The sequence below is a fragment of the Eurosta solidaginis genome, chromosome 3 (genome assembly GCF_040869045.1).
Source record: "Eurosta solidaginis isolate ZX-2024a chromosome 3, ASM4086904v1, whole genome shotgun sequence".
NCBI classification, from domain to species: Eukaryota; Metazoa; Arthropoda; class Insecta; order Diptera; family Tephritidae; genus Eurosta; species Eurosta solidaginis.
In genome coordinates, this window is record NC_090321.1 from 61,925,523 (window position 1) to 62,062,093 (window position 136,571).

Consider the following 136,571-nt stretch of genomic DNA (forward strand, 5'->3'; position numbering starts at 1 on the left):
GGTCGCAATTCAGAAGCAGGAGGGCGCATTCACAGTGCGTTGCCAATATAAATTCTCCACAACACCCTCCTTTACCAACTCATCGGCCTTTTCGTTATCTTGTATCAATTTATGACCGGAAGCTCTTTACATTCCAGGAGTTGCAGTTGCTAACGCTATATTTATGGCTATTAGGTCTGGTCATATGATGTGAAATTGGCATGCAATGCTGCTATCGGGGTAGTTTCCTGAGATCCCATCTAAATTCGGGAGTCGATAGGAATAATTTCTGTGCTGGAGCATCTTCCTTCAATCGCATAAAATGACCAAGACAGTATTGATTCCGAGCCATGCAATAAGACAGGCGTGGTGCCAGACTAAAAGAGCGATATTTTTGTTCATCGATAGTGAACTTTACTGCCTGGAATTTATATAAGTCAACAGTGATGTGGCTGCGAAGACGTGATGCGCTGATTATTTATTTAATGACAGTAAATACATATTTTTTTGTTCACCGCAAGATCCACTTTTTTTGCCTATTTATCCAATCCGGAGAGGGCATAACTTGTACCATCGTGGCTAAGATCTGCTGCTAAAGCTATCTTCTTCAGCATCAAGTGAAAGCAGTCGCGCGATAGGTAGTCACCCCGTTAGAAACCTTGTTTGGTTTAGAGTGCCTCGTAGATGCCTTTCCCAACCCTTAGAGAGCTGGCAGGGTTGTTCAACGACATTAAGCAGATCCACTTATGCTTCGCAGGGAACTTTAAAATCCTTACGAAGACTGTTGAGCCAAACATAATAAGCCAAACCCTTTAAAGTTTTTCGGAGAACTCAAACTCAGGACAAAGCAGTCTATAAGGAACTCGCATGCGCATTGTCAAAATCTGTTTTTGAGTCAACAAGGATATTGTACCTGTCAAAACTCCTATTTGGACTCTCCTTTAGAATTTAGAGTATGGTGCGAGAAACGACGAAATGCGCTCCCAGTGCACAACTGCATTGACTGCAGGAAATTACTCACAGTGAGTGGGGTATAGGACCAAGTAGTGTAATCATTAGCTGTCTGATTCGTGAGCAGCAAACTTTCCTTGGGTCACTGCGTACTTTTTCTATGCAGCACAGAGCACGCGTGTATTTTGTATGTCACACGATTATGGTCCGACTCGATATTTGGGTAGTCGATAAGTGCTTAACGTGGGTACCTACCTGTCTACGAAGACCTACCCCACGGTGTCAAACAAGTTGGTACCAATCGGTGAGCTGGGTGTTCAGGTCCACCAGCCTTGGTTTGGCCGGGGAGGACTATCCATCCTCCCCTTCCATTTTCGGGTAATGGCACCCGGTTGCACGGCAACTCCACCGCGAGTTTCGTGCTTGTCTCAGTGTCCCTCTTTCATTGATTTTGATATCTCGATATCTGATTAACAAGTTAATCAGATTGAGATATTGTGTTTTGTCGGAATTTAGGAATGTGACCAACCTTTCCTGTCCTGCAGTGTTGCAACAATGTAAAACATTGTTGACGACGGAGCTGGTTTTGCTTAGATATTGCTTAAAGGCCGCACTACGTTGACAAACAGAGTGAGCTTGGCACCAATTATGCTAGGTCTTAAACTCCATCACAATTAAAATCAAGGGATGTGACCAACCTTTTCCACACACAGACCTGTGAGTGCCGAGTGCCCGTCTCAGCAATGTCTCTCGACATCGCTTAAGACCACACTACGTTGACAAACATTGCCCGCCATATTGTGCTACATTTTGGCTTCCATTTTTGCTATTATTATTTCACTCCAATTTTCACTCAATTACGCAACAGTTTTGCTCCATTTTTCACTCCAATTACACTCCTACCACAATTAAAGGGATGTGTCCAACCTTTTCCGCTCACAGACCTGTAAGTACCGAGTACCTGCCCCAGCAACATCTTCGCATAGTAGTCGGCTACACTGCAGTGATTTGACAGCATCAAATCTTGCCACATTTTTGGATGCGGCCATCCATTCTGCGAACGCCTCCTATTCGCAACGCATTCTAAAGTAGCTTCAACATCTCAAAAGACGAGATGAGCACCGGCCCACTCGTACAATTATCGATTGTTTTCGGCTGACGATAGACATACGTTTCTTTACCATCTTTCACCATCTTTCTCCGGTTTTTCACCATCTTTCTCCGGTTGCCACAATTATGGGATGTGACCAACTCTTACATCTGCCCCTCAGGGTCAGTTTCTCAATGAAATTGGGTATGCTGTGACGAGCAAGAGACCGAATTCCCTTGGGTCTTGCGTCCCCAAGGGAAAACAAGTCTACTCAGAGCGTGGCTTAAAGTGAACTCTTATTTGAAACCACAGCCACCGCGATGCTCCCACAAGGGGGCCATCCCAGGACAGGAGGTGAGGCCTGAGTACAAAGCACCGTTCGGTGCAGTGCATCAGGTCACACTGGCTTATCCTGCTCCCGCGGTAGCAGTATTTATAAAGACCTTGCCTAGGGTCCCACAGGGTGATACCCGCGTCCACCCTGCTATCTTTCGAGTAAAATCACCTTACTCATGGATTGGGTACCCATGGTATTATGGTCGCCTTTTACAACCGGTATACCTACCGTGGGCATATTCTACCCCCTAACCCAGAGGGGTTAGAATATTTGGGTAGGGTAGGAACATCCAGAACACTTACGCTACGCCTGCCGTTAATCACTGCGTGATCGATTGGGTTTCATGCTCTTCGATCAGGAGACAGCCAGTTAGCAATGAGGTATCTTCTTGTGCTGGCACTTGTTACTACAAATGACAATTTTTCGAGCTGCGGTGAAGTCAATCAGCCTCAACCCGTTAAAATGTTAAATTTTTTATAAGTATGCGGCTTCTGTGAGCGTAATGTAAACCATTTCCCACAGCGTACGCGGTGTAGCCCTGCAGTCAGCGTGCCTTTTTTCCGAGACAGCGCGGTATTCCTCAAGTACCATTTGCTCTTTATGGTCTCGCTGGAATCTTTGGTGTTAGAACGGCGGTATATCAACATTCAGGTTGATATTTAAAAAAATTATTTATTCTCGGTTTGAAGTATAAAATTTATTTTTATCTATTTTTGAGTTTAAATATTTTCAAACTAATTAGATTTTTCTTTTTTTGAAGTTATTCAAAAATTTTAAGTTAACACGAAAACTCAATTAAAAATTATTTCAAAAATTAAAGTAAAGAATACAAAGTAGTTAACACTATATTTACTCCCCCTCCAAGAAAATTTAAAACAAACAAATTATTAATTAATATTAAATGTAACCTTTTTTTGTTTTTTGTTGTTTAATGTATTTGTATTTGTATTTAAATTAGTGTTAATAAGTATGTTTGCTGGTTTAAGTAAATCAATTGAAAAATTTTTAATAGTATTTTTGTATTGAATTGTAAATGTTTTATGTTTCTTAGAGATAACTTTAAAAGTTCCTTCATAAGGTGATTCTAAATTAGATTTACGAAGAACTTTAACAAAAACATACTCACAATTTTCTAGTTTTTTAGGAACGAAAAAGTTTTCTTTGTTATGATGAAAAACTTTAGAACGAACAAGCGAAAAATATTCTCTTATTTTGTGAAGAGCGTCATTAGAAAAATCATGTTCTTTATTACTATTTGAAATAATTAATTCACCAGGTATTCTAAGTGTTTGGCCATAAACAAGTTCAGCAGATGAACATTTTAAATCTTCTTTAATAGAAGTTCGTAAACCAAGTAGAATGAATGGTAAAATGTCAGACCAATGAACCGAGTCATTTGATGCTATAATTGCTGCTTTTAAAGTTCGATGAAATCTCTCTATCATGCCATTTGCTTGGAGATGGTAAGGAGATTTATGAATTTTATGAGAACCTAAAAGTTTAGTTAATTCCGTAAAAAAGTTTGAAGTGAATTGTGAACCTTGATCTACTGTAATATTTAATGGTATACCAAATCGTGGTATATAATTTTGAATAAAAGTTTTTACTATAGTATTGTTTAAATATCTTTAAGTGGATAAGCTTGAAGCCAACGTGAAAATCTATCAATAATTGTTAAAATATAACAATTTTCATTTGAAACTGGAAGAGGTCCAACAATATCCATATGAATATGTTCAAAACGACCTGATGGTATTTGAATAGGAGATTTAGTATGTCTTGAAATTTTGGACTTTTGAAAATTGATGCAAGATGAAGTCCAATCGTTAATTTCTTTACGCATGTTAGGCCAATAATATTTATTTTGAATTAATTTTCTAGTTGTTCATATACTTGGATGAGATAATGAGTGAATTTTGTCAAATATAATTCTTCTCATAGAATGTGGAACATAAGGTCGAAAAGGTTGTAGAGAAACATCACACCATATATTTAAATTAATAACTGGAATATGAATTTCTTTTAAATTATTTTTAGAATTTTGATCAGAAATGGTTTTTTGTAAAAATGTATCAGTTTGTTGTTCTTTATATAAAGTTTCTAAAGTTATATCTTGAGTTGAAATTGCATTTATTTCTGGAATACGGGAAAGTGTGTCGGCAACTATATTGTCTTTTCCACCCATATATTGAATATCAATTGTAAATTGAGCAATATATTCAAGATGACGTAGTTGACGAGGAGATCTATCTACTTTAGAATTTAGAACATGAATTAAAGGTTTATGATCAGTATAAATTGTAAAAGTTCTACCTTCAAGAAAATGTTTAAAATGTTTAATTGAATTATAAATTAAATATTTAGATTCTGTTGTAGTTAATTTTCTTGGAAAATAAGCTAAAGGTTCTAGTATATTATTTCTAGTTTGTTGAAGAACTGCTCCAATAGCAACATTTGATGTATCTACTGCTAATGATAAAGTACCATTTTTGTCGAAATGTGTAAGTAAAGTATTTTTAGCAAAAAGTTTTTTAACATTTTCGAAAGCTGTTGTGGTTTCATTTGTCCAATTTCATTGTTTAAGTTTGTTTTTAATTGCATGTGTTAACATTTCATGCAGAGGACTAAGTTCTGTTGCTAACATTTTAATATATCTGTGGTAGTAATTTATCATACCTAAAATTTTTTGTAACTTATTTATAGAAATTGGTTTGTCAAAATTTGTTATAATTTCAATTCGATCTAAAGATAGTTTAATGCCTTCGTCTGAAATTTCGTAACTTAAGAAATTTAATTTATTTACACCGAGAGTACATTTTGAAGGTTTGATATTTAAATTATATTCTTCAAGTCTTTTGAAAACTGATTTTAAATGATTTATATGTTGATCTTCATTATCACTGGCAATAAGAATGTCATCAATGTATGTAAATACAAAATCGAAATCAGAAAATACTTCATTAATAAAGCGTTGGAAAGTTTGAGCACTGTTTCGTAAACCGAAAGGTATTCTTACGAATTCAAACATTCCAAAAGGGGTAGTTATTGCAGTTTTATGAATGTCTTCTTCTGCCATTGGAATTTGGTGGTAAGCACGCACAAGATTAATTTTGGAAAAAAATTGTTTGTTTTTTAAATCAATTGTTAAATCGTGGATATGTGGTAAAGGATACCGATCTGGTGTAGTAATAAAATTAAGTCTTCGATAGTCTTCGCAAGATCTCCAATCATTTGGTTCTTTTTTAGGAACGAGATGAAGTGGAGATGCAATAGGAGAATTTGATGGTCTGCATATACCATATAAAATTCAAATTCAGTTTTACCAATTTTAAGTTTGATTGGATCAAGACGTCTGGGTTTCGAAAATGGTAAAATACCTTATGTTTCTATCCTGTGAACCGTATGGTGTTTAACTTTTTTAGTATAATCTGGTTCACAGGTAATAGATGGAAATTCATTAAGTAATTTTGAAAACTTATTTTCAACAATAGGAATTTTGAGTAAGAAAATATCAGAAAATCCAGAAGATCCAGCAACTTTAATTTTTGTATTAGAATCCAGTATTTCTTTATTTTTATACTCAGTTGAGCAGAGCTCACAGAGTATATTAAGTTTGATTAGATAACGGTTGGTTGTACAGGTATAAAGGAAGCGAGATAGATATAGACTTCTATATATCAAAATCATCAGGATCGAAAAAAAATTTGATTGAGCCATGTCCGTCCGTCCGCCCGTTAACACGATAACTTGAGTAAGTTTTGAGGTATCTTGATGAAATTTGGTATGTAGGTTCCTGAGCACTCATCTCAGATCGCTATTTAAAATGAACGATATCGGACTATAACCACGCCCACTTTTTTGATATCGAAAATTTCGAAAAACCGAAAAAGTGCGATAATTCATTACCAAAGACAGATAAAGCGATGAAACTTGGCAGGTGGGTTGAACTCATGACGCAGAATAGAAAATTAGTAAAATTTTTGACAATAGGCGTGGCACCGCCCACTTTTAAAAGAATGTAATTTAAAATTTTTTGCAAGCTGTAATTTGGCAGTCGTTGAAGATACCATGATGAAATTTGGCAGGAACGTTACTCCTATTACTATATGTACGCTTAATAAAAATTAGCAAAATCGGAGAAGGACCACGCCCGATTTTAAAAAAAAAAATTTTTTTAAGTAAAATTTTAACAAAAAATTTAATATCTTTACAGTATATAAGTAAATTATGTCAACATTCAACTGCAGTAATGATATGGTGCAACAAAATACAAAAATAAAAGAAAATTTCAAAATGGGCGTGGCTCCGCCCTTTTTCATTTAATTTGTTTAGGATACTTTTAATGCCATAAGTCGAACAAAAATTTACCAATCCTTGCGAAATTTGGTAAGGGCTTAGTTTCTGGGACCATAACTTATTCCTGTGAAAAAGGACAAAATCGGTTGAAGCCACGCCCAGTTTTTATACACAGTCGACCGTCTGTCCTTCCGCATGGCCCTTAACACGATAACTTGAGCAAAAATCGACATATCTTTACTGAACTCAGTTGACGTACTTATTTGAATTCACTGTATCTTGGTTTAAAAAATGAACGAAATCCGGCTATGACCACGCGCACTTTTTCGATATCGAAAATTACGAAAAATGAAAAAAATTCCATAATTCTATACCAAATACGAAAAAAAAGATGAAACATGGTAATTGGATTGGTTTATTGACGTGAAATATAACTTTAGAAAAAACTTTGTAAAATGGTTGTGACACCTACCATATTAAGTAGAAGAAAATGAAAAAGTTCTGCAGAGCGAAATAAAAAATCCTTGAAATCTTGGCAGGTATTACATATATAAATAAATTAGCGGTATCCAACAGATGATGTTCTGGGTCACCCTGGTCCACATTTTGGTCGATATCTGGAAAACGCCTTCACATATACAACTACCACCACTCCCTTTTAAAACTCTCATTAATACCTTTAATTTGATACCAGTATCGTACAAACGCATTCTAGAGTCACCCCTGGTCCACCTTTATGGCGATATCTCGAAACGGCGTCCACCTATGGAACTAAGGATCACTCCCTTTAAAATACTCATTAACACCTTTCTTTTGATACCCATATTGTACAAACAAATTCTAGGGTCACCCCTGGCCCACCTTTATGGCGATATCTCGAAACGGCGTCCACCTATGGAACTAAGGATTACTACCTTTTAAAATACTCATTAACACCTTTCATTTGATATCCATTTCGTGCAAACAAATTCTAGAGTCAACCCTGATCCACCTTTATGGCGATATCCCTAAATGGCGTCCACCTATAGAACTATGGCCCACTCCCTCCTAAAATACTCTTTATTGCCTTTCATTGGATACACATGTCATACAAACACATTCCAGGGTTTCCCTCGGTTCATTTTCCTACATGGTTATTTTCCCTTATATTGTCACCATAGCTCTCAACTGAGTATGTAATGTTCGGTTACACCCGAACTTAACCTTCTTTACTTGTTAATATTGTAACGAATTTGCTGCAAATCCTCTTATTTGCCCTTTTGCTAAGTTCGAATCACTAAACTGTTGAATAAATAACTCCAATATTGAAGAATGGAAAAATGGCCTTTATTAAAGTACTTCACAATCACACGTATACTTTGCTACTCGCTGGCTTAATAACCAAACTGATTGATAACTCAAATGAAACTCTACTATTGGCCGCCAGATTGCGTGCTTAATCAAACTGATTGATAGCTCAACTCAAACTGAATTACAGCGCTTCTACATCTGTCGGCTTTTATACTCTTTGGTTTCCTCGTTCGCCTCTTCTAGACGCTTCCAGAACCTACTAGTCCAGTATCTCTCAAACTTCTCAGCTGTAACTACAATTGCACGATTTTATAGCTTCTCTCATACCCCATGCATGCTTGTATGTGTGAGCGACACTTCAACAATTATAATTGCCTACATTTAGGAGCATCTCAAATAAGATGTCTGCATATGGTTGTGCCTTGCTTCTCAGCTGCGTGTACCTACATATGTGCAGACATAATGATTGATTCGTTTATGTAGATACATAATGATAGAATTATTGATGTGAATGTTTGTAGTTTACAGTCTCTCGCGCACACATAGGCGTAAATGCATCTGTGTGTGACATCTCTCGGCTGCCTTATATATGTGTATACATGATTTGATTATTGACGTAAATACTGCTTAGCATGGCCTTAGTGATGGTATAGTTTAGTGATGCTAATATCCGTGACAATATTGACAATAATTCCGAATTTTTCTAAAAAGTTTTTTCCTAAAATTGGTGTATCAATGTTCGCAATAATGAATGGAAATTCAAAATCTCTTCTTAAACCTAAATCAATTTTAAGTAGTTATGTACCGAAAGTTTAAATTGAAGAACCGTTTGCTGCAGTCAAAGTAAGATCCGAATTTCTTTTATAAATTTTAAATTTAGAAAAAGGAATAACTGATACAACTGCGCCGGTATCGATAAGAAAATTAAGTTTATTGAATTTATCAAATATGAATAGGTGACGAGTAGGTTAATAATAGTTCCATTATCCGTCACCGTCATAATGGATCGTTTCAGTTTAAAATTTGTTCGTTATTTGAATTATGATTTTGATTGAAATTGCATGGGGTATACATTTAAGAGCGTTATTCTTAATTTTTTTTTGATACCAACAAATAGTTGTTTGTGAATTAAAATTACGATTTTTTGAAAAATTTCTTGATCTTGAAAAATTTCGAGATTAAGATCTATTTCTATCTTTAGATCTTGAACGGATTTGTAATTGATTAATATCATTAGAAATTTTATTTAAATTTTGATAAATAGCCGTAGTTAATTCAGTTAAATTTTTAACGCATTGTTCTAAAATATTATTATTTATACTTGAGACTACAGGAGATTTGGAAGAATGAGGTTTATTGATTAAATCAAAAAGTTTGTCAGCTAAAATAATTATTTCATCCCTGTTTTGATTATTATTGGAGGTCAAATTTTTGATATAGTATCTCGTTGAAGAGTAATTGGAACATTTTGAAATTTTAAATTATCATCATTGATATTGTTAATTTCAAATTGCCCTTCAACAAGTAGAAACCAGGCATCGGGAGATTCTTGCCAAAATTGTGGTAATTTAATAGATTTAGTAGAAGAAATATTTGTAAAGTTATTTTGTGTTGAAGTATCTTGTGTTATATTAGATATGTTGTTTTGTGTTGTATTATTGTTAGAATTTTGAGTTGTATTGTGAGCCATGATGTTATTTGTATGGTTGTTATTTTGATTTTCACAATTACGAGTTCGTATTGGTGAACGCAGAACCATATGAAAAGAATTTTTTGGAAAGGGAGTTAACAATGTAAATAAAATATTTAATTTTATATAAAAAATAAGTAAATTTAAATAATTTATATAGAATTTTTAAAATATAAAAATAATCAATTTTTGTTAACAATTTTTGTTGTTGTTCTGCAACAGATGTCGCAGTGTTGTGAATATCAATTGGCACGAACCAGAATGGAAGTAGGATTAATGAAGACAAACAAAAAACCGCTGTGGTGGCTGAATGGTTATAGCAGCGGCGCCTAAACGTTGCCGATGAAGGAATTTAGCAGTTCCCGAAATGGATCTATACAACGAGCTTTGGCAGTTGTCTAAAGTTTTTTCTTTCTTCTATTCTAATTTAAAAATTTTTTCAATTAAGAAAAAATTTATCATAACAATAATAATGATAAAAAATTATTGTTAGGCCTTGAGCTCGATTCGAACCCGCGATCATAAAAATAATCTTAAAATAAATTTGAAAATTTAAAGGGTTTAAATTTTAATTTAAATTATAATAGAAAATTTTATTTTTAATATTAAAATAAAAATTATACTTACATAAAATTAAATTTAATAAAAAAATATTAAAATTAATAAGTAGTTGATTGATGATTGTTGAAAAATTTCTTGAAATTAATATCTGTATTTTTTGATGTCGCGATGGTTTTAAAAAATATGCAATGGCTTTGTTGTTTTCTTTATAAATCTCTTCATTTTAATCGTGTCTTCATTTTAAATTTGTTCTTGTGTGTATTGTGTGCAAAATTGTTGCGGTAGCTTTTGTTGTTGTGGCTTGGATAACCCAATCGTTGCTTTTAAGCGTATTATGTTGTAAATTTTTTATTTTATTTACACACACATTTTTAGAGTTCTTTATTAATTAACAAATCGTAGACAAATTTTATTTTGTATTTTTGTTTATGGTGCATAAAATTCATAGAATGTCTACTAGTAAATTTCTGTTATACGTACTTTTATGTTTTTAATTTGATTTTCAACACTTATTTTTTGTTTTAATGTTTAATATATATAATTTACAGCCACTGTTATATGAAATTTGCACAGAATGTTGTTGTATTGCTTCTTGTCCACAAATGTATAGGGAACACAAACATAGTTACATATATTATATAAGAATTTCAATAGTGCAATTTATTTAAGTTTTTTTTTTTTTTTTGATTTAGTTAATTCTGCAGCGCGTACTGCATAATGCTATTTTTATTATAACAAATATGTAGGGATAGTTTTGTAATTGGTTTAGGCATCTAAAACAAATTTTCTTTGGTAGCACGTCACATAGTATCACTTCTATTTGCGGTATTATACTGGCCAGTAGGTCTGCAATACGTAAAGCGCCACATTCAGCAATTGTATCAAATAAAGATATAGATCCGTTGGTAGGATCGCCAGTATATCAACATTCAGGTTGATATTTAAAAAAAAGTATTTATTCTCGGTTTGAAGTATAAACTTTATTTTTATCTTTTTTTGAGTTTAAATATTTTCAAACTAATTAGAATTTTAAGTTAACACGAAAACTCAATTAAATATTATTTTAAAAATTAAAGTAAAGAATACAAAGTAGTTAACACTATAGGCGGTACGTAGTGTGTGAGAAATGTACATCCAATGCTCGATTGCATCGTCAGTTCGAAGATTGCTTTAAGTGAGCTAGTGTGAAAGCCGAATATAGTAATCGTTAGCTGTCCGTGCAAACTTCATCATCATGAGTGCGTACGCCGAAATTAAAGATATATTAAGAACGCTGATTGTTGCGGATCGGGGCGGAACACTCGTTCGCAGCTGTAAAAGACAGTACTTGGCGACGAATTATTTTTCTTACTACCAACACAAACCAACACCTTGGCTGCCGATTCTGTTTCTGTCTATATGCCTTATGTGGCAGACGTCGTATGGCAGTATTGTTCAAGAAGTACACAACCAGGCGAAAGAACCGAGCGTTCTTAACTTTCCTAAAAGACTCCGAACTACGGGCATACTTACCCGCAACGCGAGAGCAAAATAAAATTTCGGTGAAAGACAGTCGGGGTGTTAATGAAGTTCCCTAATAACGCTCAGTTCAGAAAAGTGACCAGAAAGACCTACACAGATATATAAATATATTTTTTTAATTACTTAAAATTTTACAAATATTCACTGAAATACTTAGACTTTAGTTGGAAGACTTAAACTTTTATTCAAATTACTACATTTAAAATTTTAAAAGAGCTTCTCGAGCGATCTTTAATTGCCTTCTTTCCCACATTGTTTTCATTTGCTTGACATGATGTAGCTTCCATGGGTTGACCAAATGCAAATCCCTGACACGTTGTGGCAAATAGGAAAAGAACACACCACGTTGAGATAACGAACACAAATAGTCATTCATCGAAAACCAAATTAAGCGCGCGAATTCCATGTTGGCCACGCTGATACGATTAAAATAGGTATTGCGAGCTTTGGCGACCTGTTGAATATAGTTAATGAGACTTTAGATATAACAGTTGTTGTATTAGAGATTAATTGAGATCGCAAGAAAAGTTATTTGTCCAGCATAGGGTGAAAGGGGGCATCTTAATTGACTACAGTTTCTCATTTAAGGCAGTTAAGGCCGGCGGCCGTTTGTACTCTGTCACCTTAGGGTAGGTTAAGTTCACGTCAGTCGCCCTTAAGTTAGTGGTTTTGGTGCAACTCATGAGCTACAGCGGTCCGATTAGTCATGAGGAGAACTGAAGACGTAATACAAAAACAGTAACACCAGAACCGGCTAACACTTACCTCACGCTTCAAAACGAGCACCTACGAAGCAATACGATGTGAATTGCTGGTAATAAGAAGGAATATACTGACAGGCTCACGGGTTTTGTGGGTTAGAAAGACTCAAGAAATTAATAATAAAGCACATCTCTCTAAGACAAGGCGGAGCTGTCGTATATGGTTTCTAGAGATAGCTGAAAATGATATGACCACCACTGGTTGAAAATCATGCAATTTTTGGTTAGATCTTGTAATACATCATGCTCATTGACAGCAAAGTATCTTGCTCTCTATGCTCACATTTGGAGATGAAAATAACTAGCTTCATTTGCAGCTAATCAAAAATGCGGTCCAAAAGGCTACACTCACTTGAAATTTTCAGGATAAGTTAGAGCGAAGCACCACTATCCTTGTCAATGTCTAGTACTGCAGACAGTTCGGGGGGAAGGGCATGTTCTTTTGGGTTTCTATGAAAGAGCGCCAATTTTTAACTACAAGGGTGAAGAAGTCTTCCTCCATCTGTCGCTCCCACCTCTTTAGAGGTCTTTCCTTTCCTCTGCTTCCATATAAGGATGCCCATAGAATGCGAGCGTCTTTGCAAGCACATACCATGACATAGCCAGTAAATCTTTTAAGCTTTTATTCATTGCACTATCTGCGTAAAGCTTGCACCTCTTTTGAAAAACGCCGTCGTCATCAGGAAAATGATCTAAACTCTGCGGGAGAACTTTTTTTCGAACACTCCAAGAGTTATATTATCTCTTTTCGACATCGTCCATAATCCTGAGTCATACAGCAAGGCGGATGAGGGGATATGACAGGTTAAGAAAGTGATTCAATAGGTTTAGTTAAGTTTGGTCATATTGACTGGCAGACCCGCGTAACATTTGTGCTTCCTTCTTCTGCGACCTCAGACTATTTATTTTGAAGAATTGGGTTCGCCGGGCAATTCCTGGCATATAGGTTCGACACCTTTTTGTAGATTTGACTCAGGACCTGTTTGTGTTTTTTTCCTAGACGTTTGACACCTTCCTAGACGTTTGAGATCTGTTTAAACGGGCGATCATGGATGGTCCTGTTGAAGTACATTCCGCTTTGGCAAGTTGGATCACTTTGACTTGAATTTAAATTTTCTGAATAAAAATTGTAACTATCTGATTTTTAAGACAATTTTCTGAATTTTAGTTGGATATTCTGAATTTGTATTAAAATTTTCTGAATTTAAATGGTAATTATCTGAATTTCGGATTTCTTTTCTGCGATTGTAAATTGTTGAACTTGAACTCTATTTCTCTGCATTTTAATTGAAGTTATCTGAATTTAATTTGGAAATGTTTAATTTGAGTTTAAATTTTCTGAATAAAAATTTTAACTATCTGAATTTAAATACAATTTTCAGGATTTGAGTTAGCTTTTTGAATTTAAATTTTCTGAATTAAAATTGTAATTGCCGGAATTAAAAAAATTCTCTTAGAAAACATAATAATTTAAATTCAATTATTATAAGCCGGTGTTAAGGTCATGAATTCTTAAATATAAGTATAAACTGAACACACCATTAAACAAACATACATAAATATGTACAACTGAGCCCGAGTTTACAAAGCTGCTCATTCGCAACGAAGAAGAACTTTACAAAAACAAATCTATATGGCACACAAATTAATATAGAGACAAAATGTCTCAATTGTGTTGTTAGTGTAGAAATGAGAAAAACTGAATTAAGCATGAAAACAAATACCAGCAGGATGGCCTAGTGGTTAAAAGCTACTGCAGTTTCACCATGTGATTCACGGTTCAAATACCGGTGAAACCTTTGATAACATTACAAAATTGCCTGATGATGATTACGTTGGCGCTTTTCGAAATGGGTCCATCGCAATATGCCAGTAAATGTTTCTTTCTTTTCAGTTTCTCTTAGAAAACATAATAATTGAAGTTCAATTATTATAAACCGGTGTTAAGCTCATGAATTCTGAAATATAAGTATAAACTGAACACACCATTAAACAAACATACAAAAATCGGAATTATTTACTTGAATTGTAATTTGCTGAACTTGATCTTTAATTTTCTGAATTTGATGTGAAATTATCTGAATTCAATTTGAAAATGTTGAACTTGAGTTTCAATTTTCTGAATAAAAATTGTAGCTATCTGTATTTCAATACAATTTTCTGAGGGCGAGTTGGACATTCTGAATTTGAGCTTAAATTTTCTGAATTGAAATTGTAATTATCTGAATTTAAAATCGAAACTATTTTCTTGAATTATAAATTGGTGAACTTGATATCTATTTTTATGAATTTGATTTGGAAAAGTTTAACTTGAATTTAAATTTTCTGAATTTAAATTGTAATTGTCTGATTTTGAAACACAATTTTCCTACTTTTAGTTTGAAATTCTGAGCTTGAGTTGTAATTTTATGAACTTGAGTTAGATGTTCTAAACTTGAACTATACGTTGCTGAATTTGAATTGCACTTTTCAAAATTAAGATTGGACAGTCTGTACTCGAATTTCAGTTTTATGTATTTAAATTGTGTTTATCTAAATTTTGAAACGCAATTTCCTGAATTTGACTTGCTATTTTCTAAATGGGAAATCTGAAGTTATATGTAATTTTCTGAATTTAAAATTGTAAGCTCTTGAAAGCGAGTTCTCCTGAATTTCGATCTAATATTTTTGTATTCAAGTGAACTTTAATTGAATTTTCTGCATTCAAGTTGTAATTGTCTTAATTTGAAACCCAATTTTCTGAATTTGAGTTGCGACTTTCTAAATTAAATTGGAAATTAGGTTAAATTGTAGTTTTTTGAATTTAAATTAAAAAAGCTGTACAATGGCCTAGTAAGTTTAGGAAAGCAACTGATTTTATGCCATCACCTTCATCTATATTGAAACGAACAAGGACACTGAAGATGGCATAACACCGAAATCGGTTACTCTCCTATTCAAATGAATCACTTTATATACCTTTTTAGTCAAATGCTTATGACAATCGTATGTCAGAACGAGCTTTTTCCCAATATCTTTAGGCGAAAGCACCTTAACATTCGTTTTCATTTTGATTAACCACTTCACCAATTGCTGGGATGCTTTAAAATCGGCCACAAGTTCTGCCTGCGTATATGTCTTGCCATATCGCTGATATATCCATTCACGTAAATCGGGCAATTTATGAGCACCTGGTATTGAGGCCAAAACATATTTGTGATTTTTCGCCAATGTTTGCAAGCCAACCTCTAACATGCGATGCATCAACTCTTTATCATCACAATCATAAAATTCTAGCTGAGGAATATCTGCTGGAAATAGTCGTTCGGGTTGATATTGTTGCGCTACTAAATCCTCTGCCGATTCAAGACCAATTGCTTTGCGTGTATCATGTATAATTGTGCGTTGCGTTGCCAACTCTTTTTCCCAAATTTCGTTGGCTAATTTTTTGGCCGCATTACCCACATCAGCGTGTGGACGAAGTTTTAGTGGTTTGTCTCTACTACACTGCATCTCTGCTGGTTGATGCCTTTTATTAATATTCAAGGCTTCAACCGTTACATTTTTGATAAATTTCTCTGAATCTTCAACGTTAAATTCATCATTAAAGATATTGTCGTATAGAAATTTGTATGGTTGATGTTGCGTTGCCGCTTGAAAGAACAGTCGCGATAGCTGTTTTGGTATCATTTTTGCATAATCATAATAGGCATTGCCTCTAGATGTTCGACGTTCTGAATAGGAAGGTCTGCTTTGTGAAAGTCTGTTAAATGATATGCCGCCACCACTTGCGCGTTTTCCATTTCCTTTGGGTGCTTTTGCGCCAATTTTTTCTTTCTTTTTTTTAGTTTTGTTCTTCGAACCACGACTTGAAGCGCTTGAAACTAGACTTGGCCGTTCCTGGTTAATTTGTTCTTGCGCATGTGTTGTTTGTTTGGTGTTCGTTGCAGCTGCTGCGTGTGTTTCCGCAACTTCGCTTTGCTGCTCAGTGCAGTCTGGATTTATGTTTTCGTGTTGGTAAGGCTCTTCGGTGAAACGGTTGTCCTTGTCGAGTACAAGCAAGTTTTTCGTTCCGCCACCCCTTTTGAGTTCTTTTCTGATTTGTTCTCGATACACTTTGACCTCTTTTAACAATGCTTCTCTTATGCGCTCTATTCTTTGCTGTGGAAAAAGAGAGAGAAAGGAAGAAGAGTAAAAAAAGTATTAGGGGGTATTAAAAAAGGAAACATTATGAGTTGACAGTATACCAACAGCTCATTACACTACCTAAAAAATATTCCCATTCATCATGTTAAATATAGACTTGAGCCCGTGGATATATTATCAATGTATCAACTTGCTTCTAGATGGATAAAAAGTGATTATAAAATTTTAGAACTACACCTAAAATACCAAATCAGAACTACTAGTTTGATAGTAGCTAGATTTTCACAAGTTCGGAACGGACCTATAACAAAGGTAATGCAGCGTTGTAAAATTTCCAGCTTCCAACGTCTGGGACGTCGCTATGTTAAATTGGCCAGTTGAAAGCATGTTGAAGAGTTTGAGGGCGACTTAGTAATGATTGGTTTCTAATGCACTAAAAGTACACCACTTCAGAACTAGGCGTTTTACTGCAGGGTACATCCAGGGTATATGTCCAAAGGGGCCTAGTCATTGATGTGGTGGTAAGAAGTGCAAAAGAGCTTTATCAAAAATGCCTTTTTCAGCGTTAAAGTTTCCGAGCTAGCCTACCCTAGGTTAGTTTAGGTTGAGTGGTAGCTACCTCAGCTCAATTGGATAGCATGAATGTACGTTTTATTACCAGCTAAGATAACGGTGTCTTGAGCTTTATCTACTCAATAAGATCGATTTCGAATTAGAATACATTCGCGGAAAATCAGAAATCAAAGTGAACCGAAATAATTTGAAGCGACTCTTTTTTTTTTGCAGCACCGGAGATTTTCGAGTAAATAAAGAGTGCCAATGATTCGTCAAAACCTTAATCACTATCAATAGATGAGCAGTGGTGATGTGAAAAATGTCACCTGCTGTTTAAGAATCACGCAATCCTGCAAGAGACAGTGTCTATGCAAGCAACATTTGCTTAGTTGACCCGAGGTTTATCTGTACAAGAGAAAATCACAGATAGCAAGTGAGACTCGCAATTTTCTGCAACTATCTACTTCCTATACAGTTATACCCATGCGGGCTTGAAGATCGGCATAACAGCTGCTCAGGATGCCCTTTGGCCAGGGACTCAGATTATCATAATCACAAAGTTCGATGGAGGCGTAAGCCAGGTTCAACACTCTAAGTGCACTATAGAACGCACTGTGGTTGGGCTCCCTGACCATAAGAATATATGTATGTTAAATTTTTTATGCGTAATAGCGCTGGACAGCAACCGCATGCTCGCATTATCGCAGAAACTTCTGCTTGTAAAACGCTTTAGTAACAGGACAGCTTAGAGCTGCGGCTGGTACTCGGTGTCTTCATAGAAAACCCCTCACTAAATTCTCTTCAAGCCTTGAGCAATACGTGATTCGCTTAATTTGTGGGTTGCCCAAATGAATCTTTGTACCTTATTCTCTTCCAAGGGGAATATCTGCGTTGAAGCAGTTAGTTGTAGGCTTGCAATAATCTCTCTGGCCTGAGACAAAGTCCAAGTTGGATTCAATGATTTGGCAGTGATTTAATATATACTCTGAGTGTATTTCTTGGCTTGTCACGTACACCTACTTTTGGCTCTTTGGGGTACCCTTGACTAGCTCAGTATAACAATGGGTAGTGGTTCTTAACCCTACCCCAAAGAGCCGGACGGACACATACTCATATCTCCTCTTCGTTCACCTTTTTTTCTTCCCACACACCTTCAAAACTTAAGAAGCCAGCTCTGCCTTGGACCGCTCGCATCATGCAACCTACTCTGCGGTCACCCTAATGCCAGGCTCCATCCCCTCCACTTACCTCTTCATCCTGCTATCCTCACAACCCGCCCAAAAAAAGGTATTTATCTCATCATTTCGGAACTAATGACATCAAAATATATTCAAATAATAAAAATGTATACAATAAAACATCTTACACACTAACGTCTCTTACATATAAATGATTTTATATATTCACGGATTTAGACAAACCGCCCTGCCGCCAAGCCTATATGTATATACCAATAATGCAAAAAAAATTCTCAATAAGGTTAGGGGATCCTACCTACTAGAGCTCTATGAGGTGGTTATATCCCTACCAATATATGCATCTAAGTATTTATATATATGTATCTCACAAAATATATGCGAACATTCAAATAATTGCTTTGGGCAGATTCGCTTTGTACAGAAGCCACAAAAAAAATCAAAACATGTATAAAAATTTGACCTGACATAAAATTCCATTTACCACAAAAAAAGCAGTCATATGGCTCAATCAAACAAAAAATAAATTCAAATTGAACCAGTCTATTGTGACTGCATTATCATCATGCTCACACGCAAAAAGTTATGAAATTATAAATTTAGCATGTCCCACAACCTGGGCGCTATAAATATAAAGCTTTGTCACAAGCGCTTGGTTCTCCTCTATGGAGAGTAAAATAAAATTATTTTACTTGCTATCAAAAAAAAACTTTAAATGTTCAAACTTTGATTATATGCATTTAAAGTATGGTTCGCGTGTGCGCATATGTTAATCTTACAAAAAAACAAGTAAGGAAGATTAAGTTCGGGTGTAACCGAACATTACATACTCAGTTGAGAGCTATGGTGACAACATAAGGAAAAATAACCATGTAGGAAAATGAACCGAGGGAAACCCTGGAATGTGTTTGTATGACATGTGTATCAAATGAAAGGTATTAAAGAGTATTTTATGAGAGAGTGGGCCATAGTTCTATAGGTGGACGCCATTTAGGTATATCGCCATAAAGGTGGATCAGGGTTGACTCTAGAATTTGTTTGTACGATATGGGTATCAAAAGAAAGGTGTTAATTAGTATTTTAAAAGGGAGTGATCCTTAGTTCCATAGGTGGACGCCGTTTCGAGATATCGCCATAAAGGTGGACCAGAGGTGACCCTAGAATTTGTTTGTACGATATGGGTATCAAATTAAAGGGGTTAATGAACATTTTAAAAGGGAGTGGGCCTTAGTTCTATAGGTGGACGCCTTTTCCAGATACCGCCATAAAGGTGGACCAGGGGTGACTCTAGAAAGCATTTGTACAATATGGGTATCAAACGAAAGGTGTTAATGAGTATTTCAAAAGGGCGTGGGGCTTAGTTCTATAGGTGGACGCCTTTTCGAGATATCGCCATAAAGGTGGACCAGGGGTGACTCTAGAATGTGTTTGTACGATATGGGTATCAAATTAAAGGTATTAATGAGGGTTCTAAAAGGGAGTGGTGGTAGTTGTATAGATGGTCGCCTTTTCGGGATATCGGCATAAAGGTGGACCAGGGGTGACTCTAGAATGCGTTTGTACAATATGGGTATCAAACGAAAGGTGTTAATGAGTATTTTAAAAGGGAGTGGGGCTTAGTTATATAGGTGGATGCCTTTTCGAGATATCGCCATAAAGGTGGACCAGGGGTGACTCTAGAATGTGTTTGTACGATATGGGTATCAAATTAAAGGTATTAATGAGGGTTCTAAAAGGGGGTGGTGGTAGTTGTAAAGGTGGTCGCCTTTTCGGGATATCGGCATAAAGGTGGACCAGGGGTGACTCTAGAATGCGTTTGTACAATATAGCTATCAAACGAAAGGTGTTAATGAGTATTTTAAAGGGAGTGGGCCTTAGTTCTATAGGTGGATGCCTTTTCGGGATATCGGCATAAAGGTGGACCAGGGGTGACTCTAGAATGCGTTTGTACAATATAGCTATCAAACGAAAGGTGTTAATGAGTATTTTAAAGGGAGTGGGCCTTAGTTCTATAGGTGGACGCCTTTTCGAGATATCGCCATAAAGGTGGACCAGGGGTGACTCTAGAATGTGTTTGTACAATATGGGTATCAAACGAAAGGTGTTAATGAGTATTTTAAAAGGGCGTGGGGCTTAGTTCTATAGTTTAACGCCTTTTCGAGATATCGCCATAAAGGTGGACCAGGGGTGACTCTAGAATGTGTTTGTACGATATGGGTATCAAATGAAAGGTGTTAATGAGTATTTTAAAAGGGAGTGGGCCTTAGTTCTATAGGTGGACGCCTTTTCGAGATATCGCCATAAAGGTGGACCAGGGGTGACTTTAGAATTTTTTTACGATATGGGTATCAAATGAAAGGTGTTAACGAGTTTTTTTAAAAGGGAGTGGGCCTTAATTCTATAGGTGGACGCCTTTTCGGGATATCGTTATAAAGGTGGACCAGGGTTGACTCTATAAAGTGTTTGTACAATATGGGTGTCAAATTAAAGGTATTAATAAGAATTTTAAAAGGGAGTGGTGGTAGTTGTATATGTGAAGGCGTTTTCGAGATATCGACCAAAATGTGGACCAGGGTGACCCAGAACATCATCTGTCGGGTACCGCTAATTTATTTATATATGTAATACCACGAACAGTATTCCTGTCATGATTCCAAGGGCTTTTGATTTCGCCCTGCAGAACTTTTTCATTTTCTTTTACTTAATATGGTAGGTGTCACACCTATTTTACAAAGTTTTTTCTAAAGTTATATTTTGCGTCAATAAACCAATCCAATTACCATGTTTCAACCTTTTTTTCGTATTTGGTATAGAATTATGGCACTTTTTCCATTTTTCGTAATTTTCGATATCGAAAAAGTGGGCGTGGTCATTGTCAGATTTCGGCCATTTTTTATGCCAATAGAAAGTGAGTTCAGATAATTATGTGAACTGAGTTTAGTAAAGATATATCGATTTTTGCTCAAGTTATCGTGTTAATGGCCGAGCGGAAGGACAGACGGTCGACTGTGTATAAAAACTGGGCGTGGCTTCTAACCGATTTCGCCCTTTTTCACAGAAAACATTTATCGTCCTAGAATCTAAGCCGCTACCAAATTTCACAAGGATTGGTAAATTTTTGTTCGACTTATGGCATTAAATGTATCCTAGACAAATCAAATGAAAAAGGGCGGAGCCACGCCCATTTTGAAATTTTCTTTTATTTTTGCATTTTGTTGCACCATATCATTACTGGAGTTGAATGTTGACATAATTTACTTATATACTGTAAAGATATTAAATTTTTTGTAAAAATGTCACTTTAAAAAAAAAAAAATTTTAAAAGTGGGCGTGGTCGTTCTCCGATTTTGCTAATTTTTGTTAGGCATACATATAATAATAGGAGTAACGTTCCTGCCAAATTCCATCATGATATCTTCAACGACTGCCAAATTACAGCTTGCAAAACTTCTATATTACCTTCTTTTAAAAGTGGGCGGCGCCACGCCCATAGTCAAAAATTTTACTAATTTTCTATTCTGCGTCATAAGTTCAACGCACCTACCAAGTTTCATCGCTTTATCCCTCTTTGGTAATGAATTATCGCAATTTTTCGATTTTTCGAAATTTTCGATATCGAAAAAGTGGGCGTGGTTATAGTCGGATATCGTTCATTTTAAATAGCGATCTGAGATGAGCGCCCAGAAATCTACATACCAAATTTCGTCAAGATATCTCAAAATTTACTCAAGTTATCGTGTTAACGGACAGACGGACGGACGGACGGACATGGCTTAATCAAATTTTTTTTCGATACTGATGATTTTGATATATGGAAGTCTATATCTATCTCGATTCCTTTATACCTGTACAACCAACCGTTATCCAATCAAATTTAATATACTCTGTGAGCTCTGCTCACAAAATAACGGCTTAAAGAAACAAATTAAACCTCACTACAAAAAAGTTAATTAAAGTCGTAATCTTTGAGTATAAGTCCTGAGGGCGTTGGATAAATCCAGATTTATGTTTGTTTGGTAGCGGTGTTCAGGGTACGTCGCAAAAAGGCATATGTACAAAAAATAACGGCATTCACAACGGGTTTTTCTGGGTTACTGGCCGATTTTATATGTATGAAAGATCTAACTTCCGTACTTCGTATGAATATACATGTATAAAAATGTTGAAAATATTAAAAAGCATATTTTGCCGCCGTTTAACTTAACCGCCTCGGTATGAGGATGTCTGTACATACATATATGTGAACGATAATAGCTTAGAAATGAAGACTTACGGCGAGTTGTGCCATCTATGCCTCCCGCGCTGAAAAGATCCGGGACACACTATAACGATTTTTTTTATCAGAATCTATTAAAAATCAAAGTTCAGCCACTTCCATTTACTTGTAGGTAGGTCAGAATCCCACGTATCTGTACTCCCTACGACACAAAATATTATAATTACGCTTTTGAACTACTTTATTTCATGCCTACAGACAGATATGTGCATACGTGCGCCCACATGTACATATATTACATATATTTTAAAAAATTACTTTTATTTAATAAATGTTATATCATCAAACAACATGATTTAAAAAGCAAACTCAGTATTCCCAATTAGATTGCTCTCTGATCAAAAAAAATATACACAAAATTGTTTTTTTTCAAAACGCGAATATTAAAATTTTAACTTCTTCAAAATTTGAATTATTAACAAATCTCGGATAACATTAGCAATACATTTACTCTTATTGTCCTACATACGTATATATGTACATATATTCGAACGTATGTCTAACTATCTATCCCTAGAAAAATCCTTGCTCACCTTCCTTCAGCAAACTTCTGCTCGCATGGTATCAGCACTGTTTTACTGCAGGTTAACACTTTTAAGCACCACTGTGTGCAGCCACGGACTACACAATTAAAATAAAACTTTTCACCACTTTAGCGCGGTCTTATGCCGTGACGATTACTTTGATACTAATATGCTCTGCCCCTATGCTCAGCCCTTTTATCTCTTCCTATTCGTATAACGTTAATCGTTATTACTCCCTATCCGCTAATCGCCTGTGGATTATGGCCTAGCATATTTATTGTTGCTGTAATCCCGGCCTTACAATCCCGGCCTTACGATATAAGAATTGGCATACCTTCTACCAAAAGCTCTACCTTTCGTTGAGTTCTGTTCGTTCTGATGTCATTCGAGTTTTGACATTTGTGACAGATCACCATGAAAGCAAACGCAGATCAAAACAAACAAAAAAACTCAAGAAATTTTGATGTGGTGGCTTTGAATAAATTAAAGCAAAATAAACGAAACCATCACGATAAAAATGGTCATAATAAAGACACGGTGCTCGTAGCCAACCAAACACAAGTTGGCCCGCTAGTATTTTACCAGTTGCGGCTATCACTTGTGCCTCCGCTTTCCTACTTTACAAACATAGAAATACAATCATCCCAAATGTACCCGTCTTTACATTTCCACCACTTTCAGGACGAAGAAAGCAATACAATTTTCTTGCCGACGTAGTGCACGCCTATGCACCATCGGTGGGGTATATAGAAATAAAAGATATGCGACAGTTCGATGTTGTTATCACAAACCACACACTATGGTACAAGTGCTTTTCATGATGGACGTACTTTTCCAGGTGCAGTGGAAGATATAAATTAAACATCTGATTTAACTACGGTACGTATACAATGTAAGGATTTGCCATTTATGACACTTGGAAATAGTGCAACTTTACGTACAAGCCAATGGGTTGTGGCGTTGGGCAGCCCATTGGCTTTAAGTAATACAGTTACGGCTGATGTAGTCAGTTCAACACAGCATGTTTCCCAAGAATTGGGTTTGAAAAAAATCGGGATATAAGTTATATACAAACCGATGCTGCCATCACATTTGGCTAGCTCTGGAGGGCCACTCGTTAATTAAGATGGTGAAGCGATTGGTGTAATTCAATGAAAGTGACTGCTGGTATTCGTTTTGTTATACCCATTGACTATGTGAAATTATCTTTGAATAATCGATTTGTACTGTGTGGGCACACATACGAACGGTCCATCAGCTTTTGCGGGGAAGAAAACATCCTGTCAGCCCAACGCGGGGAACGCCCACCCCTGACAGGCTTCTCCTTTCGAAGTCGGCGCAAAACATGTAGGTCCCGTCCCTACAATGTAGGAAAAATTAAAAAGGAGCTCGACGCAAGCTAGAAGAGGAGCTGGCCTAAAATTTCTTCGGCGGTTATCACGTCTTGTATTTATTTATTTATTTACCTGAAAATCATTTCAGGATAGGTAAAAAACTCCTCTACTATTGTTTCGAAATTATTTAAAAAAAATTTGAATTAGTCACTATTCCCGATAGTATTTTGATCTATTTCCAGGACCTTTTTGGGAAGCTTAAGTTTTTTTGTTGTTGTTTGAATCGCGAAAAAACTTTTCAAAGACTTAGGGGGTACTACGGACATCATCACCATTAATTGTCGCTTAACCACCTAAGCGATTTTCGCCGTTTCGTAACAAATCTCGCAAGCTCTCCCTGTTTTGCGATAACTGACGCGAATTAGGAGCAACAAGTCTTCCTTCACGTGCCTTTCTCAACTCAGTGGAGCTCTCCCATCCTCTGCTTGCAAACTGCGGTGTCGATGAAATAATTTCTTGGCCGTAGCGTCTTCGTCCATATGCATAAAATGACATCCAGCGAATGGACTACGGATACAGGCCGTCCTTTTGCCGATATAAAAACGGAACTAACCAGATTGCCACGGGAGCGATTTTTTTACTCCTAGAATCTTTGGTGCTGTGGATTATACTCAGCTCTTACGACAGGCATACCAACTGCGGGAATATTGGAAGCCTCTTTAACATGCTTGGGACTCAGAAAGTACATACCAAATGTAAGATTACACATGAAACTGTTTGAAAAGCAGATACTCACTTGTCTTTTCTTACACATACCTTATTCTCTTTCAAAAGAAAATCCAATTTCTGTAAGCATTTATTTTTCTCCTCGATTTGACGAATTTGCTCCTTTCTCTTCAACTCCTCCCCTTCTCTTTGATGTAGAACACATAAACTTGGTTCATCGAAACCATAACCTAAGCCTGCATAGCCTGCATCTATTTGATCTAATGTTTCATCAATAATTCTTATTGCTTGACTTGATCTCTTTTTACGAAAATCGATGGTTTTAAAAAAATCATCAAATAATGAACGCAACTCAACCACCGAGACGCGCACTGCATCGCGTACGTGATAGAAAGTAAACCAACGATTCCCTTCATTTGGTGGCTGATAACTGTCATCTTTATACTTTTCATATTCACTAAATCGTACTTTGAAATCCGGTCTTTCTGATATTAAAAATCCTTTGTCCTGCTCACGTGGACGTTCCAATTTTTGAAAATATGGTTGAAGTTTTTTTCCTATGTTCTTTCCTTTTTCTTTGTTAGCTGCCAATATCTCAGACTTCTTCTCGACTTTACGTTTTAAACGTTCCCTATATTTCTCGAGTCTACGCTTTGACAAATGGCCCGGTGGTAGTATGCGATCCAAGCCACGTAGCGTAGTGATCATGTCCAAGTGTGCTATACCCGAGAGTATGATTTGTTCATTTATGCTGTACTCTGTGTCACCCGGTGTTTTATAGTAAAATTCCATTAAGAACCATAGGAAAGCTAAATCATTGCCACCGCTCAGCTTCATGAGTAATTGCAAATTTTTACTTTTCGGTAGAGGCACCAAACCCAGTACGCTCAAGCAATGTCTGATACGATGTGTCGTCTCTTGTTCGACATCGTCGCGTATCGCTGCTTGCAGTTCGTTGGCTGCTTTGAGTTGAAATTTCGAATAGGCACGATACCATGGTGGAATATCCTTTGAGTCCATGAATCGTGTAATTGCGGCTTGGATTTTACTATTTCTCAAATTTTCTTGGGCAGCTTCATAAGAAGACATGTTAGGGTAAACGAAAAATTTAGTTAAGAGTACGAAAAAATAAGAACGAAAAATACGAAAAATTTCACGTTGTAAACTTTTACAAATTAATTTGAATGACAAACTGGAGTTTTCTTCACCGGAAGTAATGTTCGTAAAATTTTGTTCTACTTTTTGACCAGTGTTGCCTACTACTTCAACTAGTACTTTTACAAAGCTACTTACAGGAATTATTAATACTGTAACTAATTCTGGGGATTTCTGATAATTATGCACGTTCTGCTAACATTCGAATCGCTAAACTCTCGAATAAATAACTCTAATATTCATATTGCAAAATGGTCCTTATTTAGACTACTTTGGGAGTAGTACAATTATACTTCAATAGCACGTACTTCACAAAAGCGTGTTTTAACCAAACTGATTACTGATTCCTCAGCTTGCGCTGCATTTAAACTCTCGGTTTTCTCGTTCACCCATTTCCCCTAAGGTCTAGTCATTTCGCGAAAATATGTTCGAGAACAGTTGTATCTCATGCTTGGTTACTATAGCTGGTACATGTATATTTGTAGTTTATGCTTTTCTACTAGCCATGTGCGTGTGTATGTGTGAGTATCAACTTCTGCTCTTAGCTGATGACTAGATGATGAGATATTTTTCGTCGCCTTCTGTGTAAGTTGGGCTGCTTGTTGGTTTTGTTGTGATTATTTACTAACAGCATAGTGATGCTAATATTCGCCACAATACTTTATGATCGTAGCCGACTGTTAAAACGTGTCCGAAATCTCATAAGCGTCCACTCGCTTATGGAGCTAATTTTTATCTGCAAACGTCTTGAACTTAACGGGTTCCTTGTGGTAGCGACGGAGCAGTTGATTAATGACCAGCATTCACAACGGAGCTAATAGCACTCTGTCTGCTTGGGCGTCCTGTTTACTGAGTCCGTCGGGTTATAAAAACCACATTGCGAAATAGTCTTCCTTGAACTCATCATGCAGCTGATCAAACTCTTCGCGGCACAATATAGCTAGGAAGGCATCTAAGGCGTATCTTTGTATTCTAAGAGTTTATCTTTGTTAATAACTTGCCTATGCCGTACAGAGTCTACCGAAATGCCTTTGGTGTAAGCGTGCTCTGCTGGAGAAACCACCCTATGATTCATGTTCGAGTGTATGTGCTCATCTTTCGGCCTAGCACGAATTTTGAACAAGGAAGATGTTAGGTTAAAGAGCTTGTGGTATTTGGAGTACAAAAGGCAGATCTTTCAGATCTTTTCCGTATTTGTTTGGAGAACTACGGAAGCCGTTCTCCGAGAGTGAGACTCATGATGCAGTCTTACTTACCGCTACTTACCCAACAGTGATTGCCTTGAGCCATTTGCCCCAGAATTAATAATATGGCGGTGAATAATCTATCTAGATGCGGTATTTTAAGTGGAGAGAAAGCAGTGTTTATGGTTCCCTCAATTTTTGGACTACATTGTCAACAACTCTGGCACTAGTCGCTCGAAAACAGATTAAAGGGCTTAGAATAATCCCTTGGTAGGCATGTCTGTCGTACGAGTCCATGTGATCCAAAGATATCGATTCCGAAGCTGTCGGCCTAGTACCAGAAGGTGTTAGTAACGGAGCATACCGAATTATATGCGGAAAGGTACTGCCCATATCCGTAATAATCTCTAAATATTCGGGAAGTGTTTTTGAGGTTAAGGCAACAACAACACCACTCTTTATGAGGTTTTTTTGTTTGCATGGTTTCCTGATAGAAAATAAGTACTACATGCCATTCGCCATCATTTTGACATATAAGTCCCCGAACTATTTCGCTTCTAGGTAGGACTTCCCTCAATCTGGCAGGTTCGCTAGAGTAATATATCATCAACAGATTCTCACATTCTCCCAAGCACTCCTCGCGGCCCACAACCTCTCGCAACCCCGAAATATCCCCTACATGTTTTCAAAGAATTTTAACATCTTTGTTTCCCCATGATGGCTTTGGTTTTCGCCTTAGTGAGCAGGAGTTACTATAAGTATTTACTAAGCTCTTGATCCTCTCCAGCACTTCTATAGCACTAATCTCCCAAGGTTGCCCAAAAATCGTATCTAAAAATTTTTTGAATTTGGTCTCATCCATTGATCTAGAAAGGCTTTATATTCTCAACCATCTGACTGACTGCGAACGGCATCTGCAAGATGAGGACCTTTTCATGGCAACCCTTTTCAGGGGCGACCCTGTTAAGAAAAACTTTATTCGAGCTGCTTTGTCCAGGACTTGTACCCACAACCTTCGGTGTGGCAGGCGGAGCACGATACCTTTACATCACGGAGGCCGGGGTGATTTCCATATAAAGTATTAATGCTTAGATAAGTTTTTTCACACAATTTTATTAAAAAAGTTTTTTTTTCAATTTAAAATTTACCAGTGTTCATATTCACCACGAATTATTTGAAAAATTTCATACAACAACATATTTGGATCCGTGTCAAGAGTTTGCCAATTTTTGTGGTGAGAAATCTTTCTTATGTTAATTAAAGATTAGGTGGAATAATATTCACCTCACAACTGCCAAAAATTTCTAATTCAGGGTACTTTGCTACCGTTTGACACACACCGGTATAATCACACCAAAATTTTTCATTACTCTTGAGGCCATTTGGGATGCCATGGTCGTAAATATTTGATATCATTCAAATTTGACGGATTATAAGCAAAAAACGTATTACGCGTAGATTGGTCACACAGCATAGGACGTAGAGCAAGCCAATATGCACGCGTTTGACACATGAGACTTGCGCTTATGACGTTGTAAAACTTTCGTTTAATTTGTTTAACCTAAAAATAGTTGGATAAAAATTTAATTTAGTTTGGGCTAATTTGAGTTTAATTTTAGCAGACGATCGTGTAGACATCCAAATCAGATTTGGCGCGATGAAAAGATGGCGAAAGTTGCCCATGATCGTCCAAGCCGGAAAGGCGTGGAACCAAACTCGGGGCTTCAAAGAATCAAAGAACATGTGGACAACCTTACAACCTTATACTAACACAGTTACTATAATCGTTGAAAATAGGAGACTTTTGACTGATGGTGGGTATTCTGAATGTACACTGTCCTCTGGCGCCACATGTTTTTAACTTGCGCCTAGTCAGTGATAGCAAATATAGGTAGTGCGGGTTGGGAAAGGACATGATCGAGCACGTTTTGTGCCCTCGAGGCTAACACTATAGCTATTAGCGGTGGTACAACTATCAGATCTAGAAGTAGCAAGTAGCATATGTCCTAAAAAGTATTTGCCAAGAGTACGGAGTTATTTTATAACACAGATCCTGGTTTCTGATAAGGTTTTTCAGCTTAGTCGTTTAGTAAACGTATAGTAACACTATGATCTTATTCGGTGTATGTAATGTCCTCACGGATCGGTAAGTTAACCTAACCTAACCTATGTGTCTACCGTCTCACGCCTCTCCCAAAAACCGTTGATCAATTAGTTTGTCTTCGTTTCTTTTAAAAAGAGCAGAATGCCAATTTGATCTCTACATAATGAGCAGGGCTCGCCAAAAGCGGCCATTGGCGGTGCAATAAGCCTATTGTTTAAGCAAGTCTGGCTCTCTATTCGAATGACAAACAGGTTGAAGGACAATATCCTACCAGCTGCTAGCGGATAGGCCCAAATAGCATTTGGAGCCGAATCGACTCTAACTGTGTTCAATAGATTGCCGGTCAGGAAAAACTGTGTTATTGGAGTGTGAAGTAGATTCAGTCAAGCGAAGGGAAATAAAAGCTAATCCATAGGAAGTGAGTATTTTCCCTTCCTCTAGGTGGTGGTGATAAGGCAACTGCTGAGGAGACTTGTCGGAGGTCATTACAAATGGAAGCTGATTATCTTCTATGAAATATCGGTCTAATAGAGCTCAGTAAGCAGTGCTTTTATCGTAACCAGTACGAATCCTATTATTTCATGGAATATAATGCTAAATCTGTAATGTTGTTGGTTAAATGCTCGCAGTCCCGGATGTTATTAGGTATCACTACGTGGGATATACATTTATGACCCATGGGAACTACATTAGTCTAACTCGGTGTTTTGTAAAATATATGGTTATTCGAAAATTTTGGCTAAAAACCCACTGCAGCGTTCTCATTAAAGCACGTGATGGGTGAGATGCTATCGAACTTGTAGTGGTAAAGTAGCTTAATATTTGCTCGATAAGTTAACTTGCCACCAATGCATTAAGCTCAACGGCAATGTTGCCTAGGGTGTCCTTCTTATGTCTGGCCTTGCTCGCGGTAGCTGTAAACTAATAATCTTGTGCGGCGGACGTGGAAGATTGTAAGGACTTTGAGGGTCACTGAATTTCAGCAAAGTCGCGGCTGATACCTGCATTTGCCAGGTGTTGAGGCTTCTCTGGCGGGTTGGGAATGCCAGGAGTTCAAGCAATAGGGTATTGTGCGACCCCCCTCCCCCCAGCGCCATGTAATAAAATGAGGTAGAATATGAATGACTCACCCTCTCCATTATATAATCATAACAAGCGTAAGTTTCATTTACACCCGTAACTAATTTTTTTACTTCATATCTACTCATCGGCAACTCTAACTTAGCGAGTACACGAAATAGTTTTCCCGAATCTTTAACCGATTTAATGAGCTCAGCTTTTGTGTAGGTTTTCCCATAACGTTGATAGATCCACTCACGCAGAAAAGTTAATTTATAGCTTTCCGGCAATGAAGCTAAAACATATCGCGGATTTTTAGCTAAATGTTTGAGACCAATCTTTAACATCTGGTGCATGAGTTCTTTATCATCACAATCGTAGAATGGAAGGCGTGGCATTTCGGATGGTATTGCATCGATTTCTTCTTTTTCCCTTTCTTCGCTGGTTTGAGTTTGTTTGACTTTTGTGGCTGCTGAGCATTGATATAATCCACAGCTATCAGAACAACTATAGGGAGCTTTACCTTCTGAAAATCGCTTTGTGGATCTGTTTAGTTTTCTTAACAGCTTGGTATAGATGTTTGAATCCAGTTGAGCCGTTTTTCTCAAACGCTTGCCCGTAGATTGTTTCTTCTTGAGCTTGCGCTTTGGTCGCTCCCAATCAGAGACTTTACCAATTCCTTCAGTGGCCGGATTGTTATGCGGCTGATACTTCCTTGGAGAATAGACAAAAAATTTATTGTTAGCTCTCTTCGTATTGGCTGAAGATTGAGTTTGTAGTAAGGTCTTGCTTTTAAGATATTGTTTTTCTAACTCATGACTGCACGGAAATTTCTGATCTTCTACTTCTATAGGAAATCGATTGGTTTTTTTAACACTGTGAGTATAATTCATATTATGTGCAGAGGTTTGAAGAGCGCTATCTACAGCCGCAAGGTATCCTATTTCTCTTCCAGCCACCACCTCGAACTTAATGTCCGATTTCTGTTTTCTTTCACTCAGCATCTCCTGCCATACTTTATCAAAATATTTCCCTACTGCGTCATTCAGCATCTCAGGTCCCCTCTGTGGATGCTTTATCCCAAACGCTTTACAAAACTCTTTCTTAACACACATTTCGAGATCGTCTTCCTCTTCATAGCTGTATATTTTTGGATAATCAAAGATATGTGGCTCGTGTGCTGTCGGAGCTCGGAAGTAGCGTTTTGATGAGTTTTCCGTTACGGAGTCCATGTGCCCATAATTATATTTATCACAGTAGCCATTCAAGATGTGTGGCTCACGATACCGCATATTACCCATCAAAACTTTTCGATGCTTTCTATTGAGTATATCTCCATTTAATTTGAGCTCGGAGCCTTGTTCAAATTGTTCGGAATTTCCAAAGTACAGCTCGCGTAACTCGTCCCCTACCAGCAGTCCTATATTGGTTTTGTGCCCCCAGCTCTCTGTTTGCATGCGTTGTGCTAGTCTACATTTGGCGACGTCTTGTTCAAGAGTATGAATAATTAGTTCGCGACTTCTCTGAAAATATGATGAGGTTTCTGGTAAGTAAATAAGAATCAACTTCAAGGACAAAGTCCCATTACCCATGCTGGACTGACAAAAAACTAGCTCGTTGTTCAGAGAGAGGAGAGGCGGAACGGATTCCGTGTAGGATACGGCTAGAACAGGTTGATTGGGGGACAGCTCAGTTGACCACTTCGCTCCCTAGTGGATATACTGAACCCAAGATATTTACAACTTACAAAGTTGCTCCTTTATCTAAAATGAAAATAGTTGCGGCTCATGATATCCGTACTAACAGGACACTGCGTCCTGGCATAATAGGCCGTAGGAAGAAACGGTTGAGCACCTACTTTGTTTGTATCCTGTGCTCGCGAGGTCAAGCCTCTGACAACTTGAGTCGCAAGATGTGCATTAGGGGCTTGGATGAATCCACCTCGTCCACTTTCATATACTAGCTAACGTAGCTGGAGCCTTCCAGTATATTAAGACACATTGCGTGGATTCCCATTGAGCAGCGCCCATACATAAATAAATGCTTAATCGACCTTGATAATTCCGCCGACCACTTAGAGTCAACTACTGCACAGAAAGAGCTCGATACCTAGCAAAGGTTGGTGTAAGAACAGCACTTGCTTTGTTATCTGGGGGCCCATCTATCTAGAAGCAGATAGCAAGTGTCTAGAAGAATCCCAAAGCCTATACATGCAGCCATGCTCACTTCCAAAATGCCTACTCGGAAACTGCCATTGCAAATGAGACCAAAGAGTTCCTGACAACACTCGACTTCACGGTACCGAGCGTAACTGCAGGGTAGCCTAAATTTTTACTCACACAAATCTCTAGGCCGAATATTTCTTCCAAATTTCCCGCAGGTACGCCTGTCGTAAGAGGCGATTAAAATACCAAATTGATTCAAGGGGTTGTGTAGCGCAAGCCTTTCAAGGGTTTGCCAGCACAATATATAGCTTCGCCAACCCAATTATCAACCTCACCTACCCGTGACGAATCCTGTTTCTTTGACAGCCGTGGCTCAAGCGACTCTAAGTTCCACATGGATCTACTTAATGGTTCCCGAGATGGTCGGGCTAGTAACTTAATGGTACTTTGTACCGTAAGCGACCGCATATTGCATCCGGCAAAGGACCATCAACATTGATAACACTCCCCAAGGCCTCCGGGGAGTGTCCTTATCGCTAGAACAACACCAACATAGCAACGGGGGTAGAAGCGGGAGCACACTGGTCGTTCTCGAAGAGTTGTCGCCTGAGAGGTTTAGCTTTGAAATTTAGTCTAAGCTGGAAGTCTCAATAAAAGAACGGGTTGTGAAAGTATAGGCTTACGGAACTAAGTCTGGAGTAGAAATTCTGCTAATTTAGAAACAAAAAAGCCGTATTTGTAGACCTCTTCCTCAACGTAAAGTAGCCGCGTTCGAAACTAACAGTACTGTGATTAGTTTAAGGTTTAGAGAGCTCGAACGCGTTTTTCATGAGAATGCCTTTGTCGTAAAACTTGAGTGTAGATACTAGATACTGACTGAAATTTGAACGAAATTTCTTGTAAACCTCAACGGAGGAATCTATATCCTTGTATGAGATCATTAGGCAAACGTCCTCCAAGCACGAACAAAATAGTTTGCTTTCAAAAATATCTACTTCAACGACCTCCATCATCGAAGTAGCTGCTTCTTGAATATGAAATTTTTCTTTACTCGCTGCTTTCCTCCACTCTCCATTCCTTTAGGTAGTACTCGAGGACTCTTTTTCTGTACCATAATAATAACGCATTTACAGCAAAATTTGTGACTAGACAGAGCGGGGTTTCTCAAGTGGTGGTTGTAAGATCAGTCCTCTGGCTGCGTGTAGTTAACCAATTCCCGCATTGCATCAACGTCAGAGTTAAAATGTCACATCTAGAAAAGAACTTACAGATACACACTTCTCTAGAATGACCAGCTCAGTAAATCAAACCACAAACGAATCGACTATAAATTTCTATAAATTTTGGTCTTTATTGGCGATGGCTGAGGCGTGTTGCACTGAACCAAAGTACGGATTACTTCTTGAAGATGATAGCTATTTGAAGTCTCGGGTAGAGTTGGTCTCTGAGCATATCCAGATGGCATATATGGGAGTGCAATAACTGATAAGCCAGGGGATCGGCTCATGATATTGCAGTACCAAACGTGGTTTTTGCGCCTGGTGGACTGATGAACGGTTGTATCTCTCAGCATTGCTTTAACGAGTCGAATATTAAATTAGTGGGGATGATTACACTACTGCCAAGTTTATAGGCATCTGTGAGCTTAAAGTGGCGAAGCATATCTTTAAGCATCTCGGAAGATTGACTTCAGATTAGTTTCTGTACCAACTCACCGAGCATTGTAATTTTGGGGTTAAAACGATGGGATGGAAATACATTAACTCTTAATCCAGCAGAAATCTTCTGACAAATAAGTGTACAATAATAAACCATCCACTTGCGAAACAACGGGAGCAACAGGAAACATGTTTATGGATAAGGAATAATCCCTTCAAATGTCATAGTCAGCACCTTTCCTCGTTGCGAAATTCGATGGACGGGAATTATGTAAGTTCAGAACTCTAGAACTCTGTTGTCTTACTTCTTTACAAAGAACCATTTTGAGTACAGGCTCTTAATGCACCCCCCCCCCCCCCCCCTTCCGTTGCTATTAAATTACCTCTTTGCTCTTTAGTTCAGACATATAGTCTATCGAAGACTCTGTTCTTCTCTCAAAAATGGTTTTTCTTCGTTTCCTCTCGTCGCTTTTCTCATCACCCTGCTGATTGCCGCTACCTGAAGATGACTTAGGCAAAACATTGACTAAAGGTTTGTCCACAATATACATCACCTCCTTTTGCGCTGGCTTTGTTATTGGATAATTTTTAAAAATATTTTCCAAATGTTCAAGTGTTTCATCACTGGGGTCATCAATTTCTGCGAACCAGCGATTCTTTTCATTGGGTGGTGTATAATTGGGATCTTTGTAGATTTCATAGCCGAAGAGTTTTGCTTTAAATACTGGTCTTTTTGAATGCAATGAGTTTGTTTGCAAACACACAGGTCTCGGTAATTTTTCAAAGTATGGCGATGTCGTCACATTTCTCTTTTTAACCTTTCCAAGCTTCATAGGATTTTGCGGTTTCTGCTGCTCTGTCATTCTTCTCAAATCTTGCTTTGAGGGATGTCCCGGTGGTAATACTTTATCTAGACCACGTAAGGTGGTTACCATATCCAGGTGGGCAATTGAGCAAAGAATAAGTTGCTCATTAAGTGAGTATTGGCCTGCCTTCGGCGATTTGTAAAACATTTCCATTAAAAACCAAAGTAAGGCTAAATCATTCCCTCCACTCAATTTCATGACGAGTTTAATATTTTTGTGGGTTTGCATTGGGATTATGCCGATATTGCACAAACAACGATACACACGATGTACGGTACCCTGCTGAGTATCGTCACGTATGGCATTTTGTAAGGAATCCATTGCACGCCATTGACTTTCCGAACAGCCGCGAAACCAATCGGGTACATCCTTTTTTCGCACAAAAGATTCTAAAATACGCATTTCACGTTTCTTTTGCTCGCGTATCTTTCTTAAAATAGACATTTCAACTTTTCACGAACTAAAATAAATTTATTTTATTTTGGAAATACAAAAATTTTAAAAGGAATTTATTCAGGATAAAAGGGATAATCAAAACGATTTGATTTTAAATTAAAAAAAATTTCTTTGTTAAGTAACTGGAGAAGGAATTATACGAAATTATACGAGGATCGAAAGCACTTAAGCAAAGCGTTAAAGAACGTAGTGTCCAAACGAAGGCAGCAGCATGATGTATAAAGAGCTCGGTTTTTTGGATATGCTGGACTCCTTGTTTTTTTAAATTTTTGCGCTTATTTAAAAACCGCGTACTTTTCCAGATCCGCTCTCTCTTGGTTTCGGATTTTTTTATAATCGGTAACTTTTTCAGAACCTTTTTTCAGACCTGGCTACGTTCTTTGACTCGCAATTTTTCAAAATTACGTACACTTTCGAATCTGGGCGCTTCTAAAGAACCGGGTACTTTTCAGAACCGGCAAGTTTTTCGGATCTGGATGCCTTTTAAGAGTCGGGTACTTTTATGGATTCATGTATTTTTTATAACCTGGTACTTTTTCAGACCGCGCCTTAATTCGGATCTGAGTACTTTTTAAACTCCCGGTACTTCTTAAGAAGTGGGTACATTTTTGGATCCAGGTTCGTTCTCAGAGTTGTATAGTTTTTCGGATCCTGGTGCTGTTTAAAACTCTGGTGGTTATAAAAACCCAGGTAGTTTTTATAATCGAGCAATTTTTCAAAACAAATACTTATTTCGGACCTGGGTACATTTTTAGAAGGCGCATTTCCGGATCCGACTACTCTTAAGAACGGGGTACTTTTCTCGAAACGAGTAATTTTTAGGATCCGAGTATTTTTAAGAGAACGGGGTAGTTTTTCAGACATGGATACGTTTTTATGAGCCGGGCGCTTTTATGGATCCGGGTTGGGTATATGTTTCATAACCGGGTACTTTTTCAGAAACGCACCTTTTTATGGATCTGGGTACATTTTTAAAACCAGGTACTTTTTAATAGCCGGTTACAATTTTGGATCCGAGTACATTTTATGAGACGGGTGCTTTCTGGAACCAGTTTCCTTTTCAAAACCGAATGGTTTTTAAAACCGAGGACTTTTTCGGATCCGATTACTTTCATCGAATCGGGTACTTTTTTCAAAAATGGGCAGCTTTACGGATCCGGTTACTTTTTTAGTCGTGGGATATTCATAAAGTAATTAGCCTCTTGTTCAACGAACAAAGTGTCGACCTCCTCGGACCAATGCACTTCAAGGGGTCGTCATGCGTAATTCTTCACGTTAGGTGGCATCGATAAGCAAAGTGTAATAAGGCTCTGTGTGGTTAAATGATATTCCTTGCTCAAAAGGTGGGCTCGTATTTCAATATGCTAGTACTCGATGGTGAATGAAGATACTTAATTACATGCCTAGACTTCTTTCAGGAGTTAAAAGCATCCGTAAAAAATTAGTAAATCCTTGGCGCGATATACATAGTTCGGGAGATATTTAGACATAGCTTATCTTCAAATTTGCCTAATGCTCAGAGTGCTTGCTTAGTGGCCGCCCAGGGGATTTATTGCCTAGGCGACGTTGAATACATAGTTGCACTAAAACATTTTTCCCTAGCGATAACTGACGCTAACTTTGGGTCCCAAGAATGATGTTCATCGAACATATAACATGAACTGGCCACCGAAATCATTGGAATTTAGTTCCTTTAGCTAAATTTATATCTGCCTAGATTTTTATTAAATCGCCTTCGAAACACGTAGCTGGAACTACTCGAGGAACTACAAATCTTCCGAAGAACTTTCCGCTCGAATGATTCAGAGAACATCTCATCTACTTGCGCACCTTCTTTGATCATCAAATAAGGATAAGTGATATAAGAACGTTTTCCTTTACTGCTAACTGTTTATGCTGGATCCTGGATAATCTATAACCTTTAGAGTTTCAAATTTCTACCTGTCAACAGTGACTGTATAACATTTTTCCTACGTTCCCCGCTATACTCACTTTTATCTCATATTTGTCTAGTCGGAGGCGCAATATACGATTGCGATAGCTCCATAGGGAGGCGATTTGTCCGAAGCCTTATTGAGTTTCGAATGGAACCATGACGTCCTTAAGAGTCCTTACGACGCTCATGGTTTTACTCAACATCATTTAGAAAAGCCGTAACAGCTTTAGAGAGAACTTCATTGAGTATTCTCCCGGAATTTCAGTATCTGGTTCGCCATCTTCCTTGCTATAAAGCAGTGAGAAAAATGTCTAGCATTTGCCAAGACGACGGAGTTACTTTATAACACAGGCCCTGGTTTTTCGGCTTGGTTGTTAAATAAACTTCTGATAATACTACGGACTCATTAAGTCTATGTGAGGTCCTCATGGAATGGTTTTTTATTAGTGGAAGTTGGGTTAGCGCACTGCCCTCAAATGGCCTAATGAAACCAGGCTAATTCTGCTCATGTGTCCCCACCCCGTGGGACCGCCGTTAAGCATGCGCCTTTCTCTGCACTTCCTTTCAGCATGCATCCATTGCGTCATAATTAGAAAGGCCATCTTGCTCACAGCAGTTCAACAATCTAGTCTGCACATTCGGGGAACTAATTTCCTAATGGAATACTCCTCCAAAAGCTCTCTGTATAAAGAGTATTTCGCCGTGGAAACGAGGGCTGTGAAACATGACGTATTCTACGTTTCCGATTCGTTGTGACAGTGTGGACATAAAGGATCCGCCTCTACCCTACGCTAGATATTCCTTGAAACCGCCGTGCCCGCTAAATATTTCCGAACTAGCATGAATGTCCAGCGCCCTTTTCTCGATTCTTCGCATCGTTCTTGCCAGCTTACTACTGTTCGTGGCGTTGAGCTTTTCTGGGCATCTTCAGATGGTTCGCCGATTACAATGCCATACAGATCGGCCATTTCACTTGTGAGTATATCTACTGAGACTTTTCGAGATAAAACTAGGATCGCATTGTCGGACTCCGTCCATTAAGCACATGCTACTCGTATAGCACTAATATATCTCATTTTGGTGGATCATTTAGATCCGTGCCATACGCGTATTAGGGCTCCACTAACTCTAGATACTTTCTCTCCCACCGACCTGCAGTACTCCTTAAAAGTTAGTTTTGAGTCAATGTTTACTCCTAAATATTTCAAGAAAGGCTTTGAATTAATTTTACAATCTCCTATGATTAGGACTAACTCATCCAGAGTCCTCTATGAGCGCATCAAAACCACTTCTGTCTTATTGCTAGCCATCTCCAGCCCCATGTTCGTCAGCCATTCCTTTATTCTTTCCAGTTTATCGCTGAGCAAACTTTTGACAACACTATGGGCTCGTTCAGCCTAGCTGAGTTCCTCACGAATCAGACAATCCAACCAAACTTAACCTAACTTTTTAAATGACTTGACTTAGGTTATTTATTTAAAACAATTTTTTTCCTCTTATTTTTATGAATTTTGTGAAAGTCAAGGCGAATTCAGTACCAGGTCTTGTTATCCGAACAGCTGATTGCTTCTTCTTGATTACATACAGCGCCTTGTACTTTAATATGTCAAATAATCGATATCAATTAAAATTTTCTTTTGACTTGATATTGGTTGAATTCGCTTTGCCACCACCTGCTATTTATTCGCTTTGGTCAACTATTTAAGGCAACTGTGCTTCGTATAGAACGAGTAAGTAAAAAGGTAAATTCAAATTTAAATTAATTAAATATTTTTATTAAATAAATTATTTTTGAATATTAAACTTAACAAACAACTTAAGTATTAAAAATCTTAAACAAATAGCTACTATTTGAATCGTTAATATTACAACTATACTATAATTATGCTTTGTTTTTGTATACCTAAAACAAAGTTGACGAGGTAATCAAATGGCTTATAAAATAATAAAAATTTTCTAAAATCAAAGTAGCTATAATTATGACAACGCAAAAATATATGTGGCTCATTCAATTTCAAGACACCCGGTCCACGCAGGAAATGATTTTTGACTTCGATGAAATTTTAATATGTTGTTCTTTTGTCAATGAAATACGTGTTTTTTTTTGCCTCAAAAAAATTTTTTTTCGGATTGATCGGCAATTGAATTCCATAAAATGCAATCGATATTTTATTTACCTATTTTTTCAACTGTCATCTCATGATTTTTTCTTTGAAATGTTCGTTATTTTATATAATCTTAATATATAAAAGACACGTGTCACTATGTTTGAGGCCAATGGACTCCTAAACTACTAAAACCGATTTTGAATTTGTTTTACACCCCGTGTGTAGATTGATCTAACTTGAAATATTGGATAGGTTATATCTCAGTTTATAGTCGCAATATTATTTTATTGCAATTTTTTTTATTTGTTTATACGTAATAATAAAATGTTACGTATACGCACCGGTACTCACATTTTCAGGGGTACGGATATACTTAAGTGTAATTGGTTGGTGTTTAATTAAACAACGTGCTTATCAATAAAAAATATTATAGCGACTGATATAAAGTATAGCACATCACCAGGCGCGCCGAGAGGGTGGGGGGTTTCTGAGGGGGCTCGCGATTTAGAGGTACTTTAGTTGTTCCATGTGCAATTTTTAAGCCGAATTTCAAAAGCAACGAAAATCTGCATTTCGTTTTAATATTATAGTGAAGTGTGAAAAATAAAAATCAATATATATAAAAAGAAAGGCTAAAATGTGTGTTAGTTGGTCGCCGGTGTTTGAAGAGATGCGTCGGTCGATTTTGTTCAAACTTTCACACAAGTTGCGTAAACCTCACGCGGTGGTTACAACACTGGTTTTGTTGCGATCGACGTACAGGGTCTCGTGGACCGAAACGTGGAACCAAGTACCCCTAGAATGTGTTTATAGAATATGGATAACAAATGAAAGCTGTTGATGAGTGCTTTAGTACAGAGTAATATATTATCCAGAGATGACTGGGACTGAGACTCGGAGTGGGACTGGGACTGGGACGGGAATAAAATACATACCACTCTCTGGGACAGGCAATAAGGGATGCAGAGGAATGAGAAGGAATTGAGAGAAGAGAAAAGAGAGAAGGAGATTGAGAAAGGATAGAATGAGACGAAGATGGAGATAGATGAAGCGAAAAAGACGGAGGGAGGAGTGAATAAAAGGATTAGGAAAAAGTGAAGAGGGGGGAGGGTAGAGTTAGACGGGAAAAGCTTATTAAAATGTATACAGATAGGCCAAATTTAGGGCAGGACAACGTCTGCCGGATCTTCTAGTTATTTTATATAATTTTATTTTATATAAAATATATGGCAAATATTTCACTAAACCTCCAATACCGTCACAATAGCCTTCGCCATGTCCTGTTACAAAATCACTATAATTCTGAAAAATAATAAGAAATGAATGTTTTCAATAATAAATGTGATATTTTAATTAATTTTAAGCAATTGGCATTGATCGCCCTTTATGTTGATATGTATTGCATCAATATACGGCGAAAAAAAGTTTAATATTCAAAAATTCACATTCCGAAAACAACGAGTTTTGGCTAATAGATATTTACCCAAGTTGAAATATAAACTGTTCACACGATACAGAAAAAGTTTAAACAAAAAAATTTTATTTTTTTGAAATATTAATTTTTGAAAAAAGTCAAATTTAGTAAAAAAAAAATATTTTTTTTTAATAATATATGATATTGTTTATAAATTTATATAAAATTAAAAGTAATGAACATTTCAAAGAAAAAATCACGAGAATCGGTTAATGTTTGACAAAGTTATTGACAGTTGGAAAAATAGGTGAATAAAATATCGATTGCATTTTATCGAATTCAATTGCCGATCAATCATGTCCTGCACGGACCGGGTGTCTTGAAATGGAATGAGCCATGTACAATATAATCTAACGGCGTTTAGACAGCATTACATGGCAACCTAATAAAACTGCACTGGGTTTTCTTCGCTCACGCGAACAACCGGCGTTTTTTGCCTCACCTTCGCACAGTGTTCCGTGTAGAACAAGCTAGCTGGACAAAAACAAAGTTTTTATTCCAAGAATATTGTAATGGAAAATGAAAGAAAACAAAAAAATAACGGGATTATTATATCTTGAGTAATTGAAGTAAGTAAGCAGGAGTGGCCGTAATTTGCGTTGATTAATTTACAAAAATAGTGTTGAATATTACTTTTCATAATACTTTTAATTAAACACTTTTACATAATTTTTGTGATGGCTTCTAAGCTCGAAGGTAAGTTGAATTTTTTAATAGTAATCCTTTTGCAATTAGAATATTTTTAATATATTTAAGATTCCGTTATTAGGAAGAAAGGGTACTTTTTACCTACATTTTTAATTTTAGAAAGGGAAAAGTTATATGTACCCGCATGTACCCGCGCCAAGTGTTACATATGTTATAGTCCCAAGTATTTTCTAATAGTTGAAAGAAAAAACCATTGCGAATTCTCTACACATCTATTTTTATTTTTTTTTTTGTAGATTTAGTATTAACCATATCAAGAATGGAGTTTTTTCAAATTTGGTTGAAATATTCGAAAGAATCGAGAAGTAAGGAGTTATTGAGTTGTATTTTACTTAAGGCTGATTTAAGAGAAGTAGCTGAGCATTCGTTAAGAAATTTAAGTCAACAAATTTTAAAATTATCATCCAACATCGATGAGAAATGGAACAGCTCTGGAAGACATCGGGTGCGATTTTCTAATAAAAACTCGGAGTGGCTTTCGGGAACAGATGTCAAGTTTACAATTACGATGGATTCAAGGTTGCCATCAGAGCAGCCAGCTTCGTCTTAAGGTAACCCAGGACCCGGAAGATCACAGAAGGAATTTCTGCTTTCCAGTCAAAAGACCAAACGTCGTCGAGTGAACGTCCTACTGCAATCCAGAAGTGCTGATGAATATTGCTAATATTATAAAGAGTTCACAAAAAAACACACAAAAAACGACGAACAAGGTAACATGTGAGTGAGGTGCAAGATGTTTGAGCAGTGTAGAAGTTTTGGCATACTATGTAGACAGCAAGTCGACGACTCATGGATACAAAACGACTCGAAAGTATCAAGGCAGACCATAATGTTTATCCATCACTTTATAGTTTAAAAAAAGCTAAGGCAGAATGCTACCCATATGAGATTGATGTGGGTGAAACAAGTGCTGAAATTAAAGTTCAAGCCGTATTAGATAAAACTGTTGAACGTTTAATTTTAGCAAATCAAGATGTTCTTGTTAGTTTGCTACCTACATCTGTGTCATTTACTTTAATTAGCAAGTGGGGTTGCGATGGAAGTTCTGGTCATAGTACATATAAGCAAAAATTTACATGCAGTGCTGACACTGATCAGTTTTTGTTTATATTTTCTTTCGTTCCTCTTCAGTTACAGGACGAAAAGGTTAACATTGTTTGGAAGAATCCTCGACATTCTTCTACGATGTATTGTCGTCCAATTAAATTTATTTTCTCTAAGGAAACAAAAGATTTTATTGTTTATGAAAGGAACAAAGTTTTAGAGGAGGTAAATGCTTTGTTGCCAACAAAGTACTTTCTCGAAGAATGCGAGGTTTCTGTAAATCACAACATGCTCCTAATAATGATTGACGGAAAAGTTTGCAATGCTTTGACTGAAACTTCTTCCGCACAAAAGTGTTATATTTGTGGTGCCACTCCAAAAGATATGATTGATGAGATACGGGTTTTTATGCCTAACCGAGATAATCTTGGTTTTGGCTTGTCTACTCTCCATGCCTGGATAAGATGTTTTGAATGCTTGCTTCACATAATTTATCGCCTCGAAGTAAAAAAATGGCAACTTAGGAATGAGGCAGATAAAGAGAGTGTTAAACAACGTTCCAACGAAATCTAGAATAAATTTAAAAGTGAACTTGGATTGATAGTAGATCAACAAAAACCAGGATTCGGCAATACCAATGATGGTAATACTGCCCGAAGGTTTTTCGAAAATTCTGAGGCTAGTGCTGAGACTACGGTATTGTATGTTACGCTCATCAAAAGATTCGATACTCTCCTTCGCGCATTAGCATCTGGGTATAATATCAATATCCAAAGATTTGAGATATCTGCGAATGAGACTAAAAAACTATACATAGATCTCTATCCGTGGAGGCCCGACCCACCGATGCCAGTGGCACACCTCCCCCCCCCTGTTTGTATGGTGAACCCCCAGGGGGTTCCAGGGGGTGTGCCACTGGCATCGGTGGGTCGGGCCTCCAAAGTTAGTGGGGGTCGGTCATACATTTGGACTCGATTGGAGCACTCTAAATGGGTCAAAGTGGGATTTTTCAAAATTTGCCCCTACCAAAAAGTTCGACCCAAATTGGGGTGGGGGGACAGCAGAATTCGTTTTAGAGGTATGGTTCCTTCGGCAAAGTTTCTTATTTTGATCCCTAGAATACGATTTTCACAGAGCAATGAGCAATTTTTAAATCGACCCGCCCTAATATGCCTTCTACAGTTCATAAAATCTTAGTGCATAGTACTGATATTATAAAATCAGCAATTTTGCCTATTAGTAAACTTTCTGAAGAAGCACAAGAAGCCCGTAACAAAGATTTGAGACGATTCAGGGATGATAACACACAAAAGCAGTAGCGTGTAGCCACGAATAGAGATCTTATGAATATGTTACTTATAACATCGGATCCCTTAGTTAACAGCTTAAGGGAGATACCCTAGAAAAAATTTAAAAGCCTGAATTCAGAAGTCTTACATTTACTGTCCTCCGATAATGTTGAGGAGTCAATAAATACCCCAGTTGTTTCAAGCTTTCAGTATTGATGCTCATGACTATTCCACAAGTGACTCATCGAATGAAAGTGACGATAATGAATGGCAACATAATTATAAATGAAAACTTACGCCATAACTTTTTCCTTGATCAGTAAGTAGTAAAGTAAAGTAAAAAGAAGTAAAATTTTACAAAAAAAATAACAAACAAGTAAGGAAGGCTTAGTTCGGGTGTAACCGAACATTACATACTCAGTTGAGAGCTATGGAGACAAAATAAGGAAAATGAACCTGGGGTAACCCTGGAATGTGGTTGTATGACATGTGTATCAAATGAAAGGTATTAAAGAGTATTTTAAGAGAGAGTAGGCCATAGTTCTATGGATGGACGCCATTTAGGGATACCGCCATAAAGGTGGACCAGGGCTGACTCTAAAATTTGTTTGTATGATATGGGTATCAAACGAAAGGTGTTACTGAGCATTTTAAGAGGGAGTGGGCCTTAGGTCTATCGGTGGACGCCTTTTCGAGATGTCCCCATTAAGGTGGACCAGGGGTGACTCTAGAATGTGTTTGTACGATATGGGTATCAAATGAAAGGTGGTAATGAGTATTTTAAAAGGGAATGGGCTTTAGTTCCGTAGGTGGACGCGGTTTCGAGATATCGCCATAAAGGTGGGCCAGGGGTGACTCTAGAATGTTTGTACGATATGGGTATCAAACGAAAAGTGTTACTGAGCATTTTAAGAGGGAGTGGGCATTAGGTCTATAGGTGGACGCCTTTTCGAAATGTCGCCATTAGGGTGGGCCAGGGGTGACTCTAGAATGTGTTTGTATGATATGGGTATCAAATGAAAGATGGTAATGAGTATTTTAAAAGGGAGTAATCCTTAGTTCTATAGGTGGACGCCTTTTCGAGATATCGCCATAAAGGTGGACCAAGGGTGACTCTAGAATGTTTGTACGATATGGGTATCAAACGAAAGGTGTTACTGAGCATTTTAAGAGGGAGTGGGCATGAGGTCTATAGGTGGACGCCTTTTCGAGATATCGTCATTAGGGTGGGCCAGGGGTGACTCTAGAATGTGTTTGTACGATATGGGCATCAAACGAAAGGTGTTACTGAGCATTTTAAGAGGGAGTGGGCATTAGGTCTATAGGTGGACGCCCTTTCGAGATATCGCCATTAGGGTGGGCCAGGGGTGACTCTAGAATGTTTGTACGATATGGGTATCAAACGAAAGGTGTTACTGAGCATTTTAAGAGGGAGTGGGCATTAGGTCTATAGGTGGACGCCTTTTCGAGATATCGCCATTAGAGTGAGCCAGGGGTGACTCTAGAATGTGTTTGTACGATATGGGTATCAAATGAAAGGTGGTAATGAGTATTTTAAAAGGGAGTAATCCTTAGTTCTATAGGTGGACGCCTTTTCGAGATATCGCCATAAAGGTGGACCAAGGGTGACTCTAGAATGTTTGTACGATATGGGTATCAAACGAAAGGTGTTACTGAGCATTTTAAGAGGGAGTGGGCATTAGGCCTATAGGTGTACGCCTTTTCGATATATCGCCATTAGGGTGGGCCAGGTGTGACTCTAGAATGTTTGTACGATATGGGTATCAAACGAAAGGTGTTACTGAGCGTTTTAAGAGGGAGTGGGAATTAGGTCTATATGTGGACGCCTTTTCGAGATATCGCCATTAGGGTGGGCCAGGGGTGACTCTAGAATGTTTGTACGATATGGGTGTCAAACGAAAGGTGTTACTGAGCATTTTAAGAGGGAGTGGGCATTAGGTCTATAGGTGGACGCCTTTTTGAGATATCGCCATTAGGGTGGGACAGGGGTGACTCTAGTATGTGTTTTCTACGATATGGATATCAAATTAAAGGTATTAATGAGGGTTTTAAAAGCGAGTGGCCCTTAGATGTATATGTGAAGGCGTTCTCGCGATGTCGGCCAAAATGTGGACCAGGTGATCCAGAAAATCATCTGTCGGGTACTGCTAATTTATTTATATATGCAATACCACTAAAAGTATTCCTGCCAAGACTCCAAGGGCTGTTGATTTCGCCTTGTAGAACTTTTTTATTTTCTTCTACTTAAATAGGTGTCACACCCATTTTACAAAGTTTTTTCCAAAGTTATATTTTGCGTCAATAAACCAATCCAGTTACCATGTTTCATCCCTTTTTTCGTATTTGGTATAGAATTATGGCATTTTTTTCATTTTTCGTAATTTTCGATATCGATAAAGTGGGCGTAGTTATGGTCGGATTTCGGCCATTTTTTATACCAAGATAAAGTGAGTTCAGATAAGTACGTGGGCTAAGTTTAGTAAAGATATATCGGATTTTGCTCAAGTTATTGTGTTAACGGCCGAGCGGAAGGACAGACCGTGGGCTGTGTATAAAAACTGGGCGTGGCTTCCACCGATTTCGCCCATTTTCACAGAGAACAGTTACCGTCATAGAATCTATGCTCCTACCAAATTTGAGAAGGATTGGTAAATTTTTGTTCGACTTATGGCAATAAAAGTATTCTAGACAAACTAAATGAAAATGGGCGGAGCCACGCCCATTTTGAAATTTTCTTTTATTTTTGTATTTTGTTGCATCATATCATTACTGGAGTTGAATTTTGACTTAATTTACTTATATACAGTAAAGATATTAAATTTTTTGTTAAAATTTGAATTAAAAAAATTTTTTTTTTAAAAAGTGGGCGTGTTCTTCATCCAATTTTGCTAATTTTTATTTAGCACATATATAGTAATAGTAGTAACGTTCCTGCCAAATTTCATCATTATATCTTCAACGACTGCCAAATTACAGCTTGCAAAACTTTTAAATTAACTTCTTGTAAAAGTGGGCGGTGCCACGCCCATTGTCCAAAATCTTACTAATTTTCTATTGTGCGTCATAACTTCAACCCATCTACCAAGTTTCGTCGCTTTATCTGTCTTTTGTAATGAATTATCGCACTTTTTCGGTTTTTCGAAATTTTCGATATCGAAAAAGTGGGCGTGGTTATAGTCCGATATCGTTCATTTTAAATAGCGATCTGAGATGAGTGCTCAGGAACCTACATACCAAATTTCATCAAGATACCTCAAAATTTACTCAAGTTATCGTGTTAACGGACGGACGGACGGACGGACGGACGGACATGGCTCAATCACATTTTTTTTCGATCCTGATTATTTTGATATATGGAAGTCTATATCTATCTCGATTCGTTTATATATGTACAACCAACCGTTATCCAATCAAACTTAATATACTCTGTGAGCTCTGCTCAACTGAGTATAAAAAGGCACATATGGCTGAAAAAATATTATACTTGTAATAAATGACTACATATGAAACTGAAAATATCAGAAAATAATTTTGTTCAGCTAGCTTGTTCTACACGAAGCACTGTGCATCGCTATAATGTAAAACATGTATGCAAACGTCAAAACGAAATGTCACGCAGAACAAAAATTGGAAATCGAGTTAGGTTCTCACGCAGCAAATTCAATTTCGATTGCTCTCATAAAAGTTGTATGTGCATGAGAAATTTTTGACAGAAAATGACTTGCGTGCGTTTATATTAGGTTGGCATGTTACCCAGCAAGCATATTCTCAGAGTTTAAAGAAATTTCCGTTGGCATATTAGATAAATAACAAATTCTCAAATCGAGAAAATAATTGGAAAACACCACCAAAATACTCAAAAAAAATCAAGAAAGCTCTAAATAGAAAGTTCTAAATTTTCGTCAAATTTTTTCCAACTTCCGAATTTTTTCGTAAACATTTTTGAGATAAATTTGATTAGTTTCAGTTACAAAATTGATGGAGGTTTTTTTATGCCTTTCATGAACATGATTAACTTTGATCCGATGTTTGTAACGCTGAGAAATATAGAAGATAGACTCACCATTAAGTATACCGAATTGATCAGGACGACGAACTGAGTTGATATAGCCATGTCCGTCTGTCCATCCGTATGTCTGCTTGAACGCAAACTAGTCCCTCAAATTTTGAGATATCTCAATGAAATTTGGCACAAGGATGTATTTTTGTATTATATTAGACATTTGTCGGATCCGGTAGGATCGGACCACTATAACATATATCCCCCATACAACCGATCGTTCAGATAAAACGATTTTGTTCATTCCTGCCGCAATTTAGAAAGTATAAACGTGAAACTCGGTGATATATATTCTAATATATCATAAAAGATATCCTGAAAAAATCACGTTGATCGGAGCTATATATAGTTATATTCCATACAACCGATCGTTCAGATAGAAAGATTTTTGGCCATTTCTCCCTTAATTTAGAAAGTGATATGTATTTTAATATATCATAGAAGATTTCCTGAAAAAATCACTTTGATCGGAGCTATATGTATATAGTATATACCTATCCCATGCAACCGATCGTTCAGATAGAAAGATTTTTTGGCCATTTCTCCCTTAGTTTCCAATATAAAAACGTGAAACTTGGTGATATATATTTTAATATATCATAGAAGATTTCCTGTAAAAATCATTTCGATCGGAGCTATATATAATATATATCCCATACAACCGATCGTTCAGATAAGGGAGTTTTTTACGTACAGTTTAGGTACGTACATCTGTTCACTATATATTTCTTATCTTATACAGCGCATTATTTGGAGATTACGAATGAGATAAGATTATTGTTCAGCTTCATTCATGAAAGGTGTGAAGTCTTCGGCACAGCGGAAGACAGTCCCGACCTTATTTGTTTTTAATTTGTTTTTTACAACTATACATTAAAAGTAAATATATACTAACTTAACCTACAAATGTATCTTACATACTTAAACTCACGAGTACTTATTAACCCCCAAACATAGACGTGTATTATTTACAACTACTTCACTTCAACTCGAAGCGCAGCATTCTTCGCACACTCCGCCTTCTCACTCAAAGCCACTTGCTTGTAGCGCTTATCACGTTTAAACCAAATCCAATTACTCTCATTGAAATAATCCTCAATCTGATCCAGGGTACGTCCCTTCGTTTCTGGTTGAAAGAACCACATAAATATTGTCGCCACAAAACTAGAGATTGCAAAAACCATAAAAACACCACGCATTTTGATATGCGACTGCACCATCGGAAAGATTTTCGTTAAACCGAAGAGACCTATATTCATGGCAGCAAAAATGCCACCCGCGGTACGCCCACGTATGCGCGCCGGAAAGAGTTCACCAATCATTATGCCTGGCAATACCATTACAGCCGTATTGAAGGCAATGTAAGTGAAGAGACAAGCAGCTGCTACGAGCACATCTGTACGAGTTTTCGGTTGACCGACATGCGCATACATATAAACGCTTAAAACGAGACAGCTAAGACCCGAACCAATACTGGAGATAGCTAAAATGCGACGACGTCGTACGAAGAGTAAGACAACGCAAAAGATGAGTGAGCATAACATGCGTATCGCAGCAGTCCAAATGGCGGCAGATTTTGTGTCAACATCAGCGCCAAAATCCGATATAATATCGATAGCGTAAAAGACGACAATAAAAGAACCCGATAACATTTGTAGTAACGAGAATATAATCACTATAATTAACGGTTTGATGGCACAACGTTGCGTACATAATTTGAAGATATTCTCATTGGTGCGTGTGGTAGCGCGCTCCTTATTCAGGCGTTCGGTCATGTCTTCGATCTCTTTCTGTGCGACAATATCGCTACCGCGTAGAAATGTAAGTGCTTTAAGTGCCCTTGCGAGTTTATTGTTACGTACCAGCCAGGCGGGGGTTTCAGGTATGCAAAATATGGCAATTACGGCACAGATTGGTAATATATTGCCGCACCATGCCACGTTACGCCAATGCAGCGCGGAGCCGAGTGAGTATACAATGAGTATGCCCATCGAATAGGAGACATACGGCGCACCGATGAGTATGCTGCGTAGATTTGGTTCGGCTGTTTCCGCTATGTAGACCTAGAATGAGAGAAAGGGAATAAATTAATATTTGATCACTTTTAGTAGCATGAGCCTGAGCTTTGTAGAGTAGTAATTGTAGGCGGAGGGAGCTATAAGTTCAAGTCTGAGTTTCCTAAACGGTTTTTTGTATATTTTTTTAGTCAAGCTTAACATACGACTAAAAGCCATGGAGCGTCGGGCATATTAGCAAACCTGACCAAAATGGGATCTTAAGAGATACCGCCAGGTATAAAATTTCTACACTTGAAGTAGTATCCAGCAGCCTCATTGGTAGGCACGAAGAAAAGCTAGGAATGTCTTATCGTCGATGCTGTGAAAGTTTTAAAGATAACGAAGAGGAGAAAACGGTGGATCAGCTCATGTGCAACTGCTCGGCGGTAAGTAATGGTGCCTTTCTGTGGTATCAAAACCGGCCCCTGACACTGGATTATGTGTCCCTCCGCGGCAGCCACTTCAATTCAACCTAATATTACCTAGTTTTTGCTAGTTTCGATCCTGCCCATGTAGAGAATTTCATACTAGAAATTGATTCAGAGAGTTTTTCGATGACCATCGAGCGGCGTACTTTGTCTAAAGTTTTTATTAAACCTAATTCTTACATGGAAATCGGGTTGGATCAGTCATGGGTCCCACAAGCAAAGATGAGGCAGCTGAGTCGGTTGTATTTAAATCTCAGATGGTGTTAACTTTAACTGTGCGGCAATATCCCCGGAAGAATCAGTCTTTTAAAGTTTTTAGGACCCAACCGAAGAAAGATTTGAACACTTTCCGCCATTAGAGGCTCTCTTAGCGAAAGCAACCTCTTTTCATAGAGCTCAAAAGAAGTCGTTATTCGAGACAGTTCTTGGGCTTCTAGGAAAATTCCATTGGCGAAGTTGCAGGTGTTTGTTGTTGCCATTGCTCGCTGATAAAAGTAGAATGGGGTGATTCTCTCTCTCTTGGACGGCTATTATTTGTATACCAATCTCATTTTTTTTTTAGCTTTCTTATATGGGGATTAGGGGCTGTAATATTGATGGCAGTTCGATTTCCGTGCTTCTGCTGGTGGGGAGGTCACCGAAAGACCACCAGCAAAAAATTTGTCAGCTAAGAAATCAAACGAAGAACAAGTCTTACCAACAAGTTTTACTTTGAATGGAGTAGGCAATTGAAAAGTAAAGTCCTGTCTCGACGAACAAAAATCACGCTTTACAACCCGCTCATCATACCTGTGTTGATGTATGGCTCAGAATCATGGACGGTGCCGAGAGAAAATGAGATGGCTCTTGGAGTCTTCGAGAGAAAAATTGTTCGAAAGATTTGTGGTCCTGTCCGTGATGCCGATGGCGAGTATCAAAGGAGGTATAATGAGCTTTACGCAGATATAACGATAGTGCAGCGAATAAAAATCCAAAGGCTCCGCTGGCTAGGTCATGTTATGCAAATGAACGGGGACGCATTGGCCAAGAAAGTATTTCAGTCGAAACTTCAAATGAAAGGGAAGATCTCCACTAAGTTGGGAGAGGCAGGTGGAGGAAGACTTGACTTCCCTTGGTGCTCCCAATTGGCGTCAGTTATGGCGAAACAGGTATAGCTTGCGTGCCTTGTTATAGAACAGCCAAAACCGCTTAGGCGGTTAAACGCCAATGATGAATATGAGAGAGACCTTTTTGTCCACGCGACAATGCTTAACTAAGGCCCCCAGTTGTGCTGACACATGAACAGGATTAGTTTGATTGCATTGGGCCATAATGTCGGCAGGATTGCTGCCATAATGTCGAAGAAAAAAATAGCGGCCTCATGTTTTCACGAAGATGGTCGGTCTGGTACCTTAATAGTTCTAGTTAACGGAAAGTCTTCATCGAAACCCACCAAGTCCTGTTCATGTATCCATACCCCGCGTTACCGCTGTCACGGTGGGGGAGGCGATTTAGTCGCCACTGCTTCGAGCGCGCATTTCTCTGCGCTCCCTTTCAGCATACATAAATTGCGTGATCACTAGAAACGTCCTTTTACTCACAGCAGTCCAACAATGTAGTATGTATCCACATATTAGGGGAGCTGAATTTCTAACGGAAGGCCCCTCTCCAAAAACTCTGTGACAAAGAATCTTTCGCCGTAAAAACGAATACAATGCAACATTATGTGTTGTGCGCTTTTCGGTGGGACAGTGTGAACAGGAAGGATGCTCCTCTATCCTACGCTTATGTTGATAATCTTTGAAACCGCAGTGCTCACTCAATATCTACGTGAGGTGGTAGATTAGTTCGCCGTGCTTCCGCTCCTACCATTCTGCTATATTTCGAATTAATATGAAGGTCCAGTGCCCTTTCCTCGATTCTTCCCATCTTTCTTGCCACCTAACTAATGTTCCCGACCTTGCGATTTTCGTGACATCTTCAGACTCCAATGTCATACAGATCGGTCATTTCACTTGACAGTAGATCTACTGTGATTTTTCGAGATAAAACGAGAATGGCGTCGTCGGACACCGTGCGATAAGCACATGCTATTCGTATTGCAGTAATACGGTAGGCTGCTATTAAATCCTTTTAGCGGGCCATTTTAGATCCGTGCCATACTCGTGATGGTTACGTTGGATAATAGTTGATGGCTAGCTTCGCCTGCGCCGCTGACTCCACTCCGGGGCTTCACTAACTCTAGATACTTTCTCTCCCCCTCCCTCACGTGCTCCTTAAAGATTAGATTTGAGTCCATATTCGCTCCTAAATATTTCAAGAAAGGCTTTCACATTATTTGCTAATCTCCTATGACTAGGACTAACACATCCATAGTCCTAACCTCAAGGTATGTATCTATAGTTCAGTGACCTTACACAACCAACAGTCAATCATTTTCTAGAAACCTCCAAGATCTGCTTAGCAAACCTCCAACTCAAACATGAAATAGTTTAAATAGCCTACCTTGAGGAAAGTCGAAATAATTTGACATAAGTGAGACAAATCAAAAGATAAAACATGTGCGGTGCTATTATGTAGCCTCCATTGAAGTGCGCGCAAACGATTTTGATTTAATCTGACGTTTGCAATAATAGGGAAGCAAAACAAAACGCAAAAATTATCTCAATGTTATGCATACAAAAAACCACAGAGCATTAGAATATAGGTCATTCACACTACGCACATAGGACTTACTTAAACTTGCTGAGTTAAACGCTTGGTGGTGCTGACCTTGTGCACCAGTGACCCATTCACTCATTGACATACTAGACATCGGAAGATAAGGGAATGTTGTGTGCGTATCTGTACAGGGAGAAGTAAATATTTTAATAAACAAGCCGGAACAGCGTTTCTAAACAATTTCGGACACAATGTGCACCCACAAATGTGTGCACATAGACTAATTTGTTTGTGACTGCAGACTGCCATGAACTCTTGCATGGATAAGTTCAAGAACGCTCATAAATTGGCGTTGAGTTTGGAATTGCGATGAGTCTTTTATGTGTTATTTGTTTTTTCTTTTCGACCAGAAATGGTAAACATTAAAAGAAATCTCTAGGAATGTAATTGCACAAAGTAGAAGTATAACACGCTACAGGGTGATTAAATAGGCTGACCTAGGTTAGGTTAGGTTGAACTGGCCGGTCCATGAGGACCTCACATAGACTGAATGAGTCCGTAGTGATACCAGAAGTTTGTTTGAACGACCAGGACCTATGTTATAAAATAACTCCGTTCTCTTGGCAAATACTAGAAGCTTCCTAGGAGCTAAGCCACTTGCTGCTTCTACATCTGACAGCTGTATCACTCCTATTAGCTGGTGTCTTAGCCTGGCAAGCGCAGGGCACGAGCGCAGAACATGCTCCATTGTTTCCTCCTCCAACCCTCACTTCCTACATCTGTTATCACTGACCAAGCCTAATTTAAAGGCATGTGACCCTAGAAGGCAGTGTCCAGTCAGAATACCTGTCATGAGTCCTCTTTTTTTAATGATAGAAGCAACTTTGTTAGTCTATGATTGTAAGACCTACACATAATCTTCGGCACTTTACAGCCCCGCGTTTGAGTCCACGCCTTTCCCGCTTGGTCGATCATGTGTATCTCTTGCCTTCGCTTAATCTCGCCCAATCTAATTGCGACGTCTTCGGAGCAAGCTTTAAGGGATACGCCCTTTTTAGCTAGTGCATCCGCTTTTTCATTCCCATCTATTCCCGTATGTCCTGGGACCCAACATAGATGTATGCTTCTCCCTGCCCCGATTCTCTCTTAGGCTGGCCTAAAGTGGCAGGTTTCAAAAATACTTAGAATGCTGTACTTGCTGACTAGCGTGCTCAAAGAAATACTTGCAAAAATGCAGGATGAGATCATACATGGCGGGTCACCGCACACAAGTTCTCATCAAGAAGAAGGATGGATTGAGCTGCTTCCCTTTGTTAAAATCTGCATTATTTGCCAAATTCCGCTTAGAAAGCAAACCTCTTGGTCTACGCAGTTGAAATTATGCATCCTTGCCAGTTACCGAGATGCCATATTGTGTACTTTCCACAATGATGTGACTGCTGTCCAGCCTTGAGTGAGGAACTGCGGGCTTTAGTAGACAGCTACTTTGCTCGAGGGAATACAAGCCCTATATTCTTCTTCTTGTACCGATAACAATACTCACCGAAGTTTTGGAGAGTTTGATGGATATTTAATCGGCAATTGGTAGATATGGATAGAATAGTTCCAGTGAGTCAGGCATTAACACGAGCGACAACTAAGCGCTGCTGGAAAGAGTTGTCTGCTGATTTGGTTTACTCGAATATTTACCTATCCAACAAAATAGAGCAGTTTTCGGCAGGGACGCATTCTCAAGCGTCTACCGAATATATGAATTTCCCCCAGTACAAGCGCCACAAAAGAATCTAAGAGAAGCACCAAGCGGTCCATCAAATCTATGATAACGATCAAGGGAAGATATTATGCAAGCATCCGTAACAGAAAAAGATCATGCTATATAATGCGGATGGCGGGCTCTATCTCGATGTTTCTCCTTTAACAAGGATATGAGTTAATTTTAAGCGTGGGGATCAAATTAGTGATAAAGTTAGATTAGATTAGAGATCTTATGCGAATATTCCCTCAATTCCGGGGTTCTGGTGAAACTACTTTTCATCTATTGTTCGTCGAAACTAGCTCGAGCAAACTATGCGTAGCCCCATTCTGGAATTGACTGGCCAATCCATAGACTTGGGGCTAGAGGAATAGAAAGTTTTTTTCAAACGTTTTCCGATGACGCGATCAGGAAAATCGAAGTATGTCTGCTGGCCTGCGGATAAGTCGGTATGTACGATATTTTTACAAAGCGACCATCTAAATACGACAAGCCAGCCGACAGGTTATTGGTATAAGCGGTGGGAGGAATCAGAGAGAGCGCGCTGGAGTTATAAGTTTATTCAAGATATAGTTCTATAGAATGAGCGGTAGCACGGTTAACTTCACTTTACATCATTTAACGCAGCTATTGAGTGAAGATGGCGGTGTGTAGGAGAATAAGGATCCTAACTATCCCACCGAACTAAAAAACATTATGGATACAACAAGTGTGATATCTTATACGTCAGCTGCCTGACAGGATGTTCAGTATGGCGGTGCATAGCGGCTATCTTCAGCGGGTGCTAGAAAGAGACACAGAATGAAACCACGGTAGTCAAATAAAAATCAGGTGATCGGTTCCGTTTGTAATTTGAGGTCTATGCAGAAGTTATCACACTTGTCTTATCCACAATGCTGAAAAATGCAGAAGACGTCATGTTTTATTGACCTCACTTTCACAATGAAAGACTAGCTGTGCTTAAGGTTCTCCATGAGAAGGAAATGGTAAATTAAAAGAAGAGAGTGAGAGGAATGCGGAAGGGCGTAGAGCGATACGGAAAGACGGAAGAAATGAAGCAGAGTTTCTTCTTCTCTAGGTAAGAGTTAGAGCCTACCTCAAGTCTAGTGTAGTAGAAGGGAGAAGGCATAAGAAAATGAGATAGTGAGATAAATGTCAAAGGGAGTAGGGTAATAAAGAAGGACTTACAGGAAGAAGCAGAAAAAAAGAAAGACGAGAGGGAAGAAAAAGGCGAAATCTAAAATAATAGAATGAGATGGAGAGGTTCTTTGACGTTTTTCCAAACTTTCAAGCTTGGGCATGGCAACATGTGTCAGGCCTGCTTAACTAGCTGGAGTTACTTTGTATGGCGTCAACGTTTCGCAGAACAGAAAGGTAGTTTTAGGTTGAAATGACCGCAACGTGAGGACCTCAAATAGACCGAAGGAGTGCATAGTATTAACAGAAGTTTGCTCAACGATCAAACTGTAAAACTCTATCAAAAACAAGGAACTATAGATATTATAAAAAACTGCGATAACTTGGAAAATAGCAAATGCTAAAAGAACCTATCCTACTTATTGATTTTAGATCTGATAGGTGTGTCAACAACTGAAATTTTAGTCTTCCTTTCGCCGGTAGCCGGCGTAGCCTTATTTAAAAACATTTATCAGTCATTTTTTTAATGATCTAAGCGCAGGCACGGGATCAGTTGGTCTGTCCGCCTAGTATAAAAAATAAGAGAAATTCAACGCGCGATAACCCCCGAAGTGATTTTAGGCTTAATCCCTCTTCCAATTTGCGTCGTGCTCCTTTTTAATTTTTCCTACAAATTGGCGGTACGGGGCCTACATGTTCTATGCCTTATCAGAATGGCATCTGCAAGGCAGATACATTTTAACTGGGAAGCTCTTCATGGCAGATATGCACCCGTAGTCTTCTTCGATAACAAGTCTACGAAAAGATGTTCAGACAGCGGCATACAGTGTAATCGTCGGGCTTTGTTTTCAGAGCTTGTATGCTAAGTTTTGATAGCCTGAATAACCCTTCAACTTTCACCAAACAACAAGTACTATATAGTGACAAAGAAAATGCAATAGGTGGGCTGCAGGACTCTTTTACATGCATAAAGTGCCGTGGAGGTCTTCTTCACTATCTAACACACGTGTTGAGGTTCGTCGACAACTTTCTGCTCAGAATGATTTCTACATACTTTGTACTGGGTTTCTCCTGCACGGTTGTTTCTTCTAGCTTAGACCCAATCTGGTTCGGGACCTTATACCTCTTTGTAAACAATACCAGATCCGTCTTCTCCGCGTTGGCGGTCAACCCGACGTCAAAAAAAGTTTAAAAACACGTTGAAAGCTCCACAATGATTCACCCTATCTTTCCAGAACTCTTCGTTTTCATCTCCCTGCAATATGCCGACTGCTTCCGTCAACAAATAATCAAGCACTCAACCACTTCATTTATATACCACTCATGCCAACAATTCAATTTATGAACACCCGCAATGTCTAAATCAAGTCAAAGAAATCGGTCCATAAAAGACTACAAAAAATTTATTTACATATTTGTGTACAAAAAATATTCACTCACTCTCATTACGCTCATTATACTACTTGCACTCACATACACATCAGGTATGATAAATGGATTTTTTCATTTTGTACCAAACGAAGGAAAAAAATGTACCAAATCATCCAAAAATGTACCAAAAGTTTTCGGATGCGAATTTGAACCAAACTAGAGTTATATTCTGCTTCTTTATCCATAAACTGTTTTTAGTCAGGAAACTCTTTGAGTTCTTTAAATACCTCAGTTGACAAAAAGCTTTTTTTCGTATCTATATTATGACAACTACTGTTAGCTGATTTCATCGAGTCTTAAGTTTTTATAAAATTCGAAACTGTGTTTTTTTGAAGTATTATTCTGCACTTAGTTTTAATTAAATTTTGTTAAAAAAATATCCTTTCTACGTTTGTGTATGAATGTGGAATCGACAATAGACCTTGAATTATTCTATAAATATTGGAAAACATTTGCGCGTTTAATTCATTTTTAACTGAACTTAATTCTTCCCAAAAGCTGCATATATTTAAATTCTTGAATTTTTAAGGCTCTCATTCTCTGCTAAAGCTCTAAATTCGGAATAAATTGTCTCTATTTTATCAAATTCAGATTTCGGAAACAAGTCCATAACTAAAGGCACAATAATATTTGTTTTACCGCTTAAAATACTTTCTGGTGAAAGCTTTGCAGCCCACAACAAAGTTTTATCATTCAAATTTACTCTCTTTAATAAAGTACTACAAAATTGTATATACAATTGTTTAGCACAGCTCTTAAATACGTGTACGTCATCTTTTTTGAAATAGAATTTTTGAATAGAATAATATCCACATTAACGCCGAAGTAAACTTCCTCTGGGGTTAAGTGATTCTCGTCTGAATCAATATTTAACATCCAAATAGGACTGGAGTCTAAATAAGATTTTTTTATAAAATTTTTAATTTGGTAATAAGCAAATGTATGCGAATATCTTCAGACTGCATTTCTACATTCACATTATTTATTTCATTTAAAATATAAGAAAGAAATGTGAAATATACTTTATAAATAGGACTTTGAAAAATGTCAGATATAACATCAATATTTTGATTACTGCTTTTATTTTCAAATACGTAAAGTTTTAAATAATACCTGAGGGTATCCCATTGCTCAAGAATTCTATGTATGGCTGCTTGTCCAGAAAGAAAGCCACCTTGTGGGAGTATACTTTAGTACAACATGCATTTCTATACCAAAATGTTCTTGAAAACTCTGAAAGTCTGCCATCCTAACGGGAGTTTATCCAAAAATGATAGTTTACGTCTTTAAAAAATGTATCAATTTTGTTGGTAAATACATAACAAGCGGCCATTGAAGCTAAATTTAAAATATGACAAAGATATCCATTAACATGCAGATTTGGAACAACTTGCTTCAATATTGCTTGCATTCCGCTTTTTGCTCCCATCATAACCGAGCAATTGTCGGCAGTGAAACCAATCATTTTTTCAAGTGGTATTGAATAGTCTTTCAAAAATTTAATAATGGCATTAAAAATACCATCCGTGCTACTATCGGTCAATGGTATGAAATCTAAAAATCTATCAATGCACTTTTCATAAAAAATTCAAATCGAAACTGCCAAATTGTTTGATATACATATATCAGTCGCTCCATCTATTATTAGAGAGTATTAAATCTTCTGACAAAATGAAATTATGGATTTATAATTTTCTGGCCCTGTTCTTTGAGTTATTATTTTCTGTGCTTTAATTCTATTGATGCAAAATTTGTTCACAATTTTAGAATTTGTTATGCTATTTTTCATAAGCATATTTAAATGATCCATAATTGCAAATGGCAAATTGTGCTCGGCAACAAAACAACTTTATCTATATATTTTCTTCGAAAAATTTTAAATTTTTTTGTACATTCAGAGCTGCTTTGCAAATGACTTGAAGTGTAGGGCGGTGTTTTACAAAAATGTACCAAATATGTCAATGAAGTACCAACGTACTTTCGGGAAGCGAAATGTACCAAAAAAAGTACAAATGTACCATGAATATCATCACTGATACACATGCACATGTTTGACAGCAAATTTGGCGCGTAAAAATTTGTTCCCTTTCATTTCTTTAGTCGCAAACTGCGTTTGTGCGCATCTTATGGATACGACCCTGATGTGTCAACGCCTTAGTTTTTTTGTTAGAATCACAAGCCGAGCAACAAAAATAACGACTACAAACGCTTGACTTAAATTTACATATGAATTGCTGTATTATTGCTGGCGCTGCTATAGAAACTTTTTTTCAACTACAGTTCCGGAATCTTGACCTCAGACTATAATTTAACGCTCGCATGGATATAAGATGCGCCTGAGCCGGCGAAAGCTGAAAAAGTAATTTGTTTTTGTTTAATAATAGATGTTTCTAGCTAGCGAAAAGCGCAATCCGTTGACCAGCCGAGGTAATGTCCATTAGTATGACGCATCCCATTTACATAATTCTCATTTGTTTTACGTTACAACGTGACTTAGCGCTACGTCTTTAATTTCGACCCTGCCGGTCGATTGAAATTTTGTTTACATTCTCGCTTCACCCTTGAGTAGATTGAAAGAACGTGGACTTTAGTTTCTCTTTACGGAACTAAATTATATTTGCGCCAAATTCCAGATGTTCACGGTGTAAATGATTTTCAGAGAAATTTGCTTCTGAGCTTCAACTCAAAAATAAGAAGCCCAAATACTAGTATTTCTCTTGGTACACATATATGGAACCAAAATTCTTAATTATGTAGATGCGCCGAGGATTATACGATTTTCACCCATGAGTTACGCAATGACATCCACTTAGACTGCTTATGATTTTGAGGGCGGCATCCATGGCCGAATAGTCACTCCCTAACGTTTCAAGGTGTTTCTCTGGTGTAGCTCGGCAGCATAGCGCGACAAAAACATCCCTTAGAAAGTCTTCGGGGCTACGCCTAGAGCTTCTAGTAAAGTGACGTCGACGAAGGTATGAGTTCGAAGTCGCAGTCCTATAGCTTCTGGGCTGGCATATGGTGTGAGGGTCTGGAGGCGTGGTAGCGACTGGCGGTCGGGATTGCTACTGTTTGCACATCGTGAATTGTAGCTCTTCAAAACAGCTGAAAAAACTAGAGGGGCCGTGTGCCATGAGAGTCATGAGTATTAATAGATTATTAATAGAAAGCGTAAGGCGCCTTTGTGCGTGACCGCTAAGGAGCCACAAATGATTTAAAGCAATTGTGTTCGCGACGATTATTAGGAGTTAAACCTAGGTGATACTACGCTTTGCACGAGATATACAGACAAAAGTATGACTGTTTTATGTATCTCTATTTCTTTCCAGCAGACGCAGCAGTACCAATTCCAAAGACCGGCGCTAGGTTCGACATCTCGCTGGAGTAAGTGAACGAGGGACAATCCTTCCGCAAGGAGCTACTCCTGAAATTTTTTGAACGAGCTGCGAGATTTTGAGGCTAAAACCCCGAATCTTTCCGAAGTGGCCAAAACGTTGATTTCGTTGAGAGTAGACTTCCATTGAGTTTGGGGCTGCATATGAATTCGGAGGTGCATGAAGACTTGGTCTTCAATGGTGCTGCCAATTGGAGCCAGTAAGCGCCAAACAAAGATCGCTTAGGCGGTGACGCGACAGTAAATGATGATGAAGAGCGCATCTCACAGACAAGGCGATATCCTTTTAAAAAGTCCACATAAAGAAGCAAATCCGTCGATACAACTCTCCACGCTATGACCGCTATGATCAGGAAAGGGATGGCTATATAGGACTTCACATTTTTTTCTGTATACATAGAAAGAGCTTTCAATAACGTCTATCTGCAAGCCCTAATCAAGCGCTTACTACTTATGGGGTTGAGTCGACCACTTGTGCGATTCGTCGAGCAATTTCTAAAGAAAATAACTATCTTGGCAAGCCTGTGTAACTCATTCTTAATACGGTTCGTGTCTAATGGCATTCCCAAAGCAAGGGTGCTCCCTTTGCAGTGGAGCCCAACGCTGAATACCGTACTATTGAATATAAAAGGGACTGGTTGCCTAGCTATCGCTTACGCCGAAGGGATACGTCTAACAATAACCGGAGACATTTTCAGAGTATATGCGGGCTACTGTAGACTTCATCAATCCTGTGCGTGTGACCTCAAAGTGAATCCTTCCAAGACGGAAATGGTCTTATTCACCTCGGCGTTATTTTAGACAGTAAATTTAATAGGAACAGACACGTGGCAGACGAATGCAGATGAGGGAAACATGTCCGAAGACTATTATGTTTTAAAGTATTAAGGTTTTGTGGTCGGCACTCGAAAGAAATAGTCAAAGTAGGATGACAGGAGTGTAGAAAAAAGGTGCGATCGCCTTCCTGCAGACCGCTAGACAAAGTCCAGATGAGCTGTAATGCAATTAGACTAAGTGCAGCCCTGCCCTGGACCGACATCAGATTTAGACTTACCAGCGTTCTGTGAACTGTACGACAACTTTCATTAAATAAATTCTACCACTCCAACCCTCTCGAACGACAAAAATGGAATGATCTGTATACTCTAGACCCTAAATCCACAGCCGTCTTTGTGAATGACAAGAAATTTAACGGCAAAGACCCAGAAGATAAATCTGTGACAGACGTACCAATCCATTTTTAAAAAATCAAAAGGAGGCAGGAGTTGCAGATGATCCATCAAGCAGGAATGACGTCAACGGAAGCGCGGCTCTGCAAAATATCTAAGATGATGAGCAAATCTCGAAAGAGAGAAGATTTAAGGTTTACGATAGATATACTAATTGCGCACTGCCATCTGGCGTCACATGCTCTTAAGTTAGGCGAGCAACACATCATCAGAGGTAGCAATAGACTAGAGGTAGTCGCTAAAGGAATAGCTCCTCGATGCATCACAGTGGTGATATAAGTACATGGCGTACGAATGAGTATCACAGCGAATGACTTCTGTCGCAGCTGTTGGGTTAAGGAGAACACAGAATGCGAGGGATCGTCCAAACCTAAATGCCTACCGCAGATACCCTTGATGAAACCTGCTTATTTAGTAAGCGAGGTTCTGGCGACGCCATGCTCCTCATGTAAAGAAACAGTTATACGACCTAGAGGGTTCAATGTAGACATATAAAGGTGTTCCCGAGAAGGTCGGTCTAGTACCTTAATGGGAGTAATATTCAGCAAAGACCACCAGCATCGATAAAATGCACCAAAATATTCGGGGTGTCCCGTTATCGCTAGAAGAAGATTATAGAAAACGTTAAAAATTTCCACTGCATATAACGTGCTCCAGCCAGGACACATATGCAATATCTAAGCAAGCACTTCATCGCCTGTTGAGTGTAGCTTGGCAAAGGCATACTGCGCCGCATGGGACTGACAAATTATATTATACAGTTTTAGTGCTTCCATCGTTGCAGTGATCAAGGAGGAATCACGTCGGAGGTTGGGAAGGAGTACTTCATATCACTGTAGATACTGACTCCGCGGTAGATAAACACTTTAGATACCTTCATATTCTTCTCAGCGCAGTGTGACCATCGTGGGAAACGGTTTGATATAACCACGTTGTTTTTGCTGCACCTGAAGGTAAGGACAGCGTTGCGGATGTGGTCAGTCCTTTATCGAAAACGAATCCGATACGATCCTGTGATAGCACCTTCTACCATTACCCCCACTGCTTCGGAAACAATTTTTTTCACCCCTCGAGTCCTCGGATCTGTAGATTTTAATTGCCTCTTACAACAGTCATGCCCACGGCGGGAATATTTTAATACCCTTAACATGCTGGGGTCATATGACCACGACGAGCCTTTTACGGAATCCATTCCTCTCCTTCTGTGATAAAATTGGGGTTTGTAACAGGACTCGCTACGCGTAGGTGGGGTTGTCTATTGCGACTGTTGTTGTTGTTGTAGCGATAAGGACACTCCCCGAAGACCTTGGGGAATGTTATCGATGTTGATGTTCCTTCGCGGGATGCAGATCCGGTACGTTCCGGTACTAAGCCCGACTTTCTCGGGAAAGATTTGTTATGACCACATGCAACCTTCTAGGCCATTCCGCCTTCCCACCCCGTAGATCCATGAGGAGTTCGAGGTCGCCAGAGCCTCGGCTGTTAATGACAGGATTCCCCACGGATATGTTAGGTTGAAAATTGGGTTGGAGAAGGTATATATTGCGCTGGCAATCCGTTGAAAGTGTTGCGCTACACAACCCCTTTAATCTATTTGGTATTTTAGTCGCCTCTTATGACAGGCATGCCTACCGCGCGTATATTCTAACCGAAAACTTCTAAGATGAACTAAATCGCACAATCCGTCTTTTTCCAACACTGAGCCCTCACTCAGATATTACTTTGAGGAGGATTTTTCAATCTTTCACTCACCTGCGCAGGTCCACCGAGTAAGCCCGTAGAGAATCCACACAATAAACGTCCAATTATAATCACCGAAAAGGATTTTGTTAAAGCAAGCGTACACCAACCGAAACATAACGGTATAGTTGAAAGCATCAAAGTTGTACGTCGACCAAGATAATCAGCTAATGATCCGGAGAAAAAGGAACCAATTGGCGTGGCCAAACTATGAACGCTTGCTATAAAAAATACACCAAATTAGTTCAAGCTCGAAATATATAAACTTAACCTAAAATAAGTGAACATATTTGACCTCTGCCCAAATAATATTGTTGTAATGTGCATAGACAATAAGCTCCTGTCGACTTACCAATCCATGAACCCATTTCAATATTTATTGCAATCTCCGCTGTGGTCGCATTCACATCCGTTAATTGGGGTAGTATGACAGCCGAATACCCAATGGGCATGCCACACGCAGCTGAAAGTATTAGAACAGCGCAGGTGGAGATAATCTGTTTTTGTGGTGTGAATTTGGAAATATTTGTGCAGTGGTTGTTGTTTTAATTAATAGTTGTTATTCGTTATTGCAGAGCATGCAGGAATGAAATGAAAAGAGAGAGAAAAATACAAAAAAAAAAAATCAAGTTAATAATTTTTTTTTTAAGTGGTATAATGAAAATATTTGTAAGAGGTTGTAAGAGCCACAGCTCGGATCGTATTTAAATGTCACATTTAATGTTAAGTTTTTGTGAACCCTTGTCCTTCATCATGCCATGTTCTTCGATAACTGGACGGTATTTCGAGCTTTAAAATCAACAACCAAAAAACATCGTGGCTGGTTAGACGTTGAAGATGGTAGAAGGTTTCTTTGATTGAGTTAGGGTCCCATTAGTATCGATTTTTTGAAGTTCGGCCCATAAATACCAGCTCCCGTTTTTCGTCATACAGTTTTGATTCATCTGTGAACCAGACCTCTGAGTCAGGGTCAGTTAATGGATTTTCAAAAAGTGTTCTGTCCACAATGGACACCTCAAAATTTCGTGGGGCCCATTGCATCACGTAGCTGCAATATAGGTTTTTCTATGAATTTCCATATTACTTTTATATGCCTTTTCATGATTCCGATCTTTAGCTCAGAAATATTTTGAAATCTTAGTGCAGCAAGTGCTGCGTCTGCTCTATTAGAATAGGAAAGGGAGGTATTCCCACCAAGTAACTAAGTGCATCAGCAAGGAACGTTCTCATCGCATCTGTTATGCCAATACAAACTAGTCGATATACTTATTTTTGTTATTGCTCTTCTTTGTGTAGTCGTCGGCCGCGTACTAGAAACGGACTAGTACCATTTTGGAAGAAATCCGCCATGTTTTGTTGTTGTTGTAGCAGTGCTTCGCCCCATACAATAGGCGCGACCAAACAAAAATTGGACCAGAGACAGAAGGGTGTTAGAGGCGTTGGTTCCACATTACAATTGAAGAGATGGTCGGTGTCATGTGGGGACACATTGTAATCAGGACATACGTTTTGTATGTCGGGGTTGATTCTGTATAAGTAAGAGTTAAACCTGTTGCAGTACCCAGATCGAATTGAGCTAGAGTGACGCACATTTCCTTAGGGAGGTTACGTTCCTCTCCTGCAAGTTTTGGGTATTTTTCTTTAAGAACTGGATTCGCCGAGCAATTCCTGCCATAGTGGTCCGCCGTCTGTTTGTGCTTATCACTGAGGACCTCTTAAGCACCTGCTCCATAGTTTGTCATTGAGTTGAATGCGGCGAAGAAAGCTCTTGTTGCTTTGGTCAAGGTGGCATCTAGGTGAGCATTCCATGTGAGGGTTCTGTGCAGATCCTAGGCATTTTGTTTCCATTGACAATCGGATTTTGTTGCGACCCATGCAAAGCGATGAGCTCTCTTCCTAAATTACTTACTTACTTAATTGGCGCTTAACAATTTAAACGGGTATGACCGTCCAACAAGTCACACCAAGCGAATTTTAATCGTTTTCCACCCGCTCGTTCCAGCGTAGTGGAGGCTGCCCTCTTCCTTAGGCGGGTTGCTTTTTATCGCATAGCCGGAGCACCATATTTCATTCGCATAACATAGCCTAGCCAGCGTAGCCACTGCGTTTTGATTTGCTAAACTGTGTTAGTGTCTGCGTAACAGCAAATCACTACATCTTCTTCGGTACCCGAAGTGATTCTTCGTTGGATTACAGAGCTGATGTTGTTGTTTGTGTAAGTGCTTGATTTGTTTTTGCTTTTCGATTTAATTTTTTTTTTCTAAGCGAGCAGAAAAGCTTTTGAAGCTGTAATAAAACACCCAATATTTGGTATATGAATTCTTTATATGAGACTATTCAGGTGGAAGAGGTACAGGGCTTGGGAGTGGAAGCGCGAGTGGTAGGGGAATGAGAGTGCGAGTGAAACAAATATTTAAGTTCGCTATAGCTCCGGAATTTTTTGAAGGGGGTATGCAATATTTGGTATATAGATTCCATATATGAGGTAATGAAGAGATAGAGGCCGTGGAAGTGGGAATGAGAGTTGCAGTGAGAATGACAGAGGTAGTCGGAATTAGAGTGCAAGTGGAAGTGAAAGCGGGAATGGGCTTGAGAGTGAGATATAGAATTAGAATGAGAAGAGAGTGGAAATAAAATCTCCAAACTCTGCACTGAGCAAATAAACTATTTCTATTGTTCGAGAGGGGGGTGAGTGCTCCAACAATCGAACATTTTATTGAGATTTTAACATTTCATAAAAATCTATATAAATCAGTCCGCCGTGGTGTGATGGTAGCGTGCTCCACCTACCACACCGAAGAGCCTGGGTTCACGCCCTGGGCAAAGCAACATCAAAATTTTAGAAAATCGTTTTTTTTTTTTTTTTTGCAATTAGTAGAAAATTTTTCTAAAGAGGTCATCCCTCAGCAGCGTTTGGCAAGCACTCTGAGTGTACTTCTGCCAGGAAAACCTCTTAGTGCAAACTCATCTGCCGTTCAGAGTCGGTATAAAACAAGTCGGTCCCGTCCCGCCAATTTGTAAGAAAAATCAAAAGGAGCACAACGAAAATTGGATGAGAAGCTCGGCTTAAAATCTGTGTCGAAACTATCGCGCATTACATTTATTTTATTTATTTCAATCAGTGTATGCATTTGAATGTCAAATTTTTTTATTATCACCATTTAGACATAAATGTTCTATGGTTAAAAAACCATAAACAACCACATGATCGTAAAACAATTTTGATTTCTGTAAACATGCAACACGAGCTCAATTAAGAAATAAAATTAGTTTATGATTGACAAATTAATATGGCTTTATATACAGAAAGTATCAAGGTCTTAATTGAATTGCATAGCTAACAAAATAATAAAACGAAGATAACACATTTTTAAGTACTTCCTTCATATAAATAGACCAGAAGAAACGAAAAATGTCTATTATGCTTGTTGAGCTAACATAATCACGATAAACATTTTTATGAGGAACAAAAATATGAAGGTGGAGCGCACATTGCGTTAACTAGATTTAGATTATATCGAAAGTCTATTTATTGCACTTAACCTTTATATATTTGTATCTCATACAAATATTTGCAGTTGTTATGTTAAGATTCGAATATCAAAGTTTACTATGCCCCCTTTGTTTAAAGAGACATTATTTCGTTTCTTATGGTCCATTTGTATAAAGAAAGTACTTAAAAATTTGTTTCTGTTTATTTTCCCTTTTTGTTGCAATGTCAGGTTGACCTGAATTATGTGTAAGGTTTCATATTTCTAGCTCAATGAGTAGTTAGTTAATTAAAACTCAATCACAAGATTTCACTATTCTTAATGGACTTTGTATAACTTCTAAATATTTCGATCTCTTACGCATCTAGAAAACTCTTTTATCCCAAATATAACAACCTAAAAAAGCGCAAAGGGTTCGTTCAAAGTTTCAGTTCTCTGGTTGTAGGCAAGTTCCTTAAAACTAGGAAGTAAAATTACCAAGTTTAGCAGATTTTTCTTATTATTTACGATCCTAAGACCACCTAGCGAAAAAATTTTCCCTGAGGTAGCAAGATTCCACATGTTGTGACTCAACTTTCTAAATATCTCTAAATATTGTGGCGAATATTAGAATCACTATGCTGTTAGCAAATAATCACAACAACAAAAACAACAAGCAGCCACACTTATGTACATGTACACATTAAAGCAAGCAGCCACACTTATGTACTAGGCAACGAAGAATATTCCATACACATAACAAGCAGCTTGAAGCAGATAGATTATTTCACATACATATATGCAGCCGGCAGCGAAGAGCAGAAGTTGTTATTTACTAGTCGGAATCCCCAAAAATTCTTTACAATATGTTGAAAACTCTTTTATCCTCGGCTCTCCAGTTTTGTATTGAACTTGGCAGGAAAAAACATCAAACGAAACTTTTATTAACGAAGTAAAAACATCAAAAAATACAACCCTCATTTAGTTGTCATCTCTTGGTTATTTTTACCGCATCACAATTTTTGTCTAATACTTTAGCTTAAGTACTCTGTAATGTTGTGTCGTAGTTATGGAAACTTGGTGAACGCGACCATCAGTTTAAAGGCGCTTAACTAGTAAAGTATAAAATATCCAACAACAACCGTCTTTAAACAACTCTGTATTAAATACAGACACATAGTAGTCTGACTATATTCTGAAAAAAAAGTTGATGCATGTACTTTGGCAGATGGAACGAACGACCTGTTCTTAAAACCTTGTGCATGAACTGACACCATTTTCCTAAAAGGAGAACGGCTGGTCTTAAAATATGAACAAATATTCTAATAATAAGAACAATGATCTTAAATTAAGGGCAATGCTCTTCAATTAAGTTAAAGAAATAAGAAACGGTACGGTTCGTGTGCACTACGATGTTGCGGTTGGGATCGTGTGGCGCGAGTTTGATCACCGTCAAACTTTAAAATTTTTTAAAACAATTTTTTATCTTGTATTTTATTTTAGCTCTTATTTTTCGTTCAATTAAATTTTCCATTCACATATGCACAGGTAATTCTCGAGCTTGTTATGAAATGTTTTAAGTATATATGCAAATTACATCATCAAATAAAAATAAATCTTTAATTAGAGAAATATATTATAAAATTACCTTCCCACTCCCACCAATGATCAAGCACAATCTGTTATTGAATTGATACCGACAACTTTTAAATTGACCACAAATCGTTCTCGAAGCGTCAGAACGAAAAATCTTAAATCAAGCACAGATAGTGCTTGAAATGAGCACAGAAGCTTCACACATCAATACCAAACTGGTCATAAAATATGAAAGATGTTCTTGGAAATAAAATAAAAATATAAGGCGCGATAATCTCCGAAGAAATCTAAGGCCGAGCTTCCCTACCAATTAGCGTCGTGCTCCTCTTGATTTTCCCTACAAATTGGCCGGACGGGACCTACATGATTTTATGCCGACTCCGAACGGCATCTGCAAGGCAGATGAGTTTTCACTGAGAGCTTTTCATGGCAGAAATACACCCGGAGCGCTTGCCAAACTCTGCCGAGGGGTGACCACGCTTAAAAAAATTTTCTTCTAATTGAAAAACCTTATTTCTAAAACTTTTGATGTTGCTTTGCCCGGGGTTTGAACCCAGGGCATCTGGTGTGGTAGGCGGAGCACGCTACCATTACACCACGGCGACCGCTTCTTGGAAATACTGTTCTTAAAACTATCCCATCGGTCACGAGTTAAGATAAAACGTACTTAACAGACTTTTGTCAACGAATGTTTTTAAGTTTGAACTTGTTTCGTTCGTTTTAGAAGGAATTTATTTTAAGTGATGTTATTTTACAAATGCTTCGTTGCTGTTTCTGAATCAGGATGTCGTATTTAAAACAAATTTATGAAAGTTCAGTGAAACAAAAAAATGTTGCCCCTTCTCTCATAAACCTTAACTCTTCCTAACTCTTCCAAATTTTTTTTTTTAATTTTTTTGTTAAGTTTGCTGTTAAATCTTTAGTAGCCATCTCAAGCTTCTCAAACTCTTTTTCTTAAGATCTCTGTTCTGTCTACGCGATGTCACAAAACCGTTTCCACATATTTCTATAACTCGTGAGCTACTCCCATTCCCACTTTGATTGCTTCTCCTGTTCTATTACTATTGCCAACTCTATTCCTTTTCGTATTTCTGTTCCATTTGATATTCTTATTTTTATTCCTATTCCTCTTTCTATATTCATATTTCTAATCCTACTATTACTACAACCACTACCTTTACTACTATCTTATGCTGTTCAAAATCCTATTCCTATTATTATTTTTATTCCTATCCCATTATCCATTCCTATTCTGGCACCGATTCCTGTTGTCTGCAAAAATTTTTCCATGCTTTTTTTGCGATCATATGATGAATACCACGACGTTGTTCTTTGTATAATCTGATGATTAAAGTTCGAATAGCCTGCAGGTAAATATTTGTTTGGTTTTAAACAGCTATTTTTTTTTGTTTTCTATAATCAGATTTGCGACTATTGCAGATGAAAAAAAAAACGTATAAAGAACTAAACACCCTAATGTTCGTCTTAATTAATTAACACGATTTTACCTTAAAAAACTACCAAGCGCAAACAAAATTCCAAACGAATTCTAGAATAAAATACTTAGAAAAAAATGTACATAAAGAAAAATCTTCCCATACCGGGAATCGAACCCGGGCCTTCTGGGTGAAAGCCAGATATCCTAGCCACTAGACCATATGGGATATATAACAAGCGTTGTCAGATATGTTTTATAACGGTGTGTATGTTATGTGCAGTACTTAAGAGACTCGTTGGCAAACCATTAATTGAAAAGAGTACAAACATCTGCTCTTTTAAACATTTAGGTTCTCTAATAAACTGTTAAATTTAGCTGGGTTCTCTTAGTACAGCAGAGCGCGAAAATCATGCAAATGCTATGCCAGTGCACGGACTTTACCACTTTATTGATAGATCTACCAACTTTTTAGCCCATTTTCATTTTCTACCACTTCTACCACCAAAGCCCGAAAATATACCAACATTTCAATAAATTCGCATTGAAACTAAATACTGCGATCATTAGGTAAACGTATTTAAATGCCGAGCACACCCAATTAACATTAAGAGCCAAACTAACCAATTTTGAAAAATTTGTGCACAAATTCAAACAAGAAATAAATTTGTTTATGAAATAAATGGAGTAAATGAGCACGCAAATATTTTCCTGCGCTATTTTCATCAGTTTTTTGTAAATAATTTTGAACGAAAATAAAAAAAATTTTAAGTAAACGATAACATGCCAAAGTCGGTTATTTTGTGGCAGTATTTGTGGTACATTGGAAAATTGTTGTTGCAATTAGACGTTTTGGTAAATTTCCGTCAGTACTTCAAGCTCGAAATACAGGAAAAAAGCTAGTATCATATCGGCATAAGCTATGTATGTATATACAAATTTATATGAATTTTTTTGTTTTGATATAATTGTGATTTTTGGCGACCTCTTAATTAATTACTTATTTTGTTTAAAGCTGGCTTCAGGTCAAATTGAGTAAAACACAATATGTTTAAGTTTTACTAGCAATATATTTCGGCTACTCTTCCGGTAACAATGTAAAATGCAATGTATGTACATATATTTTGTTCAATTTTATAATTTTTAATATGTGCAATTGTTAATGTTTTATTTTATTTTGTTTTGATTTTGTCAATAGTTACGCCCTGAAGACGGTTACCGGAAGAGTAGCCGATATATATTGGTAGTAAAACTTAAACATATTGTGTTTTACTCAATTTGACCTGAAGCCAGCTTTAAACAAAATAAGTAATTTTTTTGTTTTGTTTACATGTTTTTTTAAAAGTATTATTTCCGTGAAATGTGTTTTCTTGGAAAAAAATCTACCAACTTCTACCACTATTTTTATTTCTCGTCTACCAACATTCTCTTTTTAAAAGTCCGTGCACTGTACTATGCATATATAACAGTGCCTCATGGTCAGTGCTGCTAGAATTTTTTGGCTATTGGGCAGATTGGCAAAAAAATGGGCTAAAAATCGTCTAAAATTTATTGAGTAAGTTCATTTGAATAAAAGCCGGCACAATAAAACTTTTGATTAAATTCACAAAAAAATTTATATATAAATATATTCAAAATAGATATTGGGTAAAATCGGCAAATTTTGCTTTGGTATCAATAGAATCTTTTGAAATAAATTGTGTAATGCCTATCTTAAGATTTTCTATCATATATTTAAGGAGCCAATCTGCCGTCAAAATCAAAAATATGGGTACCTAAATTTTTTTTTTTACAATTACTTATTTACACAGGCGAATTTGTCTTGAAAATGTAAATTTATTCGCAAAAAATTTTTTTTTAAATCTCGAGTAGACATTAAGCTATATTAAATTCATACTTTTGCAGTATCTACTCACATTTTTCACAAATCCTTATACAAAATGTACAAAATGACAGCAGTATCTACACTTTTTGTAGGAAATCACGTGAAATCATAACACCGTATCTACGCAGACAGGGCTTGTTTAAAAATATTCTTAGATTTTTACTTCCTTTATATTAGTTTCCTTTGATGTTTTTCCGGGAAATTCGAACAAAATTGGAGAATCTTGCAAATCCATTTTTAAGTAATTGTACGGGGAGCTAGAGAATTGAAACTTCAAACACACATCAGAACCAGATGCCTTTGCTAGGGTGCTAGGTTCATTCAAGATTGGAAATTTTTCTTTCGGGTTTTAAGGAAATTTCCGATAACTCAACTACCTGAAGCATTGAACAAAGATTTGGGCTTTATTGTGTTATAATATTTAGTATAAAAGAGGTTTCTAGATAGGACAGGAATCGAGATATTTAGGAAATCTCTTTACAATGCGTGCAATCTTGCGACCGCTATTTGAGTAACTCTTGCAACTACCAACATACTTCAGAGCCCCATGACAGTGCAACATGTGAGGAAAAATTGTCGCTAGGTGGTCAAGTGATCGTCAAAGTTCAAAAAATCGTCGGAACTTGAAAATTATTTTTTAGAGCTTTCAGGAACTTCTCGATAACCCTGAGACCTGAAACTTTAAACGAGGCTATGGGCTCTATTATGTTGTAATATTTAAATTGAATCGTTTTCTAGATGGGGCAGGGATTGAGATACTTAGAAGTGTAAAAAAGTGCATTTAGAATTGTGGAATCTTGTGAACGATTTTCAAGTAACTACTCATTGAGCTAGAAACACGAAAGCTTACATATAGTTCGGCTCACCTTTATACTTCCTTTATATAAATGGACCAGAAGAAGCGATAGGGAATATAATCTTGTTGAGCTTTGATCTTCACATTTTAACATAACCACTGTAAAAGTTTTTATGAGGAAAAAATATAAAAGTGGAGTGCAAAAAAATGGGGTTTCGATATAATCTTTACCTAAGTCCGGCAATGTGCGCTCCACCTTTATAGTTTTGTTCCTCATAAAAACTTTTACAGTGGTTATGTGAAAATTTGAATATCCAAGTTCAAAAAGAATATGCCTTTGTTAAAAGTTATATTTTTATAAAGGAAGTGCTTAATGCAAAACTGGAACTATATAGTATTTCTTCCTCTGTCTTCTACCACCATGACTTAATGTAATAAATTATCTAATTTTATCATGATGCCAGTGGTAGAAAAATCCACATTTAACCCACGATCTGACGTGTGTATGCACTTCGAGTAAAAATGAATGAAAAGTGTGGTTTTTCCGGAAGAGGCCTTACATAACTTAGCAAAGTCAATGTTTAAGCCACCGAAGGCTGTAGATTTTCCTGGCAAACTATCGTCAAAAATACAGATTAAAATTTGTGTAACCGTGGTCGCTCCTCTATAGAGGTTCGTTAAGTTCCCTAAATATAATTCTGACTTCAAACGGTTCTCAAAAAGATTCATCTCCGTTAGCAAATGCCACTTGGGCTCGGCATAGAACATTTATATCCACCAATTTGTAAGACAAATCAAAAAGCGACACCACAAAATTTACCAGCAGCTCGCTTTGAACTGAAAAACTGTATACTTCAGTTAATTTGGAGGCTGCCGGAAGAACCCATAGTTATGACAGTTTATACAAATAGTTCAAGCCTGAGGGGAATGGTGCCACTGTTCCCTTCTTTTAAATTGCTGGACCCCGACTTTTGTGACCCAAATACCAATTATTCCAATTAGAATATACCGAGAGTTACTGTGATGCAAATCTTCACCTAAACATAGCAAAATGCCGCCAATGGTTAATTGTCCCTGCAAGTTTAATTCACCTCTATTTCTTTGCCTCATAAATCATAATCACTGAAAGTGTTAAAAATAATTACTAAGCTACTAATCTCAAAGCTGGCAGGACCACACCCTCTCGTTTTGAAAAAAATATAGCCAATGATATGGCGTAATTGATTGCAAAGCGATTAAAAAAATGTTTATTTCTGTTCCCTATGGGCGTGGCCCATATTTTCACCCACCAAACTATTGGTTGTCTGCGTGAAAAGTTTAATCTAATACAAAATTTTGACAATCAAACATACAAACTTTCACGCTTGTGATATTCAATCTTTTGGCTGTATCTTTTGAGGCATTGCATAAAATTAGTTACGTCGAAATATATTTACTCCGAACTGTCTATCAGAAGTAATTGAAAAAATATATATCTCCATGTTTCAAAAACATTTTTTCTCCAAAAACTCAAAGGTCTGGCGACCACCGTAGTGCGATGGTAGCGTGCTCCCCGCCTACCCACCCAAGATCCTGGGCTCACGCCCGGGCAAAGCAACATGAAAATTTTAGAAAACAGTTTTTTCAGTTAGAAGAAAGTCTTTCTAACAGGATCGCCCCTCGGCAGTGTTTGGCATGAAAAGCTCTCAGTGAAAACTCATCTGCCTTGCAGATGCCGTTCGGAATCGGCATAAAACAAGTAGGTCCCGTCCCGCCAATTTGTACGAAAAATTAAAAGGAGCGCAAATTGGAAGAGAAAAGCTCGACCTAAAATATCTTCGGAGGTTATCGCGCCTTACATTTATTTTATTTTCAGTACCAACGTGTGGGAAAAATAATTTCACTTGGAAAGTGTGAAAGCACCATTGGCTAAAGCAAATGTCAAATTCTTCTTCTTGTGCTTTGCTTGAAACAAAAGTTGGAAGTTGGTTACTTTTTCATGCCAGATGGCGCCAGTTTCGCTCGTTTGGCGTTCTACATCATGCATAAGATTGCGTTAGGTTAGGTTAGGTTGAACTGGCCGGTCCATGAGGACCTCACATAGACTGATTGAGTCCGTAGTGTTACCAGAAGTTTGTTTTAACGGCCAAACTGAAAAACCCTATCAAAAACCAGGACCTATATTATAAAATAACTCCGTCCTCTTGGCAAATACTAGAAGCTTCCTAGGACTTAAGCCACTTGCTGCTTTTAGATCTGACAGCTGTATCACTCCTAATAGCTGGAGTCTTAGCCTGGCAAGTGCAGGGCACGAGCACAGAACGTGCTCGATCGTTTCCTCCTCCAACCCGCACTTCCTACATCTGCTATCACTGACCGAGCCTAATTTAAAGGCATGTGACGCCAGAAGGCAGTGTCCAGTCAGAATACCCGTCATGAGTATACAGTCCTCTCTATTTAATGATAGAAGCAACTTTGTTAGTCTAAGGTTGTAAGACCTACACATAATTTTCGACACTTTACAGCCCCGCGCTTGAACCCACGCCTTTCCCGCTTGGTCGATCATGTGCACTTCTCGCCTTCGCTTAATCTCGCCCAATCTAATTGGGACATCTACGGAGCAAACTTCAAGAGATGCGCCCTTTTTTAGTTAGTTCGTCCGCTTTTTCATTCCCATCTATTCCCATATGCTCCGGGATCCAATATAGATGTATGCTTCTCCCTGTCCCGATTCTCTCCAGAGACTGCTTACACTCTAACACGCATTTAGATGCTGTGCTATGCGAGATTATTGCCTTAGTTGCTGCTTGACTGTCAATATAAAAGTTAACACGGTTGCAGCTTAAGCTATTCTCTTCAAGAATTTCTACTGCTTTGGTTACGGCTAATATTTCCGCTTGGAAAACGCTACAGTAATCCGGAAGCCTGTAGGATCTGCTTATTTCCGAATCAGCACAGCATACCGCAGACCCTACTCCATCCACTAATTTGGAACCATCTGTGTACACATGTATCGCCTCGTCCGCCATTTGCGCACCCTTGCGCCAACCGTCCACCTCTATTGTGGCCTTAAGATCTCCCTCGAAGCGCAGATAGGGAATCAGGTAGTCTGTTCGTCTCGTGATTGATGACGCTATACTACAATGGCCATATGGTCGGCGCTCAAGCTACCCCGAGGCACCGAGCCAGGTTGCGGTTGATATTGCTATGTTCTTTGCTACCAGGTCTACAGGTGGAATGTCCAGAATGGCATACAGTGCAGCCGTCGGGGTTGTTTTCAGGGTTACCGTAATGCTAAGCACCGATAGTCTGCATACCCCATCTAATTTTTTGAGGTATGATGTTTTTTGTGTGGCTTTCCACCAAACAAGAACTCCGTTGTATAGAATAGGGCTTACAATCGCTGTAAAAACCCAATGAATAGAGAGGGCGATAAGCCCCACGTACACCCCAGCATTTTTTACATGCATAGGGTGCCGTTGAGGCCTTCTTGACCCTCTCCTCCACGTTGAGCTTCCACGGCAGCTTACTGTCTAGGATGATTCCTAGATATTTTGTGCAAGGTTTCTCCTGTAAGGTAACCCCTCCTAACTTAGGCCTGGTCCAATTTGGGACCTTGTACCTCGTTGTAAACAAGACCATATCCGTCTTCTCTGCATTGACTTTCAACCCGACATTAGATGCCCAGGTATGAATATCCCGAAGCGCCCGATCCATCAAAGAACTAACTGTTGGAAGGCACTTTCCACTTATGACAATTGCAACGTCATCTGCGTTAGCCGTAAGTTTTACGGGTCCCTCATCGAATCGCATGAGCAGTGGGTTGATGACCAGCGTCCACGGCAGAGGTAATTACACCCCTCCCGGCGGCGTGCCCCTGCCCACTGATTTCGTGGCCTCGTACAATCCCCATTGTTATGTAATCGTCCTGCCATTTAACATGCAGCCGATCCATCTGATTAAGGTGGGATGTACTTTAATGTAATTAAGACCATCCATAATCGCCCATTTAGAAACATTATTGAAAGCCCCGGCAATGTCCAAGAAGACTCCTAGAGCATACTCCTTATATTCCAGGGATTTTTCTATGCTTTTTACCACCCTATGCAATGCGGTGTCTACCGACTTGTCTTTGCTGTACGCAGATTGCGTTAAACGCATATATTTGAAAACCCGCTTATGTGACAGGGCTTTTAGATTGTACAAACAAGGACGGAAAAGTTAGAAGAAACACTGGCACGCAAGTGTGAAATGGAATTATTACCTTTAAAGTTTATACTCAAAGACGCTGAAAAATGTCAATAAACTCATTTACCAAAAAATAAAACAAGTTTTGAATACAAATCAAATCAACAAGGCGTTGCCAATTCAACAAAATGCTCATCTACGTAAGTTTTGGCTTTGAAAATTTGGAAATAGATTCTTATAAACAAAAAAGGCAGAAAGTATACGGAAGTATGAATGAGATATAGGAAGAATAATGGATTAGGTACGATGCGTACGAAATTCGTCATCACAACAAACGAATAATAAGTAAAATCACTTCTTGGCTGTCTATTGTATATATTAGGGCGGGTCGATTTAAAAATCGCTCATTGCTCTGTGAAAATTGTATTCTAGGGATCAAAATAAGAAACTTTGCCGAAGGAACCATACCTCTAAAACGAATTCTGATGTCCCTCGGTGCAATTCAGGAACATAATATCGAAACCAAGAAGAATTAAACAAGGCGTAATACAGGGTGGTGTCCTATCTCCACTTCTGTTTAACTTCTATAGATCAAAGCTACCTTCACCACCAGATGGAGTCACTATCGTTTTCTACGCCAAAGACTGCACAATAACGGCCACATACCCATGTCCACAGATCGATGAGCTTTGTAACAAAATAAACAGCTATCTCCCTGATCTCTCCAGTTTCTTCGCCTGACATTGTCACCGGCCAAATCATCGGCGACCCTATTCACAACATGGACGCGACAAATGTCGACCATATTGAACATCTACGTCGATGGCATTACGCTACCGAATGTCTTACACCCAAAAATCTTGGGTGTGTCCTTCGATCAGGATCTCCATTTTGGAGGTCATGCAATGAGACGAGAGTACTCCGTATTAGGGAGAGAAATGAAATGCTGAACATAAAGTTTCTGTTATATATCCAGAAATCTGGGCATCCCAACAGACATTTGATTGATGAGGCTACACCTCCTAGGGGCTTAAGGGGTTGTTGTTGTTGTTGTTGTATTAACGATAAAAACACTCCCCGAAGGCTTTGGGGAGTGTTATCGATGTTGATGGTCCTTTGCCGGATATAGATATACTAACAAAGCACCATTAAGATACTAGCCCCACCATCTCGGGAACAATTTATATGACCATATTAAGCCTTCAGGCCATTCCTGCCTCCCCACCCCCTAGTTCCGTGAGGAGCTTGGGGTCGCCAGAGCCTCGTCTGTTAATGAAACAGGATTCGCCGCGGTTAGGTGAGGTTGACAATTGGGTTGGAGAAGCTATATATTGCGCTGGCAACCCCTTGAGAGGGTTGCGCTATACAGCCCCTTGAGCGGTCAACTCCTTAAGCATTTTGAGGAAATACGGCTCCTGAGAACACAGGCGTATGAAGCAAAAAAGCACAAGCAGGTCCTCAGTGATTTCCACAAACAGACGTCGGACCTATGCGTCAGGAATTTCCCGGCGAAAAATGTTTTTAAAGAAAAACACCTAGAACAGAAAGAGCAGAAGAGGTACGCACTCTCCTTAGGGAAACGCGCGTTACTCTAGCCCAACTTCGATCTGGATACTAAAAATAAAAAAATAAATGTAAGGCGCGATAACCTCAGAAGAGATTTTAGGCCGATGTTCTCTTTCAATTTGCGTCGTGCTCCTTTTTTAAATTTTTCCTACAAATTGGCGGTAGGGAACCTACTGGTTTTATGCCGACTCCGAACGGCATCTGCAAGGCAGATGAGTTTTTTACTGACAGCTTTTCGTGGCAGAAATACACTCGGAGTGCTTGCCAAACACTGCCGAGGGCGACCCCCTTTAGAAACATTATTGAAAGCTCCGGCAATGTCTAAGAAGACTCCTAGAGCATATTGTTTATATTCCAGGGCTTTCTCTACGCTTATTACCACCCTATGCAATGCCGTGTCTACGGACTTGCCTTTGGTGTACGCATGTTGTGTTGTGGAGAACAGCTTTTCATCCACGTTGGACTGTATGTACACATCTGTCAGCCTCTCAAAGGTTTTGAGCAGAAATGATGTTAAGCTAATGGGTTTGTAATCTTTGGGATAACGTGACCGATCTTCCCCGCCTTTGGTAGGAAAGCTATACGAGCAGTTCTCCAAGAGTGCGGTACATCATTCAGTCTTATGCACCCATCCAATATTATTTTAAGCCATTACCCGACCGCCCTACTTGAGACTTGTAGCATGGCCGGGAATATACCATCTGGGCCCGGCGATTTAAACTTAGAAAACGTCTTCACAGCCCACTCGATCTTGGTATCGGTCACCAAGCCCGGCACTACCCGCTCCGTGACTCTTCTAAACCATCTCCCGATGGGAAATGTGTATCGAGAAGCACCTCAAGGGATTCCTCACTATTACGTGACCATTCCCCGTTCTCTTTCTTTATTATTCCCTGGACTATATTTCCCTTTGCTAGGACTTTTCTCAACCGTGCTGTTTCGCTGGAGCAATCTATGTCCGTACAGAAACTTGTCCATGAGATTATCTTCGCCCTGGAAATTTCATGCTTGTAGATCCTCAGTAGATCCCTGTACTCGTCCCGACACGCTTCGCTTTCCACGGCCTTTGCTAGCTTAAACATTTCTTTTACCTGTCTTCTAAGAAGACTCAGCTCATTGCTCCACCATGGCGGCTTTGCTTTTCCTCTGAATCTTCTTAGAGGGCAAGCTTTTTTATACTCAGTCATAGGCGTCCTAGTTAGGAATTCATTAGACTCCTCCAGTTCTTCCACATAGGCAACCGCTTTGGGTAGTCCCAATTTCATTTCTACCTGTTTCTGGAATTTAGTCCAGTTTGTTGACCTAGGGCAACAGCAACAGAGGTTCCTCCCTTCTCTTCCCTCTTTAGGGGGATGCTGAAGCTGATATACGCATGGTCGGAGAAGGATGGTCTATCAAGAACCATCCAATCATACCTTGATATATCACGTTCGGAGCTCAGTGTAATATCGAAAACATTGCTGGATGTTGGACCAATGTATGTAGGGACATTTCCCCTGTTGGATATCTGCAAATTGGTTTGCAGGATGTAACAAAATAGAGATTCGCCTCTCTCGTTCGTATCTGATCCTCCCCACGCATTGTGGTGCGCATTTGCATCCGCGCCTATGACCAACCGCCCTTTGCGCCCTTCGTCCTGTACTAGCCTCTTGCACTCCATCGGTGGAACCTCCGCAGCATGGGCCAAGTAGAAGGATACCAGGATAAGTGCATGCTTATTTCTTTGCTCAACGGTCACCACTACGAGGTCCTCAGTAGTGTAATTAGGCAGCATATATGAATGCAGCTGTTTCCTTACCATTACTACAGCTCGCACCCGCCCTTCCGTTTGCGCATAGTAAACGCCAAATCCGCGCGCGCTAAGTCCAGAAACCTTTCCTCCCGATGAGAGCCACGACTCCTGGATCAGCGCCACGTCAAACGAACCCTCCTCAAGGGTTAGGAGGAGTTCGCTCGACGCCACTTTACTGTGTTGGGGGTTTATCTGTAGGACTCGCAGCACCATTGGGCTGTTTGTCCCCCTTCAGCACCTTCGTCGTGACGTCGTCGTCCTCCCCTTACATTTTTGGTTTATAGTGTTCGAAGCCCCCTTCAGCCTCTTGTAACTGTTGTGCCGGGTATTCACCTGTACGACTCACGGCACCATCTGGCTGTTGGTCCTCTTCTAACACCTTCGTGGTGACGTCGGCTACCTCCACCTGTCTTTTTTCCCTTAGGCTTTTGAGGTCCTTTTCGACTTCGCCCACCTCTAGCGTGTTTGGTTTTTTATCCTCGGGACTTCTTTTCCTGAGTCGCATATAAATTTTGCCTGTACAATGGACATTTTTCCAAGCTGCGTGTACAATATGACCTTCCTCCGTAGGCCGAGATACAGTAAGTACCTTCCAATCCTGTGTCGGTATGTTTGGATTCTGATTCTGCAGAAGTCGCAGTGTATCTTCCGACTTCATCACGCATGGTATCCATACCTTAACTTTTGGTACCGTAGGTATTTGCGTTTTATCCACCACCTCAAACCGCGCGTTCGTGCCTTGCCTTTGGAGGTTTGGAACCACTTCCTCCAGCCACCGCAAGCTCGCGATGTTGTCGCATGCTATCATCTTCACACCATTATACCATCCCCCCGAATCAAAGGTTGGAAGGGGCTTAGGGGTTACTAGGGGCGGAGTTATTTCATAAACTTCTAGTAACAATACGGCCTCATTCAGTTATACGAGATCCTCATATACCAGCCGTTCAAGCTATTCCAACTACAGGGAGAGTCCGTCTTGCCCCGCTTATTGTGAAATGTCACAAAATGAATTCCATGAGTTTACTAACCTTTGGCAGGAATTTTGCTGTGCATGGATCAGTTAATCAAGATTAATGAATCTGACAATCTTCTCCCTATCCTATTATAAATACATGCTTATAAGTAAGGCCTCCTCAGTAACAGCAAGTGTAGGAAGTGTGAGCTGCAGGAAGAAACAGTTGAGCACGTTTTGGGTTCCTGTCCTGCGTTCGCCAGGTCAAGGTTACAGCTATTAGGGGCGGCAGAGTTGTCAGATCTCGAGGCAGCAATTAAGCTGGGTCCTAGAAAAATGCTAGTGTTTGCCAAGAGGAGGGAGTTATTCTATAACATACGTCCTCGCACCTGATTGGGGTCCTTCGGCTTGGTCGTCAAACAAATTCTGGTAACACTATGGACACATTCAGTCTATGTAAGGTCTTTATTGAGCGGCCAGTTCAACCTAACCTATTCCAAATAACCAATTAGTTTCTAATTTTTCTGAGCATGTGTCAAGGCTCTTTTTTTTTTCTCGGACGTTGTGGCAACGCACTGCTCTCAAGTGGCCCGATGAAACCAGGCTAATCCTGTTTTTGTTTTTTTTTTTTTTTAATTCATACATATATTTATGTGTTATTTATAATTTTTTTGTTACCGAGCCTTTGAGAGGCAGTGGCTTCTTAAGCGCCGAGATCTAAAACCGCTCAGCTAGCTACTGAGAAACTCATCAGCTGAGAAATATAGATTCACAATACAAATACAATAGATTAAAAGTATAAATATAATTTTTTAATTATTAAGAGAAGATAGAACCGTCTTTTTTATGGCAAAAAGCGAGTCCGAAACATCAATTATTCTCGAGTGAGGGTTATAATCTTCACACAAATATAGAAAAGGTTCGTGCAGTTGAAAATTGCTTCTGCATTGTTTAAGAATTATAGGTTTATAATGCCTTGAAACTCGGCATTGAACATTCAAGTTTACTTCGTTCAAAAGAAATGGGCTTGAAATCGATCCATTTAAAAGTCTAATTGCATTTCATATTGATTTTAATAACAAAAAAGTGATTTCCCCTCTTCTTCATTAAAATAAATCAAATATCTAAAACGAATCATGTATCACAATACAGCGGTTACTAAGCGGTATTCAATCAGATTTAATCAGCTTTAAGAACATTCCTCGAAAAAATTTTAGTTTCGACTTAAGTACTTATCAGTGCCAATATCATGAAATCACACCTCAATCATATTGACTTTCTTACCTGATGAAATATGCCACGAGCGGCTGCCTTTTCATCGGGCACCGCTGACAAATATGAAGCGATCGATGAGAGACGTGAACGCCGTTGATGTGATGGATATTGTTCTTGGTGTAGATGCAATAAATATTGTTGTTGTTGATGTACATTTTGATTATTATGATATTGTAGCGCTGCTTTTTGTTGTTGCTCTTGATATTGTTTTGTTTGTTGTAGTGCTTTATCAGTTGATGAGACAATTTCATATTTTTGTTTATTTTTGTCATCCAATCGATCTCTGCAGGAAATTGCAAAATAATTTATCAATAAACAACAAAATATGCAAATAAATAATTTATATTAGTAAACAAATGCAATCACCTGATACTTTGAATAAAACAATAAATTGTGTAAACTAATGTTTTTTTATGCCGCCCAAACAAAGAAAAAAGTACCCTATTTCTTTCTTATAACCTTTTGTCGCCCTTTTATTTAAAAATTTTGCCAATCCTTACTTATTTGCATTGATTAATGAAGTTCAAGCAACGTAGACTCGTTTTTTTTTTTGTTGCATTTTTTTTTTAATTTCATTTTGGAATCCGTAATTGTTTATTAATTAGTATGGAATTTTTTCTCATGTTTGCTCATATTAAATTTTATCTAGAACCAATATTGAACGATAAACTGAGTATACATACCTGAATAACACTATGCAACAAAAAAAAAAAATTATTCAAAATTCTTTGTTTCGCCTTTAAAACCGGTTTAAGGGCTTTGCTTTAGTGTAAACAAATAAGGACGGGAATGTTTTCGGCTGTGCAATATCTTATCCAATACTGCTATAAACCAGGTGTTTATTTCTCTCAATAAACAGCTGTTGGTTTTGGTGGTACCACCTTAGAGATTTTTTTCAACTCCACCTCAACTCGATATCCAGTGTAGAATATCTACTGGATAAATGTATTGAATATTTATTTGAGAACTGTACATTTCTCAAAATCTCTCAAATGTTGGATAACTGTTTGATAACACTGGTCAACAGTGAAAAAATTTTCACACTTTTTTAGTCGTTTTAAGTCAATTTAAGGGTGCTGATTACGAAAATTCTTTCTAACAGCTCTAGTTTTTAATTTTCGTATAGGTGGTAAATTCTTACAAAAATGAGAATTTTTACATACTTAATTTTAATGATTTACCGCGTATTAGCACAAAATTTCCTTTTATAAGACTTTCTTCTCGCCTGTGGGTCTTGTTCAAGATCCGGAAGACTCCAGCAGTAATCGGCCATCATATGCGTGTCCCATCTTCCTTCAAAATCTGATGACATGTGCGGTACTGATGATTCGTTTGAGTGCAGAAGTGGTCGCTGAGCAGAAGACAATATCGGATAGGACCATTTGTTTTTTTTTGCCGAGTTTATTCCAGTAATGTTTACCACACAAAAAAAGCAATCGTCATGATGATTCGTGGGTTCTTGCAAAATCACTGGTGTCTTAAATTTGAGAGCTGATCTTTTTTCATTTGACCATTGTCGCAGAGACACAACACAGTTTTTGGCTCCAATGGCTTCTCTTCATCGCAAATTTTCAGTCCAAAGTAATTAAAATATCCTGTTTTAACAAAATCCGTCATGACTTTACGAAACTTTTTGAAGGTATATTCACCACAAACAACACAGAAATTAGCTGCATCATTCAAACAACGCCGTCTTTTTGTGGCCATTGTTAGAATCAGAACTAACTGTATTGATTTTAAAATAAAAGTCACAAAAAAATTTGGAGATGTTATAAGCAAACACAATAAATACTCTTAGTCAAAGCCAACATGAACTATTTGTTTTTGTATTTGTTGTTTAATTTAACGAAAGTTTAAGAACAATAACAAAATAATGTCGATCACTTTCGCTGAGTCCTTCTTATTGACATTCATGTAGTTTTTTTTTAATTTTCGTGAAATGAAACAACAAATACAAAAACCAATAGTTTAAAATGAAAGAACAAAGGCAAATAATAAACGAAGTATTAAAAAAATTGGGGTTTGCTTTTGTAAATTGTTGCATTTTTTGTTTTTGCACTTTTATACTCCTGTGGGATAAGTTTTCGGGTAGTCGAAAATATCTCGAAAACTAGAGTTGTTACAGAAAAGGAAAATGATTCATGAAAGCAGCACACAAAATTACATCTAATGTGATAAAAATTTCCTTGGAAAATTTTGAAAAGTGGAAATTTGTTCTGCAGTGTAATTATCATAACGTAGGAGATCAACTCGTCAACTCTAAATTTTACAAAATTTCTCAAAGGTTCGATAGTGATTGGAGAATGAAGTTGGATATCAACTCGAGAACTATCTGGTTTAAGAATAATTTAATAATGATATTGGATATCACCTCCGGCTATATTTTGCTGGATAAACTTTTATCCATGTAAACAAAATCCAGCTGTTGCCCTATCTACGAATTATCTAGATAATAAGAAACCAATGTTGCCGCACAAAAAAGCCTACCCCAAATGCGGCCTCAAACTGTGACTTAACTCAGTAGTTTAACTGTAGTTTAAATTTGACTAGAGTTTAAGAAAACTTAGTTTAAGCATAGCTTAACCAACTACCGAAAAACTGCGCCTAAATTATATATATCCCTCTATTAGGGTAGTCCATATTTTTCGACTTTTAAAAAATTAATGCGCCAGCCCAATAAAATAATTTATTACTCAAAAATATTGATGGCGTATATTTTTATTTTTTTTTTTAGTTTTTAGAGCTCGCTACGAAGGTCAAACTTTCGGAAAGATCATTGTAATAACCCTCTCTCGACGTATTCACTCTGGTACGTTGTTATTGGTTATTTTACAATGGAATAGACTGCAAATAGAGCTAGTGCAGTACAGACACCATTTCCTCACCTCTTTTACTTTTTATACTCAGCTGAGCAGAGCTCACAGAGTATATAAACTTTGTTTGCATAACGGTAATCCGTAACGGCATAAACTAATCGAGATAGATATAGATTTCTATATATCAAAATGATGTGAAATTCATTTAGCCATGTCCGTCCGTTCGTCTGCTCGTTAAAACGATAACTTGAGTAAATTTTGAGGTATCTTGATGAAATTTGGTACGTAGGTTCCTGGGCGCTCATCTCAGACCGCTATTTAAAATGAACGAAATCGGACTACAACCACGACCACTTTTTCGATATCGAAAATTTCGAAAAACCGAAAAAGTGCGATAATTCATTACCAAAGACGGGTAAAGCGATGAAACTTTGTAGGTGCGTTGAACTTAAGACGCAGAATAGAAAATTAGTAATATTTTGGACAATAGGCGCGGCACCGCCCACTTTTAAAAGAAAGTCATTTAAAAGTTTTGCAAGCTGTAATTTGGCAGTCGTTGAAGATATCATGATGAAATTTGGCAGGAACGGTACTCCTATTACTATATGTATGCTACATAAAAATTTGCAAAATCGGAGAACGACCACGCCCACTTAAAAAAAAAAATTTTTTTAAGTCAAATTTTAATAAAAAAGATATTAAATCTTTACAGTATATAAGTAAATTATGTCAAAATTCAACTCCAGTAATGATATGTTGCAACCAAATGCAAAAATAAAACAAATTTTCAAAATGGACGTGGTTCCGCCCTTTTTCATTTAATTCGTCTAGAATACTTTTAAGGCCATAAGTGGAACTAAAATTTACCAATCCTTGTGAAATTTGGTGTGTGCATAGATTCTATGACGATAACTGTTTTCTGTGAAAAAGGGCGAAATCGATTGAAGCAAAGCCCAGTTTCTATACACAGTCGACCGTCTGTCCTTCCGCTCGCCCGTTAACACGATAACTTGAGCAAAAATCGATATATCTTTACTAAACTCAGTTCACGTACTTATATGAACTCACTTTGTATTGGTATAAAAAATGGCCGAAATCGGACTATGACCACGCCCACTTTTGCGATATCGAAAATTACGAAAAATGAAAAAAATTCCATAATTCTGTACCAAATATGAAAAAAGAGATGAAACATGGTAATTGGATTGGTTTATTGACGCAAAATGTAACTTTAAATAAACTTTGTAAACTGGGTGTGACACCTACCATATTAAGTAGAAGAAAATAAAAAAGTTTTGCAGGGCGAAACCAAAAGCCCTTGGAATCTTGGAAGGAATACTGTTCGTGGTATTACATATATAAATAAATTAGCGGCACCCGACAGATGATGTTCTGGATCACCCTGGTCCACATTTTGGTCGATATCTCGAAAACGCCTTCACATATACAACTATCACCACTCCCTTTTACAACCCTCATTAATACCTTTAATTTGGTACACATATCGTACAAACACATTCTAGAGTAACCCCTGGTCCACCTTTATGGCGATATCCTGAAATTGCGTCCACCTATAGAACTATGGCGCACTCCCTTTTAAAATACTCTTTAATACCTTTCATTTGAAACCAATGCCATACAAACACATTCCAGGGTTACAGTAGGTTCATTTTGCTAAATGGTTATTTTCCCTTATTTTGTCTCCAAAGCTCTCAGCTGAGTATGTAATATTCGGTTACACCCGAACTTAGCCTTCCTTACTTGTTTGTTCTATTGTTCACACATGGAGGTTAGGGCCCACCTCGTATCTCACATCGTGAACGCTTAGGGCTTAGAGCGAAACCAAAAGGCTGACTTACTGTTGCGGAATACGCAAAAAATTAAGTGAATGCGAAAACCAGCGCTAGTAAACATGTCGTTAATTTGGGGTTTTTATATGGATGTGTTTTAGTGTTATTCACTCGCTGAATAGGCGGTAGACGTTCCAATTCGTTTGTAAAAATCAATCATCGCGTTACACGAATCGCAATAGCTCTGAAATTGGTAATCAGATTAGGAAAATATGTGCAATGGTGGATACCAGTACTCATTAGATCATAAATTATGTATTCTATGTGATCGTATAGCACGATACGGGCCCTGGGTTTTATACCCAGCTGTACTTGTACACAGGGTATTATAACTTTGTTGATTGGATAACGGTTGGTTTTACAGGTATAAAGGAATCGAGATAGATATAGATATCCATATATCAAAATCATCAGTATCGAAATAAAATTTGATTAAGCCATGTCCGTCCGTCCGTCTGTCCGTACGTTAACACGATAACTTGCTCAAATATTGAGATATTTTCATCAAATATGTAAGTATACGGGTTTATCTGAACCCAGAAGAGATTGGTATTGAAAATGAGCGAAATAGGATGATAACCACGTCCACTTTTTCAATATCGAAAATTTAGAAAAATGGAAAAAATTAGATAATTCAAAAACGAATACCGCTAAGCAAATGAAATTTCGTAGGTGGATTGGTTTTATGACGCAAAACATAAATTACAAAAAATTTTGGCATATGGGCGTGGCACCACCCACATTTAGAAGAAGAAAATTTTTAAGTTGAACAAGTCGTAAATCAAAAGGCGTTAAAGATATAACATTGACATTTGGCAGAGATATAGAAGATAATCAAAATCTGTTGAAGACCACGCCCACTTTTCCTAAAGGTCTAACCTTAACAAAAATTGCAATAACCCTATGGTAATTAACTACATTTGACTTATATTTAACTACTTTTGACAGATATTCTACGTCAGTAATGGTATGGTTGACCTAAGAACAAAACTTAAACAAATTTTGAAAATGGGCGTGACCCGCCCCTTTTTCTGTTACTCTTTCCAAAATACTTTAAATGGCATTATGTGGAACGAAAATCTCCCAATTAGAACAAAATTTGGCATCAAAATTTTTTTCATAGCTACAACTGTTTGCTCTGAAAATGAGCGAAATCGTCTGAAATAACACTAATAACTCACAAAGCGTTTCAATTACTCAGCTGGGTATGCAACGTTCGGTTTCACCCGGACTTAGACTTTCTCACTTGTTTTTTGTCGAATACATACATATGTACACACAAATACATCCCAGCAAAGCAAGTTTGCTCGTACAATTCGCATCGAACATACAAAAGAACTGCATTTTCAACCTGGAACAAACTTCATTAAAAAATCAGAAATTCTTTAATAATAGCTCCTAAATACTTTAAACTTCATATGCGGATGGTTTTAATATTTTAATTTTAGGTCAATGCTCAAAACAACTTTATTGAACGGACGAAACAAGAAAAAGAAACGGAAAATACATTTTTAATGCAGATTTTCCAAAAGGTCTGCTTATAACCTCAAAGATTATATAAGTTATTTTGGGACAAAAAAAAACTTATGAAAAGTTGCCACAAAAGGAAAAACAGTAAAAAATACCGTAAAACTACCATGCGCCACATATGGCAATGAGCAATTAAAATTCAATCCTCTGTAGCGACCACTAAATATTCTTCAAAAAAATTTAAAAAATACTCAAATACAATAAAAACAGAATAAAAATTTTGAAACGTATAAGAACCTCCCTACTCTAAGTATATATATATCCACAACTTCCACTGATTTTATTTAATTAAACTATTTTTTAATAGGGCCCTGCCTTCTTCTTGATTATAGAATCGAATAATTCAATATTAATAAACGTGCGCGTCCGTACCTCATTTCATAAGCCAAAGGTTACCTTCAAACAATAGGCGTTTTCGTGTCTTTGATCAATAACGCAATGGCTTTTAAATACACATTTTTTAAACAATTTTAAAATTTGTTTAATAGAAAAGCTGAATAAATATTAAAGCTTCAATTATGCTTATTTTGCTTTATGCATGCTACAATATCGTTAATTTTGGCACTCAATGTTGATATTTATTGTTCGATACTTTTATCGAATATCAGCGTATCCGGCAGAAGGTGTTCTTCCCTATATTTGGAAAGTGGACTTTCCTTCCCTCTATCATTCTCTATATCACCGAATAGACTACAACTTTCTTACTTTTTCTTCCATTTCTAATTTTTATTCCTGTCCTTTCCTTATTCACTTTATCTCATTCTTTCCCCAGTTCGCATTCTGATTCTCCCTCTCACTTTCAAGCCCATATCCACTTTCACTAGCACTCTCATTCTCATTCCCACCCTTACTCCCTCTTCCACGCTCTATTTCTCCCATCTAAATTACTTCATATATGGAACCTTTAAACCAAATATTGCATGGAGGCATGGATAATAAATTTTTTGTTCAATTCACACTCTCACTCCTGCCCCCACTTCCATGGCCTCTAGGTGTACCTTATATATAGAATATATATACAAAATATTACATACCCCTTCAAATAATTCCGGACATATAGCAAATTTAAATATTTGTTCACTCGCACTCTCATTTCCCCTACCACTCGCGCTTCCACTCTCGGAGCGTCTATCTCTTCCATCTGAAAAACTCAATATATAGAACTTATATGCGGAAATCCGCCAAACTTTGGTTTTTTTGGAGAAACATTTTTTTTTTGAAACATGGTATCACGAAATACCTTTTTGTTAGGAACATTGAGGGGTAAATGGGAGCTATAGTGCATCGCCGTTACTCGTCTTACATAATGCCTCAAAAAGATATAGTCAAAAGATCGGGCAAAATATATATAAATTGAGGTTGCAATGTTAAATATACATTTATTTCCACACTTCTGTACCGATTATATCGAAATTTTAACAAAATATGTAGATATGTATGTATATGCAGCTGTTAGCTATGTAAAATGTTTTTGATACACGAGACCCGGCTTTGTAGATATCGGTAAAAATATAAAACCAAATAACCGCCAAATATTTTTTACTGCAAAGTTTGTAACACATTTATTTTAACACCTTTATACCGATTCTTTTGAAACTTTAAAAACGTATAGATATGTAAACGAAGTATGTTTAGGTAAAAACATTTTAATACCCGAGATCCGGTTTTGGAGATATTGATAAAAATATAAACCCGGGGAACCTTAAGTTTTTTTACTTATTTAAACACTTCTTAACCGATTGTGTTGAAATTTTATAAGGATGTACATATCTATGTGGGGTATATTTAGGTAAAAACATTTTAATACCCGAAACCTGGTTTTAGAGATATCGGCAAAAATATGAAAAGGGTAACCGTCAAATATTTCATACCTCTTTGTTAATTTTTTCTCTACACCACAGTAGTATACCATCAATTCCCTCATTTTGGAATATTCACACAAGGAAAGTTATTGATGTTTGTACATGGGGCAAATATACGAAATTTTCGCCAAAAATTGGCAACCGTCAATTATAGCCGTGAAGATAGCAGCAGAAATTCTGGCGGAAGCGTGCTTTAGATGCAGTCGCGTCAATATATTGTGACGAATATGAGTGACAGTAAGTGATACTCACATCCCTAGTCTGATGCTAAGTAAATAAAGTCACAACAACAATAAAGCAGACAGTCACTTGTATCTACATAATGGAATCAATCATTATGTCTACACATATGTACGTATACGCAGCTGAGAAGCAATGCACAAACACATGCAGATATCTTATCTGAGATGCTCCCAAAAGTATGCAATTGTAATTGTGGAAGTGCCGCTCACAAATACACGCGCATATGAGAAGCTATATACGTGCATCTGTAGTTATATTTATATGGCGGTAACTAAGTAAATTCTGGAAGCGCCTAGAAGATGCCACGAGGAAATCACAGAGTATAAAAGCACCAGCGGTAGAGGCGCTGCAATCAGTTTCAGTTAAGCACGCTATCTGTCGGGCAATAGATCAGTTTCATTTAAGCTATCAGTCAGCTTGGTTATTAAGCAAGCTACTTGCAAAGTATAAGTGTTATTGTGAAGTACTTTAATAAAGGCCATTTCCCATTATTCAATATTGGAGTTATTTATTCAACAGTTTAGTGATTCGAACTTAGCAAAAGGGCAAATAAGAGGATTTGCAGTAAAGTCATTACAATTAGTGTCAGAAGAGGAATTGTTGAATAAATTCCAGAGGACTGAACAACAAAGTTCAGTGAATTGAAGATCCAGCAACTGAAGAAGGAGTTGGACAGCTGTGGATTGAATACAATTGGCAATAAACTCGAACTTCAGGCACGACTACGGGAGGCAATGGAATTAGAGGGAATTAACGTGGGATAGTAAGTCTTTCATCTTGATGGGGAGGAGACAACAAAAATTGCCCAGCACAGACTTGAACATGATATTGGCTGCAATATCTGCACAAACATCGACAGTAACATCAATGTCGTTGCAAATATCATCCCAACTGGAAGTACTGGAGGCACGCATTTCAGAAATGTCGTCACAAATGTCATCTCAACTGGCATCGCAAGAGACACGCATAACATCCAAGATGGAAAAACAACTAGAATCGCAGGAGAACCGTATAACAGTGAAGATTGAATCACAGGAGACACGTATCTCAGAAATGTTGTCAGAAATAACATCTAAAATTGAAGCACAAGAGGCACGTATATCAGAAATGTCGACACAAATTTCAGCACAGGTATCATCGCAGATCTCTGCACAACTAGAATCACGTATGGAAGAGAAACTAACGCAGTTTCAGGAAGAGTTCAGTGGTCGACAAGATAAAATGGAGGCCGAGATAGATGCTTTAAAAGATCGTATTCAGGAGTTACAATTGAACCGTCCAATAACGTCAACGTCTACTCTGAGGGTAAAATCCCCAACGTTTTATGGTTCTGTTCTTTTCCAGGTATTTAAGCTCCAATTTGAGAAGACGTCGGCAGCGAACAACTGGAATGCTGAAGATAAAGTTACAGCTCTGTTCGTGGCATTGAAAGGGCCAGCAGCCGAAATCCTACAGGCGATTCCCGAAGGAGAGCGGAACAAATATGAAGCATTGGTGGCCGCTGTCGAGAGACGTTATGGAAGCGAGCATAGGAAACAGATATTCCAAATGAGTTGCAAAACCGTCACCAAAGAGCGAATGAGACTTTGCAGGAGTTTGCCTCGGATGTTGAAAGGTTGGCACATTTGGCAAATGCGGACGCACCCGTGGAGTACACCGAGCGGGTAAAAATCCAGAGTTTTATAAATGGCATACGGGATGTAGAAACGAAGCGAGCGACATATGCAAACCCAAAACCCACATTCGCAGAAACGGTATCCCATGCACTGACTCAAGAAACAGCGTCGCTTTTGAGTAAGACCGCATACAAAGCTCATCGCGTGGAAGTGGAAAGGCCAGATTGGGTAGACACAATTTTGGAAGCACTGAAGGGGTTACAACAGAAAAATTCCGCAGTTATGAATTGTTTCAAGTGCGGTAACCCAAGTCACATTGCACGTCATTGCAGCACCGGTCCTGGTAGTTCCAACTTGGGTGGCCGTAAACGCAAAACGGGAGGAGATGAGCAACAGCGTGCCAGATGTAAAAATCGGGAGCTAGCACCAGCTGTTGAATGTCCTGTGATATCTGTCTCGCAAATTGCAAGAAAATCGAGTAGTCTTAACGTCAGAGGAAATGTGGATGGCAAAGAACGTATATTGACTGTCGATACGGGCGCATCTCATTCCTTGATCCGATCTGATTTGGTCAACAGGAGAGTAAAGCCATTACCTGGAGCAAGATTGCGTACGATTACTGGCGAGTATAACCAAGTCCAGGGAGAAGTGGTATGTGAAGTCTTAATTGGGAAGGTCATGGTTCTACATAAATTCGTTGTGGCAGAGATCGTTGATGAAGTCATATTGGGAGTGGATTTCTTAGTTGACCATGACATCAGGATCGATATGCGAAGAAAGATTATGTGCTATGAGAACCAGGATGTGGCGCTTAACTTAAGTTTGGAAAAAGGGTTCAGCAGTAAGCGAGTGCTGGTGGAGGAGATTCGACAGAGACCACGAAAGTCAAGGAAAGTAGATCAAGCAAAGGTTGATGGAATAAATGGGCCAAACAAATCAAAACCGAAGGTACCTGTGAGAGAAACACTGGCATTGAAAAGCCCTAACGGACGCACTAAAACGAGGGAAAGAATTTCGCAGAAAGAATGCAAGGGTGGTTTCAAGCCAGGACACGCAACTGTTGCGAAGCGTCGGAACGATACTGATTATGTATAGCAAATCCGTCAAGCGCAAGCTCTACGAAGTAGTACATTGGCCAAACAACAGAGTGTGAAGGAACGAACTAGGGTAATGAGAAGTACGATGAAACACAGGTACGATGAGAACAATAATTCGGAAGGTTTCTTGGCGGGAAACTTGGTATTGTTATACAACCCTCACCGCGGAAAGGTGTTCCATCCAAATTTCGGTGCAGTTGGGAAGGCCCGTACAAAGTTGTTAAGAAGATCAGTGATACCATCTACCGCATACAAACCACTGAGAAACCACGGAGTAGAAGAGTGGTACATTTGGAGATGCTAGCGGCGTTTAGATCGGGAGATTTGTCTGATCGGGACGATCAGCCTTAGGTGGAGGGTAGTGTTACGAATGTTAGCGGCACTAAGGGGTACTGCCATCTCTATGCCGATGCTAAGCAGTGACGTGAATTCACATCAATAATTCAATCATTGTGTCTACACATACACGTACACGCAGCGGAGAGGCAACGCACAAACACATGCAGATATCTTATCTGAGATGCTCCCAAAAGTATGCAATTGTAATTGTGGAAGTGTCGCTCACAAATACACGCATATGAGGAGCTATATACGTGCATCTGTAGTTATAATTATATGGCGGTAACTAAGTAAATTCTGGAAGCGCCTAGAAGATGCCACGAGGAAATCACAGAGTATAAAAGCACCAGCGGTAGAGGCGCTGCAATCAGTTTCAGTTAAGCACGCTATCTGTCGGGCAATAGATCAGTTTCATTTAAGCTATCAGTCAGCTTGGTTATTAAGCAAGCTACTTGCAAAGTATAAGTGTTATTGTGAAGTACTTTAATAAAGGCCATTTTCCATTATTCAATATTGGAGTTATTTATTCAACAGTTTAGTGATTCGAACTTGGCAAATGAGATGATTTGCAGTAAATTCGTTACAATATATATTGATAGGGAGCCGACTATTAAGGCAATAATCTCACACAGTACTTCAATACGAAGTGTACTGTAATACAAAGAAGCATTGGAAAAACTTCAGTTGGGCAACTAAGCTAGGTTCTAGAAAACTTCTAGTATTGGCCAAGATGACGGATTTATTACAAAACATAAGTCCTGGCGCTTGATTGTGGTGCTTACGTTTAATCGTCAAACAAATTCTGGTAACATTATGGACACATTCAGTCTATGTGAGGGCTTTATTGACCGGCCAGTTCAACCCAACCTTGCCTGGACCTAAAACCTCTCATGTGTCGCCGAATTTTTCGGTAAAATTTGCAGGCCTTATTCCTGGTGGCTAGCAGCTTAAGCTCCTCGTATTTACGCTTTTCTTCTCGCTTTTTATTCAACGAGCGGTAGCGTGCGCTCACACGCCCGCTTTTGATAATACTGTAACACATTTTGGGAAATTCCTGATAATTATACACCTTCTGCTTACGTTCGAATCGCTGAACTGTCGAATAAATAACTTCAATATTCAGTATTGCAAAATGGTCTTTATTAGACTACTTTGGAGGTAGTACTACACAATTAATATTATACTTCACTAATTGCGTGTTTGAATCAACCTGATTATGATTCCTCAGCTAGCGCTGCTTTTATACTCTCTCTTGCCCTGTTCTCATATTTCTCCTAAGGACTAGATGTTTCACAAACATGGCTTCTAGAACAGGTGTATCTCATGATTGGTGATGTAGCTATATACCAGGCATGCTTAACCAACGAACCGATATCATTTCGTTACGATAATTAACGTTAATAAACGAAACAAATTCATTTCGTTTCGTTTATTAACGTTAAAAACGTCAAATTAACGAAATGATTTTGCTTCGTTTTCTGCCATATCAAAACGAAATCAAATCGTTTATGTTGATTATTAATTTCAAACTATGCTGGCAAAGCTGATTGATGGCGGAGTCATTAAAGGTGAAAGCATTAGCCAAGCTGATTTCAACTTTGCTCACGAATTTTGACAGTACGAACATTTCTCAGAGTATTTTTGACATTACCACCAACGAATTACACAAACAAATTACATGGAGTTTGTGTGTGTATGTCCGCTCGCTGTTACCACCTTACGGCTTCACCATGGCTATAGCATTGCCAGCACAATTCAAACATAAAGTATCACGTTTTTGTTAACGTTTTTAACGTTAACGAAAGCTTTTCGTTTCGGCTAAAAACGAGATACAATTTATCTTGATAATTTCTTTATCGGTAATATTTCGAAGTGTTTCAACGGAAACGGTGGAAATTTTTTGATAAACGATTAGCTTAACGTTAAGATGCATCCCTGCTATATACATGTATATTTGTAGTTTATGTTTTTCTTCTAGACATATGCTCTTAGCTGCCAGCTTTGTGCATGGAATATTCGTCGTTGCCTTGTAGACAAGTGTAGCTGCTTGCTTTAATGTTTACATGTACATAAGTGTGGCTGCTTACTGTTTCTGTGTTGTGATTATTTACTAACATCATATTGTTGCTAATATTCGCTACAATACTAAGTGTACAAAAACTGAATTTAAATAGCTGTACCATAGAAGCTCTGAGCTGAGTATTTAACGCTCCATTACACCCAAACTTAAACACCCTTACTTGTGTTTTGCTATCAATTTGAAAGTATAGACTTATATTTAAGTACATATATATGTGGACACACTTAGATAACAGACACCGCAAGTCATTATAAAATTATACATGCAATCGTTTTTTATAAATGCTAATTTAAAACTAGTTTTTTATTATTAAATACTGCCCATAAAAATTAATCGCATTAACTTTCACTTTTACTTGGTGTCAATTTGCTGATAAGAATGTCTACTTTGGCTTTTGCTTCTGCCATCAAGCGCTTTTAATCTTTGATCTGGCAACACTCTTACTAGCATGCATACGTCTGGTGTACATTCAATTGATAAGCGTTTTGATTTTGCAATTGAATAATTTACGTTATATTGAAAAATTTTATTTTATAAGATCACAACTACTCAAAAAAGTAGTGTCATTGCTAGTCATCAGTTTTATAGTTTTAACAATGAACTTTGATTAAGGTTTTATTTATTACTGTAAATATTATTTACTGATTACAACAATAAACAATAGTACGTCTTTTCTAAGCTGGAAGATAAAACTTTGTTGCAGTTTTAAATGAAAAGCGGTATTTTGACTTAGGGATTATCTGTCAAGGTTTAAAATAAAACTTTGGTAGTTTAAATAAGTTAATGTTTAGCACGAGACGTTAGAGTTTGCGTAACCTACACAATAAACTGATATGCAACCAAATATTTACAGAGCCTGCGAGTTTTTATAGCTGTGTCGAAACAGAATTTCAGTTCTATACGGAAACCTAAAAAGATCGTGCTATTCCGCTTTACTCGAAAATTTTGAAATTACTGCCGAGTGTAGCGATGGCGGTAGCGAGAGCTGGAGATAATTATATAAAGCGATAAGGGAATGAAACGACGAAAAGCTTGTTTCATAGTGTCTGATGTGGAGATGGCAAGAATAATTGGGCTGAATTATTTTCAAAACCCAAGGCAAATGGCAGAACTCCTTCTTTGTATTTTCATGAAAGCCGGGTCCATTTAACGAATTGATTCGGGTTTTACACGAACAAGAACTGTTACATCAGCATAACCCTGTCCTGTTCAATATCCATGGTTGTACGCATCAACTAAGTAGGGTTGAGTACTGTTGAGACAACAACAGCTAACTTCATCATTGGGTTTGGTTGACATGAGGCATGTCACATTACTGAGATAATTTAGAGGTTATTGCCTAAAATAAGAAAACGAGGAGTACGAGGACCATAAAAGAAATAAAAAAGAAAAAAAAATTAAAAAAATGTTGTTAAATAAAAATAAAATAACATAAAAAGGGAAAACAAAATAAAATATAAAATAAAAATTTAATTAAAAAGTAGAGTTAAATAAAAAAATAAAATGAAACAACATAAAAAAAAATAAAGTGCAATAAAATAAAACAATAAAATAAAATCAAATAAAAATATGAAATCGAATAAAATAAAATAAAATAAAATAACATAAAATAAAATAAAATATAATAAAATAAAATAAAATAGAGTAAAGTAAAGTTGAGTAAAGTAAAATAAAATAAAATAAAAAACCAAATTAAAAAATACGATAAAAAAATATAAAGTAAAGTAAAATAAAATAAAACAAGTAAGGAAGGCTAAGTTCGGGTGTAACCGAACATTACATACTCAGTTGAGAGCTATGGAGACAAAATAAGGAAAATCACCATGTAGGAAAATGAACCTAGGGTAACCCTGGAATGTGGTTGTATGACATGTGTATCAAATGGAAGGTATTAAAGAGTATTTTAAGAGAGAGTAGGCCATAGTTCTATGGATGGACGCCATTTAGGGATATCGCCATAAAGGTGGACCAGGGCTGACTCTAGAATGTGTTTGTACGATATGGGTATCAAATGAAAGGTGGTAATGAGTATTTTAAAAGGGAATGGGCTTTAGTTCTATAGGTGAACGCCTTCTCGAGAAATCGCTATAAAGGTGGATCAGGGGTGACTCTAGAATGTGTTTGTACAATATGGGAATCAAATGAAAGGTGTTACTGAGCATTTTAAGAGGGAGTGGGCATTAGGTCTATAGGTGGACGCCTTTTCGAGATATCGCCATTAGGGTGGGTCAGGGGTGACTCTAGAATGTGTTTGTACGATATGGGTATCAAACGAAAGGTGTTACTGAGCATTTTAAGAGGGAGTGGGCATTAGGTCTATAGGTGGACGCCTTTTCGAGATATCGCCATTAGGGTGGACCAGGGGTGACTCTAGAATGTTTGTACGATATGGGTATCAAACGAAAGGTGTTACTGAGCATTTTAAGAGGGAGTGGGAATTAGGTCTATAGGTGGACATCTTTTCGATATATCGCCATTAGGGTGGGCCAGGGGTGACTCTAGAATGTGTTTGTACGATATGGGTATCAAATCAAAGGTGGTAATGAGTATTTTAAAAGGGAGTATATTTAATAAGGTAGCGGCCACCGTGGTGCGATGGTAGCGTGCTCCGCCTATCACACCGTATGCCCTGGGTTCAACTCCCGGGCAAAGCAACATCAAAATTTTAGAAATAAGATTTTTCAATTAGAAGAAAATTTTTCTAAGCGGGGTCGCCCCTCGGCAGTGTCTGGCAAGCGCTCCGATTGTATTTCTGCCATGAAAAGCTCTCAGTGAAAACTCATCTGCCTTGCAGATGCCGTTCGGAGTCGGCATAAAACATGTAGGTCCCGTCCGGCCAATTTGTAGGGAAAAATCAAGAGGAGCACGACGCAAATTGGAAGAGAAGCTCGGCCTTAGATCTCTTCGGAGGTTATCGCGCCTTACATTTATTTTATTATTTAATCCTTAGTTCTATAGGTGGACGCCTTTTCGAGATATCGCCATAAAGGTGGACCAAGGGTGACTCTAGAATGTTTGTACGATATGGGTATCAAGCGAAAGGTGTTACTGAGCATTTTAAGAGGGAGTGGGCATTAGGCCTATAGGTGGACGCCTTTTCGAGATATCGCCATTAGGGTGGGCCAGGGGTGACTCTAGAATGTTAGTACGATATGGGTATCAAACGAAAGGTGTTACTGAGCATTTTAAGAGGGTGTGGGCATTAGGTCTATAGGTGGACGCCTTTTCGAGATATCGCCATTAGGGTGGGCCAGGGGTGACTCTAGAATGTTTGTACGATATGGGTATCAAACGAAAGGTGTTACTGAGCATTTTAAGAGGGAGTGGGCATTAGGTCTATAGCTGGACGCCTTTTCGAGATATCGCCACTAGGGTGGGCCAGGGGTGACTCTAGAATGTTTGTACGATATGGGTATCAAACGAAAGGCGTTACTGAGCATTTTAAGAGGGAGTGGGCATTAGATCTATAGGTGGACGCCTTTTCAAGATATCGCCATTAGGGTGGGCCAGGGGTGACTCTAGAATGTGTTTGTACGATATGGATATCAAATTAAAGGTATTAATGAGGGGTTTAAAAGCGAGTGGCCCTTAGATGTATATGTGACGGCGTTTTCGCGATATCGACCAAAATGTGGACCATATGCAATACCACTAACAGTATTCCTGCCAAGATTCCAAGGGCTGTTGATTTCGCCTTGTAGAACTTTTTCATTTTCTTCTACTTAATATGGTAGGTGTCACACCCATTTTACAAAGTTTTTTTCCAAAGTTATATTTTGCATCAATAAACCAATCCAATTACAATGTTTCATCCCTTTTTTCGTATTTGGTATAGAATTATGGCATTTTTTTCATTTTTCGTAATTTTCGATATCGATAAAGTGGGCGTGGTTATGGTCGCATTTCGGCCATTTTTTATACCAAGATAAAGTGAATTCAGATAAGTACGTGGACTAAGTTTAGTAAAGATATATTGGTTTTTGCTCAAGTTGTTGTGTTAACGGCCGAGCGGAAGGACAGACGGTGGACTGTGTATAAAAACTGGGCGTGGCTTCCACCGATTTCGCCCATTTTCACAGAAAATAGTTACCGTTATAGAATTTATGCCACTACCAAATTTAAGAAGGATTGGTACATTTTTGTTCGACTTATGGCATTAAAAGTATTCTAGACAAACTAAATGAAAATGGGCGGAGCCACGCCCATTTTGAAATTTTCTTTTATTTTTGTATTTTGTTGCATCATATCATTACTGGAGTTGAATTTTGACTTAATTTACTTATATACAGTAAAGATATTAAATTTTTTGTTAAAATTTGAATTAAAAAAATTTTTTTTAAAAAAGTGGGCGTGTTCTTCATCCAATTTTGCTAATTTTTATTTAGCACATATATAATAATAGTAGTGTAATAGTAGTAATGTTCCTGCCAAATTTCATCATGATATCTTCAACGACTGCCAAATTACAGCTTGCAAAACTTTTAAATTACCTTCTTGTAAAAGTGGGCGGTGCCACACCCATTGTCCAAAATCTTACTAATTTTCTTTTCTGCGTCATTACGTCAACCCATCTACCAAGTTCCATCGCTTTATCCGCCTTTGGCTATGAATTATCGCATTTTTTCGGTTTTTCGAAATTTTCGATATCGAAAAAGTGGGCGTGGTTATAGTCCGATATAGTTCATTTTAAATAGCGATCTGAGATGAGTGCCCAGGAATCTACGTACCAAATTTCATCAAGATACCTCAAAATTTACTCAAGTTATCGTGTTAACGGACAGACGGACGGACGGACATGGCTCAATCAAATTTTTTTTCGATACTGATGATTTTGATATATGGAAGTCTATATCTATCTCGATTCCTTTATACCTGTACAACCAACCGTTATCCAATCAAAGTTAATATACTCTGTGAGCTCTGCTCAACTGAGTATAAATATAAAGAAAACCGAAATAAAATAAAATATAATATAATTTAATAAAATAAAGTTTAATAATATAGAACAAAATAAGATAAAATAAAATAAAATAAAATAAAAAAATAATAAAATAAAATAAAGTAAACAAAAATAAAATAAAGTTAAATAAAACAAAATAAAATACAATAAAATAAAATAACTGACTTATCTTGTTTTGTTGATTTTCCGACAGGGTGGATAAATGATGTATATTGGAACGATTTTCCGTCATCCCTTGTCAAATTTGGTTTTGAGACAAACCGGTTTCTGCGTTGTGCTATCATCACTGTCGATTTTCGTTCTCTTTTTCGAAAACTCAGTTATATGGGGGATATACATTGCTATAGTGAACCGATCCGGTCGGTTTCGATAAATGATCCATCGGGCACCCAAATGTAACAGCTCACCAAATTTTATCAAGATATCTTAACAAGAAAGTCTAAGTTTGGATGAAACCAAACATTATATACCCAGCTGTGCACTTGAAATGCTGTTGTTGTTTGCTTTGTGTGCTTAATAGTGTTATAAGTCTGCATAATAAACTCGCGATCATGCTAATTTTTAAAAATTCGTTCATGTTTTGTTCTTAGCTCAACCATACCACTACTGAGGTAGAATATCAGTCAAATGTTGTTAAATACCATAGTTATTGCAAACTTTGTTAAGGTTAGACCTCTATGAAAAATGGGCGTGGTTTTTAACCGATTTCGATTATCTTCAGTTAGTCTATATAATTTGGCAAAGATAGAGTCTCTGTTAAATTTCAATTTAATATCTTTAACGGTTTTTGATTTACGGCTTGTTAAACTTACAAATTTTCTTCTGCTAAGTGTGGTTGCTGCCACGACGAAAATCGGCACTGATGCTGGCACAACGCCGAATCCGGTTTGTCTCAAAACCAAATTTGACAAGGGACGACGGAAAATCGTTCAATATACATCAAAATAAAATAACATAAGAAAATAAAATAAAATAAAATATAATAAATATAATAAAATAAAGTAAAATAAATAAAATAAAATAAAGTGAAACAAAATAAAATAAAATATAACAAAATGTATAAAAAATAATGAAATATAAAATAAAGTGAAATCAAATAAAATGAAGGGAAAGGAAATAGAAAAATTTAATAAAATAAAATAAAAAAAGCGAGCAGCGGGCATTCATTTGGCTGAGTGGTTAAAAGCGTCTGCCTTTACATGTTCACGTTCAATACTCAGCTCCCGAGAAGCTAGCTGATGAAGAAGTGAAATTCAGAAACATGTCCTAGTAGTAATCGCCGTTTGCAAGTTTTGCAATTTTTCTCTAATATCAATAAAATAAAAAAATAAAAAAACATAAAATAAAATAGAATCAAATGAAATAAATTAAAATAAAGTAAAATAAAACAAAATATAATATAATAAATTTAATTTAATAAAATAAAAAAATTAAATAAAAGATTTAAAAATAAATATATTTAAAAAAAAATTTAAGTGAAACGGTTTTATTGAAAAAAATAATTGCATTATGTAATAATAATACTATAAGCTAGAAAATAATTAGGAAGGTCCTAGGTAATGGTCATCACACTCCTCACCGATCTAGTAAGTTGATTAGACGATTAAATAAAAGGGTGGGGCGCGTGGAATTTCTAAAAACGTGAGGTTAAGGCTCAGCTGATCGTACTTATGCATATATGAAGATATTGTAACGAATTTACTACAAATACTCTTATTCGCAACATTCTACTAACGTTCGTATCGCCAAACTGTTGAATAAATAACTCCAATATTTAATAATGCAAAATGGCCTTTATTAAAACACTTCACAATAACACTGATACTTCACAACCAATAGCTTGCTTAAATGAAAGTGATTGTCGTGCCTCTACTGTTGTCGCCTTTTGTACTCTCTGGTTTCCTCGTTGCATACTTCTAGGCTTTTCTATTGTAGAATTTACTAGTTGGCCATAAGCTATAAAATTACTACGTTTATAGCTTCTCATATGCGCGTGTATGTGTGAACACAATTATAATTGCATACTTATGGGAGCATCTCAGATAAGATATCTGCATGTGTTTGTGCGTCTCTTCTCCGCTGCGTGTACGTACATCTGTGTAAACATAATGATTGAATTATGGATGTGCATACAAGTCACTGCTTAGCAGCGGCTTAGAGATGATAGTATCCCTTAGTGCTGCTAATATTCGTTACAATATCATTTATAAAGATGTAAGCTTTTGACTATCAATAGAAATTTGACGCAGCCCACTCTTTTATTTATTTTTATGATCAACGCCCCAGATTGATGAGGAATGTGATGACTAGTACCTAGGTTAGGTTAGGTTACTTAATGTAAGTATTGTTTTCGATAAAACCGTTTAACTTAAGAACAAATTTTAATTATTTTATATTTGAATGTTTTCGTTTTCTCCTCGAATTTCACTTACAAAATGGTATCACTTCTACGGAGACTTGAGTTTTTTACTTAAATTTCAAAAAGTTATTAATTCGTTATCAAAAATTTACTTATTGAAATGTTATTGATTTTTTTTTTTCAAAAGGATGTCAATTTGTTTTCAGAAACTTATAGATTTGTTATATTTGTGTTACCAAGTTTTCAACTTTGCTGTCAAAAATGTATGGATTTGTTATCGGCATGTTATCGATTTGCTAACGGCGACTCATCAGTTTGTTATGAAACAGATACCGATACAATTTCAATACAATATAAAGCGCCAAATACACGACACGAACATTTCCGCGAACATTCCGCAATCTTGTTCGCAGCTTTGGCCATACACCATACGAACTTTTGGCCGAACATTAGTTTTATTATTATATTTTATATATATTATTATTACTTTTCCGCGCACGTCTGTTCCGTGCAGAAATTACTACGATTATGAGCTATTTCGCCATACACGCACGAACAGTTCGCGCAAATGTTCGCCAAAAATTAAAATATTTTGATTTTTGGCGAACATTTGCGCGAACTGGCAATCACCACCATACACGACAGAAAAGGTCGCAGAAACATGACATAACGGGAATGTTCGCGGAAATGTTCGTGTCGTGTATTTGGCGCTTAACCCTATATAACAAACCGATAACAAGCCAATAAGAAGACGATGACATGTTGATAGCAAATTGAAAACTCGTTGATAATAATTCGCTTTCACTTTTAGACCGATATTTAAACAATAACTTGTATCGGTTATTGCTGATAAGAAGCGGAAAGTCCGAAACTATTTTTTTTTTCGCAAACTACAATAAAATTGCCTAACCCTGTAATTTGTAGAAAGTCGATTAAAACAATTAATAAATATCATACAATCAAGACAACACTACAATTATTCATTAAATATTGTGACAAATGTCTACATATATTTTTACCTTTTTTTTATTTTTTTATTTACATATTTATCTAGTTAGTACTACGCAAACATGTTCTCATCGAGCTATTTTAATTTCGAGCGATATCAGGCATTTTACTTGAGCAAATAAATTTGTATTCCTGTGTTACATGCTTCCAATAACGAGTTACTGCCTAAAAAATGGCAAGCAGTCAATATTTAATTGATAATGACGTCACACTCAATTACAGATTCATACCGACTTACACACTAGAGTGGGCCGAAGAAAAATTAAAGTTTGTTTTTATTAAATGAACCTCAAAAACTTATTGATATTCACCTCTAAAATATGCAAACCAGATATGAGCTCTTAATAATAATAAAAAGGCCGCTATGGTGTAGAGGTAGTGTGTTGGCCTAACTAACCAACGGCCTGACTTAAGGACAACTAACATCAAAGTATTTAAGCAAATTTTTATAATCACGTCGACCCTTGGATCTGGTTTGGCAAGTTATTCGAGTGTATTTCTGCCATGAAAAGCTTCTTAGCAAAATAAATTTATATTTGGAGACACCCTAATACGTATGTATGCATTGAGCAGAATTAATTTCAATTGAACAATATGAATTCACTACTTTGTTTATGTTTGTTTGTGTGGGGTCTGTATGACCAGCCAAAACAAATCAATATTGACTGGACACCAAAGACTCGGCAAACTAATATCTAAATATTGATAAATTGTAATATTCAATCGATTCAAACTGTCGGAATTTGAACTCAATTTACAGAGGAGCCATGCATGTGTAAAGCCTCTTTCAATTTACGTGCTTACTTAGTATATTGTAAGAGGTCAAAAATTACGCACAAAAATGCAAAATACTTGAGTTTAGTTTTCGAAGAATCGTACTTTACTATATTAGGTCCACTCAGTACAAAATTGGGGAACCTTGCAATGAATTTTTGAGTAACTTCCCGTGGGGCTAGAGTTTAGTAACTTCAACGTATGACAGAAACAAATAGCAATGCAACATGAAAGGGGCAAATGGCGTGAGTACCAAGCACTCGTATAGTTCGAGCTGTATGTTTTCAGAAGGAGTACGTCTAGAAAACTAATTTTCATTCATTAACTATAGCTACTCCAGGAGTTGAAGGTAAACCACAACAGAGACACCTTTACCAAACTAATAATTTTGGGTTTTCTGAGAAGAGCTTCGTCGCCTTCTTATCGGTTACAAATGATATCGACATTTTTCTGGGTTTTTATCGGTTTATTATCGCTTCTTATAGGTTTTTTAGCAGGTTGTTATCGACGAGTAAAAATTTTGTCATCGATTATATAAAGAAGTTTTATCGGTATCTGTGTCATAACAAACCGATGAGTCGTCGATAACAAATCGATAATACGCAGACAACAAACCGTAAACACTCGGATAACCTTTCAATAATCACACAATAGCTTTTTGATAACGTAATCGATAACTTCTCGAAAATAAATTATTAAAAATCGATATTAAAAAAATCGGTAGCTCATCGGTAAGAAATTGATACCACTCCCGTAACCCAATGATAGCACATGTATTGAGAATTGGTTGATACATTTTTTACACTAAACCTGTAATTCATTTATAATAAATCGATAACATTCGCTAACTTTTCGGTAAAAAAACAATAACACGCGTATAATAAATTGGTAGCACTCCGATAACCAATCGGCAACTTCTCAATAACAAGTCAATATCTTTTCGATATGATATGTATAGTTTTTAATTGATAGCTTCTCGATAATAAATCAATATATTTTTGATAACAAAACGATAAATCGTCGATAAAACCCGATCAGCTTTGTTATCTATAACAAATTAATAATATTCCGGTAACAATTTGATAACTCGTCTATGCCTCATCCGCAGCATACCTACATATGACAATCCTCACTATAGCAGTCAGCTTCTCGTTTATCCGAACTTCATATTGCCCGACTATAAAGTCCTGCGGTTTAGGGGCCTGTACTAAGTTGGTTCGTTTTCTAGGTGGGAGGCGTGACTAACCGTTCGTAATCTCCAAATAATCGGATGTATAAGATAAGAAATATATATTGAACAGATGTACATACCTAAGCTATTTTTAAGATAAATATAAAATAAACAAGTAAGGAAGGTTAAGTTCGGGTGTAACCGAACATTACATACTCAGTTGAGAGCTATGGTGACAACATAAAGGAAAATAACCATGTAGAAAAATGAACCGAGGGAAACCCTGGAATGTGTTTGTATGGCATTGGTTTCAAATGAAAGGTATTAAAGAGTATTTTATGAGGGAGTGGGCCATAGTTCTATAGGTGGACGACATTTAGGGTTATCGCCATAAAGGTGGATCAGGGTTGACTCTAGAATTTGTTTGTACGATATGGGTATCAAAAAAAAAGGTGCTAATGAGTATTTTAAAAGGGAGTTATCCTTAGTTCCATAGGTGGACGCCGTTTCGAGATATCGCCATAAAGGTGGACCAGGAGTGACCCTAGAATTTGTTTGTACAATATGGGTATCAAAAAAAGGTGCTAATGAGTATTTTAAAAGAAAGTGATCCTTAGTTCCATAGGTGGACGCCGTTTCGAGATATCGCCATAAAAGTGAACCAGGAGTGACCCTAGAATTTGTTTGTACGATATGGATATCAAATTAAAGGTACTAATGAGAGTTTTAAAAGGGAGTGGTGGTAGTTGTGTATGTGAAGGCGTTTTCCAGATATCGACCAAAATGTGGACCATGGTGACCCAGAACATCATCTGTTGGATACCGCTAATTTATTTATATATGTAATACCTGCAAAGATTTCAATGGTTTTTTATTTCGCCCTGCAGAACTTTTTCATTTTCTTCTACTTAATATGGTAGGTGTCACAACCATTTTACAAAGTTTTTTCCAAAGTTATATTTCGCGAATAAACCAATCCAATTACCATGTTTCATCCCTTTTTTCGTATTTGGTATAGAATTATGTCATTTTTTTCATTTTTCATAATTTTCGATATCGAAAAAGTGGGCGTGGTCATAGTCGGATTTCGTTAATTTTTTATACCAAGATAAAGTGCGTTCAGATAAGTACGTGAACTAAGTTCAGTAAAGATATGTCGATTTTTGCTGTAGTTATCGTGTTAACGGCCATGCGGAAGGACAGACGGACGACTGTGTATACAAACTGGGCGTCGCTTCAGCCGATTTCGCCCATTTTCACAGAAAACAGTTAACGTCATAAAATCTATGCTCCTACCAAATTTCAAAAGGATTGGTAAATTTTTGTTCGACTTATGGCATTAAAAGTATCCCAGACAAATTAAATGAAAAAGGGCGGAGCCACGCCCATTTTGAAATTTTCTTTTATTTTTGTATTTTGTTGCACCATATCATTACTGGAGTTGAATTTTGACATAATTTACTTATATACTGTAAAGATATTAAATTTTTTGTTAAAATTTGACTTAAAAAAAATTTTTTTAAATGGGCGTGTTCGTCATCCGATTTTGCTAATTTTTATGTTCCTGCCAAATTTCATCATGATATCTGCAACGACTGCCAAATTACAGCTTGCAAAACTTTTAAATTACCTTCTTTTAAAAGTGGGCGGTGCCACGCCCATTGTCCAAAATTTTACTAATTTTCTATTTTGCGTCATAGGGTCAACCCAACTACCAAGTTTCATCGCTTTATCCATCTTTGGTAATGAATTATCGCAATTTTTCGGTTTTCCGAAATTTTCGATATCGAAAAAGTGGGCGTGGTTGTAGTCCGATTTCGTTCATTTTAAGCAGCGATCTGAAATGAGTGCCCAGGAATCTACGTAGCAAATTTCATTAAGATACCTCAGAATTTACTCAAGTTATCGTGTTTATGGACAGACGGACGGACGGACGGACGGACATGGCTAAGTGAATTTATTTTTTCGCCCAGATCATTGTGGTATATAGAAGTCTATATATATCTCGATTAGTTTGTGCCGTTATGGATTACCGTTATGCGAACAAAACTTATATACTCTGTGAGTTCTGCTCAGCTGCGTATAAAAAATTACCCAAATATTTATATAGATAGATAACTCATTTACTACACAGTGCTGAACTCCTACATGTAGTTTCGTATTACCAATTGATTGATTGTGATTCAGATTGATTGTTTGAAGTGCTTTGTTTTGATTGCTCTTCGATTGAATTTCTAAAAAAGCTACGGATTTTGATTTCATATAATTTTTTTGCTGATTATTATTTGTTGTTATTATCGCACTTTATGTAATTGTTGTTACATTTCATGCTGTTAAATGAGTGGCATTACTTGCAAATTTATTACAATTTAATTAAATGCCGGGTGTTAAGTGGATTATTTAAATTTAATTTAAATCAATTAAAACGTGATGAGGGTTTTATGAGCGTAAGTTTCTTTTACTCATTGATTATTGTTATTGTTTTATTTTATTTTAAAAAACATCTTGCATATTTAATGTAAACATTTGAAATTTCACAATATAGGGGCGCATGTATAAAGCCAAATGAATCCACCGCTTCCCCAGACAGCTGGTTCTATGTACCGGAGCGACTCGGAATTTTTCCCGATCAAGTGCTGTCATTTCAGTGTAACCCCATTTAATTTGTAGCGTCCCTCCCACACATTGTCATTCTCGGAGCAGATCCTTGCAGCAGGACTGCGCCATATTCTCCTGCTACGGAAGGATATAGAACCCAATTCGGGCCCTATACCTGAACCCGGTGCAGAGAAATGGTTTTGCTGCGTTTGCCGCAAAATAATATTTTTGGACGGTCACTCTCTTGTCAGTGTGTCACGTGTAAGGGATTTTTACACCAGACGGGATGTTCTGGGCTAGACCCCAAAACCCGTCGTCCGTGTAACTGTTATACATCTTTTGTGGCACCTTGCTGTTCACGCCTTAGGGCGGCCCGTAGTCTGCGTATTGGCATTTCTTGCCTTTGAAGTTGCCACTTTTTTAAATGTTCTGGTCTCAGCGACGGCAACCCCTCGATTGGTTTCATCGCGCCATGCTGCCAGACCGCAAACCCAACTACAACGAGTACTCCAATGCTTACCCAAGGAAGGCCAGTCCCAACACCACAACAGCACTTGCGTCCTGTTAGGTATTAACTGGGAAGATCACAGAGATAGTTGATTTTATGAAGCGACACAACACCCGTAATCAAAGAGACTTTGCAGACTTGCTCTGGGTATAACGTCCACAGAAAAGATCGCTAGAGTTGAAATGGAGGCGCTACCGCATTTATCACTTACCACTCCGGGCAATATAATCTATTGATCCCGACATCGGCCGCAGGTACAGTGTCTTGGAACATCAAGCCGTGCGGTCAGGCGATGAAAATTTAGAAATCATCAACATCTACATCCCTCCTGTCACTTGCGGGGAGCGTGCCTTCCGCAAGTTCATTGAATCCGCTTCGGCTCGTTTTATTCCCGCATGAAGAATCCCGGAAATCCGACCACATTTTCTAGCGGAGGCCGCAATCTAGCGAGAGAACGTGACCTTATAAGACAGCACGACCCCGGTGATCTCCAAATAGGGGATATAAATCATCGCATCAGATTGCTTGTGAATAAACACAAGCGGGCATAGCCATGCCGATGCTTAAAACCCTAGGCAAAGAGGGATTTAATTATCTAGCGCATGTCTTCAACCTGTCCTGTCCATCTTCGTCATCCCCGAAAACTGGAAAATGGCCATGAGGGTTTCACTATTAAAGCCTGGGAAACTAGCTAACATAGGATAATCTTATCGTTCGATATCTCTCTTATCGCCAGTAGCTAAGACACTTGAATCCATTCTGCTTCCCTATTTCACTGCAAATTTGCGCAAGGTGGACCGACCGGAAATTATCTGTCTGGTCGGCAAACATCGGTACAATTCAGGAACATAACATCTAAGCCCAGAAGAATTAAACAAGGTGTACTACAGGGTGGTGTCCTATCCCCGATTTTGTTTACCTTCTACATATCGAAGCCACCAGAAAGAGCCACTATTGTATCCTACGCGGATGACTGCGCAATAATGGCCACAGGCACAGGCCCACACATCAATGAGCTTTGCAATAAAATAAACAGCTATCTCCCTGATTTCTCCAGTTTTTTCGCCTCGCCGACCAAATAACCGGCGACTTCATTTACAACATGGACACGGCAAATATCGACCATATTGGACATCCACATCGATGGCATTACTATACCCACTGTCTTACACCCAAACATTTTGGGTGCGACATTCGATCAGATTCTACATTTTGGTGAGCATGCACCCGCAATTGTACCTATAATCCAGAGCCTGCAGATCCTCAAATCTCTTGCCGGCAGTACTTGGGGTAAAGACAAGAAACGCTCATTACCACCTAGAAAGCAATTGGCCGACTGCAATCTAAGCGTCTCCGATAAGGTCGCGAAGCTTAAAGGTTACTCACTAGAAGAAAATACAGTCCTGCTAAAACACTGCCCTCAGAACCGCTACGGAATGTTTTATGTCCCCAGAATACCACCTACAAAATGAGGCGAGAGTACTCCCAATTAGGGAGAGAAATCAAATACTGCACAAACAGAAACCTCGGCATCCCAATAGGCATCTTATTGAAGAGGCCACACCTCCCAGAGGCTTAATAGGTCATCTCCGTAAACATAATGAGGAAATACGGCACCGAAGAACACAGCCGTATGAAGCAAAAAAAGCACAAGCAGGTCTTCAGTGATATCCACAAACAGGCGTCGGACCTCTATGTCGGGAATTGCCCGGCGAATCCAGTACTTAAGTAAAATACCCACAACTCGCAGAAGAGGGAACGCATTCCCCATAGGGAAATGCTCGTCACTCTTGCTCAATTTGGACCTGGATACTGTAACAGGTTAAACTCTTACCTATCCAGAATCAACCACGTCACACAAAATGTATGTCCTGCTTGTAACGTGTCTCCACATGACACCAACCATCTCTTCAATTGCAATGTGAAAGCAACGCATCTAACACCCCTCTCACTATCTCTCACTCTCCGCAAGTTTCCCTGGATATTGATGACAATTTGTGATCGGTCGCGCCTATTGAATGGGGCGACGCATTGCTACAATAACAACAATTTCTCAGCAAAGTTAACAAAAACATATGCACTTAAACTTTATATGGACTGCTAAGTGCATAACTTTATCCACACTTATGAAATTGTTCCACATAAAATAAGTACTAAAGAGCGTGTGTTTCCTATCTCTCCATAAACTACTATTATGTGTAATTCTCCTTGAGAGTTTGTTTTTAGTCATGGATGTATATAGAAGTAAAAAAAAACCTGGCTAAAACGAGCTAAGAGGCTACAGCATTAAGTACTAAGTAAAAACACGTGAAAGAGGATCACCAGCGGGTAAGGGGCTGCTTCAAAGGGCTGTGTAGCGCAACCCTTTCAAGGGGTTGCCAGTGCAATATATAGCTTCTTCAGCCCAATTGCCAAAATCATCTACCCGTTTCGAGTAGTGTTTCTTTAGCAGCCGAAGCTCTTGCGAACCCCAAGTTCCTCATGGATCTAAGGGGTGGGAGGGTGGTATGGCCTAGAAGGGTTTATGTGGTCATACTAAATCGCTCCCGAGATGGTCGGGCTAGTACCTTAATGGTGCTTGTTACCAGAACGTACCGGATCTATATCCGGCAAAACACCATCAGCATCGATAACAATCCCTACAACAACAACGAGAAAGGGACTCAGGACCAAATTTTATATGACGCCGTGACAATGTGCTCCGCAATCGCTTCTATACACACTCAGTCAGCATTAAAAGATACCAAACAATTCAAAAAATCATCCAGTTATATTTTCACTCACTAAAGTCAAATGCACTTTTACTTTACAAAGGCAGTAATGGCGTGTACTGCCTTATACATAGTTTTCCCTAATCGACTAAGCCCCTCCGTAGCTCTCTCTCTATTTCTGATGGACTGGGCAATTTTGTATTAAAGGGCTATTGGTAACATTGAACAGGCAAGTCATGGAAATTTTTTAAAATTGAAAATAGTGTTTTTTTTTTTATATTGCTTCTTTTCGTTGACGTGGGAATCATCACATGTTTCCCTATCTGCGCTTCGAGGGCGATCTTAAGGCCACAACAGAGGTGGACGGTTGGCGCAAAGGTGCTCAAATGGCGGACGACGCGATACATGTGTACACAGATGGACCCAAATTAGTGGAAGGAGTAGGGTCTGCGGTATACTGCGCTGATTCGTAAATAAACAGATCCTACAGGCTGCCGGATTACTGTAGGGTTTTCCAAAAGGAAATAGTAGCCGTAACCAAAGCAGTAGAAACCCTGGAAGAAAATAGCCCAAGCTGCAATCGTGTTAACTTTTATATTGACAGTCAAGCAGCAATTAAGGCAATAATATCGCATACCACAGCATCTAATTGCGTGTTAGAGTGTAAGCAGTCCCTGGAGAGAATCAGGATAGGGAGAAGCATACATCTATATTGGGTCCCAGGGCATATGGGAATAGATGGGAATGAAAAAGCGGTTGAACTAGCTAAAAACGGCGCATCCCTTGAAGCTTGCTCCGTAGACGTGCCAATTAGACTGGGCGAAATTAAGCGAAGGCGAGAGGTGAACATGATCGACCAAGCAGGAAAGGCGTGGGTTCAAGCGCGGGGCTGTAAAGTGTGGAAGATTATGTGCAGGTCTTACAACCTTAGACTAACAAAGTTGCCTCTATCATAAAAAAGAGAGGACTGTATACTCATGACGGGTATTCTGACTGGACACTGCCTTCTGGCGTCACATGCCTGTAAATTAGGCTTGGTCAGTGATAGCAAATGTAGGAAGTGCGGGCTGGAGGAGGAAACGATCGAGCACGTTCTGTGCTCGTGCCCTGCGCTTGCCAGGCTAAGACTCCAGCTATTAGAAGTGATACAGCTGTCAGATCTAGAAGCAGCAAGTGGTTTAAATCCTAGGAAGCTTCTAGTATTTGCCAAGAGGACGGAGTTATTTTATAACATAGGTCCTGGTTTTTGATGGTGTTTTTCAGTTTGGTCGTTCAAACAAACTTCTGGTAACACTACGGACTTATTCAGTCTATGTGAGGTCCTCATGGACCGGCCAGTTCAACCTAACCTAACCTAGTTGATATGGAATATCCCACATGCATATTCTTTGCAAAAAAAAAAAAAACATCAGCGACCACGAAGTCAAATCTACAATTCACATTAGCAAACAGAAAAACAAGTCGAGTTTTGATAAAAAAAAAAATCCAAAATAGAAAATTTCTTCTAAATTTATTGCTATTTAAATTTGCCTGAGTTGGCTTCAGAGAAGAAAATACTAAAAAAAATTACCTGAGCTATAGATATTTATCAATACAAAAACCTGTTTGCAAAATAAGTAGACGCTTTTGCTTGTTCGTTTGGGTGCGATGCAGATAAAACTGATACAATCAATTTAGTTTTGGTACTTTTCAGCACAGAGTATACATATTTGCAATACAATACCAAATTTGGCAGCATTTTGGTCAAAGCATGCCACTGTAGGACGCACGCCGTGGTGTGTTAATAGCGTGCTCCGCCTACCACACTGAAGCAACTGGATTCCAGTTTCGCGAAAAAAAACATCAGAAATTTAGAAAAGGTTTGTTCAATTTGAAACAAGTTTTTCTAAGCCGGTTCGCTCCTCGACAATTATTTGACAAAAATTCAGAACGTGTTACTGCCATGAAGGGCTGCTCAGCGAAAATTCATCTGTCTGGCGACGTTCGTATTCGTCGTTTGAGGTGTAAAGTAATTCGACGAAAATTGAAAGAGAAAGGCGGCCTTAATTTCCTCGGAGGTATAGAGCGCCCCCTAAACTTATTTTGTTTTTATAGCACTGTACGACAAAGTTCTTGTAGGCGTAATAACTGTGAATTCCTATTATACAAAACCATAACTCAGCGGGTTAGGCGGCTTAGAATATACCCGTCGCAGCAATGCCTGTTGTAAGAGGCAGTTAAAATACCCATTGTTTAAGGGGTTGTGTAGCGCAATCCTTTCAAGGGGCTGACAGCGCAATTTTTAGCTGCGCCAACACAAGTGTCAACCTCACCTACTCTTGACGAATCCTGTTTCTTTAGCAGCTAGCAGCTGAGGCTCTGGCGACCCCCATATCCATGGAACTAGGGGATGGGGGATGAACGGCCTAGAAGCTTCAATGTGGTCATATTAAATCGTTACCGAAATGGTCGAGGTTGTACATTAATGGTGCTTGTTACAGGTACGTACCGGATATATATGCGGCAGAGGATTATCAGCATCGATAACACTCCACCAGAAACCTTTTGGAGAGTATCTTTATCGCTACAACAATAACAACAACACTAAAACCATAATTTCAGTTGCTAAGTACAACCAACGCCTTTCGCTAGTCCAATCTTGTTCAAACTGCATATTTCATAGGTCTTCCGTCAGACAAGTTTAATGACAATTGGAAGCCAGTTCAAAATGCTTTCCAAAGCCACCATGAGTCTGGTTTAACAAGTTCCGGTAGTATCAATGCAAGAAATGTAAAAAGTTTCTAAGCAAAAAGCCAAGAAATAAAAGTAAGAAAGGCTAAGTTCGGGTGTAACCGAACATTACATACTCAGCTGAGAGCTTTGGAGACAAAATAAGAGAAAATCACCATTTATGGAAGGTAATAAAGAGTATTTTAAAAGGGAGTGGGCTATAGTTCTATAGGTGAAGAAATCGCCATAAAGGTGGACCAGGGGTGACTCTAGAATATGTTTGTACGATATGGGTATCAAATTAAATGTATTAATGAGTGTTTTAAAAGGGAGTGAACTTCAGTTGTATATGTGAAGGCGTTTTCGAGATATCGGGCCAGGGTGGCCCAGAACATCATCTGTCGGGTACCGCTAATTTATTTATATATGTAATACCACGAACTGTATTCCTGTCATGATTCCAAGGGCTTTGGATTTCGCCCTGCAGAACTTTTTCATTTTCTTCTTCTTAATATGGTAGATGTCACCCCCATTTTACAAAGTTTCTAAAGTTATATTTTGCGTCACAAAAAACAATCCAATTACCATGTTTCATCCCTTTTTTCGGATTTGGTATAGAATTATGGCATTTTTTTCATTTACGAAATTTTCGATATCGAAAAAGTGGTCAAAGTCGTATTTCGCCCATTTTTAGTACCAAGATAAAGTGAGTTCAGATAAGTACGTGAACTAAGTTTAGTAAAGATACATCGATTTTTGGTCAAGTTATCGTGTTAACGGCCGAGGGGAAGGACAGGCGGTCGACTTTTTATAAATATGTATGAATTTCTTTTTTCGCCCAGATCATTTTGATATATAGAAGTCTATCTCGATTAGTTTATGCCGTTACAGGGTACCGTTATGCGAACAAATTAATATACTCTTTGAGCTCTGCTCAGCTGAGTATAAAAATTTTTATTTTCCGATAAATTGGTACATTTTGTTTGATTCTTTGATACAAAATCACAAAAACTTGTTTATCAACCCGAGTTGCAACCGCGCTCAGCTCAAATCCAGAAGTTAGACATTGAAAGTCGCCGCATGTCGCTAAATATAATTTGAATACATAAATATTCTAAGCTTGTTTGATTTTTAGCTCAAGCTCAGTTTAGTGTATCAGAACAGTTTTATAAATACCCAATGATAAATGAGACACTCATTCTTTTATACCTTTGATAAAAAGGAAAGGCAATATTAAGTTTGTCATGAATCTCAAAATTGTATGTCCTTGAAGGAGAAGAGATAGACCCAACAATAAGTATACCGAAATGATCAGGATGATGAGCTGAGTTGATTTAGCCATGTCCGTCTGTCTGCTCATCTGTCCGTCTGTTGGTTTGAACAAAAACTAGTCCCTCAATTTTTATACCCAGCTGTAATTGTATATATGATATTATAACATTGATTGAATAACGGTTGGTTGTACAGGTATAAAGGAATCGAGATAGATATGGACTTCCACATATCAAAATCATCAGTATCGCAAAAAAATTTTATTAAGCCATGTCCGCACGTCCGTCCGTCCGTCTGTTCCTCCGTCATGATAACTTGAGCAAATATTGAGATATCTTCACCAAATTCAGTATACGGGCTTATCTAGATCCATGGTAGATTGGTACTGCAAATGAACAAAATCGGACGATAACCACGCCCACTTTTTCGATATCGAAAATTTTGAAAAATATGAGATAAATCAAAAAAGAAAACCGCTAGCTACTGAAATTTGACAGGTGGATAGTTTTTATGACGCAAAACATAAATTCCACAAAAATTTTGGAATATGGGCGTGGCAGCAACCACATTTAGCAGAAGAAAATTTCTAAGTATAACAAGCCGTAAATCAAAAACCGTTAAAGATATTAAATTGAAATTTGACAGAGACACTATCCTAGCCAAATTATATAGACTAACTGAAGGTAATCAAAATCGGTTAAAAACCACGCCCATTTTTCCTAAAGTTCTAACCTTAACAAAGTTTACAATAACTATGGTATTTAACAACATTTGACTGATATTCTACCTCAGTAGTGGTATGGTTGAGCAAAGAACAAAACATGAACAAATTTTTAAAATTAGCGTGACCACAGAGTAATAAATTTATAACACTATTAACCACACAAAGCAAACAACAACAGCGCTTCAAGTGCGCAGTTGGGTATATAATGTTTGGTTTCATCCGAACTTAGACTTTCTTGTTAAGATATCTTGATGAAATTTGGTGAGCTGTTATATTTGGGTGTCCGATTGATCATTTGTGGAAACCGACCGGATCGGTTCATTATAGCAATGTATATCCCACATATAACTGAGTTTTCGTTAAAGAGTATTTTTTGCATTTATTCCACTTTTTAAGAGCTAGAAGCTAGAAATTTTTCAAGATGCTTATCTCCTCATACGTTATTGTCAGAAAAAATTGTGAAGATCGGTCGTATGCATAATATATGCATGTATATCTCATACTACTGATTGTTCGGATTTTATGAATTTTTGAAATTTCAACACGTTATTGTTCAACTCCCCCGTTCCGCCCTTACTTGTTTTTAATAACTTTTCAATTTAAAATTTACCTTTCAGTTGTCATGTCGCCGGCTTTTTTATAATTTGCACAATTTTAGAGAATTGTTGTTGCAGTGTTTGCGCAAATGCGATTGCAATCAGCGGTTGATAACGATTTATGATGTTTGAAGTGCAAGCGTTTATTGAAGTCGAGTAAATATTAAAATTTTGTTTTTGTGTATTTAGTTATCGTAATTATTTCCCGGTTGTTAAAATTTGTTTAATACAAACAATATTTTTTTGCAATTTTTTTGTGATTTTTCTTCGCACATAAACTTGGCAGTATGCGTTATTATTAATTAGATTTTTTTATTAAAAAGATAAACACTAAATTCTATAGGATTTTGTGGAGAATGCTTTCATAAATATTTTACTGCACTAAAATTCTGAGATTTTGAAAACTTTTTTTAGATTTTTTTTTATTGCAAAAATTTTGAAAACTTTTTTTTAGGTTTTTTTTGCAAAATTTTGGAAACTTTGTTTATGGTAATAAAATTTAAACAAATTGTTTTTCAACTTAAATAAAACTGCTTCTTTTTACACAACATTTCTAGTAGTCACTTTCGTACCAGCTCAACACGTTAAACAGTCGCGTACTGTTACAGATCAGTCAATGTTGCTGCTATTTATGACTGTGCTAGCACTATGCTGATAAGAACTACATATGTATGTATGCTCTATCATCTGCGCTCTCTCATTTAAGTTGGTCAATGCGTGTGACTCAGGGTTGATAAATGGATTTTTTCATTTTGTATCAGACGAGGAAAAAAATGTACCTAATCATCCAAAAATATACCAAAAGCCTTCGGATGTGAATTCGAACCAAACAAGAGCTATGTATATTCTGCGCTTTATTTTCTTATCCAAAACCTGTTTTAGTTAGGAAACTTTCAAACACAAATTAAAGGTAGTTAAACAGGGAAAAATGATTTATGAAGAAATACTTTTCCAGTAAAAATAATAAAAGAAGTTTACCGATTGACGCGTACAATTATGTACATTATACATATATAAAAACATTTCTTTATTGAGTACCAGTAAGGAACAAAAAACTAATATAAAAAAAAACAGCTGCATCGTATGCAAAAAAAAAAAAATCATAAAAACATTTTAGGTACAAAAGATTTAGATTTATGTATAAAAGTTGACAAATTGTCGCCTACATCTATACTAATAACTCATGTTTCAATCACTACGTTAACAGTTCTTCTTCTTTGAGTTCTTTAAATACCTGAGTTGACAAAAAGCTTTTTTTCGTATCTATATTATCACAACTACTGTTATTTGATTTCATCAAGTCTTTAATTTTTATTAAATTCGACACTGTGTTGATTTGAACTCTATTTATACACTTAGTTTTAATAAAATTTTGTATAGAAACTATCCTTTCTACGTTGGTGGATGAATGTGGAATCGACAATATGCCTTGAACTATTCTATAAATATTGGAAAACGTTTGCGCATTTAATTTAATTCTTTCCAAAAGCTGCACATATTTAAATTCTTGAATTTTTTAAGGCCCTCATGCTGAATTCGGAAACAAGTCTATAAATAAAGGCGCAATACTATTTGTTTCACCGCTTAAAATACTTTCTGGTGAAAGCTTTGCAGCCCACAACAAACTTTTATCATTCGAATTTACTTTCTTTAATAAAGTACTACAAAATTGTATATAACATTGTTTAGCACAGCGCTTAAATATGTGTACGTCATCTTTTTGGAAATGGTTGTTTGATAGAATAATATACACATTAACACCGCAGTAAACTTCATCTGGGGTTAAATGATTTTCGTCTGAATCAATATTTAATATCCAAATAGGACTGGAGTCTAAATAAGATTTTTTTATAAAATTTTTAATTTGGTAATAAGTAAATGTTTGCGAATACCTTCAGACTGCATTTCTATATTCACATTATTTATTTCATTTAAAATATAAGAAAGGAATGTAAAATATACTTTATAAATAAGACTTTGAAAATTTTCAGATATAGGATTAATATTTTGATTACTGCTTTTATTTTCAAATACGCAAAGATTAAAATAATAGTTGAGGCTATCCCATTGCTCAAGAATTCTATCTATGACAGCTTGTCTAGAAAGCCACCTTTTGGGAGCGTACTTTAGTATAACATGCATTTCTGTACCGAAATGTTCTTGAAAACTCTGAAGGTCTGTCCTCCTAAGGGGTCTGTTACAAAAATGATAGTTAACGTATTTCAAAAATGTATCTATTTTCTTGGGAAATACATCACAAGCGGCCATTGAGGCTAAATTTAAAATTTGACAAACACATCCATTAACATGCAGATTTCGAACAACTGCCTTCAGATTGCACTCCGCTTTTTGCTCCCATCATAACCGAGCAATTGTTGGCAGTGAAACCAATCATTTTGTCAATGGCCTTTCGTGCTACTATCGGTTAAAGGTATCGGCCCGTAATCATAGTCGAAATAAAATAGAGTTTTATTGGTTTAAACATGGTTCTAAACTAAATATCATTTTAAATTGTGCACTCAATTTTAAATTGACGGCTAATAAAAAACAGCGAATTTTTACAAAAGTTTGCTAATAACTTTTAAATAGAATTGAATGATAATCATCCGCCACCGGATTATGGTCAAAACGCGTTTTTAGGTACTCTTTTGACAATTTTTGTGTTATTGTAAAAGTTTTTTGTCAAGTAAAAAATTACCATTTTTATACGTGGAGTCAAGTAACCGCGGTTGTAAGGAACAGGGTGAACTTTTAAAATTTCTAAAAAATTTCTTCATAGCGCCAATCAATACCCCTTTTTCATGCGCATACCCTGCCCATGCTTATTTTAGCTGAAAACTGTGTTTAATATGTCTATGACATACCAAAATTTTAAATCCCATTTTTAATTTAGGCAAGATTTTAACTAAAGAGTATTTTAGTCAGCGACTATAATTATAGGCCATCTAACTAATCTACGGCTAATCTAAAAATCTATCAATGCACTTTTTATCAAAAATTCGAATCGAAACTGCCAAATTTTTTGATATACATACATCAGTCGTTTCATCTATTACACAGGTTAACAAAAAAAATTTTTTTGGTTTTGCCCTATATATCGGATTCTATGTTCAATTTTATAAAAAAAATGCGATTACGATCAAAAATATTTGGTTTTGTAGTAGTTATACCGATTTGAAAATTTTGCATTTTTGCACCAGGCTAATGTAGGTCCTTTCGCGCTATTTCGGTCGATAGAGGGCGGCGGGTAGCTACCTGATGCAGCGATGCATCGAAAAAAGATCTACTTAAAGCACAACGTACTCATCTTAAAAAAACAAAAAACAAAAAAATGTGGCTGAGAAACAATAAAAAGGAGATAAAAGGTCCCAGATACACATGATTTTAGGTAGATTTGGCAATTCGTTAAGTACATATTAAGGAACTCATCGAAAATTTTACTGACGGAGTGGCAGGCCTAGCAATAGAGCATGCCAGCTACCTGATAGCGTTTTTGTAAGTAACATTTTTTTTAAGAAGCTGTAGCTTCTTGGGTCAGTCGTTGTGGGCGACACTATGTTTTTGCATATTACAGAGGAATGATGTCTTCTAGAAGTTGTAAACGAGCGGCTAATTCGTTTTGCTATATATGTGGCGAATGTATTAAAAGAAGACAATAAAAGTTTGATTTAACTAAAACACAAGGATTTGCGAGACCTACCTAGCCTACTTCGCCTACTTCGCTCTAACTGTTAAAAACCAGGACAAAAAATGGGCTCCACATGTTTCATGTAACTCTTGCAGAAGCATTCTGGGGCGTAAGCATATTTTCTCTTTTTTATTGTACTAACTGTTTCATATATATATATATATATATATACATATATCTATATATATATAATTGCATAATAACTGAAATTTTTATGAAATGCTTTACGTTTTATTATAGTTTGGTACCAGGGTGAGAAAAGAGCCATGAAGTTCGCAGTGCCGAGGATTTGGATGGAACCGAGTAATCATGACACTGATTGCTATTCTTGTGTAGTGAAACCACTGAAAGGGCAACGTTTAAGGAAAACAATATATCCGGAACTACCATCGACATCCGCTCCAGTACCACATTCGGAACAAAATCCTGTACCTGATCCACCTGCGTTGGAAAAGCAACTATTCCCTCAAGGCAGCTTTCAAACACCGAGTTCATCTGCATCCGTACATTCCGAATTTGTTCTTCAATTTGAACCAGGAATACCACATCTCATCAACTCTGAAGATCTCAATGACTTAATAAGAGACTTAAATCTATCAAAAGATAAAGCAGAGTTATTAGTATCGCGGCTTAAACAACGAAATTTACTTACTTCTGTTGTTCGAATATCTCGGCAAAGAAAGCGTCATGAAGAATTTTCTTGTTTCTACAGTAAGGAAGATGGACTCTGTTTTTGCTATGACGTGAAAGGTTTATTTGAAGCAATTGGTATTCCTTGTAATACAAATGAATGGCGCCTCTTTATCGACAGCTCAACAAAAAGTCTAAAAGCAGTTCTACTACACAATGGGAACAAATTTCCATCTATTCCACTGGCACATTCCACACATCTCAAAGAAAATTATGACAGTATTAAAATGCTATTAACTGCAATCAAATATACGGAATACAAGTGGGAAGTTATTGGAGACTTCAAGATGGTTTGTTTTTTTTACTGGAGTGCAAGGTGGATATACCAAACACTCCTGTTATCTTTGCCTATGGGATAGCAGAAATGATACCGCCCACTATCGCCAAAAACATTGGCCTGAATGTACTGAGTATGGAGTGGGAAGATTTAATATTAAACATGAAGCAATTTTCGATCCTAAAAATATATTGATACCGCCATTGCATATTAAATTGGGCCTTATTAAACAATTTGTGAAGGCTCCTAATATTGAGTCTAAAGCTTTCAAATATTTGCAGACTTTTTTTCCAAAAGCTGTCAGAGGCGAAAATGAAAGCTGGAGTCTTTGTTGGCCCTCAAATAAAAAAATTATGAACTCCGATATTTTCCTGCACCTACTTATCAATGAGGAGAAACTAGCGTGGAACAGTTTTAAGGAAGTAGTTCATGGCTTTCTTGGAAATCATAGGGATGAAAATTATGATGAGCCGATAACTAGCATGATTACGAATTTTTCCGCCATCGGATGAAGAATGTCGCTAAAGATGCACATGTTACATTCACATCTGGATAAATTCAAAGATAATATGGGAGCTTATTCAGAAGAACACGGGGAGCGATTCCATCAAGATATAATGGAGTTTGAGAAACGCTACCAAGGCCAGTATATGGAAAGCATGATGTGGGACTATATTTGGACGTTAATAAGAGAAAATGTTACCGAATATGGCAGGAAAAGCAGGAAAACGCATTTTTAAACATTTAAACTGTATTCTAAAACTAAATTTATAAGAATAAATCTTAAATTGATTTTTACTATACTAGAATAAATCAAATCTATGTCAAATTTTGATGAATTTTCATGTTTTTCGTTTTTCTCATTTTTTTCGAACAAAACCAAATCAAAAACTTTTTTATGTTCATATTCTTATTTATGGGTGCAAAAGCAATAAAAAAATATACGCAAGACCCATGTACAAAAATGTTGTTGACCAGTGTGATTAGAGAGTAAGAATTCTTCTGACAAAATGAAATTATGGATTTATAATTTTCTGACCATGTTCTTTGTGTTATTATTTTCTGTGTTTTAATTCTATTGATGCAAAATTTGTTCACAATTTTAGAATTTGTTATGCTATTTTTCATAAGCATATTTAAATGATCCATAATTGCAAATGGCAAATTGTGCTCGGCAACAAAACAACTTTATCTATATATTTTCTTCGAAAAGTTTTAAATTTTTTTGTACATTCAGAGCTGCTTTGCAAATGACTTGAAGTGTAGGGCGGTGTTTTACAAAAATGTACCAAATATGTCAATGTAGTATCAACGTAATTTCGGGAAGCGAAATGTACCAAAAAAAAGTACAAATGTACCATGATTATCATCACTGGTGTGACTGAGAATTTGCCAATTTGTTTTATTTTTGTTTCATTTCTGAACGACGTTCAACTTTCCAATTTTGCAAAATTTCTCTTAAGACGCTCTAATAATCAGCTGTTCGTCTGTTTGTTTGCCATTTATATTTGTGTGCTTATAACTGTTTTCATAGTACATTTGTTCTCTTACTTTATAAAGGAAAGCTTCATAGCGGAACAATACAAGGTGGCAGCACGTTTTTATGCCACATACAAACATAAATAAATATTGCATGTACTTTGTTTTTGTAAATTGATATACTAATGTCAAAATCGCACAGCGTTGGAAGTTGGAGCGTCAAATCATATTAAAACAGTACTAATCAGCTGATTTACGGACGTCAACTGTTTCTGGTTCCGCGCCATGGAAAGTTTTAGCGTGGTTTGTGGCTCAACTGAGCGCGCACTATTTAAGTACAGGGTGTTTAGAAAATATGAGAAATAATGATTGTTGAAAGATCAATAGAGTAACTGAGCTCACTTGAGGCGAAAATTTGCAAAAATTAAAAATATTTCTACTGAGACTAGATTATATATATATATATATTTATTATTTTTTTTTTCAAAAAAACGCACTGTGAAACTAAAGGTATAAAATTGACTCTTATTTAAGTATTCCTAACTGTTATTATTTTAATTATTTGAAAATGGGTTTCCGTTTTCTTTGTCAATGATTAGAAACAAGATTTCTGAATTTTTACCAAATGACGTACTAAAAGTAGCAAATCAGCCGAAGAAAAAATATACAAATACAAGGCGCGATATACCTCTGAAGAGATCTAGGCCCAGCTTTTCTTCCAATTTGCGTCGAGCTCCTTTTAATTTTTACTAAAATTGGCGGCGGCGGGACCTGTCTTATGCCGACTTCGAACGACATTTGCAAGGCAGATGAGTTTTCACTGACCGGGAATTTAACCCAGCTTCTTCGGCATAGTAGGCGGAGCACGCTACCACCACGCCACGCAGCCGAAGAAGTGTTAATATTGAATCGGAAAACTTTTTCTTAAATACAAACCAAATCAGTTAAACAGGTGGTAGTTTACCAAAGAAGGATAGATACGTGTAAGCCTCATATGGGGTCGTTGCTCATAAACCAAGAATTCCAAAAGATCGAACTTATAAGCTGCGAGATGGTGGCCTATGTTGTTGACCTAGCATCATTAGAACACCCTGTGGGAGCTTAATCAGCTATACCTTGCGGTTATACTTGCTAAAAACCCCAATTAAATTGGGCTAGTTCTATTTACGAGGCAGTACAATATCGCTGTATTCAGATCACCTTCTAAAGGCGAAGTGTCGCTGATACTACCGGTTTAAGTACATTGGCATTGGTCTGACGAAAAGCACTAGCGGCTGCTTGTTATGTTAAAAAGCTGAAAAAGTCGTACAGCGAAAGGCTCTGTCTATTATCAGTGGGCATTTCCTATAATACCAGTTCTGGCTCTGAATGCAATGCTAAATATGCCCTGACAAAAACTTTCTTAGTACTGGAAAATTAGATTGATTGTTCCCCTACAAAACAGTTTAATATGCACGAGTCACAATTCATATATTCTAAAGGGACGAAAAGGTGGGAGGGGACTAATCGGCGTTAGGTGTTGTAGGGTATTAGTAATAGGTTAATTGTATTAATTTAATTTAACTTTGTAAATATATTACTTTGAATTTTTCAATTTTTCAATATGTATCAAAATGCTATTTATCAATGTTAAATTTTTTAGCATCAAAAATGTTCATTCTTGAAAAAGATTTGAAATAAACTTAAACCAAAATACGTTTTCTATAAAAAGAATTTTAATTGTAAACTACAACTGAGTTTGCAAACTACAACTATGTATTTACTATTATTAATAGCGAATTATTATCGTTAGTTTGCTATCATCTTTCTTTCGCTGATTCATCGGCGTCTTATCATTACTCCGTTGCTATCGGCAGTTTACACAAGTGTAATCGATTTTATATTAAAGTTTTATCGGTATCGGCTTCATAACAAACCGATGAGTCATCGTTGGCAAATCGATAGAACGCCAACAACAAATTGGTAATACTATAACAGCAAATGAACAACTCTTCGATAACAAACATATTGATTGCTTTTCGGTAAATAACCAATCAGTTTTCATTATTAAATCGATAACTTTTCAATAACAAAGTGAAAACTGTATGAAAGCAAATCGATAACTTTTCGACAATACGCTGAGAACAAATGATGACACGATATCAAATCGGTAAATTTTCGAAAAAATTTATAATAACAATGCGGTAATACGCTGATAATAAATTGAAGCATCCCGATAAAACTCGATAGTTTTCGATAACAAATCCTTAAATTTTTGATAAAATATCGACAGCTTTTTGATAAATGACTGATACTTACTTACAAGGCCGCTTCATTCTTGGATTAACTTGCGCAAATTAATTACACAAACTGAATTTTAATCGCTTTCCACCCGGCCCTTCCAAAAGAGTGCGTACGGATAAAATCACTTCCTTAGACGGAGCATCATCTTCCATAAAGCTCGTACAGATCGCCGCGTAGTGGTTCGCAAATCTTTCAATGAATTTATCTCCCGAACACTCCCAGATCCGCTTCATCTGATGTTGTCATGGTCCAGTCCATGCTTCTGCACCATACAGCAGGACGTGTAGACCATGATATTCGTATGCCGAGATAATACATACCTTTTCAATTGCCTACCTAGTTCAAAGTAGCGAGATTTCAAAACTGATGTTGTTCCTTGTGTTAATGCTGGCTCCCAAATAAACGAATATTATTTCGATGATATGGCTGCCAACAGTAGCGTGGTTGCCAAGGCGCATATACGCTGACTCTTTGCTCAATGGTAGCAGGTACTTCGTTTTGTCCTCATTCACCATCAAACCCATCTTTACGGCTTCTTTTTATACTCAGTTGAGCAGAGCTCACAGAGTATATTAAGTTTGATTGGATAACGGTTGGTTGTACAGGTATAAAGGAATCGAGATAGATATAGACTTCCATATATCAAAATCATCAGGATCGAAAAAAAAAAATTGATTGAGCCATGTCCGTCCGTCCGTCCATTAACACGATAACTTGAGTAAATCTTGAGGTATCTTGATGAAATTTGGTATGTAGGTTCCTGAGCACTCATCTCAGATCGCTATTTAAAATGAACGATATCGGACTATAACCACGCCCACTTTTTCGATATCGAAAATTTCGAAAAACCGAAAAAGTGCAATAATTCTACCAAAGACAGATAAAGCGATGAAATTTGGTAGGTGAGTTGAACCTATTACGCAGAATGGGACAATGGGCGTGGCACCGCCCAATTTTAAAAGAAGGTAATTTAAAATTTTTGCAAGCTGTAATTTGGCAGTCGTTGAAGATATCATGATGAAATTTGGCAGGAACGTTACTCCTATTACTATATATACGCCTAATAAAAATTAGCAAAATCGGAAAGGGACCACGCCCACTTTAAACAATTTTTTTTTTTAAGTAAAATTTTAACAAAAAATTTAATATCTTTACAGCATATAAGTAAATTATGTCAACATTCAACTCCAGTAATGATATGGTGTAACAAAATACAAAAATAAAAGAAAATTTCAAAATGGGCGTGGCTCCGCCCTTTTTCATTTAATTTGTCTAGGATACTTTTAATGCCATAAGTCGAACAAAAATTTACCAATCCTTTTGAAATTTGGTAGGGGCATAGATTTTATGACGTTAACTGTTTTCTGTGAAAATAGGCGAAATCGGTTGAAGCCACGCCCAGTTTTTATACACAGTCGCCCGTCTGTCCTTCCGCATGGCCGTTAACACGATAACCTCATTAAAAATCGACATATCTTTACTGAACTTAGTTCACGTACATATCTGAACGCACTTTATCTTGGTATAAAAAATGAACGAAATCCGACTATAACCACGCCCACTTTTTCGATATCGAAAATTACGAAAAATGAAAAAAATGCAATAATTCTATATCAAATACGAAAAAAGGGATGAAACATGGTAATTGGATTTGTTTATTGACGCGAAATATAACTTTAGAAAAAACTTTGTAAATGGTTCTGACACCTACCATATTAAGTAGAAGAAAATGAAAAAGTTCTGCAGGGCGAAATAAAAAACCCTTAAAATTTTGGCAGGTATTACATATATAAATAAATTAGCGGTATCCAACAGATGATGTTCTGGGTCACCCTGGTCTACATTTTGGCCGATATCTGGAAAACGCCTTCACATATACAACTACCACCACTCCCTTTTAAAACTCTCATTAATACCTTTAATTTGATACCAATATTGTACAAACGCATTCTAGAGTCACCCCTGGTCCACCTTTATGGCGATATATCGAAAAGGCGACCACCTATAGAACGAAGGTCCACTCCCTTTTAAAATACTCATTATCACCTTTAATTTGATATCCATATGGTACAAACAAATTCAAGAGTCGACCCTGATCCACCTTTATGGCTATATCCCTAAATGGTGTCCACCTATAGAACTATGGCCCACTACCTCCTAAAATACTCTTTATTGCCTTTCATTTGATACACATGTCATACAAACACATTCCAGGGTGTCCCTCGGTTCATTTTCCTACATGGTTATTTTCCCTTATGTTGTCACCATAGCTCTCAACTGAGTATGTAATGTTCGGTTACACCCGAACTTAACCTTCCTTACTTGCTTTACTTTGGAGTAAGCAGAACTAATGGTGCGGGTGTTCAGGCCAAAGATATCAATGTCATCAGAATATTCCAGTAATTGCATGCTTTTATAAAATATTGTTCCAAAGCGGTTAAGTTCTGGAGCTAGTATAATTTTCAAATTAAAGACATCGCACGATAGGGGGGGGCACCCAGCCTGAAACCTCATTTAGTTTCGATCAGCCTGGAGAGGTACTTTCCAATTCTGAACAAGCTTAGGGTGTTGCTTAAAGTCATTCTACACATCCGTAAAAGTTTTGTGGGAAAACCAAATTCACACATAGCAGCATATAGGCAGGTCCTTTTCATGCTGTCGAAGGCGCCTTTAAAATCGACGAAGAGGTGAACTGTGTCAATTCTTTTTTCGCGGTTTTTTTTTTTAAGATATGTCGCATTGTGAAAATCTAGTCGGTGGTAGATTTACCAGGTCTGAAGCTGCCATGATAAGCTCCAATCAGTCGATTTACGGTTTCAATATCTCGCACAATAGACTTGACAGCACCTTGAATGCGATATGAAGAATGCTGGTTCTGCAATAGCTGGCGTAGTTTACAGGATCCACCTTCTTGTGGACTGGGCAAAGAACATTTATGGTGTTTTCTTTTCTGGAAAGAAGGTCACTTTCATGTTGCATTATTAAATTCTAACTTTTGAGCGAGGTCACCTAGCTTTTGCAAAAAGGATGAATGGTACCCCCTTTCTTACTCATTGAGAAATATTTTCTGAAAGGCACATACTAACTTAGGAGAAGCTAAGAAAAACCAACAAGGCGACAATATTTTCAGAAAAGAAAATGCCATTAGATTCCAAACGTCATACATGCACATGGCCGATAACCCTTCGATATTTAATCGATATCTTTTTGATATCTTATCGATAACTTTTTGATAACTTTTCGATAAATAATAACCGTTAACTCTTCAATAAAGAATAGTAGACTTTCTTATAAAAAGTCGATTTTTCGATGCTTATAACTTATCGATAACCTTTGTTACCGATAGAAAATATACAACGCTACGATAACATATCAATGATTTGTCCATACCGGTATCGGTAGCACACTTTTAAGAAATGTTTTCTTTCCTTTCCTTTCCTGCTATGCTTACAATGATGAGTTGCAGCTAAAGTAGAAAAAGCAATAAACGGGTTATGGGGTATGCCTGTCGTAAGAGGCGACAGATAGACCAATGTAGAAAGTTTACCGTTGTCGTGTCAAATCGTTCCCGAGTTGGTAGGGTTAGTTCACTTATGGTGCTAATTGCCGGAAAGTAAAGGTTCAATGTTCGGCAAAGGACCATCGTCATCGATAATACTCCCCAAAACTTTCGGGGTGGGCTTTATCGCCATAAGCAGAAGAATAAGGTGATGAGGCAAAAGTTTTATTTACTTCACAATTCGCACCTGGAGAACCAATGTTAACTGACCTCTGCCAGTACTGAAAGTGTATAGTTAAGTGCTATATCGAAGATCTGAAACCGTATAATAGGCTCGTTTCTGAGCATCCTTCCTTTCCTTTCCTTTCCTTTCCTTTCCTTTCCTTTCCTTTTCTTTTATTTTCTTTTCTTTTCTTTTCTTTTCTTTTCTTTTCTTTTCTTTTCTTTTCTTTCCTTTCCTTTCCTTTCCTGTCAATTCAATGATTTACCCAATAGATTTCATAAAAAAAGTTACTCATACGCTCTATCTTTCACTATAGTTTGGGGATTTTGGTGGCACTTCCTTGGAAGTAGTTTTAATATTTAAGTAATTGGTACTTTACGTAAATATTCAAAACAAAAGGCAATTAAATAATTGTCAGCTCCAATCATAAATCATTTGCAGAGATTACAAGCATTTTTTCAAATTTATCTTCAATCTTATTTTTGTGCACACATACATGTAAATATTTATGTTTTCATATAACATAATATGTACATATGTATGTGCGTCGATTCTTATCACCGTTTGTTTCCATTGTAACACTTCCATCACTCAAACTACCTCAAATGTCGTAGGTTCGACTGACTTACGACGTCAGCAATAGGGAATTAGGTACAAAGTGCTGAGGTCATAAATATTGTGTGGGAAAAGTTGTGACATACTCGCACACGCACACAAACATAAGGAATAACTAACTCTAACTAAATATATGTAATAATATACTTATAGTATTAGTTAGTACATGCTTTGATCACACTTTTGCAAATTATGCAAATTTTTATGCGAATTATTTGCGTACTGGGAACTGGGAGCCGAACTGAGCTGAGACGTCGCCTGGTTCGGCTCTTAGGCTTTGCCTTCTTTGATTGCAGCACAATTTCTTGACAATTACTATTTTGTTTTTTATTCTATGTCTATTTGTGTGTATGTATGTATTACGTGTAGTCAATGCTTTGCAAACGGCAAATCTTCCTTTTTTGCCCATTTCCACGCCTTCTCCCACTGAAACAATAACAAAGCTATGCACACGTGCGTAATATGCTGTCAGCAGGATGGATGTCTGGAACTTTTTTGGTTTGATTTGGATTGGTAGTAGTTTTTCAGTGAATATGTGCTATAAGACCGAACTATTATTTTGCGTGGCCTATGTAGGAGACATGGCCACTAAATTTAAACGCAGAGTGATTTGTCACGTTACACCCCGAATATAAGCGTAAAATGTAAAGAGTAGGTGAAAAGGGAGTTAAGGAACGGAAATGAAAGGAAGAGAAAGGAAGAGAAAGGAAGGAAAGAGAAAGGAAAGGAAAGGAAAGGAAACGAAAGGAAAGGAAAAGAAAGGAAACGGCGAAATGGAAAGTAAAGGAAAGGAAAGAAAAGGAAAAGAAAAGAAATGAAATGAAGGGAAATGAGAAAATATCGAAAGGAAAGGATAATAAAAGTAAGAAAAAAGTAAAGGAAAATAAAATAAAAAAAATGAAAGGAAGGGAAAAGAAAAAATATTGAAAGGAAAATGGAAAGGAAAGGAAAAGAAATAAATGGAAAGGAAAAGAAATAAAAGGAAAGGTAAGGAAAGGAAAATAAAAGAAATGAAAGGAAGGGAAAGGGAAAAATATCGAAGAAAAGGGATGGAAAAGAAAGGAAACGTTTGTAAAGCTGTGTTATCGGCGAAGTGTAGACGAGTTATACATTTAGTTCCGACTACTAAGGTTACCAATGAGCTTTCGTAATTTTATCGACAAGTTATCGGTTTTTTATCGAAAAAATACCAATTTGTTATCGAAGAGTCGTTGATTAGAATCGGCACATTCGCGCCTTAGCAGACACGTCATTGTTGACTCAGTTGGCAAGTGAAGTCCTCTCTGGACGAGCAAAAAGCACGCTCTACCAGCCGCTCATCATACTTGCCCTGATGTATGGGTCGGCTCATTGCTGATGCTCTGTACGAACTTTACGCAGATATAACGATAGTACAGTGAATAAAAACCCTAGGCAGCGAAGCGTCATGTTATCGGAATGAACGAAGACGCTCCGGCCAAGAAAGTATTTCTTTCGACACCGCAGTTTGGAAGCAGAGGAAAGCGGAGACTTCCACTAAGTTGGGAAAGGCAGGTGAAGGAAAACTTGATCTCCGTTGGTGTCAGTCATTGCGAAACAGGGACGGCTGGCGTGACTTGATACGAAACGTTCAAAATCAGGTAAGTCGGTTAAGCCCAATTAATGAAGAATGATGATGATGAGTTATCGATAACTTATTGAAAAGCTGTAGATAGGTTATCGATTTTTTATAGAAAAATTATCGGCGTGTTATAGAAAAATTATCGATATTTTATAAAAAAGTTTTCGATATATATATATTTATCAAAAATGTATAGATATGATAAAATTTTCGTAAGGTGGCGCACGGGTCGAGATTATTAGAAAAGTCATACGAGATAAACAATTTTGAAATCGGTTTTTCAGTAAATTCTCATTGAGCTAGAGAATAGAAACTCTTAGTTATATAATAAGAAAAATCTTACGGAATGTATGGACTAGTGCGATAAATTTTTTAGAGCTACAAATTTGACACCCAATACGAAACTGAGAACCCGATTGCAATGCATCAAATTTAAAAAAAATCCGATAGGTGGCGCACAGTGAGAGATATTAAGAAATTTCCATTTGGACTTATTCTACGTCAAAGAGCTTGAAAAATTATTGCTGAAGCTGCAAAACGTACAAACAAAAATATTGTTACAAACACACAATATATAAGCTTGTAGGAGTGTTTGTTTGTATGTATGTAAACGCCTCTGGTTATGCCGCAAAAACAAATTTCCCAGAAAGCTTTTCATTCGCAACCTTGTAAACTTCAAAATATGTAAGTAATTATATTTTTATGTGTGTACGTTTATATATAAGTACATGCAACAGCCGTTATCAGCCTACACTCTCGCAAAGTTTCTGCGCAGAAAACTTGAGTGTTCTACTAAGAAAACAACGAATACCTTTGCTTATGTTCTCAAAAGGGAATAATAGCTTGCGTGGGACAAATAATTGAGAGCGAGACATTTATTAAGTTATATAGGCCGACAGAAAGATGGAGAGAGGCATAGAGAGATGAAAGTAGAGAGAAAAGAGAACAAATAATAAAATTTGCTTGGCATAGAACTTTTGCAGTGCGGTAGGCCCTGCACGCTAAATATGCCGCCATTTCTCATTCTCAGCCTATCACAACAACAACAATTGACTGACGGTACTATCGATCAATGTTATGTCAAAAACAAGAGAAGGCCATAAAAAACAATGTAGTAACAAATCTAACTGCTAAGCTTACAATGATGAGTTGCAGCTAGAGTAGAAAAAGCAATAAAGGGGTTAAGGAGTAGGTATACCTGTCGTAAAAGGCGTGTAAGATGCACAGAAAAAAGAAACAGCAAACACCAATGTAGAAAGTTTACCGTTGGCGTGTAAAATCGCAAAATGGTCGTGCTAGTTCATTAATGGTGCTTATTGCCGGAAAGCAACGGTTCAGTATTCGTCAAAGGACCATCGTCATCGACAATAGTCCCCGAAAATTTCGGGGAGAGTTTTATCGCTACAAGAAGGAGAATATGGTAATGAGGCAAACGTTTTATTTACTTCACGATTCGCCCCTGGAGAACAATGTTAAGTGACTTCTGCTAGTAAAAAGATATAAGTTCTATATCGAAGATCTGAAACCGCATAATAGGCTCAGGTGCATTTCTGAGCATCCTTCCTTTCCTTTATTCTCTTTTCCTTTCCTTTCCTTTCCTTTCCTTTCCTCCCACCACTCCCACACACATAAACATTACGTATGCACTTACCTTACGCTCGCATTTGGGGCATCCCTATTAGAGATATACGCCACCGATAAACGCCGCCGCCGATTTTGGCCGTTTTTGGCACGAATGTCAAAAATATCGGCGCGGCGGCGCCTCGTCCGGCGCGTTACTATATTTTCTACTCGTTTAAGACTGTTTAGGCCATTTATTGTTCATGTCGAAAATTGGTCGGATATGGTCGAAGGTGGTATCAACGGATGCCAGTTATAAGAAACTAATTGCGAAACTCTTTATAACTATTCAAAAGTTATTTAAAATAACAGGCGCTTTCGATGTCAGCGTAACACGGACTTTACATCACCCAATTCAGCAAGTTATTAAAACAAAACACTAAAAGAAAAGTTATATAATAAATTTATATGCTCACTTTGCATTTTGAAAAAAATAATAATGAACAATTAATTCAAATAAAATGACCCAAGGCGAACATGTTTTTAAATTGTCCTCAATAATAAGCGAAATCAGTGATGCAAAATCCTTTAGTAGGTTCTAGGGGCATAAACACTCCTTTGAAATTACTCTTACCCCATACTTAAGTTGAGGATATATGTACGTATGAGAAGGGTTTCAAAAATCACTTAGTCTTGCATTCAAACATCTGTTGTTTATTTGCGAAACTATACAAAGCGTCTGAAAAGTTAATTTTGATTTTCACAATTCATCCTTCAACACCCAAGTCTCCCGGTTTGACATTTCCTAAAGTTGGCGGCCCTAACCGAAATTAGTCCCTTGGAGTGAATCACATTGTTTATAGCCTATCAACCAAGTTTAAATATCACCTACACGTTACGGCTCCTTTTACAAATGGGAATACGTAGGCACATATATCTACCCGATGAGGCTTTGTCCTTCGCAAGAACACTCAAAGTGGTGAAGCAAAAGCTTTCCCAAGACAGTGGAACTAATGACCGTGTGTGATACTATCCTAACGTAGTGGACAGTCGAACTTGTCTGAAAACTGATGCTACGCGGTCATCCATAATGAGCTCCTATATCGTAAGGCCGGAAAACAGTAGTTAACAACATTCAACTTAAAATCCGTCGACTTTCATTCTAAATTTGATTTAACGAAGATTATTGAAGTTGTGAACGCAAACATCTACATTTAAAAAGTTTTATCCACGGTCCTTGTAAAATTTTAATTATGTAGATGAGCCGAGGATTATACGATTTTCACCCATCACGCAATGACATCCACTTAGACTGCTTATGATTTCGAGGGCGGCATCCTTGGCCGAATAGTCACTCCCTAACGTTTCAAGGTGTTTCTCTGGTGTAGCTCGGCAGCATAGCGCGACAAAAGCATCCGTTGGATAGTCTTCGGAGCTACACCTAGAGCTTCTAGGAAAGTGACGTCGACGAAGTTATGAGTTCGAAGTCGTAGTCCTATAGCTTCTGTACTGGCATATGATGTGAGGCTCAGGAGGCGTGGTAGCGACTGGTGGTAGGGATTCCTACTGTTTGCACATCGGGAATTGTAGCTCTTAAAAACAGCCGAAAAAACTGGAGGCGCCCTGTGCCACGAGAGTCATGAGTATTAATAGACCTTTAATAGCAACCCTAAATCGCCTTTGTGCTTTACCGCTAAGGAGCGACAAATGGTTTAAAGAAATTGTGTTCGCGACGATTATTAGGAGTTAACCCTAGGTGAAATTATGCTTTGCACGAGATATACAGTCAAAAGTGTGACTATTTTATGTATCTCTATTTCTTTTCATCAGACGCAGCAGTACCAATTTGAAAGACCAGGGTGTGGTTCGAAGCCTCTCTGGAGCAAGCGAACGAGGGGCAATCCCTTCGCAAGGAGCTACTCCTGAAAACTTTTAAACGGTCTGTTAGATATTGATGCAAAAACCCCGGATATTTCCGAAATGGCCAGCACGTTGATATCCTTAAATACATACAAACAAAACCTGTCCTTAATATAATTTTTTTAAATAGAAAAATCAAGCTTTTTAAAGTAAGAACACCGGCGTACGCCGGCGCGCACCTACGCCGATAAAGTGATCGGCGTAAACCTCTAATCCCTATACCGTGAGAAAAGATGTTTAAACATAAAAAAAGGCCCTTAATTCCACCACTCTCACCCAACAAGCTAGCTGATTGGCGCAATCTAAACATAATATAGGTCCAGGGCACAGTTATATCTCGGAAAACTTCGCTGCTGAGGCACCATCTTGCAAACAATCACATCTGCTGGCTGGGGAAATCCTCCCTTAAATACTAGCAAGCACTGGCTGCGATCTTAGTTCACGGAATAAGCTAACGCAAGATGAGCCATGGAACCAACATGTAGAGTGTCCAGGCAAATTTGGTCCAAGCTTGACGAAAATAGATCGTAATCGGTAATAATTCGAATTGCCTCTCTATTATCCCATTAATAAGTGGATGGCAGGAGGTCTGCCGAAATAATTGGGTTCACTAACGCTCATTTATCAATGCTCATTGGGAGTTTGACAGGGCACTGTCCCATGGGTATCCAT

General features: G+C 37.6%; 2 protein-coding genes and 1 non-coding gene across 3 annotated transcripts; all 3 read right to left on the reverse strand.

Annotated features, from left to right (window-relative positions):
* Positions 1 to 11,914: 11,914 nt before the first annotated feature.
* LOC137245899 (uncharacterized) lies at positions 11,915 to 26,255 on the reverse strand. The gene is made up of 3 exons (XM_067777091.1): positions 25,303 to 26,255; positions 15,435 to 16,616; positions 11,915 to 12,169 (listed from the first exon to the last, which is right to left on the reverse strand). The coding sequence occupies exons 1-3, from the start codon at positions 26,230 to 26,232 to the stop codon at positions 11,915 to 11,917; spliced, it is 2,367 nt and encodes a 788-aa protein (XP_067633192.1). The 5' UTR covers positions 26,233 to 26,255.
* Positions 26,256 to 49,273: 23,018 nt separating this feature from the next.
* pippin lies at positions 49,274 to 118,649 on the reverse strand. The gene is made up of 5 exons (XM_067777500.1): positions 118,080 to 118,649; positions 83,252 to 83,525; positions 64,661 to 64,805; positions 64,321 to 64,529; positions 49,274 to 50,562 (listed from the first exon to the last, which is right to left on the reverse strand). Exons 1-5 carry the CDS (start codon positions 118,091 to 118,093, stop codon positions 49,474 to 49,476), a joined length of 1,731 nt encoding a protein of 576 aa, XP_067633601.1. The 5' UTR covers positions 118,094 to 118,649; the 3' UTR covers positions 49,274 to 49,473.
* TRNAE-UUC (transfer RNA glutamic acid (anticodon UUC)) lies at positions 70,967 to 71,038 on the reverse strand. The gene has a single exon. It is a non-coding gene; the product is annotated as a tRNA-Glu (tRNA).
* Positions 118,650 to 136,571: the final 17,922 nt, after the last annotated feature.

What these genes read in the sequence shown, in the direction of transcription:
- LOC137245899 (XM_067777091.1), bottom strand. Translation starts at nt 26,232, where the DNA reads ATGGACTCAAAGGATATTCCACCATGGTATCGTGCCTATTCGAAATTT. An exon ending in TTCTTTTGAAAGAGAATAAG is followed by an intron (nt 16,617 to 25,302) that starts GTATGTGTAAGA and finishes CTTTTTCCACAG; the next exon opens with CAAAGAATAGAGCGCATAAG. An exon ending in ATAAGCATTTGACTAAAAAG is followed by an intron (nt 12,170 to 15,434) that starts GTATATAAAGTG and finishes TATATTCAACAG; the next exon opens with GTCGCCAAAGCTCGCAATAC.
- pippin (XM_067777500.1), bottom strand. An exon ending in CTCGTGGCATATTTCATCAG is followed by an intron (nt 64,806 to 83,251) that starts GTAAGAAAGTCA and finishes CCACAAAAACAG; the next exon opens with ATTATCTCCACCTGCGCTGT. An exon ending in TGAAATGGGTTCATGGATTG is followed by an intron (nt 64,530 to 64,660) that starts GTAAGTCGACAG and finishes TATTTTTTATAG; the next exon opens with CAAGCGTTCATAGTTTGGCC.